The 141,222-nt window shown below is 47.7% G+C and overlaps 3 protein-coding genes, 2 long non-coding RNA genes and 1 other non-coding gene across 14 annotated transcripts; 3 read left to right on the top strand and 3 right to left on the bottom strand.

Annotated features, from left to right (window-relative positions):
- Positions 1–7,156: 7,156 nt before the first annotated feature.
- On the top strand, positions 7,157–21,108 carry MAPK7 (mitogen-activated protein kinase 7). Of its 7 annotated transcripts, XR_006714739.1 has the most exons (9): positions 7,907–8,620; positions 9,529–9,694; positions 10,319–11,397; positions 11,505–12,154; positions 12,570–12,703; positions 12,851–13,221; positions 18,498–18,844; positions 19,357–19,522; positions 21,061–21,108. XR_006714739.1 is itself a non-coding variant. In XM_045487555.1 (7 exons), the coding sequence occupies exons 2-7, from the start codon at positions 8,389–8,391 to the stop codon at positions 13,002–13,004; spliced, it is 2,415 nt and encodes an 804-aa protein (XP_045343511.1). In that variant the 5' UTR covers positions 7,157–7,817; positions 8,384–8,388; the 3' UTR covers positions 13,005–13,339. The 7 variants fall into 7 exon arrangements, 4 of the variants coding, with proteins under 4 accessions (XP_045343511.1, XP_045343509.1, XP_045343507.1 ...); XR_006714740.1 differs by having other exon boundaries at positions 18,498–18,580; positions 19,357–21,108; XR_006714738.1 differs by having other exon boundaries at positions 19,357–21,108.
- Positions 13,462–16,720, bottom strand: MFAP4 (microfibril associated protein 4). Its single transcript, XM_045487556.1, has 6 exons — positions 16,608–16,720; positions 16,203–16,281; positions 15,806–15,960; positions 15,217–15,313; positions 14,936–15,118; positions 13,462–14,536 (listed from the first exon to the last, which is right to left on the bottom strand). The coding sequence occupies exons 1-6, from the start codon at positions 16,611–16,613 to the stop codon at positions 14,289–14,291; spliced, it is 768 nt and encodes a 255-aa protein (XP_045343512.1). The 5' UTR covers positions 16,614–16,720; the 3' UTR covers positions 13,462–14,288.
- A 17,349-nt stretch (positions 21,109–38,457) lies between the features above and the next one.
- Positions 38,458–47,931, top strand: RNF112 (ring finger protein 112). Of its 3 annotated transcripts, XM_045487548.1 has the most exons (15): positions 38,458–39,511; positions 41,851–42,070; positions 42,267–42,307; positions 43,053–43,338; positions 43,535–43,741; positions 43,830–43,958; positions 44,201–44,305; positions 44,741–44,791; positions 45,104–45,160; positions 45,241–45,315; positions 45,456–45,573; positions 45,730–45,896; positions 45,996–46,049; positions 46,191–46,265; positions 46,381–47,931. In XM_045487548.1, the coding sequence occupies exons 2-15, from the start codon at positions 42,017–42,019 to the stop codon at positions 46,849–46,851; spliced, it is 1,890 nt and encodes a 629-aa protein (XP_045343504.1). In that variant the 5' UTR covers positions 38,458–39,511; positions 41,851–42,016; the 3' UTR covers positions 46,852–47,931. The 3 variants fall into 3 exon arrangements, with proteins under 3 accessions (XP_045343504.1, XP_045343506.1, XP_045343505.1); XM_045487549.1 differs by lacking the exon at positions 38,458–39,511 and having other exon boundaries at positions 40,281–42,070; positions 43,538–43,741; XM_045487550.1 differs by lacking the exons at positions 38,458–39,511; positions 43,830–43,958 and having other exon boundaries at positions 40,280–42,070.
- Positions 47,932–50,082: 2,151 nt separating this feature from the next.
- LOC123603090 lies at positions 50,083–53,329 on the bottom strand. Its single transcript, XR_006714737.1, has 3 exons — positions 52,903–53,329; positions 50,943–51,052; positions 50,083–50,908 (listed from the first exon to the last, which is right to left on the bottom strand). It is a non-coding gene; the product is annotated as an uncharacterized LOC123603090 (long non-coding RNA).
- A 2,126-nt stretch (positions 53,330–55,455) lies between these two features.
- Positions 55,456–121,135, bottom strand: LOC123603089. Its single transcript, XR_006714736.1, has 2 exons — positions 120,359–121,135; positions 55,456–56,079 (listed from the first exon to the last, which is right to left on the bottom strand). It is a non-coding gene; the product is annotated as an uncharacterized LOC123603089 (long non-coding RNA).
- Positions 121,136–128,040: 6,905 nt separating this feature from the next.
- TRNAW-CCA lies at positions 128,041–128,112 on the top strand. Its single transcript has one exon. It is a non-coding gene; the product is annotated as a tRNA-Trp (tRNA).
- The last annotated feature ends 13,110 nt before the right edge of the window (positions 128,113–141,222 follow it).

The raw sequence follows: 141,222 nt of genomic DNA, 5'->3' as shown, positions 1-141,222 counted from the left end.
ACAGTGGTACAAGTAGAATGGTAAATAGCATCTGACACTTGGACCATGCTGGGGAGGGCATTAGGGAATGGTGGGGACTGCAATGAACTAGAGAGCCATGCCCTTCCAGTGGGGGTGGTTCTGCTCAGTTATAATCCATCATTGCCATGTGTAAATGCGGGTCTGATGTTGACAGATCTTCTGGTTTTCCGAAAGAAACCAGAGATCAGGATTTTTGTTAATGTTTTATTTTTGAGAGAGAGAGACAAAGCATGAGCTGGGGAGGGGAAGAGAGAGAGAGTGGGAGACGCAGAAGGTGAAGCAGGCTCCAGACTTTGAGCTGTCAGCATAAAGCCTGACTTGCTGCTTGAACTCACAAACTGTGAGATCATGACCTGAGCCGAAGTCGGCCGCTTAACAAACTGAGCCACCCAGGTGCCCCTCCCCATTTTTAACATAGGCAAATAACTCCAAGCTTTAAAAAAGCTCTGTGTGAGTCATTCCCCCATCCTGCTGGCAAGTCAAAATGGTATGATCTCCAAGGACAGAATTTTGACATTAATTATTAAAATTATAAGTGCCGTAGTCTGTAACTTGGCACCTGGACTTCTGGATATCCATCCAGCAGGTATACTGGCAACATGCAAAATGATGTGTTCGAGATAATTTATTTCAGGACTGTTTGCAACAGCAAAAAATCTGAGTGAATCTAAATGTCCACCTATAGGGTGCTAGTTAAAGAGATTACTTTGTAAAGGGATACTATTTAGCTGTAAAAAATGAGATGGTTTCTTACATAGGACATCAACAGCACAAGGGACAAGAGACAAAAATAGAATTCATCACAATTAAAAACTAAAAATTTTAAAAACCTTTGTGCTTTAAATTAAAAAAAATTTTTTAACATTTATTCATTTTTGAGAGACAGAGAGAGACAGAGTGGAAGCGGGGGGGGGGGGGGTAGAGAGAGAGGGAGACACAGAATCCGAAGCAGGCTCCAGGCTCTGAGCTGTCAGCACATAGCTCAACACGGGGTTCGAATCCACAAACCATGAGATCATGACCTGAGCCAAAGTCAGACACTTAACCGACTGAGCCACCCAGGCACCCCAAAACCTCTGTGCTTTAAATGATACCATCAAGGAAGTGAAAAGGCAATCTGCAGAATATTTGTAAATTATATATCTGATAAGGAACTTATTTCCAGAATATATACAGAACTCTTACAATTCAACAATACAAAGGGAAATAACACAATTAAAAACAAAGCATTTGAATAGACATTTTCCCCCCAAAAGACAAATGGCCCATAAGCACATGAAAAGATGCTCAACATCATTAGTCATTAGGGAAACGCAAATCAAAACCACAATGACGTACCATTTCACACCCACTAGGACGGGCTACTAAAAAAGGAGGGTGGAACTGACAAGTGTTGGTGAGGCTGTGGAGAAATGAGAACCTTCAAACTGCTGGTCAGTTTGTAACATGAACACAGCCACTGGGGAAAAGTTTGGCAGTTCCCCCCAAAAATTAAATGTGGAAGTTTGCCGTATGACCCAGCAAGCTCGCTCTAAGGTATCTACCCAAGAGAAATGAAAACACGTCCACACAAAAACTTGTACTTGAATGTTCACAGCATCATTGTTACAATAGCCAAAAAGTGGAAACAAATGTCCCCCAACTAATGAACAAAATGTAATCTATCCATACAATGTAACATATTTGGTCTTAAAAAGGAATGAACAAGACAGCGATGTCCACTCTCGCCACTGTTATTCAACATAGTATTGGAAGTCTTAGCCTCTGCAATCAGACAACACAAAGAAATAAAAGGCATCCAAATCGGCCAGGAGGAGGTCAAACTTTCACTCTTTGCAGATGGCATGATACTCTATGGAAAACCCAAAAGATTCCACCCAAAAACTGCTAGAATTGATTCATGAATTCAGCAAAGTTGCAGGATATAAAATCAATGTACAGAAATCAGTTGCACTCCTATACACCAACAATGAAGCGACAGAGAAATCAAGGAATCGATCCCATTTACAGTTGCACAAAAAAACCATAAAATACCTAGGAATAAATCTAACCAAAGAGGTGAAAAATCTATACACTGAAAACTACAGAAAGCTTATGAAAGAAATTGAAGAAGACACAAAAAAAATGGAAAAAGATTCTATGCTCCTGGATAGGAAGAACAAATATTGTTAAAATATCGATACTACCCAAAGCAATCTACATATTCAATGCAATCCCTACCAAAGTAACACCAACATTATTCACAGAGCTAGAACAAATAATCCTAAAATTTGTATGGAACCAGAAAAGACCCCGAATAGCCAAAGCAATCTTGAAAAAGAAAACCAAAGCAGGAGGCATCACAATCCCAGACTTCAAGCTATACTACAAAGCTGTAATCATCAAGACAGTATGGTACTGGCACAAGAACAGACACTCAGATCAATGGAACAGAATAGAGAACCCAGAAATGGACCCACAAACGTATGGCCAACTAATCTTTGACAAAACAGGAAAGAATATCCAATGGAACAAAGACAGTCTCTTCGGCAAGTGGTGCTGGGAAAACTGGACAGCGACATGCAGAAGAATGATCCTGGACCACCATATACAAAAATAAACTCAAAATGGATGAAAGACCTAAACGTAAGACAGGAAGCCATCAAAATCCTCAAGGAGAAAGCAGGCAACAACCTCTTTGATCTTGGCCACAGCAACTTCTCACTCAACACGTCTCCGGAGGCAAGGGAAACAAAAGCAAAAATGAACTCCTGGGACTTCATCAAGATAAAAAGCTTCTGCACAGCAAAGGAAACAATCAGCAAAACTAAAAGGCAACCGACAGAATGGGAGAAGATATTTGCAAATGACATATCAGATAAAGGGTTAGTATCCAAAATCTATAAAGAACTTATCAAACTCAACACCCAAAAAACAAATAATCCAGTGAAGAAATGGGCAAAAGACATGAATAGACACTTCTCCAAAGAAGACATTCAGATAGCCAACCGACACGTGAAAAGATGCTCAACATCACTCAGTATCAGGGAAATACCAATCAAAACCACAATGAGATACCACCTCACACCTGTCAGAATGGCTCACATGAGCAACTCAGGCAACAACAGATGTCGGCGAGGACAGAGAGAAAGAGGATCTCTTTTGCATTTCTGGTGGGAATGCAAACTGGTGCGGCCACTCTGGAAAACAGCATGGAGGTTCCTCAAAAAACTAAAAATAGAACTACCCTGCCAGCTAGCAATTGCACTACTAGGCATTTATCCACGGGATACAGGTGTGCGGTTTCGAAGGGGCACATGCACCCCCATGTTTATAGCAGCACTATCAACAGTAGCCAAAGTATGGAAAGAGCCCAGATGTCCATCGATGGATGAATGGATAAAGAAGATGTGGTATATATATATATATATACAAGGGAGTATTAGTCAGCAATCAAAAAGAATGAAATCTTGCCATTTGCAACTATGGGGGTGGAACTGGAGGGTATTACGCTAAGTGAAATTAGTCAGTCAGAGAAAGACAAAACTCCTATGACTTCACTCATATGAGGACTTTAAGAAACAAAACAGATGAACATAAGGGAAGGGAAACAAAAAATATAAAAACGGGGGGGGGGGGACAAAACATAAGAGACTCTTACATATAGAGAACAAACAGAGGGTTACTGGAGAGGTTGTGGGCGGGGGGGATGGGCTAAATGGGTAAAGGGCACTAAGGAATCTACTCCTGAAATCACTGTTGCACTATATGCTAACTAATTTGGATGCAAATTTAAAAAAATTAAATTAAATTTAAAAAAATAAATAAAATTAAATTTAAAAAAAGAAATAAAAAAAACAGGAATGAAGTTCTGATACATGCTGCAAGGGTGAACCTTGGAAAAACATTATGCTAAGTGAGAGAAATCACACACAAAAGATCACATGTTGTTAAGATTCCATTTGTAAGGAACGTTCAGAATAGGCAAATCCAGAGAGACAGAAAAGTAGATGAGTGGTTGCCAGGAGCTGGGGAGGGGAACTGAGGAGCGACTCCTGAAGGAGCTCTTTTTGGGGTGAGAAAAAAGTTCCAAAATTCGGTGGTGGTTGCACAATTTTTATGAACATAATACTAAAACCCACTAAATTGTACGCTTGTAATTTTTTTCAAGTTTATTTGAGAGAGACAGACAGAGTGCAAGCAGGGGAGGGGGAGAGAGAGAGGGAGAGAGAGAATCCCAAGCAGGTTCCACCCTGTCAGTGCAGAGCTGGACACGGGGCCCGGATTCGTGAAACTGTGAGATCATGGCCCGAGCCAAAATGGGGCCCGATACTTAGCTGACTTAGCCACCGAGGTGCCCCTTTATGCTTTTAGGTCTTATGGCATGTGAATTTTCTCTCAAAAGAAGCTATTATTAAAAAAAAAAAAAAATGGGGCGCCTGGGTGGTTCAGTCGGTTAAGCAGCCAACTTTGGCTCAGGCCATGATATCACTGTTCATGAGTTCGAGCCCCACATTAGGCCTTGTGCGCGGACAGCTCAGAGCCTGGAGCCTGCTTCAGGGTCTATGTTCCATCCTTCTCTGACCCTTCCCTGTTCACACTGTCTCCCTGTCTCTCAAAAATAAATAAAATAATTTAAAAATAAATAATAAATAAAACCTTTAAAAAAATGAGGGACCACTTTGGTTATTGATATTTAATGATCTTTAGGAAAGGTGTATAGAATTTGTATTTCTTAAAGAGGAGTTGGACAAAAATGTGTATTTGTATTGAATTTGTATGCTAAGAGACAACAAAAGTGACCGCCTGGGGTTAGGGCCAAGATTTTTCGCTTAAGCCTTCTTATAACAAGTTTTGAGCCATGTGAGACATTAAAAAATTTTTTTTAAGGTTTATGTATTTTTGAAAGAGAGACACAGAACCTGAAGCAGGCTCCAGGCTCTGAGCTGTCAGCACAGAGCCTGACATGGGGCTCAAACTCACAACCGTGAGATCATGACCTGAGCCAAAGTCGGACACTTAACTGACTGAGCCACCCAGGCGCCTCGAGATGCTTTTTTCCTAAAGAAATGGTCAGTTGTGTCAGATGCAGCAGAGCTCAGTAAGGCAAAGACCGAAAAACATCCATTGGATTTGCCTATAGTTAGATAATTGATGACTTTTCCAGGACAGAGTCAGGGCCAGTGAGGGTAGAGGCAAAGAAGGCAGCTCATAGTAGATTGAAAAGTAGATGAGAGGGGCGCCTGGGTGGCTCAGTCGGTTAAGGGACCGACTTCAGCTCAGGCCATGATCTCACGGTTCGTGGGTTCGAGCCCCATATCGGGCTCTGTGCTGACAGCTCAGAGCCTGGAGCCTGCTTCCGATTCTGTGTGTCTCTTTCTCTCTCTGTCCCTCCCCAGCTCACACTGTTTCTCATTCTCAAAAATAAACATTAAAAAAAAAAAAAGTGGATGAGAATCAGTTTTTGTCAGAGAATGTTGAATAGCCTATAGCTGTATACCCAGCCTAGCTGAAGTTTTTATAGAGAGGTAATTAAACTCTATGTATGACTCTCTTACGAAACTTTGTTTTCTTCCTGAATCAGACAGGACCATCACACGGATGCCCACCCAGTCTCCTGACTACGTGAGTTTCTGTGTCTTGCTGTTTTATGACCTCTACTTATACTGAAGGTCACTGCAGGCCTCATATTAGACATACTCGAGTTAGGGAAGATTGTCTACTGTGCCCCCTACAGAAAGGCCATCCAGGTACTATTTTCAGACCCCAGTGACAGAAAATGTTCCCTTTCCTCAAGTACGGTTTATTAATATTCAGTGCAACAGTTAATATGGTTTTTTGTTGTGCTGTGAGAAAAACCAGAAACAAATTCATAGCTCAACCTTAATTAACCGGGGAGACCCATATGGGATCTTTATATGTCTAAATACTAGATAGCTATTTTTCCAGGGGCTGACCTTAGACAAGTATGTTTTTCCTTGACTTTTAAAAGACGCAGTATCTACTTTTTCATTTTAATGTATGATCCCAATAAACCTCTTAAAATTAAGTGCTGGGGCGCCCGGGTGGCTCAGTCGGTTAAGCGCCCGACTTCGGCTCAGGTCACGATCTCGCGGTCCGCGAGTTCGAGCCCTGCGTCGGGCTCTGGGCTGATGGCTCAGAGCCTGGAGCTTGCTTCCGATTCTGTGTCTCCCTCTCTCTCTGCCCCTCCCCCATTCATGCTGTGTCTCTCTGTGTCTCAAAAATAAATAAATGTTAAAAAAAAATTTTTTTTTTTAATTCAGTGCTAAAAAAAAAAAAAAAGTATGGAAGAGTTACCAAGGGGCGGGAGCGGGGTGGGGGGCAACTGTCACCATTAAAGAGAAGGGGCTTCTGAGCAGCTGATAGTTTTTTTTTTTTATCTGAATTTAATACAACTGTTGTGTTAAATTTGTGAAAACTGATTGAACTATACACTTACGTCTGACTTTCTGTAAGAAGTAAAAAAAAAAAAAAACCAAAACAACAAAAAAACCACAACAGTGTGGAATATAAACAAAACAAAAAAAGGTTTTAAGATTTTATTTTTTTAGCCTCTACACCCTACGTGGGGCTTGAACTCACAACCCTGAGATCAAGAGTTGGCACGTTCTACCAGTTGGGCCAGCCAGGCGCCCCAACAAAACAAAATTTTTAGGAACAGTGTAGGGCTTGCCAAAATTCGTTTCTGGTCTGGATCCACTTTTCAGCCGCTAGTTAGTGATGCAAGGAAGAGACCCTCTCTACCCGGCACTCGGAGTCTAACCATGGGGTTCCACCCACCGGTCATTGATCATTATTCAGGGCAGAGCCTGCGATCCTGTACTTCTCGCCTCCATACCGTTGTCTGAACCCTTCCCTCTTCTCACTCGGCGGAAAGAGCCACCTTTGGAGTCCCTACTCCAAAGCCCTTTTCCTTACAGCACTACCTCGAGCTTCCTGAAAACCTTTCCTCCCCACCATGTTCATACTTGTCCCCGTGTCACCGCTGCCTCCTCCGCACTGAGCTTTTGAGGGATGGTGCTCCATGAGTATTTGCTATACGGACGAACGAACTACCGGCTCCGGAGTGGGGCGGGGCACCTGGATCCCAGTACTGCTTCCTCTCTCTCTGGGCTCGGCTGACCCGCGGGCTCCGCGGAGGGGTAGAGGCTGGACGCCCCGCTCGCTCTCCCCCTCAGCTCCGCCGCAGCCCAAAGAGCGGAGACCACCGCGGAACCACAGACGGAGAGAACACGCAGGAGGCCGGGAAAACCCGAGCGGACGCCCGGGGACTCCGGAAGCTGGGCGGACGACCAACCACCGGAAGTCAGTGGCGGCTTCAGGCCGGCCGCTCTAGAATCCCAGAGGCCCAGGGTCTCTGTGGTTGGACGCGTCGGATCAACCCTATAGTTTGGGTGGCGCATTACCAAGAGCCGAGCTCCCAGCCGATCGGGAAAATGAGTGGGTGGTGCATAATTCCTCGGGCGATGGGGACTGATAGAGGGAAAGGGGCCTAAGAAGGGAGATTTCATGAGCCGACCGAGAAGGTGACAGATCCACGCACCTCAGCCCTTCCAGCTCCCGGGACCAGAGGTGACTAGCGAGCAGTCAAAACGCAGGATGGCAGTGCGCGCGCACGCACGGGGACGTTGCCTTCCATTCACGCGGCGCCCGGGGCTGCTACTGCGCATGCGTCAGAAGACGGCGCTGGGCGGAGGGTGCACCCCTGCGAAGCGCCGAGAGCCCTTTGGGCGGCTCCCTCCGGCAAGCTGGACAGCGGCGCGCGCGCGCGGGCGGGGGCGTGGCTTCCTCTGCAGGTGGGTTCGGATTGGACGCAGCCAGTAGAAGGGGTGGGAACCTCCTCAGAGACCGCCCAGCGATTGGCTAGAGGCTGGAGGGAGCGTGGTCTTGGGAGGCGGGGCGGGGGGACCGGCTGGGCAGAGCACGACGCTGAGGTGGTGGCGGCGGCCTTAAACAAGTGAGCGAGCGACTCTTTTAGTACCCCTCCACGGGGGAAGGGAGATCGGGGAGGCAGGGGGCACCGGCGACCTCCGAAGGCTCCGAGGAGGTGTCGGAGTGGGGCGCCATTCGGTGAGTGTTGACCGAGAAAAGCGAAGTGCCCCGCCCCTCCCTTTCTTCCTGGACCGCGCCTGGCGGCGCCTCCCCCACCTCCCACCCTGCGTTCTACCCCGGACCTGAGCTCTGGGTTCCAAGTCCGGGTGTGGGACGACGACTGCGTGCCAGCCGCTCTCTTTCGCTCCCTACCTGGCCCCCTTCGGCTTGGGGAACTTGGTAACTCCCTGGTACTGCTCCCCAGCCTCATAGAGGGGAAACTGAGGCCTGGGAGGGCGGCGGGCCCCTCCTCACCAGCGTCTCCGCACAGAAGCCATGGCCGAACCCCTGAAGGAGGAAGAAGGCGAGGACGGCTCTGGGGAGCCGCCCGGGCCGGTGAAGGCGGAACCCACCAACACCGCTGCCTGTGTAGCGGCCAAGAACCTGGCCCTGCTGAAAGCGCGCTCCTTCGATGTGACCTTTGACGTGGGGGACGAGTACGAGATCATTGAGACCATAGGCAACGGGGCCTATGGGGTGGTGTCCTCAGCGCGCCGACGTCTCACCGGTGAGCTTCCCTATCGTGAACCGCTTACAGATCTGGAAGCCGGTTCCCTAGAGAGTGAGAAACCTGCTCCATCTCAAACAGCCAGGAAAGCTGGGATCTACATTCTGGCTGAAGGCAACAAATATCGATGAAGTGTCTTCTGGGGTGCCAGGCTCTGTGTTGGGCACAGTTCTCGGGAGCTGCCATTGGTGGTTTTGCCTATTTCTTTAGAAAAAAAAAAAAAAAAAGACAATACCAATTAGACCAGAATGGAGATCCCATCTTTGGTTTCTAAAAGAGAAAAGTGTTCTGGAGCCAGAGACTGGCGCAAGGAATTGGTGGTGGGATGGGTGAGGTCTGAGATAGAGAGAGAGTGTAGGTAGGGAGAACGAGCACAGGTTATTTAGAGTCAAGGAAGGCTCTGCTACTGATTAGCTGCACAACTAACCTAGTTACTAGCAGGTAACTAGGTTACCATGGGGTGTTATCATGGCCAGCATTGAACTACTAGTATCTGTCTCAGGACAGATGTGAAGGGGAAATCTGATAATGTATGCAAAGTGCTTAGGACAAGGCTTGGCACATAGTAGGTTCTTGTTATAGGATAGTTGTTATTCAGTATATGGTAACTGCATTCTAGAAGGGAGATGTTGGGGGGGCCTGGGTGGCTCAGTGGGTTCAGCTCAGATCATGACCTCGCGGTTTCGTGAGCTGGAGCCCCGCACAGGGTTGTGTGCTAAAAGCCAGAGCCTGCTTCAGATCCTCTGTCCCCCTCTCTGCCTCTCCCCAACCTTTGCACATACTCTCTTTCAAAAATAAATAAAACACTAAAAAAAAAAAAATAGAAGGGAGATGCTGAGAGTGGCCTTTTGCCAATCTGCAGCCACTCTAAGGTACGTCATGGTAGCTTCCTTTTCCCTGCTCCCCAGGCCAGCAGGTGGCCATTAAGAAGATCCCTAATGCTTTTGACGTGGTTACCAATGCCAAGCGGACCCTCAGGGAGCTGAAGATCCTCAAACACTTCAAGCACGACAACATCATCGCCATCAAGGACATCTTGAGGCCCACCGTGCCCTACGGGGAGTTCAAATCTGTGTAAGGAGCAGGGATGGGAGAGAAAGGCAGAGGCGGGACCTTTTCTGAAGGCCGGGGCCATGTTGCTGAAGTTTCCAAAGGGCAGCTGAAGGCAGGCTGGGAAATGTCCCGTGATTCCAGGACCAGTGTCCCTTAGGGCTTTCCCCGGGACAACCGTGATTACTCGTGAAGAGTACAGACGTTACGGTTTTATGAAATTTCGGTATGTGGGATGGCAGACGTGGGACCTTCGTGAGATAACGTCACCCTTTTGTTCTCATAGCAGATATCACTGGTCAATCACAGAGCACTTTCTTAACAAAACCTGGGCAAGCCTGCGCAGTTTTCACCTAGTCTTTCAAGCAGCCACACCAAACAGTGGAGATGGCCCCCAAACTAGACCTATCGGCCAGCCCTGGTTTAGTCCAACCCTGGGGAAACTGGATCTAGACAGAAAAATGATTTAACTTCACTTGAGGTTATGGAAGAGTTGGAGAAGATCCTGACTCTTCATACCATGCCATTGGCCCCTGCAGAGTGCAAGGATGAGGCCATTACCTGCCGCGCTGGGAGGGAGTAGTGAGGCTGAGGCTGGGGCTGCCGCGCCGGCGAGGCAGCCATGCTTGTCTTTCTTGCCCCCTCTAGCTACGTGGTCCTGGACCTGATGGAGAGCGACCTGCACCAGATCATCCATTCCTCCCAGCCACTCACTCTGGAGCACGTGCGCTACTTCCTGTACCAGCTGCTTCGGGGCCTCAAGTACATGCACTCGGCTCAGGTCATCCACCGCGACCTCAAGCCCTCCAACCTGTTGGTGAATGAGAATTGTGAGCTCAAGATCGGTGACTTTGGCATGGCCCGCGGCCTGTGCACCTCGCCAGCTGAGCACCAGTACTTTATGACTGAGTACGTGGCCACGCGCTGGTACCGTGCTCCTGAGCTCATGCTCTCACTGCATGAGTACACGCAGGCCATCGACCTGTGGTCTGTGGGCTGCATCTTTGGTGAGATGCTGGCCCGGCGCCAGCTCTTCCCAGGCAAAAATTATGTGCACCAACTGCAGCTGATCATGATGGTGCTGGGTACTCCATCGCCGGCCGTGATTCAGGCCGTCGGGGCCGAGAGGGTGCGGGCCTATATCCAGAGCCTGCCGCCACGTCAGCCCGTGCCCTGGGAGACAGTGTACCCAGGCGCTGACCGCCAGGCCCTCTCACTGTTGGGGCGCATGCTGCGTTTTGAGCCCAGCGCCCGCATCTCCGCAGCTGCTGCCCTTCGCCACCCCTTCCTGGCCAAGTACCACGATCCTGATGACGAGCCCGACTGTGCCCCGCCTTTTGATTTCGCCTTTGACCGTGAAGCCCTCACCCGGGAGCGCATTAAAGAGGCCATCGTGGCTGAGATTGAGGACTTCCACGCGCGACGCGAGGGCATCCGCCAGCAGATCCGCTTCCAGCCTTCCCTGCAGCCTGTGGCCAGTGAGCCTGGCTGCCCCGACGTTGAGATGCCCAGCCCCTGGGCTCCCAGCGGGGACTGTGCCATGGAGTCCCCTCCGCCAGCCCCGCCGCCGTGTCCTGGCCCGGCACCTGACACTATCGATCTGACCCTGCAGCCACCCCTGCCCGCCAGTGAACCAGCCCCTCCGAAGAAAGAGGGCGCCATCTCAGACAACACCAAGGCGGCCCTCAAAGCTGCCCTGCTCAAGTCCTTGCGGAGCCGACTCCGAGGTGCCTTGTGGAGGCAGCGGCTGGCCAGGGAGTGGGGCTGCAGAGGGGGTACTCCCAGCTTGGACAGGCCACAGACTCTTACCCTCCCCCTGCCAACTTCTCTGCAGATGGCCCCAGTGCTCCTCTGGAAGCTCCTGAGCCCCGGAAGCCGGTGACAGCCCAGGAGCGCCAGCGGGAGCGGGAGGAGAAGCGGCGGAGGCGGCAGGAGCGAGCCAAGGAGCGGGAGAAGCGGCGGCAGGAGCGGGAGCGCAAGGAGCGGGGGGCCGGGGCCTCTGGGGGTCCCTCCACTGATCCCCTGGCTGGGCTGGTGCTCAGTGACAATGACCGCAGCCTGTTGGAGCGCTGGACTCGCATGGCCCGGCCCCCAGCCCCCACACCGGCCCCGGCCCACGCCCCAGTCCCGGCCCCCACCCCAGCCCAGCCCACCAGTCCTCCGGCTGGCCCCCCACCGCAACCTGCAGGCTCCACCTCTGGCCCCCCACCGCAGCCTGCTTGCCCACCCCCTGGCCCTGCTCCCCACCCTGCCAGCCCTCCGGGGCCCGTCCCTGGCCCTGCTCCACTCCAGAATGCCGCCTCTAGCCTCCTGGCTCCCCAGTCGCTTGTGCCACCCGCTGGGCTGCCTGGCCCCAGCTCCGTAGGTGTTCTGCCTTACTTCCCATCTGGCCCGCCCCCTCCAGACCCCGGAGGGGCCCCTCAACCCTCCACCTCAGAATCGCCCGATGTCAACCTGGTGACCCAGCAGTTGTCCAAGTCACAGGTGAGAGGCGAGGCCCGGGCTGTGGGCTCTCCTGGATCTGGGCCCAGGGAAGATGGGTCTGGGGAGTCCTTGCTGTTTGGTGGGGATGGGGGATAGGAGAGTCTTTGGTGTATCTTTATTCCATGAAAACTGAGTGGCAGATGGGGCTTATCTCTGAACTTGTTCTCTTGCTCTTAGAAGAAGCGTAATGCCAACAAGCAGGCTGTCGGGAGACAAATAAGATGCTTCCTGGGAAGAGGGCTTGGACCTAGCTGGTCCCTAACTAGCACTCGATGATTGTCAAGGATTGTCAAGGGTGGTGCTGTCATCTCCCACAGGTGTCCAGGCAGAGGCGCCGGCAGCATCAGGACGGACTTGTAGATGTCTGTCCGCTCTTGATGGTGCCTGTGTCGTAACCTGCCATCATCCGTTGCAGGTGGAGGACCCCTTGCCCCCGGTCTTCTCGGGCACTCCGAAGGGCAGTGGGGCCGGCTACGGTGTTGGCTTTGACCTGGAGGAATTCCTAAACCAGTCTTTCGACATGGGCGTGGCTGACGGGCCACAGGATGGGTAAGATGGCAGGACCGAGCTTCTGGAATGGGGCTGTGGGTAGGGTTTCCTGTTGGAGGAGGAGCTCGCCTGTGGGATGGGCAGGGAGCCAGCCTAGGCTAACAGTGCCTTTCCCCTCCACTCTCCCTGCTTCCCTTATCCCCGCAGCCAGGCAGACTCGGCCTCACTCTCGGCTTCCCTGCTTGCTGACTGGCTGGAGGGCCATGGCATGAACCCTGCCGACATTGAGTCCCTGCAGCGTGAGATCCAGATGGACTCCCCAATGCTGCTGGCTGACCTGCCTGACCTCCAGGAGCCCTGAGGCCCACGGCCTGTGCCTTGCTGCGGGGGGCAGACCCAGCTACAAGACTCACAGAAACGTCTCCAAGGGCTGGAGCCTTGGGCCCAGCAGCAGAAGCTTGGCTAGATTATTCTGCAGGTTCATCTCAGACACACTCTGCAGCCTTAAGCAGCCACCTGAGCCACCACCAAGTCATGGAAGGATCAGGAAACCTCTACTCCTTGAGCGATCCTTTTCAGTATTGTATTTTTATTATTATTATTATTATTATTATTATTATTATATTAATATTATGACACAGTCTTTTTGCCATCAAAATGAGGCCTGTGAAATATAAGGTTCCCTTTAGTGCCTAACTCTAGATGTCTTTTTGGAGTTGAGAGCAGGGTGTCGTAAGTAGGGGAGCAAGGGGGAGCCGGGTCCCCCCACGTTTGGGGGCCGAGCAGACAACACTTGCATGCACAACAGCCAAAACCAGTTCATTCAGATCCTGAGGTTTATTGAGATCTTCGCTCCCCACCTGCTTCCAGCCCCACAGGAGGTGGTCCTCTGCCCCCTCATGTGGTCAAACCTCAACCCTGGGGTGGGTGGGGGACCTTGTGTCTATGCCTACCGTGGTTGTACCTGTTTTCGAGCGGCATGCGGTAACTGCTGAAATACAGTTTTGGCATTGAGCTCTAGGGGCTGGGACAGGCAGGTAGGGGAAGCTGAGTATGACAGTGAGATGGGGCTGGGGGTCCATGGTGCTCACCGATGGGGGATGAGTTGGTGGGAGGGAAGCGGAGGACGGAGATACTCGGAACGGTGCGGGGAGCGCCGGGCTGTGGCGGCAGTGGCCACACGTGGGTAGCCTGGCGCAGGCCGTGGGTATTGGTCAGGCTACGCCAGCTCAGTCTAGCACACTAGGGTGGCTCCAGACCGAGGAGCCCGCGGTGAGGAAGCTGGCTGAGGTGGAATGCGGAAGCCCACAGCCGAGGAGAGCGGTTCGGCCTTTGGGGTAGGGCAGAGGCAAGGAAGAGTCTCCTGGAGCCCAGTCAGGTCTGGGCCAGGACGGCTGCGCCTTTCAGAGGAGGCCTGGGTCAGCTGCTGGCCGCGTGGCCTGTGACGAAGGGAACAGAGGCCTGGCCTGGAGATGGACACCCTGGGGGTGACGGGATCCGCTGGGGCGAGAGCCGCGAGATCCCCTGTGAGAAGCAGGTGCTAAGAGAGCAGTAGGCAGGGGTGAGGCCAGGGCGCAGAGGGAACACTCATGGAACCCTGGAGCAGCTAGAAGGGGGAACTCGGGGCCTGACGGGGGCCAGCCCCTCAGGCCCGGCGGATTTTCATCTCGGTGCGCTTGAGGGAGTAATAGAAGCCCTTCCACTGGGCCCAGTTGATGCCATTAGCATAGGAGAGGTGGGAGCCGCCCAGGTAGAAGCCGTTGAGGTTGGCGAAGTGGCAGCTGCGGAACCAGAAGGCTCCCGAGGAGAGGGCTGCACAGTTCTGCACAAAGAGGTCCTGGTCCCGGTCGAAGGTGGAGAATTTCTGGCCGCTGTGGTAGGACAGGGAGTCGCCTGGCGGAGGGGAGGAGGGATGGGGCCATTGAGGCGGGGTGCAGGGCCCCGTGCTGGCAGGGAGGGGGATGGCGGGGACGGGGGACGCTACGCGAGGCGTCACGTGGCAGCCTGGCGGGACGGGGCACCCTCCCTGAGTCCGCTGTTGGGTAGCTGTGCTCCTGCAGTGAAGGGAAACAGCTGCTCCCCGCAGCGCTGCCTGGAGTGAGGGGACACGGCTTCTCCCAGGGCCGAGGCCCAAGCTGGGTGGGAGCCAGCAGGGCCCTTTCGGGCCAAGCGGGGAGGGAGGGGCCCAGAAAGGGCTGGGAGCCAGCTGGGTAGTGCCAGCCCTGCCTTCTCCCCGCCCCCCCCCGCTCCCCCCCCCCCACAGCCCCTTGTTAGGGCGGCAGCAGGGGGTACCTGCCCCGCCGTCCTCGAAGCCTGCCACGTAGAGGGTGTAGCCGTCCTCCTCGGCACTGACCGCGTTGGGCGAGATGGAGAATTCGGCGTACTTGGCCGAGGCCGTGTTGTTCTCAAAGTCCTCCAGGTCCACTCGTAGCTCATACTTCTGCTTCAGCGTCAGGAGGTGCAGGTTCTGCAGCCCTGGGTAGGGGGTGGGGGTGGGGGGAGGGGCAGCTGCTCAGCAAAGCTCTGGCTCAGGGCGGCCCCCAGCCCACCGGACGCCCCTGCCCCCGCCTTACCCAGCCAGTACTCCCCGTCGGCACGGCCAAAGCCCAGCTTGTAGTCATTCCAGCCCCGGAAAAAACTCACGGAGCCATTGAATCTCTTCTGGAAAACCTGGAGCACAGAGGACAGGCCTGGACGATCAAGAGTCCAGGGGGTGGGGGCCTCACGCAGGCACGGACCCTGTGGTGCTGAGGGGCTTCGTTAAAGGACCAGACTGGGGCCTAACACGAGGCACGCACTGGCACCAGGCCCCTCGGTGAGCAGCTCCCGAGTGCCAGGGAAGGGTTAAGAGGGGGAGTAAGTCGTTCTAGACTTCAGGCAGCTGGCAGTGAGTTCCAGTGTGGGCTGTGTGACTTTGGGCAAATGACTTCACCTCTCTGGGCTCCAGTTCCTCTATAGAAGGTACCTTTCTCCCAGGATTATTGTGAGGATACAGGCACTAGCCTGCCTTAGGCACCTGGAATTCAGTGTCGGCGGCGGCTCACAAGCTACACCGCGGATATCGTGACCCCATTAGAGATGACAAAACCGAAGCTCCCGGAGGTGAAGCTCGGTCACACAGCCGGGGCAAGAACCTGGCCTCGGTTCCTTCCTCCCACTCACCGTCCACTTGCCGCCCCCGGTGGTCATGTCACAGAAGACAGGCACGGGCACGCTGGGGCCCGAGGGGTAGATGAGGTACACGCCGTCCTCCTGGTAGCCCTGGGCGTAGATGTCATCGCAGTCCAGGGGCTGCTGAAGGCAAAACTTCTCCAGAGCTGGGGGCAGGGGCGGGGAGGGTGAGGAGAGGAGACCAAGGCATACCCGGCACCCCGCAGCTTGCCCCCGTTCCTAGGGGCACAAGCAATCACGGCATTTCTTCCAGGGTGGGGCAGGGGGGGATGCTCAAAGATCACCTCCACCTGCCCCGTGCTGTAGAGGAGGGGATGGCATCCCGGCTCCCAGAAATGACGGCTCAGAGTACTCTCTCCTCGCCCACCCTGCTGGCCGGGCTGCTTACCGTCTCCCCGGATCCCAGAGGCCTGGGGGGCGCAGGGGGGCGTGGAGAGAAGCAGCAGCAGCGGCAGGGCCAGGAGGGCCTGGGATAGGACGACAGGGTCACCTCACCGCAGCCCCCCCCCCCTCCACCCCCCGCCACCAGCCCCAGAGCTCCTTGCGTTCTCTGCACCGGTCCCTCAAGCAGACCACCCCCTGCCAGGAGCCCCTTGCCTTCCCCCTCTGGCCCCTCTTTCCCCGCCAGAGGAACCCCACGCTCTGGGCCAGGCCCGGGGCCTCACAGCTTAAGAGTCTCCCCTGGATCACAGGAATGTCCTGTGCCTTCATAGCCCCCTCTCTGGTAAGGGCCTCTTCCCCCAGGGGGGCTCAGGCCCCCGGTGCCGTGAGTCCCCTGCCCCGGGCCCAGTACCTTCATGCTGCCAGTTCAGCTCGGAGCGGCTGGGTGTCTGCTGCCCCAGACTGCGCCCCAGACTGCACCCGCCCAGAGTTATGTGCTGGGCCCTGGCCAGCCGCCCTGGCCCCGCCCCCTGTAGCTGCAGAGCCCCCCTCACCCCTCCCCGGCTCTGAACCAGCATCTGCTTTCATGGTCAGGGGGGCCAGGGGATGTGGGGCCCGGGCCAGGGGACCACCTGCGTCTCATTAGGCCTGTCGGGGGTAGATTACTGGGGAGTTCACTCCCTGCTGAGTCACCCCGCTCCCTGGAGCCCCTCTACCACCCACCCCCTGGACCTGGTACCCCCAGCCCATCCCCTGCTTCCCAATGTCCCCCCCCCCCAACACACACCCCCCCCAGATGTCTGTTTATTTTCTTCCCCGGCCTGTGTTTCATCAGCCTTTGGGGGAAGGCTAAGGAGTGGTGGGGAGGGTGTGGGCATGCCTGGGTTCTGGGGAGGGGAGGCCCATTATGGGGGAGCAGAGGGCTGGGGAGGCAGCTTAGGAGCTCCTGATGTGGGAGCCTGTCTGGGGCTGGAGGGGGATAGGGGCAGCGGGGGCCAGGCCGTCTCCTGGCAGGGCTGGGACATTTCTGAGCCATGAGCACAGCCTGCAGGCGTCCAACTGCTGTCTGCCCCAGCTCAAGCCAGGGCCCCTCTCCAGCCCCCTCCCAGCCCCCCTTGCTCTGGCCCCTCAGGCCCCCTCCTTTCCCCTCCCACAGTGTTCCCCGGGGATCTGAGCGCACTGAGCGAGGGGCCTCTCTTGTTCTCTTCACCTCACCCCACCTCCCTTCCTTCTCCCAAACCTTTTACCTCAGCCCCCATCCCACCTCAGCCTCCCCACTGAGACCCCTCTTAAGTAGTGTCTCATTTTCTCAGCCCTGAAAGCCTGCCTCTTGCCTCCTCGCCCCCATTGAGCCCGGGTGTCCTCCTGTCCGCCTCCCAAGCATTCCTGGGGCCCACCGGCTCCTGTCTCCATTTAGGTTCCAGGCCTCCTTCGAGCCCTCCCAGGTGCTCGTCACCCCCAGCCTCTTCACGGATGCCCCTGCTTCCGTTCCCTCCCCTTCCTTCCATCCTCTGCGCAGGCTGCCAGCACAATCTTTCTGGAGGGCTGCTTTGTCATCACCTGCTTAAAGCCTCTGGTGGTTCCCTGTCGCCTCAGGGCTGAGACTGTTGCTCACCTTGGACTCGAGAGGAATTTTAAGTCCGGCTTAGGCTTACCTTAAGGACCTCATCCCCTGACTGCCTGTGACTCCTCAAGTACAATCTGGCCACACCAGATTTCTCGCCGTGGAGCTCCCCCCTCCCCCACCTTTGCCCACTCAGTTGTTCCCTGAGGGGCCCACCCGGTAGAGTCGTCTCTACCAGGCATTGGGTGCAAACGGGCCAGGTCAGTGTCATTCCTGCACGCTTTGCACGCATCACAGACTGGCATGTGTGTTCGGTCACAGATCAAATATCTTTTGAGCACCCACTTTGTGCTGGCTGTTGGGGACACAGTTTCTGCCCTTAAGGAGTGGCAAACACCGGCATTAGCTCATTGCAGATGTTAACGTGGTTATACAGGAGCCTCTGTGGAATGGATGAACAAATGAGGTATCCAGAGGCACAGAGTAAGAAAGGGCTCTGGCCCAGGTCCCCTCTCCTAAGTCAGTAAGCCCCTTGGATGAGCCCGGGTGGCTTCCTTGACTCGGCTCTGTAATTGCTGGTAAGAGTTGTCTCTCCCCCTAGTTGTGTCGTGCCCTGGAGCCAGGTTGCCAGCTTTCAGATCCCGGCTGTGCCACCTGTTAGCTGGGAGACCTTGGACAAGTGCTCTCTGCTTCAGTTTCCCCCTTTGTAAAATGAGGATAGTAATAGCTCCTTCCCAGGGCTGTGCTAAGAAGGAATCTATAACAAGTGCCTATATACCATATGCCACAGTACCCACGATGCGTGACTCTACCTACAATCGGTAAGTAAGAAATTTTAGTTATCGTCGTTAACGTCACGATTGTGATCTCAGGTGAACGGTGTGCCTTCCATGTGATTTTTATCCTTGCCTGTGGAAGAGATAGTTGCCTGCCTCTCCGCATCCTCCATCGTTCCCTCAGTCCTTTGTAAAGGCAGGGAGCTACTCCGTCTTCCTGCCGTTTGCCCTGTTGCCGGGCACGATGGCTGGAGCTCCAGCCACCTCTTTGGCCAGTGAGGATGAGGCCCCGTCAAGAGATGGCAGAAGGTGGGTGTGTCTGGCTGGCTCATTCGGCAGAGCATCCAACTCTTGACCTCGGGGTTGTGAGTTTGAGCTCCACGTTGGGTGTAGAGAGCACTCAAAAAAGAAAAAAAAAAAAAAAAGAAAGAGAGAGAGATGGTGGAGCATGATCGGGGAGGAGTTGGGTCCCTCAGGACTTCGTGGAGTGGGTCCAAGGCCAAGCTCTGGACTGCCCTTCCCTAAGCCTCATTTACGTGCAAGAGAAAGAAACTTTTATCTAGCTTAAGCCTCCGTTGTTTTTCTCCTGTTACACACAGCTGAATCTAATCCTAATACATCTCTCCTTTCAGCAAATGCCAGCTAATTTTAGCACAGGCTACAAATAGGAAAATCATGAAAAATCAGTCATCAAAACAAATAATAAAATATGTAGTAGAATACAACTAATAAAAAAAAATGTAGGCAGAAAAAATTAAGCAGGGAGGCATCAGTCATATTTTGCCTTTTTTTTTTTTTTTTTTTTTTTTTAACTTCACAAGAACGTATGTAGGTGTGGCAAAGCAGGCACTCTGTTCACTGGATGTGGTCGGGAATTCGTTGAACCTTCCAGAGAAAGAGGCTTGGTACATACCAAGAGTCAGGAACACCTCTCTGAAACTGCCGTCTGAAGGAAATACTCTGACATTTGACAAGGCGCGTGTACTGGTCAGTGGGCGTATTCGTGGGCTGCCCACCACGGGAACCTTCTTCCCGTGTTTGGGGGATTCCCCCCCCCCCCACCTGGAATACCTGTGCTTGCTCTCCCAGCCTTCCTTGCGGTTCTGTTGAGGGCACCTGACCTCGGTTCAGCCAACCAAAAGCATTGCCCTGGGCTTTGTTTAGGGAGAGCTTGGTTTAAGAAGCAGGAGATTGAAGAATTCACTCTTGGGGCGGCAGTGACCCCCGAGGCATCTGACTTCTGGTCCTCTGGCTGGTTGGTGGTGGCTTTGCAAGCACGGTACCGAGTCACATAGGCTCTGGCTCGGGCTGCAAAGCCCTGAGCTTGGTTCTCAGCACCTCTTGGCAATTGGTTTTCTCTGCCCACGATCTGCTTGCAAAAGACCCCCTTCTCATGAGTGAAGATGTTTACATGAGGGCTTTTTCACGGCCAACAGCAGACGCCAACCCTGACCAACATTGTTGGAAGGCTTTCGGGGCCTTGGAATTGTGGAGGACTAGCGAGACTGGGGACCAGTGGTTGCTCAGGCTGCTCCAAGGTCCTCAGTGGTGGTCTTGTAGTGGGGACAGTCTGTCAGGGTGGTGCTGCTCCCTGGACAGGCCGGGTCTTGGTCAGCCTGCGAGCCAGGAGGCGGGGAGCACCCGTCCCACTGGCCTTGCTTCGGTCGCTTGCCTACCCACTTGGCATTTGCCCCTCCACCTCCTCATCACTGGGTTCCCGTGGCCCCTGGCTTCTGGCTGGTTTCGGCCAGTGGGAGGCACCGACAGGAGGTGGAAGAAGAGGGAGGTTGGGGTGTTTGTCCCTGGCTCCCACCCTGCCTAGGACTGTGGTTTCAGCAATGGCTGTGCCCGCCTCCCCACCTCCAATTATAGCTCTTGCCGTAACCCCCTTCACTGGCCCTGATAACTCCATATCCTCCCCTTACCCCTGCCGCCTGGGATGCTAAGGCCCCCACCACTGCTAGTCCCAGGGTGGCTTCCTTAATGCCCACGCCCAAGTAAGTAGTCCATTAAATTCCCTTACAAACAGAAGCTGAGGCTGCCTTTGTTTCTTGCCAGGACCCTGACGGACACCAGGGCTTTCTTTGGTTTTGTTCTAAAAGCCCAGCTCCCGTGGACTGTCTTAGACAACAGCCAAAGACAAGACCCCCGCACTGTCTGTGGGTGCCGGGCGTCGTGTCTCCATAGGACTTTCCTAACTGTTCCTCGGCTCATCACCCGGCCTTCAGCCCGAACCGGGAGAGGGCTGAGGAGGGGAGTTTTTGAAGGGAACTCCCAGGAGCAGAGGGCACTCAAGGAGGGGAGAGGGTGTGTCCCCCAACTCGGGCCATGCGAGGGGGCTCCAAGAAGGGTGAGGCTGTCTGTAGGAGAGACCCTGGCTGAGCGGCTGCAAAGGGCCGCTACTGCAGCAGGGGGAGGGGCTGTTGGGAAGAGGGCTGGGGCCCTCAGGCTCACTGGCAGGACAAGGATGTAGTGTCCCTTGAGCACGTCTAGGACACATCAGGCATCCTTTAATCCCTATGTAGGCAGCTGCGGACAGACATGACTTTCAGCCCTGCTGGAGCTAGAGGGGGGAAAAATGACAATGTGAAATGATGAGCCTAGTGAAAAAGAAAGCAGAGGAGGGGTGGGAAGGAAGGCCATGGTGAGAAGGGGTGACAGCTGACTCGGGCTCCCAGGTCCACCGTCGCTTTTGTGATGGGGGACGCTTCCCTCCCCATATTTTCCCTCTTTGTCAAGGGGGCAATGAGGAAGCGTTTGGTGTCTCTCCCCGCTTTTCTTGGTAGTTTGGGGCAAGTTCAGTTGATGGAGCTCAGAGGGTGGCCAAGAGTAAAGCAGGTTGGAGATGCGGAGGGAATCGAATGCCAGGCTAAGTCACTCGAAGCGGACCCTGAGGCCTTTGGAACTGGGGTGTGTTGAGGCATGATCTTGCGTCTCCTGTTTGCCCCCTGGGATTTATGTAACCTCGATTTTATTTTGGTGGGAGAGAGGTGTGCATGCTGCCTACCAGGGAAAACATACAGGTGATAGGTTGGTCTTCCTTTCTTAAAATAAAGGAGGGGCGCCTGGGTGGCTCAGTCGGTTAAGTGTCCGACTTCAACTCAGGTCGCGATCTCATGGTTCGTGAGTTCAAGCCCCACGTCAGGCTCTGTGCTGACAGCTCAGAGTCTGGAGCCTGCTTCAGATTCTGTGTCTCCTCCTCTCTCTGCCCCTCCCCTGCTTGCTCGCTCTCTCTGCCTCTCAGTAATAAATAAACGTTAAAATTTTTTTTAAAAATAAAATAAAATAAAATAAATAAAATAAAATAAAATAATAAAATAAAGGAATGCATAGGCATAGTTGGGAAAAAGGTGTGCTGAAAGGCCCTTCCTTGAAAAACAGCATTCCCACCCTGGTGTTTGAGTCCTTCTGGTGGGTCTTTTCTGTTTCATTGTGTGGCCACTTGGGGGCCCTTCAACGCTGGAGGCTGTGTCCTCATTCTGAGAATGTTCGGCTCTGTTGCCTGTTCTCCATTTTCTCTGTTCTCTCTCTTTTTAGCTTTAAAAATGTTATTCTTAAGTAATCTCTGCACCCAGTGTAGGGCTCAAACTCATGACCCCAGGATCAAGAGTCTCACGCTTCACCGACTGAGTCAGCCAGGCACCCCTCTGTTCTCTTTCTTGTAATTTTATTAGTTAGATGCTGGCCCTCCCAAATCAATCCTGTATTTGTTCTTATCTTTTGTCTGACATTTTTCATCTCTGTGTTTTTAATTCTAATTTCTGGAGCCCACCCTTAATGTCCAACATTCCTATTGACTACAATATTAGCTTTTCATGTTATTTTTATTTTCCAGGTCCCTCTTGTTTGAAGGCTTTATTTGGGGTATAATTTACATATCATAAAATCTACCCGCTCCTTTAAAAAATATAGTCTTTATTTTCTTTTAGTTATTTTTTTTAAGAGAGGGGGGTGCAAGTGAGCAGAGAGAGAGAGAGAGAGAGAGAGAGAGAATCCTATGAGGGGCAGACAGAGAGAGAGAGAGGGAGAGAGAGAGTGGGGCTCACCCAAAGCAGGGCTTGTGTTTTACCCAGAGTGGGGCTCGTGCTTACCCAATGTTGGACTCGAACTTGTGAACCGTGAGATCATGACCTGAGCCAAAGTCAGATGCTTAATGACTGAGCCACCGAGGTGCCCCAGTAGTCTTTATTTTTTATTTTTTATTTTTTTTAATTTTTATTTTTTTTTTCAACGTTTATTTATTTATTTTTTTGGGACAGAGAGAGACAGAGCATGAACGGGGGAGGGGCAGAGAGAGAGGGAGACACAGAATCGGAAACAGGCTCCAGGCTCCGAGCCACCCGCCCAGAGCCCGACGCGGGGCTCGAACTCACGGAGCGCGAGATCGTGACCTGGCTGAAGTCGGACGCTTAACCGACTGCGCCACCCAGGCGCCCCAGTAGTCTTTATTTTTTAGAAGACTTTTACGTTCACGGCAAAACTGAGAGGAAGGTACAGAGGTTTCCTATGTAGCCCCTGCCCCCACACATGCACGATCAACGTCCCCTAGCAGAGTGGGACATTTGTTACAGTGGGTGAACCTTCACTGACACATCATCGTCACCGCAAGTCCATAGGTCACACAGGGCTCCCTCTCGGTGTCGTACATTCTATGGGTTTGGATGGATGTATAACCACATCCCACCACTAAGCATCATATAGAACAGTTTACTGCCCTAAGGACCCTCGTGATTCACTGATTCGTCCCCGTACCCCCCGGCAACCGCGGATATTTCTACTGTCTCCATAGCTTTGGCTTTTTCATAGTATCACGTAATTGGGATCACACAGCACATAGCCTTCTCAGAGGAACCTCTCTGACTTAGTGATGTACATCTAAGGTTCTTCGCTGCCTCTCGTGGCTTGGTAGCTCGTTTCTTTGTAGTGCTGAATAATATTCCGTTGTCTGATGGACCACAGTGTACCCACTCACCTACAGAAGGACACCTTGGCTGCTTCCAGGTGTCGGCAGTGGTGAACGAAGCTGCTATGTTTGGGTGAATAGCAAGGAGTGTGGTCGCTAGGTCATATGATAAAGAGTACGTTTAGCAACGTAAGAAACGGCTGAACTGTCTTCCCCAGTGGCTGCACCCCTTTGCACTCCCACCAGCAACGACTGAGAGTTCCTGTCATTGCCACATCCTTGCCAGCATTTGATGGTGTCGGTATTTTGGCTTTTGTGGTTTTGTTGTCTTAATTTGCAATTCCCTAACAACATGTGATGTGGAGCCCCTTTCCACGTGCTTACTTGCCATGTGCATGTTTTTTAAAAAACTTTTATTGTATTTTATTTTTCGAGAGCGACAGGGTGCAAGTGACTGAGGGAGGAGAGAGAGGGAGAGAATCTCACGAGGGACAGAGAAGCATGCTCACCCAAAGCGGGGCCCAGACTCACCAGATCCGGAACTTCAACTCATGAACCGTGAGGTCGTGGCCTGAGCCGGTCAGATGCTTAACCGGCTGAGTCACCCAGGCACCCCATCTGCATGTGTTCTTTGGTGAGGCATCTCTTCAGATCTTTTGCCCATTTTTTTTTTTTTTAATTTTTTTTTTTTTCAACGTTTATTCATTTTTGGGACAGAGAGAGACAGAGCATGAACGGGGGAGGGGCAGAGAGAGAGGGAGACACAGAATCGGAAGCAGGCTCCAGGCTCCGAGCCATCAGCCCAGAGCCCGACGCGGGGCTCGAACTCACGGACCGCGAGATCGTGACCTGGCCGAAGTCGGACGCCCAACCGACTGCGCCACCCAGGCGCCCCTCTTTTGCCCATTTTTAAATCCGGTTGTTTTCGTGATGTTGAGTCAATTGCTCCTTTTTAACGCATGCAGTGTTTTTGGTTTTGCTTTGTTTCGTTGTGTTTTATGAACGTGCATCTTCTCTTCTTTGGAGATACCAATCACAACTGTGAGGTTTTCTTCCGTTTCCTGCATTATCTCTACTTCCTCCATTTTTTTTAAACGTTCACTTATTTTGAAAGAGAGTGTGTGTGTGAGCTGGAGAGAGGGGCAGAGAGAGAGGGAGAGAGAATCTTAAGTAGGCTCCATGCTCTGTGCAGAGTCTGATGTGGGGCTCGATCCCATGGCCGCGAGATCATGACCCACGCCACAATCAAGAGTCAGACGTTCCACCGACTGAGTCACCCGGGTGCCCCTCCTCCATGTTGCTTATTTGACTTGGTCGCCGTCTCGTGTGTTTGAGGCTTTCGTCAAATACCTGCTGCTGATTTGTTCAAGTTTGGGAGAAGGCTCTGGAACCTGTTAGGAAGCTCTGTGGACCCAGGTGGGGCTGGGCCTCGCTGCGGCTGACGGGTCAGAAGGTGTATCCTCCATAGAACAGGAAACCTCACTATAGTAGCACAACCAGCTGGAGGTATTTTGTTTCTGTTTTTCCACAAGAAAGAAACAAACTACAGAAATGGACAGAGCAGGGCTACTTGAGAAGCTGGAACTTTTTTCACTTCCTTCCTGTATTTTCGGTGGATTTTGGAAGGAAGAGGAAACGAATGTGAGAGATAAATCCACCAGATTTAACCCCCCGGACTATTTGAGTATCTCGTTTTGTTTTAAAGCATTTCTTGCTGTTGGCACAACGTTCTGCCTTCTATCAAGGAAGAAGCTGATGCTCAAAGAGGTGACAGCACCGGGGCTCGCACCTGAAGCCCGTTCTTTTCCCATGTTTCTGGGAGCCCCAAGAGACTTGTGATCCCATGGGACAGGAGGACATTAGGTACGCGGGACACGTGTGGGAGCAGGCCAGGCCACATTCAGTGAGGCCGTGGTTAGAGGGAGATCCAAGTATGGAGGAAGACGGAGACTCCCAGCCCATGGAGGGTGAGGAAGGCTTCTTAGGGCCCCAGGCGGCTGGCATGACACAGGCCCTTGCGGGTACACACAGCACTCTCCGTGGTGCCTGCCCCACAGTGCCTGGTCAGCCAGGTCCTGGCTTCTGTCGCTTTGTTTCCCGTACCTGCCTGCCCGTCAGCTCCCTGAGGACGGAAGCTGGCCCTGAGCCTGTCCCCTGGCACCTGGCAAACACCGGAGAGCCACCTTGAGGTGCTGATGGGCGGGGTGGGGGCAGCTTTCCCTCCAGATGCTAACACCTGCTAAAGGAAAGAAGTCCGGGTTCTGGGGTCCCAAGAAGGAAGGAGCAGAGCCATGGAGGGGTTTCCGGGAGGGGATGGGGAGTCTAGGGGCCTGGCGGAGGGAAGGGTGAGAGAGGGAGAGCTGGTGTTGGGGGTCAGCTCATAGCACAGGAGGGCTGTAAGCCTGGAGCAAAAGTGACGTCACTTTGTAAACTGTGAAGTGCCCTCCATATTCAAGAGGCTTCTTCCTGAAGATCGTTTGGTAAAAACAATAGAATCGGGCACCTGGGTGGCTCAGTTGGTCAAGTGTCTGACTTTGGCTCAGGTCATGCTCTCATGGTTCTTGAGTTCAAGCCCCGCGTCGGGCTCTGTGCTGACAGCTCGGAGCCTGGAGCCTGCTTCGGATCCTGTGTCTCCCTCTCTCTCTGCCCTTTCCCTGATCACGTCATATCTCTCTCTCAAAAATAAATAAACATTATGGGGCGCCTGGGTGGCGCAGTCGGTTAAGCGTCCGACTTCAGCCAGGTCACGATCTCGCAGTCCGTGAGTTCGAGCCCCGCGTCAGGCTCTGGGCTGATGGCTCAGAGCCTGGAGCCTGTTTCCGATTCTGTGTCTCCCTCTCTCTCTGCCCCTCCCCCGTTCATGCTCTGTCTCTCTCTGTCCCAAAAATAAATAAACGTTGAAAAAAAAAATTTTTTAAAAAGTAAACATTAAAAAAATTTATAAATGAATTGGGAAATGGTTCCTCCTCCTTCCATTTTCCTGGGAGATCTTGTATAAAATTCATGTTACTTATTCTTTAAAAGTTTGGTAGAATTCTCCAGTGAAACCCCTTGCTCCTGGAGATCTTTTCCTTCCTGAAAACATACTGTGTCACTTTCTTCTGCCTCCATGGCTTTTGAAGAGAAATTTGCTGTCATTTGAATTGTTTTCTCCTGTAGATATGTGTTGTTTTTCTCTGGCTGCTTTAAATATTTTTTTCTTCTCTTTAGTTTTCAGAAGTTTATTTTTTTTTTCTTTTTTTCTTTTTTTTTTTTTTTTAATTTTTTTTTCCCAACGTTTATTTATTTTTTTTGGGACAGAGAGAGAGCATGAACGGGGGAGGGGCAGAGAGAGAGGGAGACACAGAATCGGAAACAGGCTCCAGGCTCTGAGCCATCAGCCCAGAGCCCAACACAGGGCTCGAACTCACAGACCGCGAGATCGTGACCTGGCTGAAGTCGGACGCTTAACCGACTGCGCCACCCAGGCGCCCCCAGAAGTTTAATTATGAACTGTCTTGCCTTGAATTTGGGGGGGTTTGTCCTGTTTGGGATTTGCTCATCTTCTTTAATCTGTAGGTTTATGCCTCTTGTCAAATTTGGGAGGTTTTCAGCCATTATTTCTTTGAGTACCTTTTCTGCCCCTCCCTCCTCCTCTCCTAGGACTCCTATGACATAAATGTTAGATCTTTTGTTACAGTTACGTGGATCCCTGACTCTTAAATTTTTTTTCCCCATCTTTTTTTTCTGTGAGTTGTCACTGGTCTGCCTTTGTCCCATCCATTCTGCTGCTGAGCCCGCCCACTGAGCTTTATATTTCTGTTATTGTATTTTGCAGGTCTAAGATTTCCATCTGATTCTTCTTTACAGCTTTTATCTTTTTTTGGTGAGGCTTTCTCACCAAAGTGAGAAAAGTGAGGTTTTCATTTGTTTCAAGTATGTTTGTAATTGCTTGTTGAAGCATTTTATCATGGCTGCTTTAAAACCAGTTCAGGTAGTGGGGTGCCTGGGTGGCTCAGTTGGTTAGGCGTCCGACTTTCGGCTCAGATTGTGATTTCAAGGCTTGTGAGTTCAAGCACTGCGTCGGGCTCTGTGCTCACAGCTCAGAGCCTGGAGCCTGCTTCTGATTCTGGGTCTCTGTCTCTCTCTGCCCCTCCCCTGCTCATGCTCTCTCTGTCTCTTAAAAATAAACATTAAAATTTTTTTAGGGGTGCCTGGGTGGCTCAGTCAGTTAAGCGTCCGACCTCAGCTCAGGTCATGATCTCGCGTTTCGCGAGTTTGAGCCCCGCGTCGGGCTCTGTGCTGACAGCTCGGAGCCTGGAGCCTGCTTCGGATTCTGTGTCTCCCTCTCTCTGCTCCTCCCCCACTCACACACTGTCTCTCTCTCTCTCACAAATAAACATTAAAAAAAAAATTTTTTTTTTAAATCTTTTCAGGTAGTTCTAACATCTCTGTCAGCCTCTATTGATTGGTCTTTTCATTCATTGTGAGATCTTCCTGATTCTTGGTTTTGAGACAGAGAAACTGGAGGGACCCCATGAAGAAAAGCGAATTTTTTCTTTCCCCTTTTTCCTGCCCCTGTTCTCGCTATGACCTGCACCCCCACCTTACATATGCCTTGTAGAGCAGATGATGTATGTCCTCCTTGTGAGGGTCAGGGAGCTCATGATTTCTCTGGAGTCTCTCAGCACAATAGATAACATCGAAGGAGTGACCAAGTGACCTTTGTTCCTGGATTGCTGAGAGGACACGTGCACCTCCGTCTTCAGTAAAAAGACTCCCTCTTCTTTCTGAGTCTCCCAGACGCCCTGTCTGTATCTGCACTCCCTCTACAACTTTAACAGGCTGTGTTCTCATTTCCTCTTGGCCCGCGGTTGATTTCTGTGCCGTGCGAAGCCAATGACCCTCTTGGCCGGCCCGGTGGGACCCCCTCTGGGTCTGCAGACCACGCGTCAGTGTGATCAGTGATTTTCAAACGAAACCTGGAAAATGTCTAATTATGTTGTGAGGCACTGCGTCCTATTTAAACCTATCTGAGCTGGCTTTCTCTGGCTCCCCTCTGGCAGGGAGAAGGGGGCACTGCCTCAGTATGCCCGGTGAGGGAGAAGTCCAGGTTTCTCGGTCTGTCTCATTGACAATGCCAGCAGGGGCTCCCTGTGACTGCTGGGCGGATCAGAGTTTTGGCTCCCCATGTGGCCTCTGTTAACACTTCACGGTCAGGGAGAGCACTTGTCTCCGGCTGGGAGGAAAGTCAAACCTCTCCACTTGGCCTTCTCTTGACAACAGCCAGGATGTCTGGTCTTTCCACCCAGTCTCCACTGGTGTGAGGGGGGGTGGGGCTGCATCTTTTCTGTGTTGTCTGGCTGAAGTATTATTATCTAAAAGTTTCCTGACTTCAAAATAAAATAAAATAATAAAATTAAATTGTAAAAAAGGAAAGGAAGAAAGGAAAAAAGGAAAGGAAAGAAAAAAAAAGGAAAGGAAAGGAAAAAGGAAAGGAAAAAGGAAAGGAAAGAAAAAAGAAAGCTTCCTGACTTGCCAGGCTGTCCCTTTCCTGGGGTTTTGGCTAGAGAAACAGGCTTTTGTTGTTGTCGTCATTGTTCTTGTTTTTGTCTGTGCCCACTGGCATTTCCAGAATGCTTTGCCAGCCCCCAGTCTGTGACAGTGAGACAAAAGGAAAACCCAGGGCACCTCTGTGTCATTCCTTGGGTTCTGAGGTTCCCAACCCGTTTGCTTTCTTTTCTCTTTCCATGTCTCTTTTTTGTATTGTCAAAAAGGAACCAGGGGCACCTGGATGGCTCAGTCATTTGAGCATCCGACTCTTGATTTCAGCTCAGGTCATTGTGAGAAATAAGGTCACTGACCCAGAGGAGGGACGCAGACACTCAAGCACAGTGAAGCAAGGCTTTAATCAGGTTCTTGCAAGAGCAGGTGTCTCATAGACAGGCACACTTGGGGCAGTTACTGCAGGCAATTTATCTCCTAGCCTGCAAGGCCCTCCCCTGACTCCTCATTGGCTGAGCACTACAGAGGTGAGTCCCTCCCCTGGTTCCTCATTGGCTGAGCACTACAGAGCTTACAGCCTTCAGTTCTTTGGTGCATGCTCGTTGTAAAGCCCGCAAAAATAAGCCTGTGAAATGGAGAGGGGAAGAAGAACCAGGAAGTGAAGTGTCTAAGGGTTTGGGACTCCAAGTGCGGGGGGGTGGGGATGCGGTTGTACATATTTCCAACAGGTTGTAAACTTATTGTTAACTAGACAGCGCAGCTTTTATTTGGTATTTCAGAAGATGAATCCTCTCACTTCTCGCAGTCATGGGACTGATCCTCACATCAGGCTCTGTGCTGAGTGTGGAGTCTGCTTGAGATTGTCTCTCTCTCCTTCTGCCCCTCTCCCCCACTTTCATGCTGAGTCTCTCTTTCTAAAAAAAAAAAAAAAACAAAAAAACACCACAGAGCCAAAATGGAGTCACTATATTAAGCTCCATCAAGACTTAACACCGAACGTAATTGCAGTTTCAGCCTCTCCCATGAGTAGAATTTTAAACCAATCAATCTGGAATTTTTCTGGCCAGCACTAGTGAGGTAATCTGCATGATACCATCCCCCTGCCTTCCCCTAAGGGAAGGTGACCTTGCCTGAAACAGTCTTTTCTTTTGCTAATAACATCCTGTCCCACCCATTACTGGCCCATAAAAGCCTTCCATTTTGTGCAACTCCTTGGAGTACCCTTCTGTTTGTTAGGGGGGATGGTGAGTAGAGCCAATTAGATATTTAAGACTACTTAGTTGAATTTTTGCTCTTTAACCGTCTCTAATGTCCACAGTGTCTCATATCTTGCACAGGAAGAGGAAGAAGCGTATCTTCTCCATCTTCTGCAAAGCACAAGTCCCTTAAACCGAATTATAACGAGGTGTAACGTCCATGCAGTGCGGCAGACCCGTCTTCACAGACAGGTACACCCGCTCACCACCACCCAGTTGAAACATACCCGGCAGGCTCCCTTCCCTGGTCCTGGGAAGGACTCATGTTGATTCAGTCTTTAAAAAACCCCAGCTGGCTGGGTGGAGGGTGGGTTGGTGGAGGGCAGGGGAAGGAGTGGACTTCTCAGGCCGGTCATGCGTTCCCAGGGGCCACCGTGGGTGGGGCGGGAGTGGCCTGTGGCCTCGGCCCTGCGTCTGGCTCCCAAGGCTGCTCAGGCCTCTCAGCTGACCGGGTCCCTCTGCTCTGGCACTGGGACATCGTTAGGATGCTGCACACTGGGTCATCTGATCAGGGTGGGGGGTTCCTGCCCTTTTGCCGCCAGACTCACTGTCAGAAGGCGGGGGTGGATGGAGCTGGGGACACGTGGGCACAGTGGGGTGAGCCACCAGGCTTGCCTCCAACGCTCTTTAAGAGCTAGCATTTATCGGGCGCCAACTGCACGTTAGGCTGTCTGCAATAACCCTGCACAGGAGCAATTATTACCTTCAGTTTTACTGCCGGGAAACTGAGCTCGAGTGAGAGGAGTTACTTGGCCTGGGGAGCTGGGTGGAACCAGTATTTGAACTGAGGCCTGTTTGATGCCAAAGCCTGGGTGCTATCCAGTGCCCCCCACAACCTTGCTGGTCTGGTCCCGCTGAAGGAAGGTGTAGGCCAGCTGGCCGGGGAGGTCTGTACGCAGAGGTCTGGACCGCAGCCGGCCCCCGGCTCTGTTCAGTCTGACTGTCTGCTTATGTCCAGCTGCGAGGCACGGGGGAACCTGGGTCCAACTGGGCAGAATCTGTGATGGGAAGTTTGCTCCTCAGGGGCCAGCTGGCTGCGACTCCCAGCTTCTTGGCTGACCGCCTGGATGCTCCAGACCTGGGTAGGCGGCATGGGAGTCGGAAAGGGGGTGGAGCAGGGGAGCGAAGGGGTCTGGAGCCAAGTCTACAATCTGATCCGGGGGGGGAAGATGATGCATGAGGGTGGGTTGGCTGCCCGCAGCCAAGGCCCCCTGCCAGCCAGTGTGAACCTCCAGAAGGGTGCTTGTGGCATCTTCTGATGTCACCACTATCACCTCCTTCTTCCTCTCCTGCTGTCCCCCAAGTCAGTTAATGCTCCCCAACCTGTACATCCTGCTTGACCCTGCCTTTGCCACAGACCTTCCTATCTCTTGATATTTGAATTTTGGCTTCTCCACTTTTTCATTACACTCAGCAAATGTCTGTTAGGCCACCTTAGGCCTGACTGTTTCAGTTGCTGAAGCATCAGTGAAGAAACTGATGTGAGTGTTGAGGAAGTCACTTAACTCCTCCAAGCCTCAGTTTCCTCTTCTGTAAAATGGGGGAAGGGTTCATTCTCACGTCAGGGGTCGTGAGGGTTAACAAGAGTGGCTCCCGTCTCCAGGTGCCTCTTGCCCCTCCTCCCGACCCCCCAGACTGGCCCCCAGCTTCTCTCCCCTTCTGATCTTCCACACCAGCTGCCAGGGCGAGGGCCCCGATGCTCTGCTGAAAACTCTGCCCTTTTGGTTCCCGGTTTTATTTTTAGGGGACAGAGTCTAGTTTTCTTAGCCTGATAGCCAGGACCTTTCTGGCTCCTGCCAGCCCCTCCAAGCTTCTTTCCTCACTCTGTCCACATTCACATGCTAGTTATTGTGAGAAATAAGGCCACTGACCCAATCAGAGGAGGGACACCGACACTCGGAGCGCAGTGAAGCAAGGCTTTACTCAGCGTTCTTGCAAGAGCAGGTGTCTCATGGACAGGCACACTTGGGGCAGTTATCGCAGGCAATTTATCTCCTAGCGTGCAAGGCCCTCCCCTGACTCCTCATTGGCTGAGCGCTACAGAGGTGAGTCCCTCCCCTGGTTCCTCATTGGCTGAGCGCTACAGAGCTTACAGCCTTACCCCGAAGTCACCTATGCCCATGTAAGACAAAAAGTAGTCTGATTGCAACAAATGTTCGTTCCTGGGGTGACGCAGAGACTTCAGTTCTTTGGCGTGTGCTCATTGCAAAGCCTACGAAATGGAGAGGGAAGAAGAACCAGGAAGTGAAGTGTCTAAGGGTTTGGGACCCTGTTGTTGGGGGGGGGGGGGGTTGTACATATTTCCAATAGGTTGTAAACTTATCGTTAACTAGACAGCACAGCTTTTATTCGGCATTTCTGAAAATGAATCATCGCCCTTACTTCTCACAGTTTTCCACTTGGGGCCTGTTATGAGCTGAATGGTGTTCCCTCAAAATTCACATGTTGAAGTCGTAACCCCCAGTGTCTCCGAATGTGATTCTATTTGGAGACAGAGTCTTTAAATAGGTAATTGAGGTAAAATTAATTGGGGTGAGCCGTTAAAAATTTTTTTTAAATGTTTATTTATTTCTGAGACAGAGAGAGACAGAGCATGAGTGGGGGAGGGGCAGAGAGAGAGAGACACACACACACACACACAGAATCAGAAGCAGGTTCCAGGCTCTGAGCTGTCAGCACAGAGCCTGACGCGGGGCTCGAACTCACAAACCATGAGATCATTCCCTGAGCCGAAGTTGGTCACTCAACCGACCGAGCCACCCAGGCGCCCCCGGGGTGAGCCTTTAAATAGGTAATTAAGGTAAAATTCATTGGGGTGAGCCCTAATCCAATAATTTGTGCCCATATAAGAGGAGACTGGGACACAGACACAGGGAACCCAGACACGCAGAACACAGACAAGCGAGAACCCAGGGAGAAGGCAGCCATCTATAGGTCAAGCAGAGAGGCCTCAGAAGAAACCAGCCCTGCCCCCAAAACCCCAAACAACGAACAAAAAGGGGCGCTTGGGTGGCTCAGTCGGTTAAGCGTCCCAACTCTTGATTTCGGCTGTCGAGCCCTGTATCGGCACAGAGCCCGCTTGGGATCATGACCTGAGGGGAAATCAAGAGTCCAACGCCTAACAGATTGAGCCCCCCAGATGCCCCAACAGCTTGGGTTCTAAACGGAAATGGACTCAGCAATCAACAACAGCTTTGCCGAAGTCTCTGAGTTATGTCTCGTTACTTCATCAACTACTTATTTATAGCTGGGTATTTAGATGCTTTAAAGCTTCCCCTTTAAAAGGACAAAAACAACAACAACAACCCTGTTTTTGGCCACAAGACAGATAGATGACCTCAAAACTCTGGAGCAAACTAGGAATGCCCAGTAGACCGCAAGAAGCGTCTTTTAACCTGCGTGGCTGCAGTTGGCAAAGATCAAAGCGCGTGATGAAGCGCTGTGTCCGTCAGGACGTCCTTAGATCACATCATCCAGGTGGGAAGCGTGTCAGAGCAGGAATGTTCGCTACAGCACCGCGTGTTACAGCAAAACGTTAGTGATGCCCTTGATGTCTGTCACTAGAGGACTTGTGGGAGACTAGTTAAATATACTCAAAGGTGCCTAAAGAGAGGTAGCTGTCCAGAACCACAAGTGGTCTCCTCCGGTCCATTCAGGCGAAGTAATGGTTCAGGGACACGGATCTGATCACATGCCACCTGCTTAATATCATTTATGGTTCCCACTGTCACGCAGCGAGAGACTCTACATGGCCCCCTACAACCTGTGCCCTGTGGACTGCGCTCTGGGTCCCCCCACCCTGCCTCTGCTCTGACTAGCCCCCTTGCGGTGCCTTATCCACACTGGCCTTTTTTGCACGTGGCCTGGAATCCCCCCCTCCAGGTATCTTTCGTGGGGTTAACTCCCACTCATCCTACAGCACTGAGCCTCAGTGGCCCCCAAGTCTGGGACAGGGGCTTCCCCCGGGGGCCCACAGGTCCCTGGGCTTCTGTACCAGCACTGACCGTGCTGAGGGTCAAGCTGCCTGTCTCCTTGTTTGAGCCTGGTCTTTGAGCACCTCGAGGCAGGGACCCTCTTTGTTACTTGTAGCTCCAGCATCGGGCTCCGTGCTTGCTTGGTACAGAGGAGGCATCTTCTGACTGAGAAGCAAAGGGCAGGAGAGAGAAGGCTGGGGAAAGTTCCCTGCAGGAAGTGGGAGCCAACCTGGACCTGGCTGAGAATGGTGAGGGTGTCCCAGGCAGGGGAGTGGCAGGGGCAAAAACGTGGAGGTGAGATGTTGAGAGACCCTCTGGACACGGTAAAGCCCACAGGACCGGGCGGGCGGTCGAAGGGCCGACACAGGCCTGGGAGTCAGGGAGCCTGGTTCCCCCTGCCAGGCCTGGCACGGGAAGTCTCTTCAGCTTTCTGAACGTCAGTTTCCCCATCCAAAAAATGGGGCTAATAATCACCGTGTTGTGGGAATCCACTGAGGCGGTTCATGTGGCAACATACGAATCCTATACTGCTAAGTAAATGTTGGATTTTTTTTTTTTTTATCATGAACATTATTTCAGGAAACCTGGGATCAAACTGATGATGGGGGCTTCGAAAAGGAGGCGGGGGAGCTCAGACTTTCCTCCAGCTTCTGACGGGAAGTCCCATACGCTGGCACACAGCAGGGAGGTGCAGCCAGGTTTACGGGTCAGGGTCACGAGCAGCCACACATGGGCCTGGCCCCTCTAGCATCTGAACTGTCTCCTGCCCATCCGTAGAGTTCTGGGACTGGCCTTGATATCGCTCTTTGCTAACTGTCCCCCTGGGGCCCCAGCTCTGAACACAGATGTTGAAACTAGGCACCACTTATAAGCACGGCCATCTGTGGAGTGGGAACATGTGGCCTCCCGACTGAGCTGGCCGCAGCCTCCCCCGTGTCATCAGGGTTTCAGGCATCTGGGCTGCAGCCTGGAATTGGCCTTTCAATCCAAGGGGGTGTCTCAGGGCAAGCCTGGGGCACCTGTGATGAAAGAGGACTGACGGACACTGTCGGGGGCGGGGGGGGGGGAGCGTCCACTTAGTGGCTACTTTGTTTTGTCTCCACAAAAGGAGGAATCCCACACATGCTCGGCCTTATCTTGCTCTTTACTCAAAACTCAAAGATGCCGGCCAATGTGGCAGGTGCTGCGGGAGCTGGTGCCTTCTTCCAGCTCCGTTGTCTCCGGTCTGGTTCTCGTTCCACTGCTCTCCTTCAGCTGAAGGAGGCCTGACCCCTGGGCCCAGCTGTGTGGGCCGGGGCTCTGAGGCTTGCACAAGGGGGCCCGGCACGGAGGCCCCTCGGTAAAGGCCACGGTGAGAGTGAGGGCGACCACCGGGCCCACAGGGCGTGGGGGGCACCTCGGGGGCCAGGGTGAGGGCCAGGGCATGAAGGCAGCTGTGCCGGCATGGGCACCGGGGCAGCTGGGGCTTCTGCAGCACCCGCCGCACCCAGCTCACCACACCTGACAGCCCAGGGGCTGTTGGCTTGACAAGATAGTGGGCTCCTGAGCCCCGCAAGAGAGCACTGTGGGGTGGGACACGAGGGATGATGGCAAAGGGTTGGGGGCTTATGTGCCCCTGTGGGCCTTGGCCCCTGTTCCCCTTGCCTCTCGTTGCTTCATAAGCTACACAAACTAGGCTCTTTATCTCACACCTCGGGGTCTTTGTAGGTACTGGTGTCCCTGCCAGAAATGTTGTCTTCCCGGTCCCACGGATTTGCCGGCCAGCTTGTGTTTGTCATTCAGGCTTAGCTTGGGCATTGCCTTGTGGAAGATGCCTGCCTTCCAGATGTCCAGATCTGCGTGAGGTGCCTTTGTTTGGTCCTCCTGCCTCACCCCTGCCTCACCCTCGTCAGATCACCCAGGACTTGTCTAATGATTTTTCTGCCTCCCCACCACTAGACTGGAAGCACCATGAAGGTTCACTAGTCTACGCCTGGGGCCAGCATGATGCCTGGTATATAGTGCTTAATCCACGTTTGCAATGTGGATGGATAAGTGTGAGAATGGATGATTGGATGGACAGACATAAAGTGGAGTGATGGCTGAAAGGATGGATGGATGGCTGGGGAGGAGGGGGGGGCAGGTGGTTGCACGAGTGGATGGGTGGGTGGGTGGGGGAAGGGGAGTGGGGGAGTGAATGGATGGGGCAGGTGGGTGGGGGTGGCTGGATGGAGGGCAGGTAGGTGCATGAGTGGATGGGTGAGTGGGTAAGTGGATGGAGGAAATCATACATGTGTGCATGCTCACGAAGGCGCATGGATGAGTATCCAGGGAATGGATGGACGAAAGAATATAGGACATGAGTTGTGCATACGTGGGTGAATTAATAAAGGATAATGAAGGAGTGGATGCCTGACTGGGTGGGTGGATAAGTAAGTAGATAATAAATGGGTAGATAATCAGTGCACGCATAATGGATGGCTGGGGGAATGGACAGTGAATTGATGGGTGGATGGACGGGTGGGTGAGTGGACTCCTCACTCACCCGCCAGGCCTCGGGGACACGTTGGGGGGAGTCAGTACACAGCACATCCTGCTCAGTGATCAGGGTCTCTGGGCTCTCCCAGGAACAGCTGCAGCAGAGACCTTCACAGGCTTCCCAGGGCAGGAGCAACCCAGAAGTCTACTGGAGAGATGGTGCAGGAGGAAGAAGCTGTGGGAGAAGGCAAGGAGTGACAGACTCTTGCCTGGGCCACAGCCAGAGAGAGCTGTTTGCATCTAGGGAGGGGGACCTGGGACAGGGATGAGGGGCTGGTGAGGGAAGCTGAGGCTCAGGCTGGGGCGGGGGAGGGAGCAGGGGGCCGGGAGCAGCTCAGGGAGGAGTAGAGAACAGTGTAGCTGGGTTCAGGCTGGAGACAGGTGGAGGGATGTCACCTCAGCCCCAGCCTGTGGGCGTGTCTGCCTTTTCTTTCTCCCAGCCAGTCACCCGTGGGAAGTGCCCTGGGGCAGCTGGGCGGAAGCCAGGGGATGCAGGTGGCTAGGTCTTCCCAGAGAACTGCACGCCCCAGAGACAGAAAGGCACCACAGCAACAGTAGAGGGGGGTGTGCCGATCCCTCACGTGGCCTGCACCGCTGGCAGTGCTCGGGGCATCCAGGTGGTTCTCAGGAGCACGGAGGAAGGCGAGCTGTCCAGGCGGCAGGGCTGGGAGGGAAGGAATCCAGTGCTCACCAGCACCTACTGTGCCAGGCTTCCTGATGAGTGCCGGCCTGCCCCGCGCCTTCTGGAAGCTCCAGGCCGGGGAGGCAGGAGAGGAGCAAGACACTCCAACAGAAGGGACTGCTGGTCTCATTGAGCCCCTTTCCATTTACATATCAGGAAACTGAGGCCCAGAGAAGGCCGGTGACTTGCCCAAGGTCACACAGCGAGCTGGGGTCAGAACCATCCAACACTCAGTTGCCTGATTCCTAATTCCAATTTCTACCTAGACCAGGCCTGGGCCAATTTTTCTTTCCTTCTCTGAAGTAAATGGCTACATCCTGAGATACAGCAAGACCGCATACTGCTTTCCAGGCTTATTGTAATTGAGATGATTTCTGCCACCCAGGAAAACCATAGAATGTAGTGGTTAAGAACTTGGGTGCAGGCGCCCCACTGTCTGCCTGGGTTTGGATTTTAGTTCTGCCATTAATGGCTGTGTGACCTTGGACAAGTGACTTAACCTCTCTGGCCTGTTTCTTCATCTGTAAAATGGGAGTAATACAGTACTTCCATCATAGGTTGTGTTATTGAGGGTAAGTTCATAGACACAGGTGCTTGGAACAACGCCTGTGGTTAGGAGTGTATGATGTGTGTGTGTGTGTGTGTGTGTGTGTGTGTGTGTGTATGCACATGGGAATAAGTGGGAGCTCATGTATAAGTGTGCACATGTATGAGGGCCTCGTTACACATGCAAGTGTGTTTGTGTTGTGTGTTAATGAACGAGCATATGGGTGTGTGTGCGTGTGACTCTAAGTGCAGGTGTATATGACCATATACACAGGTGCATGAGTGTTTGGGGGGGTCTATACAGACAAGGGAGAATGTATACGGTATGGGTAAGTGGTAGTATGTTGACTGTGTATGTGTGTGAATTTACATGCAAGGGCATGAGAAGGGGTGATTAGGTGAATGAGTGAGTAAGAGAGAGAGAGAGAGAGAAAGAGAGAGAGAGAGAGAGAGAGTGTGTGTGTGTGTGTGTGTGTGTGTGTGTGTGTGTAATAGCTCCTCCCTGCATCAAGGGACCCAGAAGCTTTCCCAAATAGGATCCCAGTCTGGGAGACCTTGGACAAGTGGCTTAACCTCACTGGCCTGTTTATTCATCTGTAAAACGGGAGTAATACAGTACCTCCGTCATAGGTTGTGTTATTGAGGGTAAGTTCACGCCCGTGGGGTGCTTGGAACTATGCCTGAGTAGGAGTATTTTTGGCTCCTAGTTTCTCCAAAAGTGTCTCCGCCCCCCTACCTCCTCCCAGGCCGGAAGCTGGAGCCAGAGGTCAGGAGGCCAACGGCCTGAGCTGGGCCAGTAGGAGCTGGACCCACAGGGAGGGAGGAACCACGATGTTTGTTGGGTGAACGAATGGACAAATGGATGGAATAATGAACGAGTCTGTCTCCAGGGCCTGAAATTCAACTCCCTCCCCACAGCTCAAGCTCCTGAAACCCAGGCCCACTCTCTTGTCAAAACCCCTTCATGTGGGCTCTGCTCTCTCTGAACGCACCACTCAGCTCTCCGAGCTCCCCAGAGGCCTGTCTACCTTGTAGGGCAGGCCTAGCTCAGTGTGGCCTTTCCTGACCCTGTGAGTCCCTGGGGTAGGCTGGGGGCACTGTGGGAGGCCCTACGTGGTATCCTTGCCCTACAGAGCCGGCGTTCTTCCTTTCCTTTCCAGCCACTGTGGGCCCTGTGCAGGTGCACGGGGCTACCCTGCTAGGGCCCCCTCTTGGGTGGGGCTCACCTGCCAGGCTCAGGAACTTTGACCTTGGGGAAATCTCCCTTCACATCAGCGCAGACATGCCAAAACAAGGATTGCCCATAGCCCACACGGAATTGAAATACTTTGCCATGAATTCTTTTAAAGAGGATTTATATGATCTTTACAATGTTGAATTTGTTAAGAACAGATTACTTGTTACTGTGTATGAACACGAAACGGCTATTACGTTCTCCATTTTGGTCACGCCTGATGTCCCAGGATCTAGCTCAGTGCTCAGCACTCAGCAGGTGCCCGGTAAACATTTCGTTGACTCCGTGGCACTGAAGCTTTGCATCTGACGTCACAGATGACACGAGCTGGGTTTACCAGCTGACATCACGTGGAGGGTAGCAGACCCCCAACTCAGCAGGTATGACGTTTGGTTTGACGTTTTCTTCTTGGAGTTTGGAGATTGTCCCATTCCCATCAGGTTTCAATCCTTCCCAGAGACCTTAGAGACATTCACAGGCCTACAGAGCCTGGTGGAAAGAACGGGACCATCCACACCTAACCTCTACAGCCAGGCTCCCTGGGCAGCGGGTTCCCCTCAGAGCCCCAGATAGCAGCAGGGGCCTCTAGGAGCAGAGGAACGGGGCCCAGGCCTTTCTCCAGGAGCACGAGGCTCTCAGCCTGAGGGTGCAGTGTGCTTCTCCTGCCTGCCCCTCTGCCAGGCCGGTTCCCACTATGGCTCACAGCGAGCCTCTCTCAGGTGCCTGGCCTGGGGGGGGGCCCTACCCTTTTAGCCGGCCTCCCCGCCCACCTCCAGCCCTTTGTAAAACGGTGTCCACCCAGCAAGCCAGAGTGACCAGGGTCGACTTCTTTTGTGTGACCGGTGCAGTCACTCTGGGCCAGCCCTCAGAAGGGACCTGTGTCTAGGCATCCGCACTGGGCATCCCCATCTGGAAACTCTTCCTTAGTGTAGCTTAGAGTTTGTGTTTTGGTTTTTTGAGGTTATGTGGTGTTTTTTTTTTTTTTTTTTTCAAAGCTTATTTATTTATTTTGAGAGAGAGGGCGAGAGAGCAGGGGAGGGGCAGAGAGAGACAGGGAGAGTGAGGATCCCAAGCGGGCTGATGTGGGGCTCAAACTCACAAACCTCAAGATCGTGACCTGAGCTGAAACCAAGAGTCAGTTGCTTAACCCACTGGGCCACCCAGGCACCCCTGGAGTTTGTGTTTTTAAAAGTGAAATCTACTGGAGTGCCTCAGGCTCAGAGAGGATAGCAGCTTACCCAGGTGTTGCCAGGACAGGGCAGGTGTAGACCTTCCATGTGCGTCCAGCCCCCTGGCTCTCTTCCCTGCATCTCTCTGCCAGCCATCCAAGTCCACGGATAGGGGAAACCTACTCTCTGCCACAAAGATGAGTGCTGGTCTAGGGCTCTGCTCCGCTACTCCCTAGAGTGAGGCTTTGCTGCCGGCCCACAGTGGGTTCAGGTCCGCCAGCTGAGCTTCTCCATCCTGGTGGGAAAGACAGGAGCGAGCCATATCTAGCCCCACCTGCTGGGAATGGTCCCCAGTGGACTTCTGGTGAATCCATCACCCCTCCCCACCCTCACCCCCTCCCCTCTGCACCAAGCTCCCAGGGCTTAAGAATAACTTCCTCTGGGCAAGTGGCTTTCTGTACATACTTGTGACCTCAGAGCTTAGAGGAGTGAAGGAAAGCGCCCAGGGCCCCTGGCTCATACGGGTCAGATGGGAAGTCTGATTCCGGGACTTGGGCCCCTCGGAAACTGTCACAATCAGGAGCCTGACCATGAGCTACCTGATGGCAAGTTCACGCCCAGTCCGGAAGGGGGAGGCGGGGAAGCTCCAGGAGGGGATCGCATCTGAGCTGGACCTGCAAGGGTCTCTCAGGAGGGATGAGGGGGAGCCCCGCCGCAGGCAAGGTGCAGAGGTGCAGAGGCAGAGAAGGGTGACAGAGGGCGGAGGCTGGAGAGAAAGTTTCAGGCCCGCAGACGCAGGCCAGGTGGTTTGGATTTTGATCTGATGTTGTAGGGAGCCATGGCCGGTCCTGGAGCAGCGTGGGACCCAGCTGTGTTCAGGCAGATTCTGCTGGCCGTGCACCGGGGAGTAGATGCGAGGGGCTAGAGGTGAGAGTCACACGTTTGAAGCAGAAGTCACACGTGAAGGCTTCATGGAAGGGGAGATGCCAGGGAACACACAGCCAGTGTCAGAGAAGTCAGGGGGCCAGGAAAGCTGCAGCTTTTCACCGTTGGCACCAGTGAGATGCCCGGGGCAGGAGGGAATGCGCCGGACCACATGCAATATGCTGGCATCCTGGGGCCCCACACAGAACTGGCTGCTCAGGAAACTGTCCCTCCAGGGACCGAAGGGAGGCTCCGCGTCACTCTCCGGGGGTGCGATATCTCATCTCCCACACCTCCCCTTTGGCATACCCTGTTCAGTGGCCTGGGAAGAACCCTGGCTGGGCCAGTAGGGGCAGTGCCTGCCCACAGTTCCATCTCTGCCACGCGCCCATATGGCTTCTCTCTCTCCATCCCTCCTCCCCCTCCCTGTCCTTATCTTTCCCTTCCGTCACCATGGCGACTCACCACCTCGGCTTGCCTGCTGCATCCCAGCCTCTGCCAGGGATTCTGAGCCCGGCTCTGTCCCTCCCTCCTCCGGAGCCCTGGTTCCCGCAGTCCTGTCTCCTCCCCCTGGGGTGAGTCCAGAGGCAGCCTCCTCTTTCCCGACTGTCACATCTATTTTCCAGCTCTGACGAGTCGCTGCCGGCTCCTCTGGGGAGACCATCCCCCCACCCACCGTCCACCTGCCACTGTTCGGCCAGCCCTTAGGAGGAGAGCCATCCTCACTGCAGCTGACAGTGTCTCGGGGCCTCGGCTCTCAGCTTCCAGACCTCTCCCCGCTCCCAGCCCCCCATGCCGAGGTCCGCCTTGTCAATCATTTCCTTCTGTCATCGGCTTGGCAAACAGGCAAGCATTGGGTCCTGAGATCTGGGGTAGAGGGTGGGGGGGTGGGGGTGGAAAGGGCCACCTGGGGACAGGGAGGGATGGGTCTTTGGAGGGGGGATGGGGTCCACTGAGACCTAGGAGGAAGACAGAAATCTGGATTCTCTTCTAGATAATGTTTTATCCCCCCCCCACCCCCACCCCCAATTATGTCTCCAAGGAGAGAAAACGGAGCTTCATGGGAAACAGCCGCAACAGTTGGTGAGTGGCAGGGCCACCCGGCCGGACTGCCCCAGATCCTGCTCGCTAGGCTGGTCCGGGAACCGGAGGCCTGGGGCCACCCGGCCTCCCTCCAGAGGGCTGTGCCAGGGGAGGGCCTGAAGCGGGATCTGCCAGGGTATGGAGGGAGGGACGGAGAAAATCCGGCGGGTGCTGCATGGAGACCAAATCCAGCTCAGAATGGGAGAGCGGAAGGAATCTTCTAAGAATCGGAGCCATCTGCCCCACCGCTGGGAGGCTCCCATCCACTCTTTATGGTCCCATAGTATAGCATATGCAGGTATCACCCCTGGGGGGTCCGGCCGAAGCCAGTAACTCCTTGAGGAAGCCCTTGCAGCAGAAGGCTGTGGGAGACGGTTTTCAGTGAGTATTCGTGCCGGGCACCGGGCAGGGCTCTGCACATGCACCAGCTCGTGTGATCGCCCCAGTGGCCCCGTGAGGCAGGGACCGCTAACCTCCGGTCTCGGACAGTCAGGAAACCAGGGCCCAGATCAGTGCGGGAGCTTGCCCATGGACACACGGTGACTCCATCCAGGCTTCTCCCTGCTGGGAGCACTGTCACCGCTGTTCTGCTGCCTCCCCCCTGGGGTCCCAGGCTCTGGGGTGCAAGTCAGTGAGGAACGAGCAGGGCGTGGCCTCGCTGGGAGCCCCCCCCGCCCCCCAAACTCCTGACCCGCCCTCCCCGCACCCCACACACTGCTCCCAACAGCCTGCTCTGCACCCCCAGGTCTCACGCGCCGTTCCCCAAGTTGGAGCTGGGCCTGGGGTCCCGGCCCGCAGTGCCGCGGGAGCTCCCCGCCTGCTCCATCTGCCTGGAGAGGCTGCGGGAGCCCGTCTCGCTGGACTGTGGCCATGACTTCTGCGCGCGGTGCTTCAGCACACACCGCGTCCCGGGCTGCGAGCCGCCTTGCTGTCCAGAGTGCCGGAAGATCTGCAAGCAGAAGAGGGGCCTCCGGAGTCTGGGGGAGAAGATGAAGCTCCTGCCGCAGAGGCCTCTGCCCGCTGTGCTGCAGGTCCAGGGTCCCGGCCTCGGCGTGGGGAGGGGGCGTGGAGGCCCCCGGGTCTGACGGTGGCTCCGTCTCCATTCTAGCATGTCAGGGCGGGGAGCTGAGTTTGGGGTTGGACACGCTCCCCGCTTGGGGCCCGGCTCCCACTGCCTGGGTGCTCAGGGAACCCTCTTCCCCCCCCCCCCCCCCCACCTCGGCCCAGGAGACCTGCTCCGTGAGGGCCGAGCCGCTGCTGCTGGTGCGCATCAATGCCTCCGGAGGCCTCATCCTGAGGATGGGGGCCATCAACCGCTGCCTGAAGCACCCCCTGGCCAGGGACACCCCTGTCTGCCTCCTCGCTGTCCTGGGGGAGCAGCACTCAGGGAAGACCTTCCTCCTCAACCACCTGCTCCGGGGCCTGCCGGGCCTGGTGAGGGCAGGTTAGGGGTCCCCGCCTGGCTTTGGGAGGGGCATGGGGGCTGGAGGGTCCACCTGATGCTCTCTTCTCTGCCCCACAGGAGTCAGGGGAGAGCGGCTGGCCGAGAGGAGGAGGGTCCCTGCAGGGGTTCAGGTGGGGTGCCAATAGCCTCACCAGGGGCATATGGATGTGGAGTCACCCCTTCCTGCTGGGGAAGGAGGGGAGGAAGGTGAGCGGCCCAAGGGCAGAGGAGGTGAAGATTGGATGGGGGGGGTGGGTATCAGGGGGAACGTGGAGGGTGGGGGGTTGGTCGGGGAGAGCAGGGACAAAGGGGAGGGGAAATGGAGAAAGAAAGCTTTGGGGACAGGGATGGGAAGATGGGGTAGGGAGAGGCAGGGTTGAGGGAAGCACATGGAAGAGCGAGGCGGGCTTGACCCCGTTGTTCATCCCCCACCCCCACCCCCCGTACAGGTGGCTGTGTTCCTGGTGGACACAGGGGACGCCATGAGCCCGGAGCTGAGCAGGGAAACCAGGACCAAGCTCTGTGCCCTCACCACGATGCTGAGCTCCTACCAGGTGAGGGCGCTGTGACCTGGTCATCCGCCCCATCTGCCCGGCTCCAGCTCAGGAATCTCTCCAGACTGGACATCGCAGCCCCGTCCAGCCCTGGGAGTGCTAGGGATGGTTACCCTGATCTCATAGACTTCCGTGTCCAGGGTCCCCACAGACTCTGGGGTTGCCCCTGCAAGGGAGGGTTGCCCCCGGTCAGTGAAGGTGGGAGCATGGCTTGTTCTAAAGGGAAGTCAACAGCCGCTGGGAGCAGCTGAAGGTCAGCAGGACCTTCCACCCCCTCGAGGCCAGTCCAGGCCCTGCAGGCTGTGCAGGCTCCCAGGCAGGTGTCTCCCAGGTCCCGGCCTCACAGTCGGCCTGCGAGCTCCTTCCTCCCCGGGGTCTTCCCAGTATCTCTTTGCCTTTGCAGACCCTCTTCCATCTTGTTCTCCTTGGTTCCAGATCCTCAACACCTCCCCGGAGCTGAAGGATACAGACCTGGAATATCTGGAGGTGAGGAGACATTTGGTCTTGGGGTGCCACCCTGTCCCTGTCCTGACCGTAAGGCCAGGGACTGGATCAGCCACAATCAGAGGTGCCTTCCATTTCTGGCCGAGGAGTTCATGCAAGACCCGGAGCTGGGCTGGGGGGGGGTGGGGGGGGGCGGTCAAGGGCAGAGGGTGACGTGTGGGATGCCTGGTTGGGAGAGGCAGGGGAGTCCCAGAGCCGGGAGCTGGGGGGCGCGGGTTCCCCAGTGTGCCCAGAGGGGAGGGGGCCACAGTCCTTGCAGTGGCCCAGCCATGACCCTCGGTGCCTCACCCCCAGATGTTTGTGCACGTGGCCGAGGTGATGGGCAGGCATTATGGGATGGTGCCGATCCAGGTGAGACACCCATGTCCGGACACGTCACCCCAGACTCTAACACCCCACAGCTGCTGGTGTCAGGACCCCTTCTCTTCCAGCACCTGGATCTCTTAGTCCGGGATTCATCCCACCCCAACAAGGCAGGGCTGGGGCGCGTGGGTGACGTCATCCAGGTGAGGGGTGCAGAGGGCGGGGACGAAGGTGGCGGTGGGGGAACTGGGCAAGAGGTGAGGGGAGCTGGGGAGGGGGCCTGCAGGGAGCTAAGAACAGGAGCGTGGCCCCTAGCTCACAGGTCTCCCCTCTGCGCTCTCAGAAAGCCTCCAGCAAATACCCCAAGGTTCAGGAGCTGCTCCGAGGGAGGCGAGCCCGCTGCTACCTCCTGCCTGCTCCCGAGAGGCGGTGGGCCAGCAAAGACCACGGAAGCCCAGGCGGTAAGTGTCCCCGGGAGCAAGGCCTCCCCCCCTGCCCTCCTCTGGGTGACCCCCCCTTGCCCTAGCGAGCCTCTCCCTGCCTCTGACACCCTTTCTCCTCCCAAAGCCCGGTCCTGCTCAGCCCCCGGTCCTCAGCATGAGGAATCTCTTCTTCAGACACAGATGACGATGTCCGCCACCTCTGTGCCTACGTCGCCGATGTGCTGAGTGCGGCCCCCCAGCACGCCAAGAGCCGTTGCCAGGGGTACTGGAGCGAGGGCCGCCCCGCGGCCAGGGGAGACAGACGCCTACTCACCGGGCAGCAGTTAGCTCAGGAAATCAAGGTGGGCCAGCCCCCAGCCCCAGGCCCCGGAGAAACCGCCCCCCGCCCCCCGCCCCCGCGCCCCTTGCCCTCCCTGACCCCTCCCGTGATGTCTCTGCAGAACCTCTCAGGCTGGATGGGGAGGACGGGGCCCGGGTTCGCCTCCCCGGACGAGGTAGGGGCCCCTCCCCCCCCCCACACCCACACCCCGGGGAAGGGTCTGGAGGGCCGGGCGGGGGCGGGGCCATGGGCCCCGGGACGGAGCGGAGGGCGCGGGCGGCGGAGGAGGGAGGAAGCCTGGCTTTGCCGTGGACAGATGGCCGCCCAGCTGCACGACCTGAGGACGGTTGAAGCTGCCAAGAAGGAGTTTGAGGAGTACGTGCGGCAGCAGGTGAGCCAGCCTCGAGCGGGGGGCGGCGCCTCGGGCGGCGGGGGCCACCCCCCCTCCCCCCGGGACAGGGCTCCGGGGCGGAAGGTCAGCGCGCCTTCCTTCCTCCCCGCCACAGGACGTGGCCACCAAGCGCATATTCTCTGCGCTCCGGGTACTGCCCGACACCATGCGGACCCTCCTCGCCACCCAGAAAGATGCCATCCTGGCCCGCCACGGGGCGGCCCTGCTGTGCAAGGGCAGAGAGCAGACCCTGGAGGCCCTGGAGGCCGAGCTGCAGGCCGAGGCCAAGGTCTTCATGGACTCTTACACCATGCGCTTCTGTGGCCACCTGGCCGCCGTCGGGGGCGCCGTGGGCGCCGGGCTCATGGGCCTGGCGGGCGGCGTGGTGGGCGCCGGCATGGCCGCGGCCGCGCTGGCCGCGGAGGCCGGGATGGTGGCGGCCGGCGCGGCGGTGGGGGCCACGGGGGCTGCGGTGGTCGGGGGTGGCGTGGGCGCCGGGCTGGCTGCCACCGTGGGCTGCATGGAGAAGGAGGAGGACGAGAGGGTGCAGGAAGGGGACCGAGAGCCCCTACTGCAGGAAGAATAACGGGGCCCAGGAGACCCAAGGGAGGAAGAGGTGCCGGGTGGGAGGGCAGGAGGTGCCGGAGGGGAGGGCTTGGGGGCGGTGTGGAGAGCACGGCGTGCCGCACCGCCCTGCTCCAATGCCCAGTGTCCGGGTGGCTGGCCGAGCTGGACAATCCAGGTGGCTCCAGGATCCTGGGGAGGCCGCCTGGGGCCAGGAGGCAGTGTCTGGGGGCAGTGGATAGAGGATAGGGCCCGTTCCTGGTTGCAGACCACTGCTAACCTGCCTGTGGTTCCCAGACCAACTTGACCCCAGGGTTTCCCACCCAGAGTGAGGCTCCACTGGCCTCCTTCTCCTGACTTATTCCTCTGATGACCCTGAATTGTAGGAAGGCTGAGCAGGCACCATTCTGGAAGTCTCCCTTGGGTGGAGAGGATCTGTCCCTTCACAGATGGGAGAAGCCACGGGGTCGGGTGACGTTGGTGCTCAGGACCAGGGAGCACTAATGAGGGGCTGGGGGAGAGAGAGAAGGAGCGGCCACTGGGCAGAACCAAAGAGTCCAGTGTGGTGGACAGCGACCTAATCCCCAGAGTGGAGACACTTTGCTCTGATGACTTGTCCCAGAGCTGCCCCCAGGAGGATAATGGTGGCCTCCCTGACCCTCCGCAGCCCCAGGGAGTCCACATATGCACTTTGAATGGGGGTCCCTGTAGATCTTCCCTCATGGGTGTGTCCTTTGTTGAGCAAGCTCAGACAGCAGAGTGCCCAAGTTCTTTCTGGAATGCTGTCCCAGCAATGGGTTAGATGCCAAAGAAAAATGCCCGTAATTGCATTCTGAGCTAAATCGGACAGCCCTCGTGAGTCTATGAAAGTCCTGTAAGGGACAGCAAAGGGAAGAACACATTCCATCCCGAACACGAACACGCCCTTTTTCTGGAGCCCATGTCTGCAGGAGACCTGGGTGCAACCCCCCACAGGAACCCAGAGGGCCCAGCTCCTTCCGTGGGACAGAAAAGTCCTGCTGGAAGACTTCTAGGCTATTAAGCTGTAAAGTATTCATGGGCGCCTTATATGAAAAATAAACTGTGTGTGCTTGAGTGTCAATTTCCCAGTAAATTATTGAAACAATACTCGAATTCAGCCCCCAGAGGGCTTTGGGGCACAGGGGCGGGGGAGGTAAACCAAGGCATTCCATGGTGGGGACCTGTGGATAGGGAGAGCAAGACTGAAATTCAGGAGATCTGGGACCTGAGTGTCCAACACCCCACTTGGGGGTTGCAGGAGGGCTCAGGCCAAAGGCCAAGGGCACAGCCACCTTCCACTAAGACTTGGGGTCCTGCTCTTCTGGTCTCTCCTGCCTCAGATGGCCCTGGGAATAGATTGTCACCGGGCATCTGTCCTGGCAGAAGGAGAGAGTTGGAGGTGTAGGTGAGGAGTCTTTGCTTCATAAAAACTAGAGGGAGGAGGACCCCAGGCCTACCTCTGGTCGGGGGCAGCAGGGGTCAGCCAGCCAGGCATTCCCATGCTGTGTCTCCTCCCTGCCTCAGCTCCCCACCTCAGAATTTCAGCAGAGGTCACCGTGTCCAAACCCTGCCTTTTACAGATGCAAACCCAGAGAAGGGACGTCTCAGTGAATGCCTCCCAGCTGGCTGGTGGCAGAGTAGGGCAGCTCCAAACTCCTGATTCCCCAGCTGGTGTTCCCCCACATCCATCAGAAGAGTTTTTTGTTGTTTTTTAATGTTCATTTATTATTGAGAGACAGAGCACGAGCATGGGAGGGGCAGAGAGAGAGGGAGACCCAGAATCCAAAGCAGGCTCCAGGCTCCAGTTGTCAGCACAGAGAGCCCGATGTGGGGCTCCAACTCGCGAACCGCGAGATCGTGACCTGAGCTGAAGTCGAACGCTTAACCAACTGAGCCACCCAGGTGCCGCAGAGTTTTTAAGGTCAGCTGTCCTGAAATCCAGGGGCTCTTCTTCGTTGATTTCCTCCCACTCTGGTTCAGCTCTGGGAAGCAGTGTTGCGGGGACTGAGACGGAGGGACTTGGTGTGGGACAAGTGGCTTCACAGTAGAAGCTTCGGTTAGCAAGCTGGGGGCAAAATAATGATGCCAAGAAATCCCAAAGCCAGAGTTGGGGAGACGAGGGGCGAAGACGGAGGGCCGAGGGTGATCCTAACTTTTGGAGACTGGGGCAGAGGTGGGGATAGGGTCCAGACTTTGTCTGGTGTGTGCCCAGAAAAGCTTCCTAGAAGCATCTGTAGGGCCCTGCCATCATCATGTGGTGAACCCGTGAGCTACACAACCTCCCAGACTTTGGGGCTGGCAGGCTTAGAACTTGGATGGGGGAAGCCTCCGAGGAGACCCTGAGGGAAGGTTTCGTCTAGCGAGAATCCCACCCAATAGCGCTGCAAGGAGTTGCCGTGATCTACTTTGAATGGAAGCAAGTGGAAATGCTCTGCATAAGCAAGATGAGTCGTATTAAGTTGTACAGCATTTGTCTTGTGCCCTGTAGTTCAAAGCATCCTCCCAAACATCAGCTTCCTTAAGTCTCCACACCATCTCATGCAGCATGTGGAGTATCCATTTCTCCAGAAGCCAGGACACATGACTAGTCAGACGTAAGCCAAGACTTGAACCCAATGTTTTCTGATGCCAGGTTCCTTGCTTAGGTGAGCCCTCACCGCACAAGTCTCTCCAGGCTCCTCGGCCAGGCTGTTGGGTCCCAAACCCAATTAGGGGGCTTCCTGGACTTTCAAGGTCAGTTCTGGAATTCACAAGAGCCCACACGACTCTGTGGTCAAGGTCCCAGCAGGGTGCTGACGTCTGGCTGGTTTCTCCTCTGTGACCTGTTGAAGGTCACCGACTCTAAGATTCTCAGGTGATTCTCAGGGTTGGAGATCTGGTGATTTGGCTTGTGGCTCCAGTTTCTGAGGCCACTCCTCATGTTGGAGATGGTGAAACCACAACCTGAAGGAACCTGCATTCTTAATTCTTACTGTGGACTGAACCCCACCCCCCACCCATCCTGATCCACCATACGTCGGTATTAGGAGGTGGGACATTTGGGAGGTGATTGGATCATGAGGGTGGAGCCCTCACGAATGGGATTAGTGCCCTTATAAAAGAGTCCCAGAGAGATCTCTAGTCTCTACCCCCCACGTGAGGACACAGCCGTCTAGGAACCAGGAAGTGGGCTCTCATCAGCCACCACACCAGATCTGCCGGTATCCTGATGTTGACTTTCCCTACCTCCAGGACTGTGGGAAAGAGATATTTGTTGTTTGTATGCTTCCCATTCTGCGGTTGTTAGAGCAGCCCCTCGATCGCGTGGCCCAGGGATCCCCCTAACTGCCCGGATCTGCGATAAACCATGCTCTGAGCAAGGAAGAAACGCTACTGACATGAAGTGAATGAGATGTATGGGTTTACTTATTGCTGCACCACAGCCTGTCCTACCCTCACTAACATGGAAATTTGCTCCCGGAAATGGGGTGAAGACCTGAAATAGTCCTGGCTGGGTGGTGGGCAGTAAGGAAACACAGTGCTGGATCCGTTTTATGGCCTGATGAAATATTGGGTAAAACTGTCCTCTACAGTAACACTGAAGACAGACCCTTACACTGTTGTATTTTCATTTGTAAAAATAAAACCTGCCAACCCAGAAAACCCTCCCTACAAATGTCGAAAAGGAATAGTTCTGGTTTTGAGTAAGCATGAGCTCAGCCTGGCCTGTGTCCCAGGTGACCTGCTATTTAACAAATAAAATTATTAAGACAGAAAAGAAATCCCACCCTTTTTTAAAAAAAGATTTTATTTTTAATTAAAAAGCAAACAACCACGATGCGGGGCTTGAACTTACAAATCGAGGGTCACATGCTCTACCGACTGAGCCAGCCAGGCACCCTCCCCATCCTGCTTCCCTATAAGCCAAGCAGATACAACCCCTGTGTGCATGTTCCCAGGTATGAGCACTTGTCGGGTGAGGAGACTCAACAGTCCTGCTCACTCCACGTGCTTTCAGAGTTCACTCTGCATTCACCTGGTCATTGGAGTGGCCATCTGTGCAAGTTAATGGCCTCTATCTGGAAAAAAGAAAAGAAAAGAAAATTCTTGTACCTCTACGACGAGCAGGTAGTTGAGATGCCTCAGCTAGATTCCCACAGTGACAGGGCGATGGGGCATTGTCTTCCTTGATGTTGACATTGAAAAGAGATGGCTCCCAGGCCCTGCTGAAAAATATTCCTGGGTTTTAATTCTGATAAGAGGCTTATTTAACCTCCGATAAGATTCGCATGCGTATCAAAAGGACAGAGGAATTCTTTACATCTTTTTTTTATTATTTTTTTAAAAAGTCTTATTTATTTAAGTGATCTCTACACCCAACACGGGGCTCGAACCCACAACCCTGAGATCAAGAATCACACACTCTTCCAACGGAGTCAGCCAGGCACCACAGGAATTCTTTACAAATACAATTTTCTCTCTGAAATGTTCTAAGAAAAAGGAGGAGAAAAGATCTCATTCCTTTTGGAAAGGAAATTCAACCTTATTTTTATTTACCCTTTTGTTACTATTTTATTGTAATAGCATAATTTCTAATGATCTCCATTTCTGTTTCTCTTGGCATTTTGCAGCCACTGAAATATTCAGCGATTGTGTGGGGAAATGTGAAGCAAAGTAATTATCAGAATCACGTTGGGATAAATTAGAAAATTCAGTACAATATGGACTTGAGGAAGAAGAGTCTTTAAATGTGTGTCCCAACGATATGCTTAATTTACTTAAAGCAAATATTTGATTACGTAAGGGAGGAAAAAATATCTTTTCGTTTTACTTGTTAAAAACAGCAGGCCCTAAATGGAATTGCTTATGCTAAGCCCATGTCAACAGAGACTTAACTTAGAGTTTTGGCTCTTCTAGAAATCAGACCTTACTGATAGACCCTTGGCAATCTCCTAAAGGAAAGTGACCTTGTAATAAGCAACTTGCTTTTCTGCCTGGTAGAACTTTCTTGTTCCTGCTCCCTTCTGCTTATAAAAGTCTTCTGTTTCATAAAGCTCTGTGGAGCTCCTTCCTATCTGCTAGATTAGATGCTACTCGATTGAATCATTAAACAAATATTATGATAATAATAATAATTTCACTAGAAAAGCTCTTTTCTTAAAAAAAAAAAAAAGCAAGCTCTTTTCTATTGAGCTCAATATCAATGTCAGTGATTCTAGAAAACTTGTTTCAAGTCCTTGTGGGAACATCAGTCCCTTCCTCCTGAGATGCTGACTTCACATCAGAAGCCTGAATCCAACTGGATTTTTCTTTCAGTTTGATAACCATATCAAAACATGTAAAAGGGTCCCTCCCTGTGTGGTGACAGGCATCTTTCCTCTAGAATACCATTTATTTACTTATTTATTTGTTTATTTACTTACTTACTTATGTGCTTATTTATTTATATTATAGAGAGAGTGTGCATGTGAGTGGGGAGAGGAGCAGAGGGGAGAGAGAGAATCGTAAGCAGGCCCCATGCTCCACGCAGAGCCCGATGTGGGGCTCGATCCCACGCCCCTGGGATCATGTCCTGAGCCAAAATCAAGAGTTGGCCACTCAACTGACCAAGCCGCCTAGGCACCCCTCCTCTGGAACACCTTTATGTACATGAAATCCCCCCAGCATTGGATGGCAGGCCTCCTCCGATGTCCTCCAATGGGCCCTTCCAGGTCCTTATGATTTTAGGTCTCACAGCCCTTGTAAGTATTGAACATGATTATGAGAGGATTCACCAAATCGGGCACAGACCCAAATTCATCAGCCTATCAAACTGAAGTTCATAAGTTCAAAGGGAGAGACACCATACTTTCTGAGGGGGTGCTATAGGCCATTTTCACCTACAGACATCTTTTTTTTTTTTTAATATTTATTTTTAGAGAGAGAGAGAGAGTAGGAGAGCACGAACAGGGGAGGGGCAGAAAGAGAGCAGAGCCTGATGCGGGGCTCAATCCCACGAACCGTGAGATCATGACCTGAGCCAAAAGCAAGAGTCAAACGCTCGACCGACTGAGCCACCCAGGCATCCCCTCACCTATAGACTTCTAAATGAAGTTTTCAGTGTTGGATTCATCCACTCCACTTGTCTTCAGGGCTGAGGGGACAGGGCAGATCCCAGCATGATTTGCACGCCTCCTGAATGACAGCGGACGTCAGGTCACCTGCAAATCCCGCAGACATGACGAGACACAGATCTCTTACTTTCCACAGGTGTCAATTCTATGGAATCGAACTGCCACCAAGTGTCTCCTGTGCTCACCTTGGCAGTGGCCCGAAAAGAATTCTGCCGACAGACAGCACGTCTCTGATACATTTTGGATAAGGTCACCTGTTTGGTCGTCATTGGTAAGAGTCTAGTGCCTTTAAAATTCCTCTCAGATGTTTGACTCAGATGATTTTGTTGATGACACATTACTGGCCTGATCGTGCACCTGCACTGCTCCTGCACTTAAAAGACGGTCCAGGGGCGCCTGGGTGGCGCAGTCGGTTAAGCGTCCGACTTCAGCTCAGGTCACGATCTCGCGGTCCGTGAGTTCGAGCCCCGCGTCGGGCTCTGGGCTGATGGCTCAGAGCCTGGAGCCGGTTTCCGATTCTGTGTCTCCCTCTCTCTCTGCCCCTCCCCCGTTCATGCTCTGTCTCTCTCTGTCCCAAAAATAAATAAACGTTGAAAAAAAAAAAAAAAAAAAAAAGACGGTCCAGGACATACACAGAAGTCACATGATCCAAAGAAAGGCTTGAGCTCTTTGCATAAGTGTGGCTGCCACCACCACAGCGTGGAGGCATCCAGAAGAACTGAGAAAAAAACTCTAGACTCGGTCTAGAGTCAAATGCCAGCTTCAGAGCTCAATTCTGCCAGCAGTCAGTGTCTTTGTTTCCATGGTAAATCACGTGGAAAGCTTTTTCAAAATTTGGAATCCTCACAGCGTGGGGAGAGACCGTGACCAATTTCAATGGTTCAAAAGCTTCCTGCGGATTCTAGGGATCCGACACAAGGGTCTAGAGTATTATCAGTCGGTTGGTCTATCAGAGGATTTGCCCACTCTTGAAAAAGCTGGAATCCACTGTGGAGAATATGTCACTTGTCCCCCAAATTGTTGCTTTGTTGTTGTTGTTGTTGTTGTTGTTGTTGTTGGCTATCTCATCTGAGAAATTGGCTAACTTCAGCATTCTAACACTTTGTGGACTTCCACGACAAATTCCCTAAATATGTGACCCCAGTTTGGCCATATTGCAGTTTGTCTAGTGAGGCCGTATGTCCCCGCCAGGTGAGGAATGGCGAGAAGCCAAAGTATCACTTCTGCGTTACACTTCAGTTTCTGAAGCTACCAGCAAATCATCCCCATACCGAATAATTATAGATCGCTCGGCGAGACAGATTTCCCTATACGGGCTAGACAAAACAGTCAGAGTCCCCCAAATCCTGAAGAACATTTTGCTCTAAACACTGGACTCCTTCAAAGGTAAAAGCAAATGGGAATTGGAACTCATTAGCTAGAGGAACAGAAGAAAGAAAAAAAAACAACACAGCAGAATGTAGAGAAAAACTGTAGGCGACAGAATCAAAGTCAGAAAAGTTGCAGGGGGACCATGGAGCTTAATGAAACGACAAACTCATTCACCTCTCTCAGATCTGGTACAAAGCCCTACAGGGGCCAACCCTCTATCTCAAGGTCACCTTCCCTCCTTGCTGGAGGTATGGGAATATGACAGAGTGAGTGTCCCTTTGAAAAAATGATGGCTTGTTTTCTGATTTTTTTCAATAACGTGTTTGATTTTCTCCAGCTGAGCCCTTGACGAAGGATCTGGTTTTCCACATGGCCCTGGCTTACCTTTTCGGTAAGGTATTTTTATCAGTTCTATATCCCCAGTTAAACCAGGATACTAAATCCCAAAGCCCCAGAGTGGTGCATGGATCTGTCTCAGCTGGGTGCTTTTCCAGCATGGTCTGAGGCTGCCATTCTGTGATTCCCCCTTTCTTTCAGGAGGCACAGGGTCGCCGGGTCAGCCTTTTGTCCAGGGAGGTCCACAAACACTCCATTGGAGCACAGAATACGGTAGGTTCTCACGTGCACAGCAAGCATGTCCCCTGCGGATTTACTCGGGAATCAGGAGAGAGTAAGAATGCTGTTCCTCAGCCAGGGAGGGAACCACAGAGAAAGAGGAACGGTTGAGAACTCTTGCTTTTGGGTGGAGTCTTTTAAAAAATGGTAATTAGGTCAACATTGTTTACAGCATTGCTAAACCTTCTGTGTCCCTACCGATTTTATCTACAGTTATCAACTACTGAGAGAGGGATGTGAACATTTCTAACTATAATGGTGGATTATTTATAAATATATTCTAAATAGGATGCGCATAAATGGTGGTCTACTTCCCCTGGCAATTCTATCAGTTTCTGCCTCATGCATTTTGAAGTCCTGTTATTTAAGTGCGTGCATATTCAGGAGTGTCCTGTCCTCCCCTGAATGCAGCATATTATGAAATGTTTCCCTATCACCCTGCTAATAGTCCTTTTGCGGTCTTCTCTGTCTGATACTGATACAGCTACTTCATGTGTGTATTATGGAGTGCTTGGCTGGTATATCTCTTTCATTCTCACACTTTTAACCAGCCGTGTTTTTATATTTAAAGCGTGGTTCTTATAGAGGGCATATTTTGGGTCTTGCTTTTTTACCCAGTCTGATAATACCTGCCTTTTGTTTGCAGTCTTTAGGCCATTTACATTTAAAGCAATTATTAATCGGACGTGCCTTGATGTGGTTTTCTTTATGTTTCCTTGTGCTTCAGGTTCACTGAACCTCGATCTGTTGGTTTCTGTCAAATTCAGAATATTTCAGGACATTATTCTTTGAAGTTTTTCCTGCCTCTTCTCATTCTGGGACTTCAATGACATGAACGCTGGACCATTTGCTATTGTCCGACAAGTCCTTGATGTTCTTTTCTCCCGTCTCTGTATTTGCCTTCTCTGATCTTTACTCTCTAATATCCACTCTGCTGTAAATCCCATCTAGTCTTTCTTTTTAAAGTATCTTCTTTTTCACTCCCGATCCTCTGCATTCTTGAGTACACAGAGGATATTTATAACTGTTTCTGTGTCTTTGTCTATTAATTACCTCATCTCTGCCACTTAGCGATCTGCTTCTCCTGATAGATTTTCCCCTTGATAATGGGTAATATCTTCCCGCTTCTTTCCATGCCTATGGATTTTTTTCTGAAAAAAAAAAAAAAAATTAAATACTGGTAAAATATATATAACACAAAATTTACCATCGTAACTGTTTTCTAAGTGTGCCATTCAGTGTGCTAGTCAATGTGTTAACTACATTCACATTACTGTATGACCATCACTGTCAAACTCCAAACTTGCAAAGCTGAAACCCTGTCTCCCTTAAAAAATAATGTCCCTCCCCCCTCCCCCCCCCCCCCCCCCCCCCCCAGCCCTGGCGGCCACCACTCTACTTTCTGTCTCTATGAGTCTGAGTACTCTGGGGACCTCATATGATTGGAATCATGCAACATTTGTCCTCTTGTGATTTGCTTATTTCATTTAGCATAATGTCTTTAAGGTGCATCCACATTGTAGCCTGTGACAGGATTTTTCCCCTTTTTGAGTCAGGCCTACTGATATTTATTTATTTATTTATTTGTTTATTTATTTATTTATATTTGAGAGAGAGAGAGAGAAAGAGAATACACAAGTGAAGCAGGGGGTGGGGGGAGTAGAGAAAGAATCTCAAGCAGAGTCCACACTCAGTGCAGAGCCCTACACAGGGCTTGATCCCACGACCCCGAGATCATGACTTAAGCTGAAATCAAGAGCTCGCCACTTAACTGACTGAGCCACTGAGGCACCCCACGCCTACTGATTTTTAAAAAAAATTTTTTAACGTTTGTTTATTTTTGAGAGAGTGCGAGCAGAGGAGGGACAGAGAGAGAGAGAGAGAGAGACAGAATCTGAAGCAGGCTCCAGGCTCTGAGCTGTCAGCTCAGAGCCTGACACGGGGCTTGAACCCATGAGCTGTGAGATCATGACCTGAGCCGAAGTTGGTGCTGAACCAACTGAACCACCCAGGCACCCCAAGGCCTACTGATTTTTAATTGAATGCTAGACCTTGTGAGGTCCCATTGTCAGGTCCCAAATGTTGTTGAATTCCTTTAAAGAGTGTGGGATTTTCTTCTAACAAACAGCTTGAAAGGATCAAATGGATCTCTAGTAGCTTAGCTGTTTTCCAGAACAAAGTACAGCAGTCTTTCGAGAAAGACAATATCTAGCCTCATGTACTACAAGGCCTCTTTCCATGCTGGATTTTTTCCCAGCCCTGCGTGAGTGCCAATGACTATTCAGTCTACAAGTTCCAAATCAGATTTCTGGGGAAAAAAAAAAAAAAGAAAAAAGCTTCCTTAGGGGCACTAAGCAAAAGGCCAATTAAAAAAAATTTTTTAATGTTTATTTATATTCGAGACAGAGCGCAAGTGGGGGAGGGGCAAAGAGAGAGGGAGACAGAATCTGAAGCTGGCTCCAGGCCCTGAGCTGTCAGCACAGAGCCTGAAGTGGGGCTCCAACTCATGACCCATGAGATCATGACGTGACCCCTGAACCACTCAGGCGCCCCCAAAGGCCAATTTTAAATATTGTATTGGTATCCATGAAGACTCAAGACACCATAAATCTAGAAACACAGTCCTAATTGGCTCATTCCTATTATAAGAAATGATATTTATCCTCCTAATATAATATAAACTTCACTAGGATATTACTTCTCATATGGACATCAGGCTTATACTTGTCTACCACATTCTAATTTATTCTGTGTAACCTGAGTAATTGTTAGAGATATCCAGATATTTAAAACCACCACCCCTCTAGTCAATCATGCGTCCTAAAAGGGACATCCAGAAATTCCTAAAACAAAAGAAACACAAATTATTCTTAAAAACTTCCAGAAGGGATCCTCGGTTCTCATTTCCTTGCACACTCCCCCAAATACAACGCCCACAAAGGGAGCGAAACAACTAGAAAAGGTGTTCACACTTTTCTCTAACCTTCACAAAAGTCATAAAAGATGACACTTCTGAAGGCCCAACAAACCAATCTAAATGCATTAGCTAAAGTAGCCATGGCAATCCTATAAGCTTTGATTTGCTCTTAGCTAGTCAAGGGGAGCTAAAGCACATCTTGTTACACCTATGTAAGTGCTATGGGGCAAGTAGAAAGGTCCGTGACTGGCTAAAGGAAAAGACCTGACTCTAAAACAGACCCACTAGATTGTAGGACCTATTGGCTTTGAGACCTATTACAGGCGTTAATAGTCATTTTGTTTGTGTTAATTGCCTATTTTACGGTCGATTTATATGTCCTGTCCAGAGTTGTTTTTTTTTTTTATTAAAAAAAAAGTTTTTTAGGGGTGCCTGGGTGGCGCAGTCGGTTAAGCGTCCGACTTCAGCCAGGTCACGATCTCGCGGTCCGTGAGTTCGAGCCCCGCGTCGGGCTCTGGGCTGATGGCTCAGAGCCTGGAGCCTGTTTCCGATTCTGTGTCTCCCTCTCTCTCTGCCCCTCCCCCGTTCATGCTCTGTCTCTCTCTGTCCCAAAAAAAATAAATAAACGTTGAAAAAAAAATTAAAAAAAAAAAGTTTTTTAATGTTTATTTATTTTTGAGAGAGAGAGACAGAGCGTGAGTCGGGGAGGGGCAGAGAGAGAGGGAGACGCAGAATCTGAAGCAGGCTCCAGGCTCTGAGCTGTCAGCACAGAGCCCGACACGGGGCTCGAACCCATGAGCTGTGAGATCCTGACCTGAGCTGAAGTCGGACGCTTAAGCGACTGAGCCACCCAGGCGCCCCTGTCCTGTCCAGAGTTTTAAATGCTACTGCGTGGTCACTGTCACATCAGGTCCTACCACAGAGAGAAAAACAGAGATTGACCTTGGGTCAACTATGGAGTATGTTCGATGCACGGGCTTTTGATCTTAATCAACAACATCTTGACAAGAGTGAAAATCTAGACATCATGAATTCATGTCCTGGAGCCTGACGTCATCTGTCCTTGGCCAAAAGAGAAACTGAGAGGGGAAAAGCAGCCCCTGACATCTGGAACTGATCTAACAGTTGTAGCTAGATCTCAGCATGATCATGAGCCCGTCTGAGGCTCACAGCCAGGCCATTTTGTTCTGTTGGGATGTAAGGACCTTCATAGACTTACCAGCCTCAGAGGTTACTCTGGGACCAGGGGTAAAAATGAAACAAAACAAAGCCGCTTCATAATTTCATCTAAGAACAGATGCAAATAAGGCCACCATCCATCCCACGAAGTGCCCAATGATAAAGCTGTCGCCGGCTTTCTAGTAGCACTCCATCTGGACCAAATCCATGGCTTCCTTGAACCCTTCACCAAATGACCCACCCAACGCCCAAATCCTGTAACAGGTTTTTTTTTTGCCTAGCACAGGGGCTGTGGAGTGGGCGTGGCCAGCGTTCTAGCTGGGCCACTTACCCGCTGTGTGCCCGTGTCCCATACACTGTTGCTCTCCCTGTCTCAGTTTCCCCAGACGCAAAAAAAACCTAGGAGCATTCTCTTTCAAAGGGAGCTGGCCACAAACAGGCACTGTTTACCATTCTTAATTGTTACTATCGTAAATCATCCCAACCACAGCTCAAGATCTGGGCTCCAGAGATGCAGATCTTCCCAGGAGGCCAAACTAATTTGGGCCCTGTAAGAGGACTGCAGCCGGCCAGGAGCATGCCTGTCTGCACTCAGCCCTGCCCACTGCCCCTCTGGTCCTTACCACTTCTTCCCTGGCATGAGCTGGGCGGAGTGGGTCAGATGGGAGCTGGGTCCAGGCGGTGGGGGTAGGGCAGGCTGTGCTGGCCACAGTCTTCAAGGGTTTAGGCACAGCACCTCGCCAGGCAGGGCCCCAAGTGTCACAGCCACTACTGTGGCTCCTTAAGCCATCCAAGTGGGCCAGGCTGGCTCAGGGCAGGCTCATTCTCCAGGTGAAGCAGAAAGGCTCACAGACCTATTTCCCCTCCATCTCCTGTAGAACTCAGCCAGGCTTCCCCGCTCCCCTCACACCTACCATGGATGGAAGCATTGCCGTCAGCTTTAATGTCTATATAGCCAACTCCTTCCAGAATCTAGAGATTATCCTCTAATTCCACAAGGGTGTGGCTTTTTATGATTTATTTATTTTTAATCTTTATTTATTTTTGAGAGAGAGACAGCACGAGCAGGGGAGGGGCAGAGAGAGAGGGAGACACAGAATCCGAAGCAGGCTCCGGGCCCTGAGCCGTCAGCACAGAGCCTGACGCGGGGCTCAAACTCACGAACTGTGAGATCGTGACCTGGGCCCAAGTCGGACGCTCAACCGACTGAGCCACCCAGGCGCCCCAAGGGTGCGGCTTTTTTAAAGAAAGAGGTGGTCGGGGCGCCTGGGTGGCGCAGTCGGTTGAGTGTCCGACTTCAGCCAGGTCACGATCTCGCGGTCCGTGAGTTCGAGCCCCGCATCAGGCTCTGGGCTGATGGCTCAGAGCCTGGAGCCTGTTTCCGATTCTGTGTCTCCCTCTCTCTCTGCCCCTCCCCCGTTCGTGCTCTGTCTCTCTCTGTCCCAAAAATAAACGTTGAAAAAAAAAAATTAAAAAAAAAAAAAAAAAAGAAAGAGGTGGTCAGACCTCACCTTCTACTGAGGGCTGAGCCCCGTCTGTAACCCACCCTCCCTCAGCAGAAGAGAGGGGATTGCAGCAGACATCTCCTCCCAGCCCAGCCCTGTATCCTTTCCCCACGACGCAGCAATGGATTGTGAGTTGCAATCCACGCGGCACCCTCTAACATTTCTTTTTCAGTTAAAAAATCTATTTATTTTTATGGTGGTGAGATCCACATAACATAAGCTTAACCATTTTAACTCTCAGTGTACAATTCTGTGGCATTGAGTACATTCACGTTCTCGTGCAGACATCACCACCATCCATCTCCAGGACTTTTCTCATGATCTCCCACGGAAACTTCAGACCCATTAAATCATATCTTCCCATCCCTCCCTCTCCCCCAGCCCCTGGTGACCACCACCCTCCCTTCTGTCTCTATGAATCTGATTATTCTAGGTACTCATATAAGTGGAATCAGACAGTATTCATTCTTTTGTGTCTGGCTTATTTCACTTAGCATAATGTTCTCAAGGGTCATCCCTGTTCTACCACGTGTCAAAATCAAATTCCTGTTTATGGCCTAATAATATTGCATTGTCGGGGCGCCTGGGTGGCTCAGTCGGTTAAGCGTCCGACTTGGGCTCAGGTCATGTTCTCGCGGTCCGTGAGTTCAAGCCCCGCATTGGGCTCTGTGCTGACGGCTCGGAGCCCAGAGCCTGCTTCGGATTCTGTGTCTCCCTCTCTCTCTCTGCCCCTCCCCCGCTCATGCTCTGTCTCTCTCTCTCTCTCTCTCAATAATAAATAAATGTTAAAAAAAAATTAAAAAAATAATATTCCATCGTGTGTATATACGTATTTGTTTCTCCATTCATTTGTGGGTGGATATTTGACATTTCCACCTGTTGTTGGTAATGCTATGAATATCGTATATTAATTTTGTATTTAATGTTCTCAGGAAACACCATTTTGTCTGTAGTCGGCAGTGTTCTCCATTCCCACCAGCGGTGCACAAGGGATTCAACTATTCCAAACCCTTGGCAGCTCTGTGTTTTTGTTTTGTTTTGTTTTGTTTTGTTTTGTTTTGTTTACTAATAGCCATTCTCATAGGTTGTAATGATATTTCATTGTGATCTTCATTTTGCATCCCCCTCATGATTAATGATGCTGGGCATCTTTTCATAGGCTTATTGGCCATTCGTACATCTTCTTTGGAGAAGAGTTCTTTATATATTCTAGATACTAGACCTTTATCAAATACATGATTTGCAAATGTTTTTTCTCATACTATAAGTTGTCCTTGCCCTTTCTTAACGGTGTCCTTTGATGCACAGACATTTTTTATTTTTATGGAGTCCAATTTATCTGTGTTTCTTTTGTTACTTGTGCTTTTGGTGTTATATAGGAATCAACTGCTAAATCCAAAGTCGTGAAGATTCACCCCTATGTTTTCTCCTAAAAGTTCCATGGATTCAGCTCTTATATGTTGATCATCGATTTAAAACTTAATTTGTAAATCAGTTAAGGGAAAAGAGTAGATGAAATATGCATTTATATAATTTTTTATGATTAGAGATACCTTTATCAGTTCTGTGTTTGTGTGTGTGTGTGTGTGTGTGTGTATGAATTCCCATCTGAGTTTAGTTGCTTTCAGCCTGAAGAATATTCTTCAGTATGTCTTTTTTTTTTAATGCTTATTTATTTTTGATAGAGAAAGAGAGAGTGTGCACAAGCAGGGGAGGGGCAGGCACAGAGGGAGTCAGAGAATCCAAAGCAGGCTCCAGGCTCTGAGCCGTCAGCACAGAGCCCAATGAGGGGCTTGAAATCATAGACTCTGAGACCATGACCTGAGCCAAAGTCGGATGCTCAACTGACTGAGCCACGCAGGCAACCCCCCCACCATTTGATTCTTGCATATAATTTCTTTTTTTTTTTAATGTTTATTTATCTATTTTGAGTGAGAGAGAGCAGGCGTGTGCAAGAGGGGGAGAAGCAGAGAGAGAGAGAGAGAGAGAATCCCAAGCAGGCTCTGCACTGTCAGCATGGAGCCCGATGCGGGGCTTAAACTCACAAACCCGTGAGTTCAACCTGAGCCAAAGTCGACAGTCTGGATGCTTAACAGACCAAGCCACCCAAGGGCCCTGAACACAGAATTTTCACATACGTCATTAAGGAAAGGTCTACACAAATCCCACGATACTAGCGTTAAACACAGAGACATGCTACACAGAATCTAAATACACTGGACCCTGTTAAACGCCAAGTTTTAACATACATTGTTAAGCAAGTACATCCGTGAAACAGTACAACAAAATACAGTGTTTCACAAACCTATTACACACCTTGCCCTGTTAAACGCAGCGTTCGCACATATCTCAACAAAGCAATTCATTCGTGCACCACCCAGTGCTAAAAACACTGCTTCACAGAGGAATCATATACTGAATCAATCTCACGCCTCGCTCTTAAATGCCAAGTTTCAGCACGTGTCACTGAAGAAAAGGTGCATGTGCCACACGGCACTAACCACAATGTATCAGAGACAGCACTGTTCCGAATCACGGACACACCTACCGTGTTGAGCAACTTGCCACGGATGTATACCTTTCTTGGCGGCGCATGCTTAAAGTGTTTTAAAAATAGCGTAGGGGAGCGCCTGGGTGGCTCGGTCGGTAAAGCGTCCGACTTTGGCGCAGGTCGTGATCTTGTGTCTCGTGGGTTCGGGCCCCACATCGGGCTCTGGGCTGACAGCTCGGAGCCCGGAGCCTGCTTCGGGTTCCCTGTTTCCCTCTCCCTCTGCCCCTCCCCCGCTCACACTCTGTCTCTAAAATAAGTAAACATTGAAAAAATTAAAAGGAAAAACTATCTTATGATCTAGAAACCATTATTTAAATAAATAAATAAATAAATAAATAAATAAATAAATAAATGTGTGTGTGTGTATATATATATATATATATAAAGCTTGGGTACATGATTATTATATATGGGTATATATACCCAATATATATATTGGGTACATGATATTATATATATATATATATATATATATACACACACACACACATTATATATATATATACACATTATATATATACCTTATATATATATACATTATATATATAATATATATATATATATACACACACACACATATATATATAAAGCTTGGGTACATGATTGATTCCAGAAAGTGAAGTCTCTGTGAAAAACTGCTTGGAAATGCATGGTGCATGTCACCAACTGACGCATGTTGACATTGGAATAATAGGCCAGCGTGTGTGATTTATTCCTTGGCGGGACATCCCTGTAAAAGAGCGTGTTTATGCACATACTCCTTTCCAGAAGTGGAAACTTTGCAGAACAGAGCTGGGGGCCTGAATATTTAGTATACGACGTCTGCCTGATGCATTCTGTGGGGCCCTGTGTGGTACATTTGCTCCGGACCTCGTGCCATACGTTGAAACTATTCACACAAGTACGACAGGTGGTGACTGACTTGGTACATAGATGTCCGTGTGAAAGGATGCGTGTGACACGGTGTGCGTGTGTACTCATTTCTTTATCGCCATATGTTGAGACTCTGTTCATCAGAGCTCTGTGCGTGACCGATTCAGTACAGCGATGACTGAATCGCTGTGTTCAGTTCTCTGTCACGCATGCCCCTTGCTGACATCTGTTGAAACTCTGTCCTGCCAGAACTAGGTACATGTTTTCTTTGTCGTGGTGAAGTCTCCGGGAACCATTATGATTAAGAATTGGTGCATCATGGGGCGCCTGGGTGGCGCAGTCGGTTAAGCCTCCGATTTCAGCCAGGTCACGATCTCGCGGTCCGTGAGTTCGAGCCCCGCATCGGGCTCTGGGCTGATGGCTCAGAGCCTGGAGCCTGTTTCCGATTCTGTGTCTCCCTCTCTCTCTGCCCCTCCCCCGTTCATGCTCTGTCTCTCTCTGTCCCCAAAAAAATAAATAAACGTTGAAAAAAAAAAAAAAGAATTGGTGCATCGTGGCCCTTTCATGAGGATGGAACTGAAAAAGAAGGAGGAAGCCCTTGCCCTTCCCAAAGCCAAAGCCCGCAAAGGCTTTGAAAGCCGAGAAAGCTGTGCTGAAAGGTGTCCAAAGTCACATACGAAAAAGAAGATCCGCATCCACATTCCGAAGGCAGCCCAAATAGCCTCCAAAGAGCACCCCCAGGAGAAACAAGCTTGACCGCTAGGCCATCACCAAGCTCCCCCTGACTTCCGCATCAGCCATGAAGAAAATAGAAAAACACAGCACACTTGTGTTCATTGTGGATGTCCAGGGCAACAAGCACCAGATCAAACAGGCTACAAAGAAGTTCTAGGATGCTGATGTGGCCAAGGTCAACACGCTGATCAGGCCCGATGGAGAGAAGAAGGCATATGTTCGGCTGACTCCTGACTATGATGCTTTGGACGTTGCCAGCAAAATTGGGATCATCTGAGCTAAGCCCAGCTGGCTAAATCTAAATATAAATTTTTCAACATATAAAAAAAGAATTTATGCATCATTTACTCCTCTTTAGTGACGTTAGCACACGGTTGTGTGTGCACTCTGTTTTTAGTGATCGGTGTTGGCACTCTGCGTTTGAAGGACTAGGTGCATGAATGATTAAATATAGTGATATCCACCGTGTTTAACGTTGTGTGACTCGTGTATTTTGTCATTTGCGACATGTGTCGAAACTCAGTGTTTTTCTAAAAATTTTTAAATGTTTTTTATTTATTTTTGAGAGAGAGAGAGAGACAGAGACAGAGTGCAGTGGGGGAGGGGCAGACAGAGAGGGAGACACAGAATCCGAAGCAGGCTCCGGGCTCCGAGCGGTCAGCACAGAGCCGGATGCGGGGCTCGAACCCATGAGCTGTGAGACCATGACCCAAGCCAAAGTTGGATGCTTAACCAACTGAGCCACCCAGGCGCCCTGAGACTCCACGTTTGAAAGAGCTCTGGGAGAGGTTGAGTCAGTGCGGTGACGTCTCTGTGAATTTCTGGTTAGCAGGTGCTCTTTCCTCTCTTACTGGTATGCGTGGAAACCAACCCACCGGAGCTGGGCGCATAGTTGACTCAGAACAGCGACGTCGTGGAGAAATGTTTAGCATATGGGCTCTTTGGCTTAGTGCCATGGATTGAAACCTGTGTCCCACAAGCCCCCTCTGGAATAAAGTCAGCCTAACGACCTCTCTTCTAAAGCTTGTTTTACGGTTTAGCCGCGGTGTCATAGGTGTCCAACTTTCTTTAGTTGCCTATGTTGAAACAGTGTCTAACTGAGCTCTTTGCAGGATTGATGCAGGGGTGATAGATCTGTGAAACACTGTGTTTTGGAGAGGGTGGGGGGTTGCTCTGTTTTTAGTAACATGTAACTAAAATATTCTTTACTTAGTATGTAGTGTGTTACTATCTAAGTAACAAAACTCTGCATGTGAGCCCAAACGTGATTGAATCAGTACCATGTCAGGGAAGCGCTGTGTTTAGCAGCGTGAGCTGCCTGGGCTTCTTCTCTTGTTCCCTGGTTCTATTTAAAAATTGCGATATAGGGGTGCCTGGGTGGCTCAGGCGGTTAAGCGTCCGACTTCAGCTCAGATCATGATCTCAGTTTGTGAGTTCGAGCCCCCCCATTGGGCTCTCTGCTGTCGGTGCAGAACCTGTTTTGGATCCTCTGTTCCCCTGTCTCTCTGCTTCCCCTGCTCACGCTCTCTCTCTCTCTCTCTCTCTCCAAAATCAGCATTAAAAAAAGATATACCCTCTTAGCAGCTTTCACATATATAATACAGTATGTTAACTATAGTCATTATGCTGCATATTACATCTCTAAGGCTTATTTATTTTTAACCGGGAGTTGTACAATCTTTTGACCATCTTCCCCCATTTTTAACATTTCCTACCACTCACCTCTGGCAATCACCAATTTGTTCTCTGAATCTATGGACTCAGTTTTTGTTTTTTTGTTGTGTGTTGTGTTTTTATTATTTATTATTTTTTATTTTTATCATGTTCTTTTTTTAATTTATTTTTTAAAATCTACATCCAAGTTTAGTTAGCATATAGTGCAACAATGATTTCAGGAGTAGATTCCTTAATGCCCTTACCCATTTAGCCCACACCCACTCCCAAAACCTTCCAGTAACCCTTTGTTTGCTCTCCATATTTAATTTTCTTTTTTTAATAATTTTTTTAATGTTTATTTATTTTTGAGACAGAGAGAGACAGAGCATGAGTGGGGGAGGGGCAGAGAGAGAGGGAGACACAGAATCTGAAGCAGGCTCCAGGCTCCGAGCCATCAGCACAGAGCCTGACGCGGGGCTCGAACTCACGGACCGCGAGATCGTGACCTGGCTGAAGTCGGACGCTTAACCGACTGCGCCACCCAGGCGCCCCAATGAAACTTTATTTTAAATGTTTATGTATTTTTGAAAGAGAGAGAGACAGAGCACGAGCAGGGGAAGGGCAAGAGAGACAGGGAGACACAGAATCCGAAGCAGGTTCCAGGCTCCGAGCCATCAGCACAGAGCCTGACGAGGGGCTCGAACTCGTCAACCACGAGATCATGACCTGAGCCAAAGTCGGACGCTCAACTGACTGAGCCACACAGGCGCCCCATCCATATTTAAGTTTCCTATGTTTTGTCCCCCTCTCTGTTTTCATATTATTTTTGCTTCCCTTCCCTTATGTTCATCTGTTTTGTATCTTAAATTCTTCATACCAATGGAGTCAAATGATACTTATCTTTCTCTGATTGACTAATTTTGCTTAGCATAATACCCTCTAGTTTCATCCACATAGTTGCAAACAGCAAGATTTCATTCTTTTTGATTCTCGAGTAATACTCCATTGTATATATATACCACATCTTTATCCATTCATCCATCGATGGGCATTTGAGCTCTTTCCATACTTTGGCTATTGTTGATAGTGCTGCTATAAACACTGGGGTGCATGTGCCCCTTCGAAACAGCACACCTGTATCCCTTGGATAAATACCCAGTCGTGCAATTGCTGGGTCGTAGGGTAGTTCTATTTTTAATTTTTTGAGGAACCTCCATACTGTTTTCCAGAGTGGCTGCACCAGTTTGCATTCCCACCAGCAGAGCAAGAGGGTTCCTTTTTCTCCACATCCTCACCAACATCTTTTGTTGCCTAAGTTGTTGATGTTAGCCATTCTGACAGGTGCGAAGTATATCATTGCTGTTTTGACTTACATTTCCCTAATGAGGAGTGATGTTGACCATTTCTTCATGTGTCAGTCGGCCATCTGGATGTCTTCTTTGGAGAAGTGTCTATTCATGTCTTTTGCCCATTTCTCCACTGGATTATTTGTTTTTTGGGTGTTGAGTTTGAGAAGTTCTTTATAGATTTTGGATGCTAACCCTTTATCTGATATGTCATTTGCGAATATCTTCTCCCATTCCATCAGTTGCCTTTTAGTTTTGCTGATTGTTTCCTTCTCTGTACAGAAGCTTTTTATTTTGATGAGGTCCCAATAGTTCATTTTTGCTTTTGTTTCCCTTGCCTCCGGAGATGTGTTGAGTAAGAAGTTGCTGCGGCCAAGGTCAAAGAGGTTGTTGCCTGCTTTCTCCTCAAGCATTTCGATGGCTTTCTGTCTTACATTGAGGTCTTTCATGCATTTTGAGTTTATTTTTGTGTATGATGTAAGAAAGTGGTCCAGGTTCATTCTCCTGCATGTCGCTGTCCAGTTTTCCCAGCACCACTTGCCAAAGAGACTGTCTTTGTTCTGTTGGATATTCTTTCCTGCTTTGTCAACGATCTGTTGGCCATACGTTTGTGGGTCCATTTCTGGGTTCTGTATTCTGTTCCATTGATCTGAGTGTCTGTTCTTGTGCCAGTACCATACTGTCTTGATGATTACAGCTTTGTAATACAGCTCTAAGTCCGGGATTGTGATGCTTCCTGCTTTGGTTTTCTTTTTCAAGATTGCGTTGGCTATTCAGGGTCTTTTATGGTTCCATACAAATTTACGATTGTTTGTTCTAGTTCTATGAAGAATGCTAGTGTTATTTTGATAGGTATTGCATTGAATATGTAGATTGCTTTGGGTAGTATTGACATTTTAACAATATTTGTTCTTTAACAATATTTGTTCTTCCTATCCAGGAGCATGGAATCATTTTCCATTTTTTTTGTGTCTTCTTTGATTTCTTTCATAAGCTTTCTATAGTTTTCAGTGTAGAGATTTTTCACCTCTTTGGTTAGATTTATTCCTAGGTATTTTATGGGTTTTGGTGCAATTGTAAATGGGATCAATTCCTTGATTTTTCTTTCTGTTGCTTCATTGTTGGTGTATAGGAATGCAACCGATTTCTGTGCATTGATTTTATATCCTGTAACTTGGCTGAATTCATGGATCAGTTATAGCAGTTTTTTGGTGGAATCTTTTGGGTTTTCCACATACAGTATCGTGTCATCTGCAAAGAGTGAAAGTTTGACCTCCTCCTGGCCAATTTAGATGCCATTTATTTCTTTGTGTTGTCTGACCTGTCTTGTTCCTGACCTTAGGGGGAAAGCTCTCAGTTTTTCTCCATTGAGGATATTAGCATTATATGGCTTTTATGATCTTATGATCTTATGATCTCAAGGTATGATCCTTCTATCCCTACTTTCTTGAGGGTTTTTATCAAGAAAGGATGTTGTATTTTGTCAAATGCTTGCTCTGCATCTATTGAGAGGATCTTGTGGTTCTTGTCCTTTCTTTTATTGATGTGATGAATCACATTGATTGTTTTGTGGATATTGAACCAGCCCTGCATCCCAGGTATAAATCCCACTTGGTCGTGGTGAATAATTCTTTTAATGTATTGTTGGATCCAGTTGGCTAGTATCTTCTTGAGGATTTTTGCATCCATGGTCATCAGGGAAAATGGTCTATAGTTCTCCTTTTTAGTGGGGTCTTTGTCTGATTTTGGAATCAAGGTAATGCTGGCCTCATAGAAAGAATTTGGAAGTTTCCCTTCCATTTCTATTTTTTGGAACAGCTTCAAGAGAATAGGTGTTAACTCTTCCTTAAATGTTTGGTAGAATTCCCCTGGAAAGCCATCTGGCCCTGGACTCTTATTTTGGGGGAGATTTTTGATTACTAATTCGATTTCTTTACAGGTTATGGGTGTGTTCAAATTCTCTGTTTCTTCCTGTTTCAGTTTTGGTAGTTTATATGTTTCTAGGAATTTGTCCTTTCTTCCAGATTGCCCATTTTATTGGCATATAATTGCTCATAATATTCTCTTATTATTGTTTTTATTTCTGCTGTGTTTGTTGTGATCTCTTCTCTTTCATTCTGGATTTTATTTATTTGGGTCCTTTCCTTTTTCTTGTTGATCCAACTAGCTAGTGGTTTATCAATTTTGTTAATTCTTTCAAAGAACCAGCTTCTGGTTTCATTGATCTGTTCTACTATTTTTTTGGTTTCAATAGTATTGATTTCTGCTCTAATATATTTATTATTTCCTGTATTCTTCTGGTTTTGGGTTTTATTTGCTGTTCTTTTTCCAGCTCTTTAAGGTGTAAGGCTAGGTTGTGTACCTAGACCTTTCTTTCTTCTTTAGGAAGGCCTGGATTGCTATATACTTTCCTCTTATGACTGCCTTTGCTGCATCCCAGAGGCTTTGGGTTGTGGTGTTATCATTTTCATTGGCTTCCATGTACTTTTTAATTTCCTCTTTAACTTCTTGGTTAACCCATTCATTCTTTAGTAGGATGTTCTTTAGTCTCCAAGTATTTGTTACCTTTCCAAATTTTTTCTTGTGGTTGATTTCAAGTTTCACAGCATTGTGGTCTGAAAATATGCATGGTATGATTTTTATCTTTTCATACGTGTTGAGGCTGATTTGTGCCTCAGTATGTGATCTATTCTGGAGAATGTTCCATGTACACTGGAGAAGAATGTATATTCCATTGATCTAGGATAAAATGTTCTGAATATATCTGTTAAGTCCATCTGGTCCAGTGTGTCATTGAAAGCCATTGTTTCCTTGTTGATTTTCTGTTTAGATGATCTGTCAATTGTTGTAAGTGGGGTGGTGAAGTCCCCTACTATTATGGTATTATTATCGATGAGTTTCTTTATGTTTATGATTAATTGATTTATACATTTGGGTGCCTCCACATTTGGAGCAGAAATGTTTACAACTGTTAGATCTTCTTGGTGGATAGACCCCTTAATTATGATATAATGCCCTTCTTCATCTCTTGTTACAGTCTTTATTTTAAAGGCCAGACTGTCTGATATAAGTATGGCTACTCCAGCTTTCGTTTGTCAATCATTAGCATGATAGATGGTTCTCCACCCCCTTACTTTCAATCTCAAGGTGTCTTTAGGTCTAAAGTGGGTCTCTTGTAAAGAGCATATAGATGGATCTTGTTTTCTTATCCATTCTATTACCCTCTGTCTTTTGATTGGAGCATTTAGTCCATTGACGTTTAGAGTGAGTACTGAAAGATATTAATTTATTGCCATTATGTTTCTTGTAGAGTTGGAGTTTCTGGTGGTGTTCTCTGGTCATTTCTAATCTTTGTTGCTTTTGGTCTTTTCTTTTCTTTTTTCTTTTTTCATCTTTTCTTCCCTCAGAGAATCCCCCTTAACATTTCTTGCAGGGCTGGTTTAGTGGTCACGAACTCTTTTAATTTTTGTTTGTCTGGGAAACTTTTAATCTCTCCTTCTATTTTGAATGACAGCCTTGTTGGATAAAGAATTCTTGGCTGCAAATTTTTCTGATTCAGCACATTGAATATATCCTGCCACTCTTTTCTGGCCTGCCAAGTTTCTGTGGGTAGGTTTGCTGCAAACCTAATCTGTCTTCCCTTATAGGTTAAGGACTTTTTTCCCTTGCTGCTTTCATAATTCTGTCCTTGCCTGAGTATTTTGTGAATTTGATTATGATATGCCTTGTTGATGGCAGGTTTTTGTTTAATCTAATGGGAGTCCTCTGTGCTTCCTGGATTTTGATGTCTGTGTCTTTCCCCAGGTTAGGAAAGTTTTCCACTATGATTTCCTCACATAACCCTTCTACCCCTTTTTCTGTCTTCATCTTCTGGGACCCCTCTGATTCTGATGTTGTTCTTTTTTAATGGGTCACTGATTTCTCTAATTCTTAAATCATGCTATTTTGCTTTAGTTTCCCTCTTTTTTTTTTTCTGCTTCATTATTCCCCATAAGTTTGTCCTCTATATCGTTGATTCACTGCTCTGCCCCATCCATCTTTGCCGTTGTGGCATCCATTCGAGATTGCAGCTCAGTTATAGCATTTTTTATTCCATCCTGCGTAACTTTTACTTGCTTTATCTCTGCAGAAAGGGATTGTAATCTATTTTTTACCCCAGCCAGTATTCTTATTATCGTGATTCTAAATTCTGGTTCAAACATCTTGCTTGTATCTGTGTTGATTAAGTCCCTGGCTGTCTTTTCTTCCTGCTCTTTCTTTTGGAGTGAATTCCTTTGTTTTCATCATTTTGAAGGAAGAAAAGGAATAAGGTAAAAAAAAATTAAAAATTAAAAACAACACACACAAAAAATCAAATAAATGATGCTAGATGCTAGGTGTGTTTTGGTTTGGTTGTCAAAAGAAGCTTAATAGATTAGAGAAAAAGGTGGGGGGGGGGAATAAAACGTTTGAAAACTTGAAAAAATGAATATAATAAAATAGAATAAAATGAAATGTTGGAAGGAAAATAGAATTTGAAAAATTTACAAAAAAATAAAAAATATTATAGAAAAAAATAAAAATATTAATAAAAATTGAAAATAAAAATAATTTTTTTCTCTTTCTGTATTCAAGAAAAAGAAAAGAAATGAAAAAGAGAAAAAAGAAAATTGTATAGATGGATCAAACAGACTGAAATACGATTGAAATTACTTCGTTTTCCCTTAGAAGTCAAACTATGAAGCACTTTATAGTCCGTAAAGTAAGCAGGTGGAGAGACTTGTGTTCCTGAAGAATGAGGTTAGCCCAGTTGGCTGGGACTTAGTGTAATGGCTCCGTTCTCCACTAGATGGCGCTGCTCAGCTTACTGGGGTGGATTGTTGTGGTGCATCGTAGGTGCTTATGTGCATGCACTGGAGTGGTGAAAATGGCATCACCCAGCTACCCAGCCTCTAGTATCGGAACTCTGTGCTCTCCCCGACCAGCAATCGGGCACCCGTCTTTTGTCTTTGGCTTCCATCCACTCCCCACTTTTACACAGTCCTTGACCAAGCCGTCAGGTTGCCAGGTGGCCCCGCCCTCCTGAGTTTTATCTCAGATGCGGCTGTGTTTCCCGACCCCTCACTTCTTAGGGACTGTGGCTTTAACCCGCCCAGACCCTCTGTGGGAGGGTCTCACTGAGCAATGGCCAGGTGCCTGCCGCATCCAGGACCTTTCGAGGGACCGTGATGCTGCCGAGGCCCAGAGACTGCAGCCAGGTGCCAGCCCACCCCAGAAGAAGTTCACGCAATTGTGTAGCAGCAGCGGTTCTGGGATTATGGAGAATCACAACACACATCTGGCGCCAGGCTTCACCCTTAATGACCTTGTCCAGCACCAGTGAATGTGGTTGTTCTCCAGGGTCTGCTGGCCCAAGGACCCCTAGACCTCACTCTCCACTCTTGGGGATTCGCCCTTCCCACCAGAGCACCACCAGGTATCGAGCTGCGGAGTTTCAGACTCTGCGCCCCCCTGTTTATAGAGTCTTCATGGAATTTAAACCCTCTCCTTCCTTTCTCCTGTTTTAGTTCAGTCTCTGAGGCTGTTTCCACTTTCCCACTTTCTCTCCAGCTGCTTTTGGTGGGAGGTGCTTTTCTTGTACTCTTCCCCCGTCTCCATCCTCTCTCCACAAGCAAAAACAGCTCCCTGCCCTCTGTGGCTTCTCTGTCTCCCAGTTCACCTCCCCACGCCACGTACCTGCTGAATTCTGTGGTTCAGGTTGTGCAGATTGTTGTGTTAATCCTCAGATCAGTTTTCTAGGTGTGCAGGATGGCTTAGTGTTGATCTGGCTATGTCTCATGGACGCGAGATGCAAAAAAAAAAAAAAACAAAAAAAAACAAACTTCGATGCTGTTCTTCCATCTTGGCTTCTCCCCCTGTGTGTGTGTGTGTTTCAGGATTCCACATATAGGTGAGATCATACAGTATGTGGCTTTCTCTGTCTGACTTCTATCGCTTAGCATAATGCCCTCAAGGTCCATCCATGTTGTTGCAAGTGGCAGGATTTCCTTTTTTGATGGCTGAATAGTATTTCATTGTATGCACATGTGCGAGTATATCACATTTTCTTTATTCATTTATCCATCGATGGACACTTAGGTTGTTTCCATATCTTGGCTATTGTAAATAATGCTGCAATGAATATGGATGTACAGATATCTTTTTCTTTTAAGTTTTTTTAAATGTTTATTAATTTTTGAGAGAGAGAGAGAGACAAAGCACAAATGGGGAGGGTCAGAGAGAGACGGAGACACAGAATCGGAAGCAGGCTCCAGGCTCTGAGCTATCAGCACAGAACCTGATGTGGGGCTTGAACCCATGAACCGCAAGATAATGAACTGAGCCAAAGTCAGATGTTCAACCAACTGGGCCACCGAGGTGCCCCCCAGATATCTTTTTGAGTTAGTGTTTTGTTTCCCTCAAACACCCAGAAGTGGAATTGCTGGATCACATGGTATTTTCTATTTTTAATTTTTTGAGGAGCCTCCATATTGCATTCAATAGTAGTGGCACCAATCAGCATTCCCACCAACAGTGTGCAAGGATTCTCTTTTCTCTACATCTCCACCAACACTTATCTCTTGTCTCTTTGACTCTAGCCATTCTAACAGGTATGGTGGTCTATATCACTGGGGGGTTTATTTGCATTTCATTGACGATCAGTGATGTTGAACAGCTTTTCATGTACCTATTGGCCACTGGCAGGTCTTCTTTGGAAAAATGTCTATTCTGATCCTCTGGCCATTTTTTAAAAATTGGTTTGATTTTTTTCTTTTTTCTTTTTCTTTCTTTCTTCTTCTTCTTCTTCTTGCTATTGAGTTATATGAATTCTTTATATATTTTGTATATTAACCCCTTATCAGATAGACGGTTTGCAACTATTTTCTCCCCATTTGGGAGGTTGCTTTTTCATTTCTTGATGATTTCCTTTGCTGTGCAGAAATATGCTCATTCTTTACTGAAAAACGTTGAAGCTCTGTGTTACCAGAGCTAGGTATGTGACTGATTCAGCATGGTGATGTCCCCGTGAAACCCTGTGTTTAGCATTAGACAGTGCATGTGGCCCTTTCTTTGATAACATCTGATGAAACTGTTTTTTACGCTAGTCACGTGCGTGTCGTCCTCAGTAGAGTGGTGTCTCTGTGAAAAGCTTTATGCTGAAGATTGTGTGGTGCCTGGAGTCCTTTCTTGAGGAATAGCTGTTGTATATTGTAGTAACATAGCTCTGTGTTGTTATTTACTTAGCATAGTGATGTCTCTGAGTTTAGGCTTTTGTGGTGTGTGGGCTTCTTTCTTCAGGGTGACATAATGAAACTCTATTAAAAGAGCTCAGTGCGTATGTGTGCACGGGTACGGATATAGAATCAATATGGAACCAGCATATTGAGTCCATATGGTGCTGACGCTATGTGGTGCATATAATTTCATCTCGAGTGACATAAGTTAAAACACTGTGCTTCATCTGTCTTGATGCACGATCGATTCAGTACGGTGCCCTGGGACACACAGTGGTTAGTACTGAGTGGTTGCAAAGAGTCCTTTCTATAGTCCTTTCTATAGTCGCATACATTGAAACTCATGTTCAACAGATCTCCATGAGGGATCTGTGTCTGGGCCTATGTGATGCATGTGCTACCTTCGTAAAAAAAAAAAAATTATGTTTATTTTATTTTTGAGAGAGAGAGAGAGACAGAGTGCGAGTAGAGGAGGGTCAGAGAGAGAGAGGGAGACACAGAATCCAAAGCAGGCTCCAGGCTCCGGGCTGTCGGCACAGAGCCCGGCGCGAGGTTCGAACTCACGGACTGCGAGATCATGACCTGAGCTGAAGTCGGTTGCTCAACCAGCTGAGTCACACGGGTGCCCCTATATGTGCTACTTTTTAATGACATATGTTGAAGGTGCATTTAAAAGAAGTTGGTGGTCGGGGCGCCTGGGTGGCGCAGTCGGTTAAGCGTCCGACTTCAGCCAGGTCACGATCTCGCGGTCCGTGAGTTCAAGCCCCGCGTCGGGCTCTGGGCTGATGGCTCAGAGCCTGGAGCCTGTTTCCGATTCTGTGTCTCCCTCTCTCTCTGCCCCTCCCCCGTTCATGCTCTGTCTCTCTCTGTCCCAAAAATAAATAAACGTTGAAAAAAGAAAAAATTTAAAAAAATAAATAAAAGAAGTTGGTGGTTGATTGAGTCAGTACAGAAATGTGCGTTTGTAATACTGTTTAGCACTCTGTGGTCCACATGCTGTGGTTTTAGTGACATATGTTTAAACTACACACTTAGCTCCGCCAGGAGCATGGATGATTCAGTAGAATGATGTCTCTCTGAAAGAGTGTGTATAGTACTGAAATGTGCAAGCACTCTTTTCTCTAGTAACATATGTTGAAATTCTGTGTGAAAGAAAGGCATCGCTTAACAGACTCTCTCGTGCACCTACATCTGATAAACCCCAAGTTTCAACATATGTCACTAAAGGGAAAGATACGCACACCATTGATTGCTAACCGTGGTGCGTCACAGAGACATCATCAATCATGCACACAGAGCTTTTGAAACAGAGTTCGGGGTGCCTGGGTGGCTCAGTTGGTTGAGCATCTGACTCTTGATTTCAGCTCAGGTCATGATCCCAGGGCTGTGAGATCGAGCCCCGTGTTGGGCTTTGTGCTGAGCAAGGATCCTGCTTAAGATTCTCTCTCTCTTTCTCTTTCCCTCTGCCCCTCTCCCCCACTCACATGTTCTCTCTCTCTCTAAAATAAAATAAAATAAAATAAAATAAAAATAAATAAAATCAGAGTTCAAAAATATGTCTCAAAAGAAAGGAATGGATGTGCCTGTGTCACACATTGCCAAGCATGTTTTGTTTTGGTTTTTTTTTTCAGAGACATTACATTACTGGATGAATCAGGAAATTAGTCTCATAAAACCCAAAGTTTCGAAATATGTCACTAAATGTAGACTACATGCATGACACAGTGCTAAACAAAGTGATTCAAAGAGATGTCACTTCACTGAAAACAAAATCACTTGCTTCCTATTTAATGCACAGTTTCGACATCACTAAAAAGGAAGTTCAGACACCATACCCTGCCAAAGAAAAGTTTTCAGAGACATCACTACTGAATCAATCATGCCCCTAATTCTGTGATTTCAACATATGTCACCAACAATGGCGTCCTACACCACACGGTGCTGAGCAGTGTTTCACAGTGACTTCCCATAGGTGACTTCCCTTCACCTCGCTTGTTTATAGGGTCCCAACACGTGTCACAAGGAAAGGAGGGCATACATCACACAGTGACAACAAACACGCTATTAGGGTTAGGATTTTTGTTGGATACAGGCGTTCAAGGACACATCTGTCAAATCACTAGCTGACAACTGAGCTAGTGGAAAGAGACTTCTTTGACCACACGTGACCAAAAAATGCAGTCTTTGCAAAAATAATTTAGAAAAGTCATTAAACAATCAATCAACTATAACCTGTAGCAAGCAGCAAAAACAGACCCTGAGGGTGGGGAATCTGATTTCCAGAGTTACCTACTGTAAGAGTCAAATGTCTAGTTATCAGCAAAAATGACAAAGAAACAAAGTAAGACTTATATATAGGGAAAAAAAAAAAAAGAAACTGTTGTTGAAGAAACACAGACATTGGGCTTATTATACAAAGCCTTTAACATTTTTTTAATGTTTATTTATTTTTGAGAGAGAGAGAGAGAGACAGAGCACGAGTGGAGAAGGGGCAGAGAGAAAGGGAGACACAGAATCCGAACGAGGCTCCAGGCTCGGAGCTGTCAGCACAGAGCCTGACACAGAGCTCAAACTCATGAACTGTGAGATCATGACCTGAGCTGAAGTGGGATGCTTAACTGACTAAGCCACCCAGGCGCCCCTACAAAGCCTTTAAATAAACTGTCTTCAATATGCTCAAAGGGCTAAAAGAAACCACTAGAGAAGCACTAAAGGAAACCAGGAGAATAATGTCTCAACAAGCAGAAAATATCATAAAGAGGTAGAAATCATTAAAAGGATCCACATGGAATTAGTATTTTTGCATCTTGGGGGTAGATACTTCGTAATGCAATTGCTGGATTGTAGGGTAGTTCTATTGTTAATTTTTTGAAGAACCTCTGTACTGTTTTCCAGAGTGGTTGCACCACTTTGCATTCCCAACAGTGCAAGAGGATTCCCCTTTCTCTGGAGTCTTCCTCGTTTTGTTGATTTTCACCACTCTGGCAGGTGTGAGGTGATATCTCATTGTGGTTTTGATTTGCATTTCCCTGATGATGAGTGATGTTGAGCATCTATTCATGTGTCTGTTGGCCGTCTGGATGTCTTCTTTGGGGAAATGTCTGTTCATGTCTTTTGCCCATTTTTAAATTGGATTATTCATTTTTGGGGTGTTGAGTTTTGGAAGTTCCTTATGTATTTTGCGTGTTAACCTCATTAGATACATCATTTGCAAATATCTTCTCACATTCTGTAGGTTGTAGGTTTTGTTGATTGTTTCTGTCACTGTGCAGAAGCTTTGTATTTTGATGTCCCAATAGTTTATTTTTGCTTTTGTTTCCCTCGCCTCCGGAGATATATATATAGAAAGAGGTTTCAATGGCCAATGTCAAAAAAGTTACTGCCTGTGTTTTTCTGTAGGATTATTATGGTTTTGAGTCACATATATAGGTCTTTAATCCATTTTGTATTTATTTTTGTATATGGTGTAAGAAAGCCGTCCAGTTTTTCTTTTGCTTGTAGCTGTCCAGTATTCCCAACACCATTTGAAGAGACTTTTGCTTTACCATTGGATATTCTTTCCTGCTTTGTCAAAGATTCATTGACCACCCTACAACCCAGCAACTGCACTACTAGGTATTTACCCAAAGAATAAAAAAGTATTCATTCAAAGGGATACATGCAACCCGATGTTTATAGCAGCAGCATCAACAACAGCCAAATTATGGAAACAGCCCAAGTGTCCGTCAACTGATGAATGGGTAAAGATGATGAGGTACACACACACACACACACACACACACACACACTGGCATATTACTCAGCCTTAAAAAAGAAAGTCTTGCCATTTGCAACATGCATGGTGCTAGAGAGTGTTGTGCTAAGCAAAATAAGTCAGTCAGCAAAAGAAAAATACCATATGATCTCATTTATATGTGGAATTTAAGAAACAAAACAAATGAGCAAAGGGAGAGACAGAGAGAAACCAAGAAACAGACTCTTAACTATAGATAACAAACTCATGGTTACCAGACGGGAGGTTGGGGGGTGGGGATGGGTGAAACAGGTGATGGGGATTAAGGGTGCACATGTGATGAGCCCTGGATGTTGTACAGAATCACCGAACCACTAGATTAGACGCCTGAAACTATATTACACTGTATGTTAACTAACTGGAATTTTAAAACTTAAAAAAAAAAAAAAAAAGATTCACATAGAAATTTTGGAGCTGAATAGTGCGATAACTGAAACAAAAAATTCCCCAGAGTGCTTCAACTCCAGCTTGAGTATAAAAGAACCAGCAAACTTGAAGATAGGCCCCCCTGAAATGATCCACTCTGAAGAGCAGAAAGGAAAAATAATGAGGAAAAATGAACAGAACCAGGGGAGTAGATGACAGTGTTAAGAGGCCCCAGGGACCGATCCTTCCAAAGAGACACCACACCAACCCACCAACAAACCGAAAATGGGCAAGAGCAGTCAGAATCAACTCTGTCAGACTCTGGAAAACGGCCAAAGGCCTAGCACAACCTTGGTTGTGATGGCTTACGGAGGACAGGTTGACTGAAGCACACGAAGAGAGTTTGGGGGCATTTCTAATCTCTTCTTGCTCTATAACCAGTGATATAGGGTTAGTTGCCCCCCCCCCCACCTCATTTCATCTTAATTATTCTTTGAAGAGCTTATCTCCAAATACCGTCGTATTCTCAGGTACCAGAGGCTGGGAATTTAATGTATGATTTTTAGGGGCATAGAAGTCAGCCCACAACAGTCTTCTAAATGATTTGTGCTTGTCTGTGTTCACATGTCTGGAATTCCCCTGACATACTGCTCGAAGAGCCTTGCTTTTATTTCCCTAACTCAGAACTCTCTTAGGGTGTGGAAATTAGTACATAGAAAGGCATTCCTCAAAAACATTGAAAGACAAGGGAACAAGTTGCGGCTGCCTGTGGCACAAGATAACATTCAGGGCCAAACACCTGGGAGGAAAAAATGGGCAGTCGGGGACTTCCGGTAATAATGGCTCTGAGTGACTGGGGAAAGATCTGAGAAGACCACCATTTTCACTTCTGGCTGATCTGTAGGCTTCCCATTAGCAAGAAGTAAAGACTGAGGCAGAGCTGTAGACAGCTTAGGCTAAGCTCTGAAGGAGTGCCCCCAACACAGAGCCAACCTGCTAAATACAGAGACAGTGTTTTCTTTTTCCTCTTTTCTCTCCCGATGCTGAAGGAAATCTCTGTCAACCAACTAACTGGAGTCACTAAAGGCACAGTCCTTTCAGAGACTATATATAACAAGAAATTACATCCTTTACAAAAATGGGTTAGAAAGATTACTTAAAAAAAAACAAACAACTCCAAGCAATAGGGAGATAAGGGGATCTGATTTCTGGAGTTACCACATTGTCATATCCAAAAAGTTCCATTTTCGGCAAAAAAAAAAAAAAATTTTTTTTTAATTAAAAAAATGACAAAGCCTGTAAAGAAAGCAGAAATTATGGACCATTCTTAGGTCCATGCACAGGTTAAAAAAAAAATTAATAGAAACTGTCCCTGAGGAAATGCAGATGTTGGACTTACTAGACAAAGATTTTAGATTATTTGTCTTAAATATGTTCAAAGGGCTACATGGAATCAAGGACAAAAAAGCAAAGGAGACAATAGAGAGTATCATTAAATGGGTGGAAAATTTTAAAAAGGAATAGGGATTTTGGATCTGGAAGCACAATAACTGAAATTTAAAAATTCAGTATGGTATTTCAACACCAGGTTTAAGCAGGCAGAAGAAAGAATCACAAAACTTGATAGTTCAATTGAAATTATCCAGGTTGAGGTGCAGAAAGAAAAAGAATGAAGAAAAATGAGCAGAGCCTAAGAGATCTGTGAGCTTCGACATACAAACAATGGGATTCCCAGAGGAAGATGGGCAGAAAGGAACAGAGAAACTACGTGAAGGAGAGTGGCCTAACCGCAAATTTGATAACACACATGAATCTACACATTCTAGAAGCTCAGCAAACTTCCAAGAAGGATAAACTCAAAGAGATCCACACGGAGATACATTATAATCAAACTGTCAAATGCCAAAGGCAAAAAGCAAATCTTGGCATCAGCAAGAGAAAGTGATGACTCATCATATACAAGAGATCCTCGATAATATATTTTTAAATTTTTTTTCATGTTTATTTATTTTTGAGAGAGAGACAGAGCGTGACTGGGTTAGGGACAGAGAGAGAGAAGGAGACACAGGATCGGAAGCATGCTCCAGGCTCTGAGCTGTCAGCACAGAGCCCGACGCGGGGCTTGAACTCATGAACCGCGGGTTCATGACCTGAGCCGAAGTAGGACGCTTAACCGACTGAGCCACCCAGGCGCCCCAAGATCCTTGATAATATTAACATTTAATTTCTCATCAGAGTCCACAGAGATCACAAGGCAGTGGAAAGACAGTCAAAGTGCTGAAAGTTAAACATACCAACCAAGAATTCCACACATGGTAAAACCATCCTTTAAAAAGGAGAAATTAAGGGGTGCCTGGGTGACTTGGTCAGTTACACGTCCGACTTTGGCTCAAGGCATGATCTCATGGTTCATGAGTTTAAGCCCCACATTGGGCTCGGTGCTGACAGTGTGGAGCCTGCTTGGGATTCTGTCTCCCTCTTTCTCTGACCTTCCCCCGCTTGCTCTCTCTCTCACAAAATAAATAAAAATAAACTTTAAAAAGGAGAAATTAAGACATTCCTGGAAGAACAGAAAGTGAAGGAGTTGGTCACTAGCAAACATACCCTACAAGAAAACCTATGAGGGTCCTTCAGGCTGAAAAGAAAGGAAATTAGACAGCAATTCAAAGTCATATTGTTGCATCCACACGACTCCTGAAACAGAATGCTAAGGGCACCAGTGACAGTCACAGCAAAGTTTATTGCAACGAGAGGCAAGGCCGACTGATCGGGACCAACACGCTTGATCAGAGTGCGGCCTCGAACAGCCGGGGTACAGAGTTTTTATAGCCGACCACGTCGTCTTATCATCACCTGGGAACAGAACAAAGAAATAGTTCCCAGATGGGGGTGGAAACAGTTCAGACCTTCTGCGGTTAAGCCGCAACCAGTTGACCTCCTTGACCCTGCCTCCAGCGCCACTTTTTCAAAGTTCTCAACATGCCCTTACCCCAATCCAATCAAACACTAATCCAGTTGATTTCCCTTGAACTTTTGTCCCCTTGATTGATAGGACAAGGCTGTTATCTCTTAACCTACAGTGTCAAAACAAAGCTGTTATTTCCTAAGGCTACAGGTTAGCCCTACACTAAAATTTAACCCTTACAATATGAAGAAAACAGTAACACTGGTGAAGGAGGGGGGAGAAAAGGTAATATAAAAACTATGATTGTATTTTGGTTTGTAACTCCTCTTTTTTTTCCTGGATGATTGAAGAGAAAAGGGGAACTGACACCAATCTTTCTCAAACTCTCTGAATAACACTGAAGATTAGGAAACACATCCTCATACTATGATAACCTGATACAAAAGCCAGACAAAGACATCACAAGAAAATAAACCACAGGCAAATGTCCCCTATGAATATAGATGCAAAAAATATTCACCAAAATACTAGTCAACCAAATCCAGCATCACATTAATAGGACTGTATACCATGACCAGTGATATTTATCCCAGGAATGCAAGGATGGTTCGCATATGAAAATTCATCAGTGTAATACACCATATCAATAGAATGAAGGTTTTAAATATATGATCATCTCAATTGATGCAAAAAGACATTGACAAACTCCAAAACTCTTTCATGATAAAATCATGCTATAAACTCTAAATAGAAAGGAATATCCTCAACCTGATACAGACATATATGAAAAACCCCAAGCTAACATAATCAAGCCGAAAGAAAGAAAGTTTTTCCTCTGAGATCAGGAACAAGACAAGGATGCCCATTTTTTGCCACTCCTCTCAATGTTCTCCTGGGCAGCTCCAGTCAGAGCAGTTCGGCAAGATCAGTAAATTAAAACCATCCATATTGGAAAGTAAGAGGTAAAATTATTGCCGCTTGCAGATAACATGAACTTATATATAGAAAATCTTAGTGAATCCACAGAAAGACTACCAAATCTAATCAATGTAACAAAGATGTACAACTACAAGATCAATAGAGAGAAATCGGTTGTGTTTCTATACAATTACAATGAATAATCCTCAAAAGAAAGTAAGAAAACAATTGCACTTGCAATAATATTTAAAAGAATGAAATACATAGGAATAAATTTAACCAAGGAGGTGTAAGACTCGTACAACCAAAAAGTACGGAACAGCGCTGAAAAAAATCAAAGAAGACGCAAATAAGTGGAAAGACACCCTCTGTTCATGGAGGGGAACCCTTAACGTTAAGATGTCGCTACCCCCAGTGAGACATTGACTCGGCGCCTTGGTCCTTTCTTGCAAAAATGGAAAGGCAGATTGTAAAATTCATAGGGATCCCTGTGTATTTTTCAGGATCACGGGGCACAGGCTGTCCCTACACAGGGCCAGGACTCATTGGCCAGTGTATGGCTGACAGTCACAGATAACTGGTGAGCAATACTTATGAAGGGTTATGAGAGCAAGGGGGGTGTGGTGGTTTGGTCCCTAATGAAAGCAGCTTAAACACTTAAAAAGGAGAAAATGTATATGAAGAAAGACATAATAGACATGACAGTGTGAGGAACTCCGTGGACCCACTTTCCAGTGAAACTAGTGAAAATTAGAAAAGTACAGCCATTTAAAGTCTCTAGAAATGGTCGGGGGACATATTCACTCAAGAAGATCTACTACAGTTGAGTAAGAATGCCAAACAGTGGTGGTGTTTGAATCAGGACTCACTCACTTCCTACTCCCTCCCAGCTCGGCGAGATGGAAAACCCATTCTAGACTGGGGCAGCCAAAAACACAGAGCTCCCTCTCACCCTAACTCCCAACCAGAGGGCTGATTTCCCAGAAGGCAGGACTCAGCCTTGCTTATTTTGTTCCCAGCTACTTGCTGTGGAACTATATTCTGTGCAACTGTGGCCAAGAGGTGGGGGCTTCCTTTTTTCCCCCAACGGAGGTGGGGGTGGGGGGGTGGGGAGGTGGGTAGGGAAACAGGTCACGAAGCAGATAAATCCTAATCTTTTCCCAGAGGAATTGACTTCACTGCAGTAGGGTGTGGAGAAGTGTAAGCCCGAGGGGGCTCTCAGCAGCAGAGGATGTGGTGAAAGGCAACTGGAAGGCAACTGGTAATAGAAGCTAAACTGTAGGCTGGCTGGTTTGCCCAAGAGAACCAAGAGCTGGGAGGAGTCCACTTGGGGGTCAGAACAGATCCCTAATACTGACCTCTACAAATATGCATTAAAGGAGTGGGAATGTGATGGGTTTGGTCTGTGGAGGAATGTCTGCCCTCAGGTTATTGTCGAAATAATAGAGGGATAGGCACAAATTAACAGCTGGATGTAGTTAGGAAAAGAGAAAAGAGAGCCCTGCCCAGACCAGTGTCATTCCAAGGCAACTGTGAGTAGATACGGCCAAGGCTGTGCCCACTGAGAAGCAACATCCCAGGCTTACCACTGCAGGGATGGAAATAGACGCCACAAAAATAACCCAGCCAGTCACTAAATGAAACAATAAGCAAATAACAATAACATGCCCGGGAGGAGGACCAGTACCCAGAGTGACTGCAATGTATTGTCCAAAATGTTCAGGGTCCAAAAAAAAAAAAAAAAAAAAAAGAGACATGCCAAAAAACTGGAAAGTTTGATCCATATACCAGGAAAATAAAAAAAGCAAGGACAGAAACCACCGGTGAATAAGAACAGATGTTGGTTTTAACAGATAAAGCCTTCAAGTAGCCATTATAAGTAGGTTCAAGGACTAAAGGAAGGTGTGATAAAGGTACTGTGTCAAATAGAGAATATAAACAAAGAGATGGAAATTGTTTGAAAAAGGGATCAAATGGATATCCTGGCATTTATTTTTTTTTATTTATTTTTTATTTTTTTTAACGTTTTATTTATTTTTGAGACAGAGAGAGACAGAGCATGAACGGGGGAGGGGCAGAGAGAGAGGGAGACACAGAATCGGAAACAGGCTCCAAGCTCTGAGCTGTCAGCACAGAGCCCGATGCGGGGCTCGAACCCACAACCTGTGAGATCGTGACCTGAGCCGAAGTTGGACGCTCAACCGACTGAGCCACCCAGACGCCCCTGGATATCCTGGCATTTAAAGGACACTACCTGAAATTTAAAAATCACTAGGGCTGCACAACAGTAGGTTTGAAGTGGCAGAAGAAAAGATTTGTGAACTTGAAGGTAGATCCATAGAGATGGTGCAGTCCAAAGAACAGAGAGGAAAAAAAAAATGAAGAAAAACAGACCTTCCAAAACCTGTGGGACACTATTAAGTACATCAGCATACACATAATGGGAATACCAGGAGAGAGCAGAAAGAGAAAGGCCAAAAAAAAAAAAAAAAAAAAAAAAAAATCATCTGAGAAATGATAGCTAAAACTTCCCAAATTCCTTGGGGTGGGGGGAAGAATGTTCAGTGGACTCAACAAACTCAAAGTAGGATAAATGGAAAGAGATCCATAAACAGACACATCATTGCAAAAATGCTGAAAGCAAACCACAGAGAAAATCTTGAAAAAGCAGCAAGAGAAGAAAAGACACATCCCTTACAAGAGAACCCCGGTAAGATTAGCAGTTAACTTCTTCCCAGGAAACGATACTAGAAAGAAGTGGGATAACATTCCAAGTGCTTAAAGAAAACTACAGTCAACCATGAACCCTGTAAAAGCTTTTTTTTCAAAAATGAAAGTGAAATAAGACATTTCCACCTAAAGAAAAATTGAGGATTTGTTACTAGCAGACTAAACTTACATGAAATTCTAAAGGAAATTCTTTAAATTGAAAGCAAGGGATGGGGCACCTCACCTGGGTGGCTCAGTTGGTTAAGCATCTGACTTCAGCTCAGGTCGTGATCTCACAGTTCATGGGTTCGAGCCCTCCCCATGTGTGCCAACAGCTCGGAGCCTGGAGCCTGCTTCCGATTCTGTGTCTCCCTCTGTCTCTGCCCTTCCCCCACTCGCGCTTTGTCTCTCAAAAATGAATAAACGTTTAAAAAAATTTTAATAAATTGAAAGCAAGTGATCCCAGATGGTAATTCAGATCCACATGAAAAAGCAAAGAGCAAAAGTAATTCTATGTAATTAGAATACTATAGATGCACATTTTTCTCCTTTAATCTCTTATTTAGAGAGACATTGTATCAAGCAATACATACATAATGTACTCTTGGGCCTGTAACAACAACAAAAAAAAAAGTGATATGTTATTGGCTAAAGGTGTCAAAAGTTCAGAAATAACAGAAGCAAAACCATGAATCGCTGAAGCAGTAATCATTAAAAGTTTATTGTGCAGGGGCGCCTGGGTGGCGCAGTCGGTTAAGCGTCCGACTTCAGCCAGGTCACGATCTCGAGGTCCGTGAGTTCGAGCCCCGCGTCGGGCTCTGGGTTGATGGCTCAGAGCCTGGAACCTGTTTCTGATTCTGTGTCTCCCTCTCTCTCTGCCCCTCCCCCGTTCATGCTCTGCGTCTCTCTGTCCCAAAAATAAATAAATGTTGAAAAAAAAAAATTAAAAAAAAAAAAAAAAAGTTTATTGTGCACACACCAAAAAGACAGTTTGCAAGCCAGGAGCACACAAACGAAAACATGTAAATGAGGCTCAGAGGTATAGTGTGATAAAGCAGCCTATATATGGAGAGAAAGCAGTGACTGTTTATTTTTCACAGTGATTGGTTATAATATTAGAATTTCCTTAAATGATGGGGAATTGGTCAGTGGTTACCTTATATCAGTCTTGGGAAACAGTTGAAGTTTTGCTTATGATTTCCAGAGGCATAAGCAAAAGTGACCCTGGTCAAGTTAGCATTGCATAATAAGCTAAATTAAGCTTTGTTTGTATGACTAAACGGGTTTTGTCTGCTCAGGGAATTTTCAAGGCTGGTGTCCATTTGTTTCTTATTTTAACAGAGGTGAATGGCAAAAGGAAATGAGTCCAGATGGTAACTTGAATTTACAAGAACAAATAAAGATAAGCAGAAAAGATAAATAGAAGGTTATTATGACTAACGTGATAAATATATACTTGTTCTCCTTTCTTCTCTAAGCTTCTTTAAAAGACACAGAGTTTCATCAGATTATTTGTTTTTGGGGGGTGTTGAGTTTTATAAGTTCTTTATAAATTTTGGGTATTAACCCTTTATATCAGATATGTCATTTGCAACTGTCTTCTCCTAGTCTATAGTTGCCTTTTTGTTTTGTTGATTGTTCCTTCACTGTGCAGAAGCTTTTTATTTTGATGTAGTCCCAGGAGTTTATTTTTGCTTTTGTTTCCCTCGCCTTGGGAGACATATCTAGAAAAAAGTTGCGACGGCTGATGTCAAAGAGGTTACCGCCTGTGTTCTCTTCTAGGATTTTTATGGCTTCAGGTCTCACAGTTAGATCTTTCATCTGTTTTCGATTTGTTTTTGTGTATGCTGTAAGGAAGTGGTCCATTTTCATTCTTCTCCACGTCGCTGTTCAGTTGTCCTGACACCATTTTGAAGAGACTGTCCTTTCCCCGCTGAATATTCTTTCCTGCTTTGTTGAAGATTAATTGACCATATAGCTGTGGATTTATTTCAAGGTTTTCTGTTCTGTTCTATTGATCTATGTGTCTGTATTTGTGCCAGTACCATACTGTTTTGATTTCTACAGCTATCACTTGACGTCCGGAATTGTGATGCCTCCAGCTTTGTTTTTCTTTTTCAGGAATGCTTTGGCTATTCCGGGTCTTTTGTGGTTCCATACAAATTTTAGGTTTGTTCTAGTTCTGTGAAAAACGCTGTTGATATTTTGATAGGGATTGCATTAAATGTATAGATTACTTTGGGTAGTAAAGACATTTTAACAATATTTGTTCTTCCAGTCCATAAGCACGGAATGGCTTTCCATTTCTTTGTATCATCTTCAATTTTTCTCATCAGTGTTTTAGAGTTGCAGAGTATGGATCTTTCGCCTCTTTGGTATCTTATTACTTTTGGTGCAGTTGTAAACGGGATTATTTTCTTAATTTGCCTTTCTGCAAATTCATTATTATTGGCGTATAGAACTGCAGAGGGTTTCTGGACATTGATTTCTGTATCCTGTAATTTTACTGAGTTCATTTATTATTTCTAGCAATTTTTTGGTGGAGTCTTTTGGTTTTGCTCTATGTAATATCATGTTGTATGCAAACAGTGAAAGTCTTTACTTCTTCCTTATTGCTTTGGGTGCCTTTTCTTTCTTTCTCTCTTTTTTAAATTTGAGAGAGAGAGAGAGACTGCAAAAACAGGGGAGAGGGGTAGAGGGAGAGAGAGGATCTTAAGCAGGCTTCATGCCCAACGTGGAGCCCAACACGGGGCTCAATCCCATGACCCTGGGATCATGACCTGAGCCAAAAATCAAAAGTTAGATGCTCAAACAACAGAGCCACCCAGATGCCCTTCTTTCTCTGTTTTTTCAAGTTTTTGTTTAAATTGCAGTTAGTTAACATACAGTGTAATATTAGTTTGAGGTGTACAATTTAGTGATTCAACACTCACATACAACACTGGGTGCTCATGACAAGTGCCCTCCTTAATCCCCATTGCCCATTTACCTATCTCCCCACCTCCCCTCTGGTGACCATCAATTTGTTCTCTGTAGTTAGGAGTCTGTTTCCCGGTTTTCCTCTCTGATCTCGGAGAGAGGATCCTCTATGATCATTTTTCCTCTATGATCATTTTTTTTTTCTTAAATTCCACATATGAGTGAAATAGTATTTGGTATTTGTCTTTTTCTGACCGACTTATTTCACTTAGCATAATACTCTCTAGCTCCATCCATGTCATTGCAAATGGCAAGATTTCATCCTTTTTTAGGGCTGAGTAATATTCCATTATATATATGTGTGTGTATGTATATATATACACACCATCATATATTGTAATATTCAGTGTATATTGTATATATACAGTATTGTATATATACTCAGTTACCATTCTTTGTCTATTGGTTAGCCCTTGCAATTCCTATGAATTTTTTACTAAGCATCTCAATTTCTGCAAGGACGTCAGCTGGGATCAGGATATGTATATGTAATATACATATATATATACATATGCATATATGTATATATATTTGTATATATATTTATTTGACATATGGTACTGGATATTGACATGCCAAAGAATGTATTTGGATCCCTACCTCACACCATATACAAAATTAAGTCAAAAAGGATCAAAGACCTAAATGTAAGAGCCAAGACTATAAATGGAGAAAGAATTGGTAGAAGAAAGAAAGAAAAAATTGGAAAATAGAAGAAAAAAGTGGTAAATTTTCATGAAGTTGAATTTTTCAATGAATTCTTATAGATGACAGCAAAAGCACAAGCACCAAAAGAAAACTAGATAAACTAGACTTCAAAAAAAAAATTAGAAATTTGTGTGCTTCAAAGGACATTAGCCTTGAATATCTCCCACAGATTGGGAGACATTAGTTGCAAATCATATATCTGACAAGGGACTTGTATCTTGAATATATAGGGTTATTACAACTCAATACCAAAAGTTAAAAATTAAACTACATGATCTAGCAATTGCACTACTAGGTATTTACCCAAAGGGTACAAAAATACTAATTCGAAGGGACACATACATACTAATGGCTATAGCAGCATTATCAACAATAGACAAAATATGGAAACAGTGTCCATCAACTGATGAATGGATAAAGAAAATGTGGACAAAGTGGCCAAAGTGGCCAAAGTCGGACACTTAACTGACTGAGCCACCCGGGTGCTCCACATCGTATTTATTTCATTGTATTTTAGAGAAAGAGAATGAGCAGCGGAGAGGGGCAGAGGGAGAGAATCTTAAGCAAGCTCCATGGTCAGCCTTACACAGGGCTTGATCCCACAACCTGAGGATCGTGACCTGAGCTGAAATCAAGAGTCAGACACTTAACGGACTGAGCCACCCAGCCACCCCTAGGACATAGGCTTTAGATTTGAAGATACAAATAGGTTGAAACATAATACATAATTGTTTCCTGGGCCAGATGTGTGTGTGTGTGTGTGTGTGTGTGTGTGTGTGTGCATGCACACGCATGTGCGTGTGTGCCGGTGTGCACAATTATATGAGAGTAATATCTAAAGAGTATAGGGGTTTTTTTGAGGTGATAAAATGCTCTAAAATTGTGATGGTTGCACATATTTGTGAATATACTAATATCTACTGAATTATACACTTTAAATTGGTAACTTGTGTAGTATGTGAATTATACCTCAATAAAGCTTTAAAACATTTTTCATATGGAATTTCAAGGGCTCCCAAACAGCCAAAAAAATCTTGGAAAAGAACAGCAAAGGTAGAGGATTTACACTTAATTTCAAAACTTACTACCAAGCTATAGTAATCAAAACAGTGTGGTATTGGCGTAAGGATAGATATATCAATCAATGGAATAGAATTTACGGGGCAGAAATAAACTCATTTATCTTTAGTCAGTGATTTTTGACAAGATGTCAAGTCTCTTCAGTGCAGAAAGAACAGACTTTTCATCAAAAGAGGATGGGACAACTTCCTATTCATATACAAAGAATGCAGTTCAGCCCTTACCTCATACCAATCAACTAAAAATGGAACCAATCGCTAAATAGAAGGGCTAAAAAGTGTAAAGGTCTTGGAAAAAAAATAGAGGTAAACCTTCATGGCCTTCAATTTGGCAATGGAGTCTTAGATACGACACTAAAAGCACAAGCCACAAAAGATACATGAGATAAATAGGACTTCACCAAAATTAAAGGGTTTTGTGCATCAAAGGACACTATCAAGAGAGTGAAAAGATAACCCAAAGAAGATGAGAAAATATTTTCAAATCATTTATTTAGTAAGGGGTTAGTTTCCAGAATATTCTTCTACTTATTCCATCACTGTCTCTCTATAACAACGTCCATAACTTTTGTATGGATTTCATTTCTGAGTTTCAATCCCTACGTGTTTGTGCTATAGAAACCTAAAATGAAATCTGTCATATGGTGAAGCCATTACCTTCTCCCCAAACAAGTAAAACATCTTCTTCCTTTAGTTACTAATCTTAGTTAATAATGTCCCTAGATAGGCACCCAGGGATCAGTCTTTGCAACCCTTCTCAGAACTATGCAAATACAATTGAGCGTTGGTGTTGTCTCTACACTGAGCCCTGTTGACATCCTTCATTTCCACTCAAGTCCCACAGACATATTCTCATCCCATTCCCATTGTCTTTCAGCCTTAGTTTCAATGTTAATTCCTTGGAAATCCCTTCTCTGAACTCAACATTGAGTCCCATTCCTTTCCATTCTCCCTGCCTGTCCTCTTGAATAACACTCTGTCTTCAGGACGTTCATCTATTTTGTCATTATACAACTATTTCTTTATCTCTTTACCTCTGTCTTCCTCCAACTGGACCAGTTGCGGAAAAACTCACCCCAGAATACTAAAATAAAGCAGATTTCCCTGTGATCATTACTTCCGAGTTAGAAATTCAGAGAAATTCCTTGCTATCTTAGCCTTAAATGCCTGTTTGTTTAAAAAAAAAAAAAAATCCTATAGTCAGGGGCATCTGGATGGCTCAGCCGGTTGAGAGTCTGATCTCAGCTCAGGTCATGATCTCACAGTGGGTGAGTTTGAGCCCCACACAGGGCTCTCTGCTGTCCGTGCAGGGCCCGCTTTGGATCTTCTCTCCCTTTCCCTCTGCCCCTCTCCTGCGCTCTCTCTCAAAAACAAAGAGACATTAAAGCAATTTCGGTAGTCCGATCACACGATTGTCTTCAGATTCAAGTTTTACTTACAGAAGAAAGAAGGCCTGCCCCAACTGGAAATATGGGTGCAGATAGGTGTTTGAGATGATGACTTCGATTCCTTTGGCTATCTACCCAGAAATGGAATTGCTGGATCACAGGGTAGTGCTTTTTTTTAATTTTTATTTTTTTAGGAACCTCCACGCTACTTCCCGTAATGGTTGTGCCAACTCACATTCCCGTCAGCATTGTCGAAAGATTCCCTTTATTCCGCATCCTCACCAACACTTGTGAGCGTCCGCTGTCATTTTGATAATAGCTCTTCTGACAGGTGTGAGGTGATCTCACTGAGGTTTTGATTTGCGTTTTCCCCATGACGAGTGAGGCTGAGCACACCTCCCCGTGGACCTGCTGTCTTTTTGTATGTCTCATTTTCAGAAATCTCTATTCCAGTCCTTTGCTCATTTAATTGGATCATTTGTTTTTTTGTTCTGTTTTTGCTGCGGGGTTGTGTGAATCCCTTATATGTTTTGGATATGAACCCCTTATCAACGTAGGGTTTGCAAATATTTTCTCCATTCCCTGCTGTTTCACTCTGTGGTTTCCTTTGTGGTGCAGAAGTTTGGTGTTTGTTTGTTTGTTTCTTTGTTTAGTTTGATGCAATTCCACTTGTCTGGTTTTGCTGTTGTTGCCTGTATTTTTAGCATCATATCCAAAAACATCACTGCAAAGACCCATGTCAAGAAGCTTTTTCCCTATGTTTTATTTTAGTAGTTTTATGGTTTCAGGTCTGATTTTAGGTCTTTAATCCACTTTGGCCAATGTTTGTATATGGTGCAAGGTAAGAGACCAATTTCATTCTCCAGCATGGGGATATTCAGTTTTCCCAGAACCATCTGTTGAAGAGACTATCCTTTCCCCTTTGTGTATTCTTAATACCCTTTTTGAAGACATTTGACCATACACATGAAAGTTTATTTCTGGACTCTTCTTCTATTCTATTGACCTACATGTCTGTCTTTATGTCAGTATGATACTGTTTTGATTACTGTAACTTTGTAATGTATTTTGTAATTATGAAGTGTGAGGTCTCTAGCTTTGGTCTTTCTCAACATTGTTTTGGCTATTTAGGGTCCTTTGAAATTCTATGTGAATTTTAGGATGTTTTTGTCTATTTCTGGGGGGGGGAATGACATTGGGATTCTAATAAGGATTGAATTGAATTGAATCTATAGATTGCTTTGGGTAAGTATTGACATTATTTAAACAACAATAATTCTTTCTTTTTATTGTTATTGTAAATGTTTATTTATTTATTTTGGGGGCAGGCAGAGAGGGAGAGAGAATCCCAAGCAGGCTCTGTGCAGAGCCTGACATGGGGTGGGGGGGGGGGGGGAATGTGAGATCATGACCTGAGCTGAAATCAAGAGTCAGACAATTAACCAAATAAGCCACCCAGGTGCCCCCAATATTAACTCCTTCAATCATGAACAGGAAATGTTTTTCCATTTGTGTGCGTGTGTTCAATGCTTTTGGCAAATGTTTTATAACTTTCTGTGTATAAGGGTTTTTTGGGGTTTGTTTTTTTTGCCTCCATGGTATTTTGTTCTTTTTGATGCTATTGTCAATAGAAAGAATAGTTTTCTTAATTTCCTTTTTGATCTGTTCATTATTAGTGTATAGAAATGTAGCTGATTTTTGAGTATTGATTTTGCATCCTGCAACTTTGCTGAATTTGCTTATTAGGTCTAAGGTTTTTTGCCTCAGTCTTTAGGATCTTCTATACATATGATTATGTCATCTGCAAACAGATGATGTTTTACTTCTCTTTTTCCAATTTGTATGTCTTTTATTTCTTTCTTTTGCCTAATTTCTCTAGCTAAGAATTCCAGCTATGTTGCAGCAAAATTGAATCAGTAATCAAAAAATTCCCAACAAAGAAAAGTCCAGGACCAAATGGCTTCACAGGTGAATTCTACAAAACATTTAAAGAAGAGTGAATGCCTATTCTTCTCAAACTATTCCAAAAAAGAGGGAGGAAAGCTTCCAATTTCATTCTATGAAACTGGAATTACTCTGATACCAAAACCAAGTAAAGACACTATCAAAGAGAGAGAGAGAGAGAAGCCAATATCTCTGGTGAACATGGATGCAAAAATCCTCAACAAAATATGAGCAAATCAAATGTAACAATACATTAAAAAAAATTATTCACAACAATCAGGTGGAATTTATTCCTGGGATGCAAGGTTGTTCAATATTCGTAAATGAATCAACATGATATATCACATCAGCAAGAGACCAATATGATCATTTCAACAGAGGCAGAAAAATCACTTGTGTAAGTATAACATCCATTCATGGTTTAAAAGTTTGGTCTCTGTATTTAATCCCACCAAAGGCCATGAGAAAGGAGTAAGGGTCCCAGGCACTCTCATACCATGATGATTGGGTAGCAAACTTGTAAAGACATAGATAAGTAAATAGAAATGTATAGAAAGAGTGAACATTTCCTTCCCAGAGTTATATACTCTTCTCTAGAGGTACTTGTTAGAGTTTTTGTTTATATGATTTTGATATTGTCCCATTCATTTGATATACTTTTTAAAAATATAGAATTTATTGTCAAGTTAGCTAACATATAGTATATGTGGTGTGTTCTTGGCTTCAGGAGTAGATTCCTGTGATTCATCACTTACATACAATCCCCAGTGCTCACCCCAACAAGTGCCGTCCTTATTGCCCATCACCCCTTTTCCCCGCCCCACCCTGCCCCCATCAACCCTCAGTTTGTTCTCTGTATTTAAGAGTCTCCTATGGTTTGTCTCCCTCTCTGTTTGTTAACTATTTTTTTTTCCTTCCCTTCCCCTTGGTCTTCTGTTAAGTTTCTCAAATTCCACATATGAGTGAAAACATATACTTAAAAAAAACATGCACAAATATATCATTTAGACGATTATATTAGATTCACAATTCTTCAACTTGTTTATTGAGAGAGCACGAGCACATAAGTGTGAGCAGGGGAGAGGCAGAGGGAGAGAGAAAACCCCAAGCAGGATCCATGCCAAGCTTGGAGCCCGATTTGGGGCTTAATCTCATGACAGCGAGATCATGACCTGAGATGAAATCAAGAGTCTGACGCTTAACTGACTGAGCCACCCAGGCACCCTTTCAACTTATTTTTTTAAAGCATATTAAGCTTTAGAGATATCTCCAGGTAACGGAATATATATCTATGCCATTATTTTTAATTTCCACATAATATAAAGCCACATAATACAATGAATGGCAGCAATTCATTTAAATATTTTAAGCTGGTGGGTATAGAGAGCATTTCTTCTGCGTTTGCAGCTATAAATCAATAAGCATGAACAATCTTTACATACCTCTTTGTGGATCTGTATTTTTTTTTCAACAAGAGGTAATCTAAATATATGATAAAGTTATTTGTTCTAGCGACACATTTTTTTTTCAGTTCACATAGTCAGATTTCCCTGAAGAATGTCTTTGTTAGTACATGTTTAATTTTTTTTTTAATTTTTTAAAGTTTATTTATTTATTTTGAGACAGACAGTGAGAGCTCAAGCAGGGCAGGGGCAGGGAAAGAGAGAGAATCCTGAGCAAGCTCCACACTGTCAGCGCAGAGCCTGATGTGGGGCTTGAACCCACAAACTGTGAGATCATGACCTGAGCCAAAACCAAGAGTCGGACACTTAACCAACGGAGCCACCCAGGCAATTCTGTGTGTCAGTTGGCTGGGCCACAATGTGCCCAGATATTTGGTTAAACATTATTCTGGACCTCTCTGTGCAGGTGTTTCTGGAGGAGATGAAATTTGAATTGGTAGATTAAGCAGATTGTCCTCCCCAATGTGGGTGGGCCTCATCCAACCGGTTGAAGGCCTGAATAGAACAAAATGATGGAATAAAGGAAAATGTGCTCTGTCTAGTTGCCTGTCTCTGAGCTGAAACTTTGGTTTTCTCCTGTAGTCAGACTTGGACTGGAGTGACACCATCAGCTCTCCTGGTTCCCAGGCCTCCGACTACAGGCCTGGGTACTTCTCAGTCTCCATAATCGCGTGAGCCAATCCCTTCATTCAAATGCAGAAATTCCAGGGGTGCCTAGGTCAATCAGTTGAGCATCCAACTCTTGATTTCAGCTAAGATCATGATCCCAGGGTCATGGAATTGAGCCCTGCGTTGGGCTCCATCAGTGTGGAACCTGCTTAAGATTCTCCCTTCCTCTCCCCCTCTCCCCCCCTCCCCCACTCGTGCCCACTCTCTCAAATTAAAAAAAAAAAATTAATTAAAAAAAATGCAGAAATCCTGAAGCTGGAAGCTTCTTCCCGTAAAGTTAGAGCTTGTGATATAGCCTCAAGTTTCTGTCGTCTAAAGGGCTTTGTTCGACTACTCCACCCCTAGCCTGCAGATTTAAAAACTACAAAGTACCTGAGAAAATAGTGCCAGCATAAGGCAAACCCAGTCCCTAGTTTTTCCCAACCCATGAAATGTCTTTCAACAGAAACTGTTTGAAAATCACAAATATGGATGGAAACCCTTTACATTATGGCTTCCTCCACAGTGGCCCAAAGGGGGCTGCCAAACAGGTAACGTTGGTGTCTTAGGGTTCAGAGTACAAATGTAGGTGAGCAGCCGAAAGGACTGAGGGAGGCCTGGCAGGGGATGGTTTTTGACTCATCCACCCTGGGCTGTGGGCCCAGCACACTCTTCCTGCAGCACTCTGCTCTAGGTGAAAGTTTTTGTCATTCGTCTTCGAGTTCTCACCCCTGTTCTCACTCCTCCACCTGCTTCCCATAGGAAATCTTCAGTCTTACTCCACACACCCATGGCCGTCTTCTGGCCACGTGATTCCATCTGCTTTGTCACCACAAAGATGGACAAACATGAACAAACTCCACAAATGGCACCCACATTAACCATACACAGCCCCGGGTCAGGCCCTTGCTGTCCTCCTTTTTCCAGATGGTGAGAGCGAGGGAGTTTAAAAAAAAATTTTTTTTAATGTTTATTTATTTTTGAGAGATAGAGACACAGGGTGAGCAGGCGAGGGGCAGAGAGAGAGGGAGACACAGAATCCGAAGCGGGCTCCAGGCTCCGAGCTGTCAGCGCAGAGCCCAACGCAGGGCTCGAACTCACGAACCGAGAGATCATGACCTGAGCAGGAGCCGGAAGCTCAACTGACTGAACCACCCAGGCGCCCCGAGAGTGAGGGAGTTTAAACAAGACACACTCGAGACCCACATGAGGGCTAGTGATGGGTCAAGATAGCCCAGCTCCAAAGCATCTTGATTATTCTCGAGATGTGGGCGTTATGTACACCATCTCATTGTGCTTCCTGGAAACTTCGATTGTAGGGGGAAGGAGCTGCGGGTCAGCTACAGTGAGCCACACTTTAGAGAAAGCTATACACGTTTGTTACCACTTTCCTGTCTGACCCACTTCACAGAGATTCCCTCAGGGAAACGCCTTGGGGGACATATGTTGTCACTCTTATTAATTCTTTAATTATTTACTCTGTTGGGATAGCGTTCACTGTCACCAGAGCAGCCAATGCAGTAGTTCAAGAACAAACTCTCGCAAGACTCCACACCCCTCAGCAAGTTAAGAGTCAACCTTAGAAATCTGCCTTCTCATTTCCTGCGTTCTTAGATTTTCCTTGCGAGCTCACCTGTGCCCGCATGAGCAACAGACCATGATGAATTCGACGGTGGATGTAACAGTAAACTAAGGGATGTCCCCTGACCTGCTGTAAGGGAGAACTCTGGACAGGCTGAGTAGACTTCCATGGATGGAGTCACGTGGGGAGGGAGGGGTGCAGGGCATCACAGACGTCCCATTGTGATGCGCGTGGAGTCTTAGCTGGGATTGGCCGGGTGGGCACAGGGTGGGATAAAAAGCCGGGCTCAGAGCAGACCTCGCACTGAGAGTCCGTGGGGAGGGGTGTCCTGTACCTCGTTTTCTGCTGGTCTCATCCTCCCCACCGCCTCAGCACCCACTCAGGGCCCCTTTCCCAGTCTCCCAGGCTTCCGGTATAGACTCAGGTCTCCCACTTCCCACACCTACCTTTTCTATCCTGAGGCAACTAAAGAGAAACAGAAAAGCAGAAAGACACCAAGCTGAGCCTCCAGATCTGGAATCTTGTGGATCAGTAACAAAGGGAAGCCCATCGCCAGAATGATCAATATAGCGAGCTCAGTGAGCTTCACCAAAGTCATGGGAAATCCTAGGGTTTTAAAATGTAAAACCTTGGAAGAAAACTCAGAATCCTAATGAGCACTTCATCAGAGGTACTGCGGAAGAGAGTAAAAGTCGTGCTGGGCTCTCACTTCCCATATGGTATTTTCTCCACCCAAGTGATGAACGAACCTGAGTCCACAATCATGGCTTATTCATGAGACAGCAGCCAGCACAAAGCCTTTCCCCTCCTGTGAGATGAATCATTACCCAACCAGGCGTACTTAGGGAGCAGTACGTCCTTCGGACGGCCATATCCATCCTTCTTGTGTTCCGCGGCTCCCCTCTGATCAGGTAAGGCCTCTGAGCCCACAAAGACCACCAGTGTCCGTTCTGCCTATTCTAGAATTTCATATTCGTGGAAGCACAGTGTGTGCTGTGTTGGGTAGGGTTTTCTTCTCTCGACATAACGCTGTTGCTTGTATCAGAAGCATGTCCTTTTTATTGCTGGGCAGTTCTCCATCGTGCGGATGATCACACATACTTTCCATTCTCCTGTTGCTGGAAACCCAGGCTATTTCCAGTTAAAGGATATTATGAATAAAGCTGCCTTGGGTATCCTGGTACATATCTTTTGGTGGGGTTATCGTAGCATCTGGAGACCAAATACATTTCATCATTTATGGGGGTATAAGGACCAGTGGAAGACCTTGCCCAGGGTCAGCCATGACAAGGCTGGGCACATCCAGGAAAGCTGTCTCTGACATCAGTGGTCCTCCGCGTTGTTTGGATGGAGTCATGGTGGTTGAACTTTAGGACTCCGTTAACTCGGGCTCCCCATATCTATTTTACAACCTTGAGATTAGCTCCCAAGTTTCTAGGGGTGGCAAGAAGGGACTGGTTTTCCCCTTTCGCCTTTAGTCCGGGCTCAGGCTCTGAGCAGGTCAGGGAGAGGCAATGAGATCAAATTTCTGATCGACTGTATGTCCCTTCCCCTCCCAGCTTCATTTTCTCCATGTGCCAATAGAGAAGATTAGCTTCATTCTGGGGCTCACTATGGGCCTGACAGTCTGTGAGTCCAAAACTACCCACAATTATTCAGTGATGGTTAGAGATGGGGTGTCCTTTCCCCATCTGCCGTCTCCAGTCCCTTGCGGCCCCAGAGTCACCCCTCCGTGTAAGCTCCACATGGGACTCTGCACACTGCTTCCCTCGTCAACCTAAAATTGTCAGGAGGTAATAATTAGGCGAGAGCATTTATTTGGGATTAAAGAATTGCTATTTGGGGTACAGACATGGGTAGTTACCCAAATAGTGTCCCTAGTACTAGAACGCAAAAGTCAAGTTTAAAAAAATCTTTTTTTAATGTTTATTTATTTTTGAGAGAGAGAGACAGAGAGCATGAGCAGGGGAGGGACAGAGGGAGAGGCAGACACAGAATCTGGGGCAGGCTCCAGGCTCCGAGCTGTCAGCACAGAGCCTGATGCAGGGCTCAGATCCATGAACCGTGAGATCATGACCTGAGCCGAAGTCAGATGCTTAACCGACTGAACCACCCGGGCACCCCAAAAGTCAAGTTTTTAAAGCAAAAAGGGAATGCGTGCATATGCTGTTTACAAACAACCTTTGATCGGTGTTGGTGGCAGAAAGGTCATCCTTACTGAATATAATGGGTTGCTATAATACCAGTAAGCGAAGTCTCTTGCTGTAGCAAGTTGCTGGTATTCACGGTGAGTCCTCGGAATATTTTTGGTTTGGCCCACTTCAAAAGTTCATGGTTCTGCTGGTGAGAACATACATAAAGCCCATCTCCTTAATGGCCTCCCGCTTCGTTTTACAGCCCCTTGACATTATGACCCCATTTCATGTCATCTTTCATACACCCAGTGCCCAACTCCTGTGACAGTCAGTGCTTTTTAAAATGTACCCAAGATGTTGGCTTTATTCAGGTATGGTGAGGCCGGGGCGCTTGGGTGGCTCAGTCGGTTAAGCGTCCAACTTCGGCTCTCAGGTCGTGACCTGACGGCTTGTGAGTTCGAGCCCCACGTCGGACTCTGTGCTGACAGCTCGGAGCCTGGAGCCTGCTTCACATTCTGTGTCTCCCCCTCTCTCTGTCCCTCCTCTGCTCATGCTCTGTGTCCCTCTCTTGAGCTCTCAAAAATAAATAAACATTAAAAAAAAAAAAAGGTACGGTGAGGCCACCATCAGAAAATGGTTGCTCTTGAGAGACAGTCTGTTATAGTTCCTAAGAGGAGGGGGCATGTCACACCATGCAGGGCCACGTTGGGGGAGGCACCCAGGTCAGCCGGGAGGCGAAAGACAAAAGCCTTTAGTTTTTGCTGGAAGGTTTGGGTGACACAGGGGAAACAGGCGTGGGATTGGCCACTTTGAATAATTTCAGGGGCTCTGGGGTGTAGGGGCTGTCCCGAGTTGCCTGGTACATGGCCCTGGGGTGATTTATGACAGGGGGATAGTGTCCCAGACTGCCAGAGTCCGAAAACAGAGGTGCTGGGGATGGCCTTGCCCATCAAAGGCATCTCCAAGAATTAGCCAACTCTGGCAGGGACGGTCCCTCCCAGGGGACCACAAGGCCACCAGGATGTCAAAGCATCGTAAATGGGACGCCTGGGTGACTCAGTCGCTTGACTGTCTGGCCCTTGGTTTCGGCTCAGGTCATGATCTCACAGTTTGTGGGATAGAGCCCCGCGTAGGGCTCTGCACTGACAGTACAGAGCCTGCTCGGGCTTCTCTCTCTACCTCTCTCTCTGCCCCTCCCCAGCTCACGCACACGCTCTGTCTCAAAATAAATAAATGAACGTTTTTTTAAAAATCGTAAAATATGGAGAACTCAAAACATGAATATAGTCAGGGACGGGCAGGATGCTGTAGGAAGAATCCTCTGGAGTCCTGCTCCATCCCACCAACTGGTGGACAAAAATGGCTCCTGGAACACCCTCCAGGAGGTGCTAGGGCGGTCCTCTGGGCTTCAGGGAGAAAAAGCAGTTTGTGTGCGTGTGTGTGTACGAGTGTCTGTATGCGTGTGCTTTTTGTGTGCACATTCTCAGCTAATTCCTGTTACCGATTAAGGATCTACATAGTCTAAGCTTTGTGATGGTCATTGTTATCCAGTGTGCTCAGTCAGACAGCACCTGAATATTTCTAATTGGGCCCCGTGGGCCAGGAGCCCCTTCCATCCTGGCTGCCCCTGCACTGTTCCTCAGCCCCATGGGAAGCCGCCGAGATGCTCTTAGGGGGAGGGAGACACAGAGGTGCCGCTTCTGGCAGGTCATGCTGCAGGGACCCCAAAGGAAACAATCTTTCTTGTGTTCACTAGGGCCACAGGAATGGGTCAGAGAGATCGGGGAGCAGAGCCAACGAGCCCACCATCTTCTTAGCAGGGTCTCGGGTAGATGCGTCTCATCTCTCTGCCTCCCTGGGACTTCAGTTCCAATGATCAGATAGTTCAAAGAATCTCAGGGGGAATCTGCAGAGGCCTGTCTTGAACCGTCTGCAGCTTTCCAGAAAACAGTCATTCGACTGGAGACTGAGTTAGGGTAGGGGTGGGAGGTCTTGGGGGGAAATGAAAATGGCACATATGTTTTTCTCCAGCAGAAGAGAAGTTTCTTAGTGCCTCAATTAATTAAAGCCAACCCCCCGCCCCAAACCCAACACCTCCATACTGAGGTGAGGTGATCCCTGACGTGCCCTAAGGCTGAGGCACTTGAAGCCATGTGTGATGTCCCCAGCAGGACTGGCCAGGGTGGGCACCAGGACAAGTGTGGAGAAGACTTCTTAACCCAGCACCGGGCTGGCCTAGGGCTCTGTGGGATGGTTGTGGTTATTGAGTCTGGCAATACATGGAGACAGGGTTCATTCCTTTTATCTGATTTCAATCATCTCCACAACCCAGGAAAATTTTCAGACCGGTATGATGGAAGTTCCTCCCATCTCGGCAAATATGTGAACTCCAGAAAGTCCGAGCCAGATGTGACCTCATATGCCACCCATCCAAAATTTCCACTCTGCAGATAGAGAGCCTGTGGGCCAAGGAACAGTTGTCCAAATCAAACTACAAACTCAGGATGTGAGAACAGAAACAAAAGCATGGGGGGGGGGGGGGCGCCTGGGTGGCTCAGTCGGTTAAGCGTCCGACTTCAGCTCAGGTCACGATCCCGCAATTTGTGCGTTCGAGCCCTGCGATGGGTTCCGTGCTGAAGGCTGGGAGCCTGGAGCTTGCTTCGGACTCTGTGTCTCCCTCTTTCTCTCTGCTCCTACCCCACTCATGTGCTCTCTCTCTAAAAAAACAAAACAAAAAGAAACAAAAAAAACACAAACAAAAAACCCGAGAAGCAAAAGCATAGTCGTAAGTTGGATGCCTGCTACCTGTTATAAATCCTGTACAAGTCCAGCGGCATATAACCTTTCTTACCCTCAGGAAACTTTATTTGGTGGCTTCCTTGCCTGTGTTCACCCAAGGGAAATGCCATAAGTTGCACATTTCCCTGCCTGAGGCTTTGGGCTGCCATATAGGTCCCCAGTTCGGGGTCTGCAGGATCAGGCATGGGATTTTTCTTCTGTGCCTAGAGTGCCCCCCGATGGCTAATTCGGTAACAACCGTAGTTCCCTCTAATGTCTTCATGCAAGACAAGACATTGTCAGGAAGGGGGTCTTGCACGCTCCTCTTTGGCAACTTCGCCTCCCCCGTCAGTGTACATGTGGGGAAAACGTGCATCAGTAAAATGTTCCCCGAGGATGGACGTTTTCGTCTGTCTGGTTTAAGGTATAGTGGCCTCAATACCCATCCCAGAGTCTGTTCCAGTGCATAATAAGTGATGAATGAACAACTGAATGGCTGAATGAATCAAGTGCCCACTCTGCACCTGACCTTCTCTCTTCTGACGAACTCTCGAGGTGCTTCAATCAACATTCATGAATGGCTTTTGGTGTGCAATATGCCACAAGAGTCATGGAGACCGAAAATTTTCTAGAGACGCTATTCTTATCCCAATAGGATTATCATTGACTGCTCGAGACAAACCACACGTCTCTAAAAGTGGAGCGAATACGGCGAGGGCAAAAGAAGGTGTAAGCAAAGGCACAGGGGACAGAGTGTCAGCCATGCAACTAGGGGTGGCCTCCTGGGGAGGATGCTGTGTGAGCTGAAGCTGAAGGAGAAGTGGAGTTTCACGGCTGGTGGAAGGATGCATTCCCGGAGCAGCGCGGGCAATGCCTTCCCCACTCTCCCCTCTGGTCTTTGCATGTTTCCTCCTCACTCCTCACTCTCAGGGGGGCTGACTCCTTGGATTCCTCGACTTTCGTCCCTCCTGGAGGACTCAGTGGCTAGTCCTGCCCGCCTCTCCAGAAGGTTCCTTCCCTCCCTGGCACATCCATCTCTTGGAAGCTTCTTCCCACCAAGACACCCCTCACATCCCAGCCCTGAACTGAGCACTGACTGGTGGTTACAACCCTGCAGCGACCAGCCCTGAAGTCTGACTCAGGAAGCCAAGACTTTACTGGGACATCAGCTGGAAGGGATCCGGCTGGGGGGTGGGGGAATATAGCGCAGCCTGTGACCTGAGAAAGAAAATTCATCTAGGACTTAAGGACCAAATTAAACTTTGTTTACAGAAACTTATTCTACTAAAATTAACAACTCAGGCAACAACAGATGTTGGCAAGAATGCAGAGAGAGAGGAACCCTTTTGCAGTGCTGGTGGAAATGCAAGCTGGTGCAGCCACTCTGGAAAACAGTATGGAGGTTGCTCAGAAAATTAAAAATAGAACCACCCTACGACCCAGCAATTGCACTGCTACGTATTTATCCAAAGGGTACAAAAATGCTGATTCGAAGAGGCACATGCACCCCAATGTTTATAGCAGCACTATCGGCAATAGCCAACGTATGGAAAGAGCTCAAATGTCCATCGAGGGATGAATGGATAAAGATGTGGTATATACATACAATGGAATATTACTCGGTGATCAAAAAGAATAAAATATTGCCATTTGCAACTACGTGGATTGAACTGGAGGGTATTATGCAAAGCGAAATTAGTCAGTTGGAAAACAACAAATATCATATGACTTCACTCATATGAGGACTTTAAAATACAAAACAGATGAACATAAGGGAAGGGAAGTAAAAATAATATAAAAACAGGGAGGGGGACAAATCATAAGAGATGCTTACATACAGAGAACTAAAAAAATATTTCAATATTTCTCCATTTCTTGCCAACACTTTTTTTTTTTTTTAATCTGTCTTTTTAATTATACTCATCCTAGTGGGCGTGAGGTGGCACCTCGGTGTGGTTTGGATTTTCTTCTCCCTGATGACAATGTCGAGTGTCCTTTCACACGCCTTAGGCCACTGGTATATCTTTTTTAGGGGGAAAATGCCTATTCAGATTTTTTCATTGGGTTGTCTTTTTACTATTGAATTGAAAGAATTCCTTATATATTCTAGATACAAGTTCCTTGTCAGATACACCATTTGCAAATATATGTACTCTCTTTACATGGGTTGCCTTTTCACTTTTTTTTTTTTTTTAACTGAAGTGTAGTTGACATACAATGTTCTATTGTTTTCAGCTGTACAACATAGTGATTCAGCAATCTTGTACATTGCACCGTGGTCCCCACCGTAAGCGTGGTTACCATCTTGTCACCATACAGAGTTATTTATCATATTGTTGGCCATATTCCCTCTGCTGTCCTTTGAATCCCTGTGACTTACTTATTTTATTGCTGGAAGATCGTACCTCTTAACCCCTTTCACTTACTTTGCCCACCCCCACCTCCCCTCCCCTTGAGCAACTACCAGTTTGTTCTTTGTATTCAGGAGACTGTTTCTGGTTTGTGTGTGTGTTCCTTTGTTTTGCTTTTTAGATTCCACATATAAGTGAAATCCTACGATATTTGCCATGAGTGGCAAGTTTCGTTCTCTTTTATGGCTGAATTATGTTATGTGTATTTATACCCTACAATTTCCTTATCTGTCATCTGTTGATGGACACGTAGGTGGCTTCCGTATTTTGGCTACTGTAAATAGCACTGAGATAAATATATGGACCCATGTATCTTTTCAAATTACTGTTTTCATTTTCTTTGGGTGAATACTCAGGAGTGGCGTTACTGGGTTGTATGTATGATATTTCTATTTTTAATTTTTTTGAGGGGTCTCCATACTGTTTTCCACAGCGGCTGCACAAATTTACACTCCCTCCAACAGTGCACGAGGGTTTCCTTTTCTCCACCTCCTTGCCAACACTTGTTATTTCTTGCCTTTTTGATACTAGCCATTCTGACTGGTGTGAAAAGATATCTCATTGTGGTTTTGATTTGTATTTCCATGGTGATCAGTGATGTTGAGCATCTTTTCATGTGTCTGTTGACCATCTGTGTCTTCTTTGGAAAAATTTCTGGTCAGATCTTCTGCCCATGTTCAGTCAGATTATTTGGGTTTTTTGGTGTTGAGTTGTATGAGTTATTTACATAGTTTAGACATTAACCCCTTATCAGATACAGCATTTCTAAATATCTCCTCCCATTCAGTAGGTTGCTTTTTGATTTTGTTGATGGTTTTGTACGCTGTGCAAAGCTTTTTTAGTTTGTAGTAGTCCCAATGGTTTATTTTTGCTTTTCTTTCCCTTGCCCAAGGAGGACAAATCCAGAGAAAGTTGCTATGGCCAATGTCCAAGAGATAACTGCCTATGCTTTCTTTTAGGAGTTTTATGATTTCAGGTCTTACCCTTAGGTCTTTTATCCATTTTTGAGTTTATATGGTGTGAAAAAGTGGCCCAGTTTCATTCTTTTGCATGTAGCTGTCTTGTTTTTCCAACACCATTTATTGAAGGGACTGTCTTTTCCCCATTGTATATTCTTGCCTCCTCTGCCATAGATTAATTGACCATGTAATTATGAGTTTATTTCTGGGCTCTCTATTTTGTTCCATTGATCTATACGTCTGTCTTTGTATCAGTGCCATACCGTTTTGATGATTATAGAATTGCAGTGTGTCTCGAAACCTGGGATTGTGATACCTCCAGCTTTGTTCTTTCTCAAGATTGCTTTTGCTATTCAGGGTCTTTTGTGGTTCCACACATATTTTAGGATGATTTGTTTTAGTTCTGTGAAAAATACTATTGGGATTATAATAAGGATTGCATTGAATGTGTAGATTGCATTGGGTAGTATGAAAAATTTAATAATATTGATTCTTCCAATCCATGAGCATAGTATATCTTTCCATTTGTGTCATTGTTTTTCCCCATCCATATCTTATAGTTTTCAGAGTACAGGTCCTTCACCTCTTTGGTTAAATTTATTCCTAGGTATTTCATTCTTTTTGGTACAGCTGTAAGTGGGATTGTTTTCGCAATTCATTTTTCTGCTATTTTGTTACTACTGTATAGAAATGCAACAGATTTTTTTTATATTAATTTCATATCCTGCAACTTTACTGAACTCATTTATTAGTTGTAATAGTTTTTTGGTGGAGTCTTTAGTGTTTGCTAGATACAGAATCATGTTATCTGCAAATAGTGACATTTTTACTTCTTCCCTACCAATTTGGTCACCTTTTCTTTCTTTTTTTTTTCTTTTTTTTTTTTTTTTTTTTTTGTCTAATGGCTGTGGTTAAGACTTCCAGTACTGTTTTGAATAAAAGTGGTGAGAGTGGACATCCCCGTCTTGTTCCTGACTCTCTTTAGCCTTTCTTGTGGAGCAGGTCTACTAGTGGTCAATTATCTCAGCTTTTACCTGCAAAGTCTTAATTTCTTTCTCTTTTGAAGGCTAGTTTTGGTGGATATAGAATTCTTGGTTGATGTTTTAAAGTCTCAGCATTGAAATATGTCATCTGCTTTCTGGCTTCTGTGGTTTCTGAAGAGAAATTAGCTATTAATATTATTGAAGATCACTTGTATGTGAGAGGTTGCTTCTCTCTTGCTACTTTCCAGATTCTTTATCTTTTGTTTCTGATGATTTTACTTTAATATGTCTTGGTATGACTCTATTTGAGTTTATCCTGTTTGCAGCCTATTTGACCTTGTTGAAAGTGTAGATTCATGTCTTCCATCAAATTTGGGAAATTCTTGGATACTATCTATCTTTGTGCTCATTTCTTTTTCTCCTCTCCCTCTGAAGTTTCTGGTGGTATGCATGACATCTTAGGTTCTGTTAATTTTTCTCGATTCTCTTTCTACTGCTCAGATGGAATAATATCAATTTGCTTATCTTCAAGTTCACTGATTCTTCTGCTTCCTCAGGTCTGTTGGACTCTCATGAATTTTTAATTTCAGTGGTTGTACTTTTCATCTCCAGAGTTTGTTTTATAATTTCTTTTTACTGACACTCTTTATTTGGTGAGACGTTGTTTCTCTGGTATCCTTTTGTCTTGCGTCCATGGTTTCCTCTCACTCTTTGGAAGTTGATATAAAGTCTTCGTTTAATAAGTGAACACCTGGGTTTCCTCAGAGACAGTTTCTATTCATTCCCCATTTCCAGTGAATTGTCCTTCATTTCTTGTTTCCTCACATGTCTCATAGTTTTTTGTTGAAAATTAGACCTTTTGAATATTATAAAGTGGCAACACTGGAAAACAATTCTCCCACCTGCCTGGGGCCTGTGGCTACTGCTTGTTGTGAGCTGTTGTTATTTGCTTGTTAGTGACTTTTTAAAAAAACCAATTTTGGGGGCGCCTGGGTGGCGCAGTCGGTTAAGCGTCCGACTTCAGCCAGGTCACGATCTCGCGGTCCGGGAGTTCGAGCCCCGCGTCGGGCTCTGGGCTGAGGGCTCAGAGCCTGGAGCCTGTTTCCGATTCTGTGTCTCCCTCTCTCTCTGCCCCTCCCCCGTTCATGCTCTGTCTCTCTCTGTCCCCCCCAAAAAAAATAAACGTTGAAAAAAAAATTTTTTTTTAAAAACTAATTTTGCATCTTAAAAAAATTTTTTTTAAATTTATTTTTGAGAGAGAGAGAGAGAGAGCAAAAGCAGGGGAGAGGCAGAGACAGAGGAAGACACAGAATCTGAAGCAGGCTTCAGGCTCTGATCTGTCAGCACAGAGCCTAACGCGGGGCCTGAATCCATGAATTGGGAGATCGTGACCTGAGCCAAAGTTGGACGCTCAACCGACCGAGCCACCCAGATGCCCTAAAAAAACTCATTCACTGTCATGCGGCCGTTAGCTTAGTGGTCAGCTAGCATTTTTAACTGTATCTTAATTAAGCACCTGGAACCAAAGAAGGGGGGAAAAAAAGAGAAAAGAAACAAAGAATATAAAGAAGAATACTGTTATTGTAACTCTCCCTGCCCCCCACCCCCCAGCCCCGGCTTCAGATGTTGAAGTCCTAATCCCCAGTAACTCAGAATGTGACCACATTTGGAGATAGGGTCTTTAAAGAGGTAATTATGTTAAAGTGAGGTCACTGGGGTGGGGCTTAATTTAATATGATGGGTGTCTCCATAAGAAGAGGAAATTAGGACAGGGACACACAGAGGAAAGACCATGTGAAAGCATAGGGAGAAGGCAGCCATCTGCAAGTCATGGAGAGAGGCCTCAGGTGAAACAGAATCTGATGACCCCTTAATCTTGGACTTCTGGGCTCCAGAATTGTCAGAAAATAAGTTTCTGTTAATAAGCCACCCACTCTATGGTACTTTGTTATAGTAGCCTTCAAAAATTAATGGAATCACTATTATTTGTTTCTTTTGTTGGAAATGCTGCAGGAGTCTTGATATTGTGTGGGGCTAACCCAGCTCGCTGCGAGGCGTTAGCAATGGGCAAAAGTTTAGTCTGTCTGAAAATAAACACACGCCTTCTGATCAGCTGGCCTCCTCCAACAAGGGCATTGATATGAAGACTGTAAAATTTTGAAGGATTTTAGAGACTTTCTACTATTATAGTTCACAACACTGACTGCATATTGGAATCATTTCAGAAATTATTTGCTAAAAGCCTGGCTCCATCCCCATAAAATCATGCAATTGTTTTAATGGTATGGAGTTAGTCAAGGAAAACTCCCCTAATATGGGTTTGGGTGAAGGACAGATTGAAAGTCAAAAGCTGGAGGACGGCAGGACTTCAGTTGAGGCTAGAGGGCCAGGTGACAGGGAGTTTTAGACAAGGCGCATGGAGACCAGCATGGCAAGGGCACACGCAAATATTGGGGAGCAGTGGAGGTAAAGCTGGGTTGGGAAGGAGAGACCAGGCAGTGACCATGAAAACCAAGCAGAGAAATCAAGGCCTTCAAAGGATTTTGAGCATTGGGCTGGAATCAATGGGGCCTTGGAAGCTGCTTGAACCTGGGAGGAGTGCCATCAGAGGTGGGTGGAGAATGTGGCTTCTGGGGGCAGTCCCAGTCACTGGTCATCAGGAGGACTGAAGGCTGAGGTTTGGAGTAAAGAAAAGGCCACAGAGGGGGCACCTGGGTGGCTGAGTCAGTTAAACGTCCGACTTCAGCTCAGGTCATGATCTGACCTGTTCGTGGGTTCGAGCCCCACATCAGGCTCTGTGCTGACAGCTCAGAGCCTGGAGCCTGCTTCGCATTCTGTGTCTCCCTCTCTCTCTGCCCCTCCCCTGCTCATGCCTTCTCTCTCTCTCCTTCAAAAATAAATAAAAACCTTAAGAAAGAAAAGGCCACAGAGTTCCCAGCACTCATCAGAGTTGTAGAAAATATGTGCATTTTACTTTTTTAATGTTTATTTATTTTTGTTAGAGAGAGAGAGAGCACAAGCAGGGGAAGGGCAGAGAGAGAGAGAGAGAGAGAGAGAGGATCTGAAGTGGGATCTGCGCTGACAGCAGAGAGTCCGACATGGGGCCCGAACTCATGAACCGTGAGATCACGACCTGAGCCGAAGTCGGATGCTCAACCGACTGAGCCACCCAGGCGCCCCCCTATGTGCATTTTAAATAGAACTGAAAACACAAACAGGAGGTTTGGTTCCTGCCACAATGAGGCAATAGCCGAGGCTGCTGGCTCTGTCCATAAAAATCCGCCCCTGACAAAACCTGTGGCGGAAAACACGGAGCCAGGAACCAGCAGATCCACATTATGAGAAACCTCTGGAAGGAGGGAAGGTTGGCCTGTGGTGTGTGCATGTCTGTGGGGGGGGGGGGGGAGTTGGGGGCTAAGTGGGGTGTGTCTGCAGCCTGGGGCACAGGGAGACTCCAGCTATGAGAGGAAAACAGTAATGATTTCAGCTCTGTTCTGGGCTTTCCTCAACCATTGCCTGTTGACAGTCACCGTTTGTCCCGCACCCTCACAGCAGGAATCAGTAGCAAAGGTCAAGTCTGCTGAGATGGGTGTTATCAGAGGTGACATCCAAGTAACACGAGATGAGGAAATGGGGACAGCGGATGGGAACCAACATTCCCAGGGAATCGTGACTCCCCTCTTTCTCTCCGGGCCTCCAGGCCCAGCGGACTCCAGTGTAATCCCAATGCTGCCCCTTCTTGGATGCTTGAAGGTGAAGCCCTGACCTGAAGGGTTTCTTGGAGTCTCAGGCTCCCAATGTCAGCGGCCACGGGGTATATGCTATGTGCTCTCAGCCCCAGAGCTCCTATTCCTCAAACTCTCCATTGCCGGACGTAGAGCGGGGTCTGGCCACCATCTCCCCTCAATACTCTGCCAGAGGAAGTCACCCCTCAGAGCGAGGGCAGAAAGATGAACTCAGGGTAAAGAGCAGCACGACTTCCACGAAAGAGGAACAATCACTGGACGGCGTATGGCGTGGGGCAAAGAAGCCTGAGAAACGATGGGTCGAGACTATGAAACGAGTGTGCTAAAGCAGACGAGGGGCTATTAACAATGTAAAACGGGGAAAATCACCGGAAATAAAGTTGAACTATTAGGGAAGAAAAATACGATACTCTTAGTATTTGCTATATATACCGAAACCAATTACTCAGCCATCAAGAAGAATGAAATCTTGTTGGTGGGAAGGCAAGCTGGTGCAGCCGCTCTGGAAGACAGTATGGAGGTTCCTCAAGAAGCTAAAAATAGAACTACCCTACAACCCAGCAATTGCACTTCTAGGCATTTATCCACGGGATACAGGTGTGCTGTTTCGAAGGGACACATGCACCCCCGTGTTTCTAGCAGCACTATCAACAATAGGCAAAGTATGGAAAGAGCCCACATGTCCGTCGATGGATGAATGGATAAAGAAGATGTGGTCTATATATACAATGGAGTATTACTCGGCAATCAGAAAGAATGAAATCTTGCCATTTGCAACGACGTGGGTGGAACTGGAGGGTATTATGCTAAGTGAAATTAGTCAGTCAGAGAAAGACAAAACTCATATGACTTCACTCATATGAGGACTTTAAGAGACAAAACAGATGTACATAAGAGAAGGGAAGCAAAAATAATACAAAAACAGGAAGGGGGACAAAACAGAAGAGACTCATAAATATGGAGAACAAACTGAGGGTTACGGGAGGGGTGGTGGGAGGGGGGATGGGCTCAATGGGTAAGGGGCGCTAAGGAATCCAGTCCTGAAATCATTGTTCCACTATATGCTAATTTGGATGTAAATTTAAAAAAATAAAAAATAAAACAAGTTAAAAAAAAATGCCCAACAATCAAACACTGGATGTCTGCTATGTAATGTTCTACACTTTTTCATAAGTTTGAAATCTTTCATATTTATGAAACGCAAACAAAATGAAAATTAAAGCAAAATCGACCATCTCACTGCTACCCGGGAATCCAGACTTTTCTCCTTACACTTCTCCTATCATTTCCTGAGCAGGATGGACAGATCTCTAACTTCAAATCTTAACCTATTCCATTCCCCAGCATGAAAATTTCTTTTCATTATCTTCTCTGAGTCCCACCCCTTTTTGATGAATTTCAATTTCCTCTCCTACAGAAATTCCCGCCAAGTATCCTTATTCTTCATTTCATTACTGCCTCTTCTAAACAGCTGAAATATCTGTGACTTGTCCTATTCTTGGATCCCCATCAGCCTATCATTGTTATTTATCTTTTTCCTGATGTCCCTTTTTCTCCTCAATTAGTAAGTGCCAGCAAAGCATTTAAAAAGCACTTGTTGAAAAAAATAACCGAAAGACATTGAAAAGCAGTTACAAACAATGTATATGCGTATGCATGCTTGCCATGTGTTTGCCAACTATGTGTGAAGAATTTTAATTGCGTGGGAAAGTGCTTGTGATGTAACGCAGAAAGAAAAGGTCAGGATGCAAAACCTTTCGTACCGTCTGAGCTCAGTAAAATTCTGTACAAGTGCGCCTTCATAACTGCACGAGAGCTCATCATTTGGATGTGAACTGATAACCTTTTAGGAAAGCACGGAGCCATTCTTAATAAATTCAGAAAATGCTCTCTAATACAAAAAAAAAAAAAAAAAAAAGAAAAGAAATCTTGCCATTTGCAATGACCTGGATGGAGCTAGACTATATTCTGCAAAGGAAAATAAGTCAGCAGAGAAAGACAAATACCGTATGATTTCACTGATTTGTGGAATTTAAGAAACAAAACAGATGAACATACGGGAAGGGGGGAAAAGTAGAGAGGGAAACAAACCATAGGAGACTCATAATGACAGAACAAACTGAGGATTGATGGAGGGAAGTGGGGTGGGGGAGGGGCTAGATGGTCGATGGGTATTAAGGAGGGCACTTGCTGTGATGAGCAGTGGGTGCTGTATGTAAGTGATCAATCACTGAATTCTACTCCTGAAACCAATATTGCAGTATACGTTAACTAAAATTTAAAGGGCAGTGGGTGGCTCAGTCAGTTGAGTGTCCAACTCTTGATTTCGGCTCAGGTCATGATCTCAGGGTCATTGGACTGACCCCTGTGTCAGGCTCCATGCTGAGTGTGGAGACTGCGTGGAATTCTCTCTCTCCCTCTGCTCCTCTCCCCTAAAATAAAAATATATATATACATATATTTTTAAAAAGAGGTTTTTTTAATTTTTTTTTAACGTTTATTTATTTTTGAGACAGAGAGAGACAGAGCATGAATGGGGGAGGGACAGAGAGAGAGGGAGACACAGAATCCGAAGCAGGCTCCAGGCTCTGAGCAGTCAGCCCAGAGCCCGACACGGGGCTCGAACTCACAGACCATGAGATCGTGACGTGAGCTGAAGTCGGACGCTTAACCGACTGAGCCACCCAGGCGCCCCAAAAAGAGTTTTAAAAATATCTAAAATTGACATTAAAATTAACAATTTTTAATTCAAAAATTTTTAATGTTTATTTTTCAGAAAGAGACAGAGTGTGAGTGGGGGAGGAGCAGAGAGAGAGGGAGACACAGAATCCGAAGCAGGTTCCAGGCTCCGAGCAGTCAGCACAGAGCCTGACACCAGGCTCGAACCCACGAACCGTGAGATCATGACCCGAGCCAAAGTCGGACGCTTGACCAGCTGAGTCACCCAGGTACCCCTTCCTTTTTTTTTTTTAATTAAAAAAAATTTACATTAAAACAAAAAACACACACACACTAGCATCAAACTTAAGAAATAATCCATTTTAGGCATGGTGCCCGTTGTTTAAGTTAACTCTTACAGAAGAGTGCCCAAATAATAGGGATCCCTTTGCACAAGAAATAGGAACTTAACGAAAAAGGATGAATAATCCAAAGCAGAATGAAGTAAAAGACTTAAGCACAGCTCTTGAGTTACAGACAGATGGACTGGAGTTTAAATCCCACCCCTGCTATCCAGTTGCTAAAAGACATTTTACTCTATGTTATTGGCTGAATCGTGACCCTCTTAAAATTCATATGTTGGAGTTCTAACCAGCTCTATTTGGAGATGGGGCCTTTAAAGAAATAATTAAGTTAAAATGAACCGTATGGGTGGGTTCTAATCCAATATGACTGGTGTTCTTGTAAGAGGAGGATATTTAATAGCATATACAGAGGATGGAAAGACACAGGAGAAGGTGGCCATCTACAAGCCAAGGAGAGAGGCCCCACAAGAGCCCAACCATGCTGACACCTTGATCTTGGACTTCTACCTTCGGGAATGGCAAGGAAATGCATTTCTGTTGTTCAAGCCACCTAGTCTGTGGCACTTTGTTATGGCAGCCCTAGAAAATTGATACGCTACGTATTCAACTATCATCTGCTGATAGGGCTTTTGTAAAGGATAAATTAAGTACATTAAATGAGATGCTTTAAGTTAGGCACCTAATACTGTATCCAACATGTGGTAAGAATTCAACAAATAAAAATGCACAACTTGCAAATGCCCAAATTTCGCCAGGTCAGCAGCATCCTTCTACCACAGAATTCATTGCTAGAAAACCAGAATTGTATCAAAATTGGTGACAAATGGGGGTGCCTGGGTACCTCAGTTTGTTAAGCTTCCAACTTCAGCTCAGGTCATGATTGCACGGTTTGTGGGTTCGAGCCCCGCGTCGGGCTCTGTGCTGACAGCTCAGAGCCTGGAGCCTGCTTGGGATTCTGTCTCTCTCCCCCTGCCTCTCCCTGCCCTGCTCATGCTCTGTCTCTTTCTCTCTCAAAAATGAATAAACATTTTTTGAAAATCTTTAAAAAATGGTGAAAAATGCACTAGAATAGGGAAGAGAAATGTTTTCCTAGCTTCTCCCCCCACCCCGCCCCACTCCCCATCACCCTCACTGAAAAAAGAAACAAGTGGAGACAAATTCCTATCATCACTGATCCTAATATTACTCAAGAAAATATACTGAATCTATAATAGGATAGTTTAAAATCTGAGCACAATTATCTGAGTTTGAATACAGAAATACAACCTCTGAAGAAAGGAGTAGCAAGATTCACAGACCAAAAAAAAAAAAAAAAAAAAAAATGCTTGGAGTAGACCTTGAGAATATAAATAAATTTTCTAACTCATGTGGTAAGGTGAATAACGGCCATCCAAATATATCCACATCTTGGGAATGCAAACTGGTGCAGCTACTCTGGAAGACAGTATGGAGGTTCCTCAAAAAATTAAAAATAGAACTACCTTATGACCCAATAATTGCACTACTAAGAGTTTATCCAAAGTATACAGGAGTGCTGATTCATAGGGGCACCTGCACCCCAAAGTTTATAGCAGCACTATTGACAGTAGCCAAAGTATAGAAAGAGCCCACATGTCCATCAATGGATGAATGGATAAAGAAGATGCGGTATATATATACAATGGAGTATTACTCGGCAATCAAAAAGAATGAAATCTTGCCATTTGCAACTACGTGGATGGAACGTGAGGGTATTATGCTAAGTGAAATTAGAATAAGACAAAAATCGTATGACTTCACTCATATGAGGACTTTAAGAGACAACAGATGAACGTAAGGGAAGGGAAACAAAAATAATATAAAAACAGAGGGGGACAAAACAGAAGAGAGTCATAAATATGGAGAACAAACTGAGGGTTACGGGAGGGGTGGTGGGAGGGGGGATGGGCTCAATGGGTAAGGGGCACTAAGGAATCTACTCCTGAAATCACTATTGCACTATATGCTAACTAACTTGGATGTAAATAAAGAAACAAACAAAAAACAAAAATGAAAACCAAAAAAATCTTAAAAGAATCTACTTTGATCAAAGTGTTGGTTACTGAGTAAGATTGGCATGGTATTGAATCACACTAATATACTATTCGCCAGCCACATGTAGTTTGAAATTTGGCTAGTCCAAATTGAGATGTGCTCTAAGTGTAAAACGTATCATATTTCAAAGACTTAGTAGGGGAAAAATACTAGAAAGTATGTCATTGATAATGTTTTCTATTGATGACATATCAAAATGGTAGTATTTTAGAATATTGGGTTGAATAAAATATATTATTAAAATTAAAAAAAAACACAAATACATCCACATCTAATCGTCAGGACATTAGAACATGAATACGTCACCCTACATGGCAAAAGGGACTTTGTAGGTTCGATTAAGAATCTTGAGGGGCCCCTGGGTGGCGCAGTCGGTTGAGCGTCCGACTTCAGCCAGGTCACGATCTCACGGTCCGTGAGTTCGAGCCCCGCGTCGGGCTCTGGGCTGAGGGCTCAGAGCCTGGAGCCTGTTTCCGATTCTGTGTCTCCCTCTCTCTCTGCCCCTCCCCCGTTCATGCTCTGTCTCTCTCTGTCCCAAAAATAAATAAATGTTGAAAAAAAAATTTTTTTTTAAAAAGAATCTTGAGAAGGGGAGATTATGCTGGATTATCTGGATGGAGACACATCACCGGTAGGAGATACCATCACCCAAGCAAGGAGAACGGAGTGACGTGAGGAAGGGGCCCCAAACCATGCGATGCAGAGGCCTCTTGCATCTGGAAAAGACAAGGACACCGATTCTCTCCTGGAAGCTCCAAGAGGAATGCAGCCCTGGTAACACCTTGATTTTGGACTTCAGACCTCCAGAGAAGGAGGATGATAAATTTGTGTTAATATGTGATAATAGCAACAAGGAAACTAATGTACACAGGAAGTATTTAGGAATAATAGTCTTTTCTCAAAGGATGAAAGGAATGTTTGCCCATGAAAGAATAAAAGAGAAAGTGACTCAAATCGAACACAGGCATTTTAGTTGAGTGGTTGTTAAACTTGGCTTTATGCTTGTTTAAAAATACAGATGCTTGTTACGTATCCGATTCTTGATTTAGGCTCAGGTTGTGATCTCGGGGTTTCGTGAGTTCGAGCCCCAAGTCGGGCATGGTGCTGGCAGCACAGAGCCTGCTCGGGATTCTCTCTCCCCCTCTCTCTGCCCCTCCCCTGCTCACACACACGCACTCTCTCTCTCAAAATAAATAAGCATTAAAAAAAATATACAGAGGCTTGGGAGCTCCATTCGGAAATGCTGCCTTGTTAGGCCTGGGATTGGACTGAGTTATCTTTTTTTTTTTTTTTTCTTTTCTTTTAAATGCTTCCCAGGGTGTTTTGGGTTTAAGATGGTCCTATTCCACTTCTTTTCTCCAAAAATGCAGGGGAAACAGCTACAAATTCAGATCTACAAAATGAACAGTAAAGACTGAACATATGTGTGGGTAAAGTGGGAGAGAAGATGCAAAGGGAAGCATCTGAGTGCGTATTTCCAAGAGGAGAGTGGCATCCTGAAAGCAGGACCCAAACTCCTCCCTTAAAAGAAAGGCGACAAGTTGCACAGGCTGGGGCAGGACTCCCTCTGGACTCTGCACCTGAGCAGGGAACAAAGGGAAGCAGGGACAAATGTGACTCACACTGTCAATCCGGAGATAGAAGACACATATGCAGGGAACTATAATTCAGAAGAAAGGAGTGATTGTTCTTTACTATTGTCTGGGTGAGAAGCAAAGCCTAAAAAGAAACATTTAAACAGGAAGTCTGCAAGGAATTAAGGCGGGGTTCTTTTACACAGAGGTGAAGGCATGTGTTGTTGCATGTTGGAATGCATTTAGACGTGACTTAGTATCTGTACGTGGCCATGCCCTATGACCCGGCAGTTTGAGGAGTTCCTTCAATCACTACCTCTGAAGGATGAGTGTCCTTAATTTTGTAATTATCAATTGCCTGTTAGTGATTATGCGAGGAGGTAAAGGAAGGAGATGCAATGAGGGGGGCACATAGAAAGCATCAAAGATACTGATTCTGTTCCATGTCTTAAGATGAGTGGTGTAGAGGGGCACCTGGGTGGCTCAGTCAGGTAAGCGTCCGGCTTCGGCTCAGGTCATGATCTTGCAGTTGGTGAGTTCGGGCCCCGCGTCGTGCCCTGTGCTGACAGCTCGGAGCCTGGAGCCGCTTCGGATTCTGCGTCTCCCTGGCTCTCTGCCCCTCCCCCATTCACGCTGTGCCTCTCCCTCAAAAACAAACATTAAAATTTTTTTTTAAATAAAAAAGTCTTTTCCTCAATAAAGAAAAATCTTGAAGTGACAACCTTAAATTTACAGCTTAAGAAACCAGAAAAAGAGTAAAGCAAACATAAACCTGTCAGGAGGGAAATGGTGAAGATTTGAACAGACAGAATAGACCATAGAGAAATCAATGAAATCAAAAGCTCGTTCTTTGAAAAGACCAACAAAATTGACAAACCATTAGCTGGAATTACTTAAAATAAATAACATTCAGAATGAAAGTGGGGACGTGACTACCAATTCTACAGAAATAAAACGTATAAGAGTACTGTGAACATCTGTATGCCCACAAATTGGATAGCCTAGATGAGATGGACTGATTGCTAATAACACTAAAAATAGAAAAAATTAGAAAATCCATAGATGATAACTAGTAAGGAGATTAAATAAAAAAACAAAAAACAAAAAACAAAAAAACCTCCCAACAAAGAACCTGATGGTCTCACTGGTGAATTCCACCAAACATTTAAAGGACAACTTATACCGGGGTACCCGGCCGGCTCAGTCTGTAGAGCATGCAACTCTTGGTCTCAGGGTTGTGAGTTCAAGTCTCCTGTTGGGCATGGAGCCTACTGAAAATAATAATATTTTTTTAAAAAAGCTTTAAAGAAAAACTTGCACCATCCTGCTCAAACTCTTAAAGAACTGAAGAGGAGGGAACACATCCTAACTCATTCTACGAGGCCAGCGTTGTCCTAATACCAAAGCCAGACAAAGATACTGTAAGAAAAAAAAAAAAAACTACAGACCAAAATATCTCTAATAAACATTGATGTAAAAATCCTCAACAAAATACTAGCAAACTGAATTCAGCAGTATATTTAAAGTATTATACCACACGCCCAAATGGAGTTTATTCCTGGAATGCAAGAATGGTTCAACATTCGAAAATCACTCTGTGTAATATGGCACATTAACAGAATAAAGGACTAAAAACACATGATCATCTCAATGGATACAGAGTAAACATCTGACCAATTCAATCCCCTTTCAACACAATAAGAGTCATATATAAAAACCCACAGTGAACATACTCAATGACGAAAGACTGAAAGCTTTTCCGCCAACATCAGGAACAAGGCAAGGATGCCCACTCTCTCCACTTCTATTCAATGTAATACTAGCCAGAGAAACTGGGCATGAAAAAGAAATAAGAGCATTCAAATGGGAAAGGAAGAAGTAAAACCACAGATGACATGATCTTATATGTTGAAAATCCTCAAGAATACACATACAAACTTAGAATACATGAATTCAGCAAAGTAATAAGATACAAAATCAACACACAAAAATCTATTGCATTTCTATATACTAACAATGCACAATCCCAAAAGGAAATTAAGAAGACAATTGCATTTACAACAGCATCAAAAAGAATACAATATTTAGGTATAAACTTAACCAAGAAGGCAAAAAGATTTGTACACTGAAAACTATAGAACATTGCTGAAAGAAATGAAAGCAGATGTACAAGAATGGAAAGATAACTCATGTTCATGAATTGAAAAACAATATCGTCAAGGTGTGAATACATTTATATTTAAATACCACAATATAGTAGCCAGAGGCTACCATATAAGACACATAGCTGTAATATATCATGTCTCTTTTTTTTCACGAGAAGGAAAACAATCCCTGGCAAAGAAGCCCTTTCAGGAGAATTTACCTAATACAAAAATATTATTTAAAAGAAACCAGGGGGGCGCCTGGGTGGCGCAGTCGGTTAAGCGTCCGACTTCAGCCAGGTCACGATCTCGCGGTCCGTGAGTTCGAGCCCGCATCAGGCTCTGGGCGGATGGCTCAGAGCCTGGAGCCTGTTTCCGATTCTGTGTCTCCCTCTCTCTCTGCCCCTCCCCCGTTCATGCTCTGTCTCTCTCTGTCCCAAAAATAAACGTTGATAAAAGAAACCAGGGGCGCCTTGGTGACTCAGTGGTCAAGCCACGGACTCTGAATTTCGGCTCAGGTAATGATCTCCTGGTTGATGGGATCGACCCCCGCCCCCTCGCTTCCAAGGAGCTCAGCACTGCTTTCTGGGGTTCTCTCTCTCTCTCTCTCTCTCTCTCTCTCTCTCTCTGCCCCTCCCCCGCTCACATACACTCTCTCTCTCAAAATAAACTTAAAAAAACAAAAGTTAAAAAAAAGTAACCAGCACAAGATCTACACAAAGAAACTGAGTAAAAACAAAGTTTGTCTAGCTCACGAAAACAAGGTGTCAGAGGGAATGAAAACTATGATCAAAACTTGTCATCAAAATATTTAACTTAACGGAGCCATCCCCTTTGTAAATAGGAGGCACACGCACAGATCCCACAGCTCAGGCAGAAGGCAAGACAACAGAAGGTGAAATAAACGTGGGGTGCACAGAAATAAAGAAAGAAGCACAAAACTCTGAAAATGGCTTCCCGCGAGAGAAAGAAATGGACTGGGGGGTCTGGGGTGCTGTTTTAATACAGGATTCTAGAACTATTTAGCCTTTAATTTAAACTCTGTGGATGTAAAAACAAATCTATCCCCTTCCCCACCCCCTCCCCCCTCCAGCACGCAATGCTCACTTGTCCGCCGCTCATACTCCTAGCCTGGGAGAGCCCCCTCCCGGGCAGGTTGCCTGCTCCTTCCTAGGAAAACACTACAAGGTCTTGCTTGAACGAGTCCCTCTTGCTCCCGGTGTCTTACCCCACCTCTGCTGCCTGGGCCCACGCAACATCCGGCTCCACCTGCACGTCTGCTCCCTTAGATCTCAATCCCTGGTTCTCCAGTTGCTGCTGCCTCTTCCGGGGGTTGCAGACCCTCGCACCACAGCCCACGTGTCCTGGACCCCCAGGCTGGCCCTCCCAGGCCTGGCCCCCACCTGGGCCCCCATGTGTCCCGGTTTCAGTTCATAACAACTTCGCTGTCATTCTCGATCACCTTATTTGCAGGAGCGTGGGTTGGGGGAGCAGGGCTGCGGTGTGGCTCCAGCAGCTCTTGAGTGTTGTTTACTGTCGCCACGGAAACCTCCCCGCAAGCCCTGGGCGGGGCTTAGGAAGGGGCGTGGTCAGAGCCCAGCGAGGCCGAGGCGGAGGTCCCCTCGGATTCGGGAATTCTAGCTGGCGTCCGGGTTCCGACTCAACCCGCGCCCTGGGCGTCGGGGAAGCAGCCCCGGGACAGGCAGCTTGGCGCTGGTACAGCGGGTTCGAGGAGTTTTCCTCTTCCCGCGGTGGCGTAAAGACGGGCCGGGGACCGACATCGGATTCTGAACGGATGGAGGACGTGTGGGATGGGATGAGAGGAAGGCGGCCGCTGAAAAGTACCGGGAGTCCGGAGGAGGAATTTCGTGAAGGACTTCCGGGGGTGGGGTCACGTGGCGAGGTGACCCCCCCCCCTCGACGTCACAGACGCCCATTGTGACGCGCGTGGAACCTCAGCCGCCGATTGGCTCGGCGGGCGCGGGATGGGGCTAAAAGGCCAGGCGCAGGTCCAACCCTGGGCTTAAGGGGGCGGGCAGAGAGGCGGTCGGTGTCTCGGCTCCCGACGGTAGGACCCAGCTCTCTAGGCGCTCCGCACCCGCTCTGTTGAGCCGGCATCGTTGGTCTGTCGCGCCTCCGGGGACTCGGGCCCAACCTCAGACCTCGGATTTCCTTGCCCCATCCTCGGCCGTCGCCCATCCGGACTCGACTCCCGGGCCCACCACTGCCTCCGCTCCAAGCCCCCAGCCTCGCTGGTGCAGCACCTGTTGCTTCCCTCCCTCGTGGCCATGCCCCCATGCCACACGATGTCTTCGGGCGAAGGCACAGAAGTCCTCGGTGCAGGCCACTGGCCAGCTGGACAACTCGAGAGCTTCTAGAACAAATTTGGTCTGAAACCCATTTAATCTTTGGAAACATCTATCGAAGAAACTGAGTTGAGGGTATAAGAACGAAAATAAGGGTCATACCCTATAGAGGAAAATCAAAATAGGGAACGAGGAACTAGGTCTTGAGAGTGGCTACAAGTGTTCATAGAGCAGACAGGTTGCCTTTTTGAGCCCGTGCTGGCTAAGAAACATCAGAACCTCAAAGCAGTGCTTAGAAAGGTGTGGAGAGTACAGGTCTGTCTCTTAAGGAACCCGTGGATTGCTTGGCTAATTGTTATCCTGGGGGAGATGGGGAACCTAAGTCCTGGGCCAGAATTTCTTGAAATGTTTTGGGAGTCTCTATTACTGTATTATTCTCCGGAAAATGTCCCTTCAGAAAGAGAAGATCTCAATGGACCGGACAACGGATTAAATGTTCAAAACCATCTCCATAAAAATGCAAGCGGCTTGGGGCACCTGGATGGCTCAGTCGGATAAGCGGCCGATTTCAGCTCCGGTCATGATCTCACGGTCCGTGAGTTCGAGCCCCGCGTCGGGCTCTGTGCTGACAGCTCAGAGTCTGGAGCCTGTTTCAGATTCTGTGTCTCCCTCTCTCTGACCCTCCCCCGTTCGTGCTCTGTCTCTCTCTGTCTCAAAAATAAATAAACGTTAAAAAAAAATTTTTTTTTAATGCAAGAGGCTTTATAATACTGTCAAAATATGAACGGAAGCCCAAAGCAGAAAACCTCTTAGGGGGGAACAGAGGGAGACCAGCAGAAGGCTCTTTAAAGGAAGTTGTCGCATATATGACAAAACGAGAAAAAATGAATACAGACCACCAAAGAAGGTAAAGTTGTACAATAGAAGAATTCAAGAGCAGATTCGTTGTAAAGGTGAAGCCAAGTAAAATATCAAATAGCTACTATGGCACCAGAGACATAGTAGGCCCTCAGGAAAAGTAATTGATAACATACGAGGTGAGTTTCCAGACCACTCAGAGTAGGTTTATGAAACACTTTGTGGTGACGATTCCCCAGTATGTGGTGACATATCCATCCAATAACGCAGGAAGTTCACTCTGTGGCTATTCGGAGCCTGCAATTGAAGTGACTTGACCGGAGTCCGTTAGAGCCTACTCAGAGAACGAGAACAATATGTATTAGAGAAAACCAATCTGAGAATGTAAAGTGGGAAAAGGGGCCAGGACCATAGCTGTCTTCTGGCTTAGATGAGGCCACAGTAAGTATTAACAGCAAGCTCAGTTCCTACTCATGCTTACAGAGAACCCAGAGCTAAGTTAAATTACATCTCCTTCCATGCTGGTCAGCTCTGTACGCCACCCAAGTTCTCCATTCCGACACGTCTGTGGAAGCCTTGTAGTCACGCTTAATATTAGGAACCAACACTTCTGTCTGGAATCTCTTGGTAGAGCATTGCTTTGCTGAATCCTTAACAACAACCCCTTTGAGATGAGTTCTACTGCTCCCAGTTTAGAACTGAGGTCTCTATGGCAAAGCAACGTTGGGTGACCTGTCTGACGTCACACAGTTGGCAGGTGGCAAGGACAGCAGGACTGGAACCTCTGTCCTGACACCCAGCCACCTACGTATACTTTGCTCACTCCTTGGTCGAGTGGATCTCCTCACAGTGACCCTGGTCTTTGTCTGTGTCGCTGAAGACATTTCAACTCCACCATTAAATTCTGATAATAGGAACAAGTCTCTCCTTTTTACAGTCACAAACTATATTAGAAGAGCTCTGTTGTAGTCCGAAAAAGACAGCGTCTTCATCTTGCCGTTGACGGAATGACAGGGCCGTGCCTGCCAGTGAGGCCGATCTCTGCGCGTAGCCCCTACTCACTAAGCCTCCGTTTCCATCAGATGCATTTGGTCAGCATTTTTTTTTTTCAACATTTTATTTATTTTTGAGAGAGCACATGCGGGAGAGGGGCAGAGAGAGGGGGACAGAGGATCTGGAGCGGGCTCTGCATAGACAATAGTGAGCCAGGTGTGGGGCTTGAACTTACAAACTGTGAGATCATGGCCTGAACCAAAGTCAGACACGCAACCGACTGAGCCACTCAGGTGTGCCTGGTGAGCATCAGTAAGCAGGGCCTTTGGGTTTAGTAAAATGAGGCTGGAAAACATCTCCGGAGACAAGTGCAGCCCACATGGTCATATGGGGCAAAGACAAACTGAGAAAGTCACGTTTATTGTCACATAGGGACTAGCTAGACAGCACCCACAGCTGATACGCCAACAGACATAAACCTTCCAGCTTCCAGAATTCCATTTCTCCGATGTAAAGGGTATCCATGCTGCCCCAGTCCCCTCTGGCCATGAAAAAATGTGGCAAACTTTTAATGAAACCATTGAAAAATATTCAAGCCCAGGGGCGCCTGCCTGGCTCGGACAGTACAGCATGCAACCTTGATCTCAGGGTCGTGAGTTCAAGTCCCATGAAGGGCACAGAGCTTACTTCAAAAAAAAAAAAAAAAAAAAAAAAAAATCAAGACCTGACTAGTGAGCCAAATTTCCCTGGTGTCGCCTGAACCACCTCCTCGTCCGACTCGATTTTGACTCAGGTCGTGATCTCATGGGTTCACGAGTTTGAGCCCTGCGTCCAGCTCTGGGCTCACACTGTGGACCCTGCTTGGGATTCTGTCTCCCTCTCTGCTCCTCCCCCGCTCGTTTTCTCTCTCTCAAAATAAAAGAAAAAAAAAAAAAAAGAATGAAAATCTGGCATAAAAGAAAATTACCACGAAAATTGAAATGCCTTAAAAAAATGCCTAAAGTAAAAAAAAAAAAAAAAAAAAAAAAAGCCTACAGTTCCCCCCTCCATCCCCCCGCCCCAAATCTGCAGTGTTTTTGCCTCTCTGCAGCCACCGGACTCAAGTTCCATCTCCCGTCACTGATTTAGGAGTGGCCTTTACTTACTGTCAGTTAATCAGGAGGCTAAGGTCCTGGATTACACCACCCTGGCTCCCAGTGAAAATTTAAATGTTCGACCAGTTTCCAGGGTGTTTTTCCTTCGGAAGAGTGGAGAAGCAAGCAGACAGCCTCCAGCTGTTAGCTTTTGGCCGCTACAGTTTGCACTCCTCCCGGAGTGGCCCTGACCTGTGACACGGGGTTCCTCCGCCAGGCAGTCTTTGTCCTGAGCCACCCCACAGGTTGGCAGGTCTATATCGCCACCTGACAGCTGCCCCCACCCTCCTCCGGGTCGGCTTCCTCCCGTTTCCTTTCACAGGTGTCACCCCCAAGAACCCAGCCTGCAATGAGGCTGTTCCCCAGAGCTGCGTTACAGAGAGGACACCCACTCCACAGAGTATTACCCTTCTCTCAGAGTTCAGGTCCCGGTTGGCATTTGCTGGAAAAGGAATGTGTAGATCAGAAAGATCGAGGACGCCTTTGATGGGCTTTGGAGAGTTGGAACGTTTTCAGCCCCTTGGAAAATAGAAGCCAAGTAAAAAGTTTTTCTAAGAGAGCAATTGCCTGGGTCTGAGATGATGCCACACGAAGCGGAGACGGAGAAGCCAAAGTTAACATGTTTTTCTCAGGGGCGAGGCAGCCCTTGCTATAATTTCTGCAGCCTTCCTTCTCCATAGCAGTTATTTCTGGAGTTCTCGCTGCCACATCCTTTTAGTCAAGTGTCCCTGTGTATTCACTCACTCCAGGGCCAGCTTCCCTGCCTCCCTTGTAAATCCAGGCTGAACTTGAACAAGAGAACAGTCAAGACGGCTCCTGGTGCTTCATTATTACAAACACAGTTCTGATGAGAACAATCTTGAAGGTCCATCATTGCATTCACCCTTAACTTTATTTTATTTTTTTAATGTTCATTTATTTTTTGAGAGAGAGCAGGGGAGGGGCAGAGAGAGAGGGACAGAGAATCCTAAGCAGGCTCTGCACTGTCAGCACAGAGCCAGATGTGAGGCTCGATGTCAGGAACCAAGAGATCATAACCTGAGCCAAAATCAAAAGTCAGACACTTTACTGACTACTGTTTCTTTTAGTGCATATTCTCTAGAAGAGGAAATGCCTGGACAGAAGCATTTGCTACATTACAACCCAAATAGCTAGTATCAGTTTACATTCTGTTCCAGTATTTCGTGAATTCTAAATATTCACCGTTTTCCCCACACCTTGCTAATGTTGGCGATTACCTTCTTCTTGTGTTTAACTGGAGAATGACTGTTGCGTAATTTTGAAATTTTCTGTATTTTTAAACAGAAGTTGTGTGTGTGTGTGTGTGTGTGTGTGTGTGTGTGTGTGTGTGTGTTTTAATAGGGTTTGGTTCTAAGGTAAAAAAAAAAAAAAAACAGTTTTGTGTGATTTCTGGGCAGTCACAGAATTTCAGTGAGCCACAGGCTGGGATGATGGTGAGGCAAGTGAGGCATTCCCCCCCCGTGCAAAATACAAGTGTGGGTGGCTCCAAAAAAACTCAGCAGTCAAGATAAATTTAAGAATAATGCAATATATAAAATATATATATATATGTGTGTATATATATATATATATATATCAATGCAAAAAATGCAAGATACACAAAGTATCAAAATTGTACACAAGAGGCTTCAGCCCTGCACATCAGCATAACTGCCTCACTCCCGTCACTTTGGTTGGCCCTGGCAAGCAGGCGTCTAACTTTTAAAAGGACCCTTTAATTATATCTGCCCAAATCTCTTTAGTCCCTTCGTCTGACTGCATTACCACACTGTAGTTTAGAAAAACTGGCCGTTGGTTCCACATCCTGGTCCCCAGGAGGGCGGGGACATGACAGGTGTATCCAAAAATCTGAGCCGGGGGATTCCAGAGTGTCTCTGGTCTTGCCTTGGGTGTGAAGCATTTCTTCCAGTAGATTCTGGACTCTTGGCCTCGGTGGAAAAGGCACTGGCTTCTCCTCTCAGTGACTTTGCCTTGTGGCCAAGGCCAAGCTGTTTCCACCACTCCCTAGCTGACATTCCTTCCCAGTTACAATTCACCCCCCGGGGCCATCAAAAGCAATAAGGAAGTGACTCCCGTCTGGATATCTGTAGATGTAATCAGTAACCTGGGGCTAGCTGACTCGTGCCTGGCCCTGGGGACATTTCTCTGCTTCTCTGACACCCTTGGCAGGCTGCCTCAGGACTCACTGTTAAAATGCCCGCTATGCTCACACCTGGCCACAAGCACATGCCAAGACTCCTATCCCGTTTGACATGGAGAACCTCTGGGGGGGTCTTAGCTGCCAGAATAACCAGGATGGTGAGATGCCCTTCACCCCCACTGGCTTCACTGAGAGCCCCAGACACCATTCCTCTTTCCCTCCTACAGTGAGGCCCATTCCAGGTCGTTCCTTCTCTGAAAAACACCAGGCCCTGTGGGTGTCGTATTTAGAATTGATTGATGTTTCATGTTTCTAGACAAGGATAGTGGTGTATATAACTAATGGCTTTTTTTTTTTTTTTAATTTCAAGAGCTTACTCACTTAATAGTCTTATTTTTCTTAATAAAGGGGGGAAAAAGTACTGTCCAAAAGTAGGGACTTAAGACTTCCAAGAGGTGGACCATGAGCCCCTTAAAATCATGCTAGGAGAAAACATTAACTAAAACACGCGGACAAGATGACGACAAGCGAGGAAACTGACAAACTGTTATGTGCCATAAAATCCCATCTCAAAAATGAATCCGAAGTGACCGGAAGGGGGACGCTGATGTTCCCTGTCTTGATCCGGGCGCCAGACAAGCAAGGATTTACACCGCGTGCAAACGTGCGGCTACTTTTCGCTCCGCGTTCCATTCATCGAGTCAAAGGTCAAAAATATACTGGGGATCACACACAGCCGGTAAAACTCTGCAAAAAGAAATGCACACGAGCGTCAGCAGTGGCGGTCTCTGGATGGCGGCGTTTTCAGCGGCTCTGATGCTCTCTTCCAGATACTGTGCTGACCCTCCTCAAAGAAGATGTTTCCTTTTACAGTTCACAGGACAGTCCCGGCTTGGGGGGGGGGGGGCGCCCCGTCTTCCTTCCCCCGCCCCGGCCCCGCCGTGTCGCGGCCACCGGGAGCAGCGTCCTCGAACCCGCGCCGCGGCGGCCGCCGCCATTTTCCGCGCGGCGGCCGGAGGGCCTGGCGAGTCCGCCCCGCGGAATTCGGGAGCCGCTCCCGCTCCCACCCCGGCCGCCTCCGATCTCCCCCTCCACACCCCCCACCGCCCCGCCGCCACCCGCCCGGCCCCCGCGGCCGCGTCTCCGCCGCCGCGGCGCCCGGCCCGGGGTCGGAAGCCGCCGAGCGCCGGTTTCCCGGAAGCCGAGGAGCGGGCCGCTCGAGCTCCTCCCCTCGGACGCGCGCCGGGGGGACCGCGTCTCGGAGCCTAGGTGTTCCCAGCCGCGGGACCGTGCCGGCGCGGCGAGGTCTTTAGCGACGCAGAGTCGTCTGCTCGCTGTGACCTCGTGGCGCAATGGTAGCGCGTCTGACTCCAGATCAGAAGGTTGCGTGTTCAAGTCACGTCGGGGTCACGGTCGCATTTTTTCCCTCTCCAACCACGGAGGGCCGCAGGAAGCGCCGCAAAGGCCGTGAGGGGAGAAATCCGGCCTCCGGCGAGCGCTGTCACACTGCCAACGGGCGGAAAACCGCGCTCTTTTTCCTCGCATCGCGAATACGGGGTTTATAAATGCGACTGCGAGAGGCAGAGGTTCCTTGCGGCGGCCGACAGGAGGCGCGGCGACAAGCTCAGAGTGACCCCCCCTGCGCCCTGGCGGCCGCCCTGCCACCCCCCGCCTCCGTTGATCGCGGGCCCCCGGGGTTACCAACCCCCATCCTCCACCCACCCCACCCTCGCCTCTGCAAAGCCGCGTCTCCTCCCCCTCCCCCTCCCCAACGCACTTGGGCCCCCTGGGAACGCCACCTGCCGGAAGATTGAATTCACACCTGCAGGGGCCTCTCGTCCAGAAAGGGGGCCCTTGTCCCAAGGTCTGGTGCCTTCTGCAGGTGTCTCCTTGCGTGTCCTGACCGGCTCTTTCCGCCGCAAATGTTCCCCACGCTCTGAAGCTCGGTGGATCTGGCTACAGCCGTAAGGCCTGGGTATTCACCTCGATACGGTTTGTTCATGGTTACAAACAAAACAAAAACAAGAGTGCTACCTGTCCACCAGTAAAGGGATGCATACAGGAAAAAAAAAGCAGTTGCCTAAATATTTCAACACATACTGTATATGTTAATGATACTATGTATCCTTATTAGAATGTGGATGGGAATTATTCACACCCACTGGAGGAGAGTGGTTACTTCTGGGGAATGAGGAAGTAGAAGGGATGGAGGACAGAGTCTTACTTTTCTTTTTTCTTTTTTAACAAGCATACCCAAACGTTAACATTAATTAAATCTGGTTAGAGAGTCCATGGAGTCTAATGGGAAACCTGGGCTTCGGTCGGAATTCACTCTGCCTGCAGAGACCCAAACGTGCAAGTCAAAACATTAGTTTATAATTTCCTGGGTTATTAGGACCCACAGCAAGCTGGCAGGGGTATATTCTCTCTGAAAGAAATACATTCTCAAACCAGGCCTTCTCCTTTTCGCACACGTAAAGTGCCAGTCCAAATACACTCGCATTTTATTTTAAATAAATCAAAAGAGAAGTCCTTCTGCGTGAAAACCAGCAAAGTCAGATCCATAGACTTCGGATATGGGGATTCTCAGATACAGAATGCACGATGGGTGGGTTTAATCTTTTGAAAACGAAAGGACTAGGGCGCCTGGGTGGCTCGGTTGGTTGAGTGTCCAACTCTTGATTTCAGTTCAGGTTATGATCCCAGGGTCGAGGGATTGAGACCTGTGTTGGGCTCTGTGCTGAGTGTGGAGCGTGCTTGAGATTCAGTCTCTCTCGCTCTGCCCCTCTCCCGCAATAACATGCTCTCTCTCTAACATATAAACAAACAAACAAATAAGTAAAGCGAAAGAGTGGCCTAAGAAATTAACAAGAGACAATAAAAACAACTTGGTATGTTTCAAATACCAAAAAAGAAAATTCCAGAAATGAAAGAGTGAATATTCGATTTTAGAAATACATGGGTGTGTTATCTAGCAGATTAGACAGAGCTAAAAAATAAGAATGAAATAAAATATTTTGGCGGTTCAAAATATGTTTGTAAATCTTGACATTCCCTTCAAAAAGTGATGCCTAATTCTCTTCCCCTTGAGTATGGGCTGAACTTAATGCCCTTCATCTAACAAGTAGGAAAAAAGACGTTACGGTGTGTGAGTTTGGGCACTTGGTCATAAAAGAACTGTGGTTTCTTGCCTCTCTCTGGATCCCTTGCTCTGGGAAAGCCAGTTGGCCAGTTGCCAGGTTGCAAGAACCCTCATGATGTGCTACAGAGAGGTTCACTTGATGAAGAGTTGAAGTCTCCAGCCAATAGCCTCATGAGTAATCCCCAGTCAAGTTCTCGATGAGTGTGCCCCAGCCAGCATTTCAACTCTACTTTTACGCGAGACCCTGAATCAGAACCAAGCAGCTAAGCCACACTCGAATTTCTCTGACCCTCAAAAACTGTGTGAGATAGGTTGTGCCTGGGTGGCTCAGTCGATTGAGGGCCTGACTTCAGCTCAGGTCATGATTTCACAGCTTGTGGGATCAGGCCCCGCGTCAGGCTCTGTGCTGATGGCTCAGAGCCTGGAGCCTGCTGAGAATTCTGTGTCTCTCTCTCTCTCTGCCCATCCCCTGCTCATGCTCTGTCTCTCTCTGTCTCAGAAATAAATAAAAACATTAAAAAGATAAAAAAGAAAACCTATGTGAAATAATAAATGTTAAGATGCCAAGTCTTGGGGTTAATTTCCCATATAGCAATGGATAACGACTACAAAGGCAGAGTTAAACAAATTACACCGAAGGCAAACAGAAAAAGATACAAAATATGGGGGGGGGGGAATAAAGCGATATTGAGGATAGAATGAAAATGTCTAATCTCAGCCTAAATGGAGTTCCCTGAGGGACATAAAGAGACGGTAGGGGAGCGGTAGTATTTGGAGAAATGGTAGCTACTAACTTTTCAGAATTGATACGAGACATGAGTCCTCACTCTTTTTTTTTTTTTTAATTTTTTTTTTCAACATTTATTTATTTTTGGGACAGAGAGAGACAGAGCATGAATGGGGGAGGGGCAGAGAGAGAGGGAGACACAGAATCGGAAACAGGCTCCAGGCTCTGAGCCATCAGCCCAGAGCCCGACGCGGGGCTCGAACTCACGGACCGCGAGATCGTGACCTGGCTGAAGTCGGACGCTCAACCGACTGCGCCACCCAGGCGCCCCGAGTCCTCACTCTCAAGAAGCACTATGCCTCCTAAGCATGATAAGGAAAAAAATCCATGCCTGCATACAAAGTAAGGAAACTGCCCAATATCGAGAGGAAAGATTTTTTTAAAAACAACCAGGGGATTAAAAAAAACCAATTACCTACAAGAAAAAAGTAAGAGCTGGACTGAAGCTGAATTCTTAGCAGCGACCATGAAAGCCAGACGAAGTGCACTATTAATTCCAAAGCACTAAAATAAAAATAATCGCCAGCCTAGAATTATATGATTGGGAAGTTATCTTTCAAGAATAGAGACATTTTCGGGCACCTGGCTGGCCCTGTTGGTGAAGCCAACTTTTGATCTTGGGGTTGTAACCTCAAGCCCCACGTGGGGTAGAGAGATTACTTAGGGGAGCCTGGGTGGCTCAGTCGGTTAAGCGTCAGCTCAGGTCATGATCTCGCAGTCCATGAGTTCGAGCCCCACGTCAGGCTCTGCGCTGACATCTCAGAGCCTGGAGCCTGTTTCAGATTCTGTGTCTCCCTCTCTCTCTGACCCTCCCCCGTTCATGCTCTGTCTCTCTCTGTCTCAAAAATAAATAAATGTTAAAAAAAAAATTAAAAAAAATAAAATAAATATTTTTTTAAAAATCAAAAATGTGTGGACTTGCAAAATAGAAGTACAATACTGGGCAAGAATAACATGCAAGCCAGAGTAAATTTAGTCTGGGAGTAAAGCCGTTAAAGGTTCTATTTTTTGAAAGGAAGGATACTATTAACCGGAAACCATGTTATATTAAAGTGTAGGGTAATCACTAAGAGAGTAGAGGTAATTGATTGATTATGCAGTCCAAAAAAATCAGCTAAAGATATCGAGATCTGAATAATAAGCACGTTTGGTCAAAGGGATATAGAGAGAACTCTGCATACAACAAATGGAGAACAATGTTCTTGAGTTCACATGAAACATTTCATATAAACGTGATCGCTTTAGGGGCGCCTGGGTGGCACAGTCGGTTGAGCATCCGACTTCAGCCAGGTCACGATCTCGCGGTCCGTGAGTTCGAGCCCCGCGTCGGGCTCTGGGCTGATGGCTCAGAGCCTGGAGCCTGTTTCCGATTCTGTGTCTCCCTCTCTGTCTGCCCCTCCCCCGTTCATGCTCTGTCTCTCTCTGTCCCAAAAATAAATAAACGTTGAAAAAAAAATTTTTTTTAAAAGAAAAAAAAAATTAAAACAAACAAACAAACAAACAAACAAAAAAAGTGATCGCTTTCTCGACCATGAAGTCAATCTCAACAAACTCCAAAGCATAGGTATCATTCAAGTCACTTTCTCTGACCGAATTACGATGAATTTAGAAATCAACAAGGAAAAGCACACTAAAATGAGGATATTTAAAAACACTGTGGGGTGTCTGGGTGGATCAGTCAGTTAACACCTGACTCTTGATTTTGGCTCAGGTCATGATCTCGCGGTTTGTGAGTTCAGGCCCCGCATCGGGCTCTGTGCTGACAGCTTGGAGCCTGGAGCCTGCATCTGATTCTGTGTCTCCCTCTCTCTCTTCCCCTTCCCTGCTTGAGCTCTGTCTCTCTCTCAACATAAATAAACTTAAAAGAAAACCACTTGTAAATTACGTCATAGGGGCGCCTGGGTGGCGCAGTCGGTTAAGCGTCCGACTTCAGCCAGGTCACGATCTCGCGGTCCGTGAGTTCGAGCCCCGCGTCGGGCTCTGGGCTGATGGCTCAGAGCCTGGAGCCTGTTTCCGATTCTGTGTCTCCCTCTCTCTCTGCCCCTCCGCCGTTCATGCTCTGTCTCTCTCTGTCCCAAAAATAAATAAAAACGTAAATTACGTCATAGAGCAAAGACAAAAACCAGACACTTAGGCAATCGGAAAAAAATTGGAGTTATGGACACTGCAAAGAAGGAGATAAAATGACCACTGTTTGCAGATGATATGATTGCATGACAGAAAACCTAAAGGCCTCAGCTGGGAAATTATGAAAGACAAAAAGAGAAGTCAGTAAGATAGTGAGGTGCAAAATTAATGTACAGAAACCAACAAAATCAACCAACGACCAGTTAGAAGGAATAAGGTGGAAAGGGTAGACATAGGAACCAAAACATTTCACATTCACTTTTATGTTGTTCAGATTTTTTTGGCCACAATATGAGTATATTATCTAGTCAAAAAAAAAGTTCTTAGTATCGATGAATGGTGTACTCCTTGAGGATACAGAAAGCGTGTGGACAGAAAGTTGATAAGGGCCTGGTGTTGGGCAGGCAGGACTCAATAAATAGCCTCACAGACTGAAGGACTCGGGTCAAGCAAAGAGCAGGTTTCTAGAACAAAATCTCTGACATCGATATCCAAGAGCTCTGGGATGGGATGCCCCTGGCGGTGGCTTGTATGGGGATGGTTGGAGCACACAGGGGTCCCCGGAGGCCCCCCATGTGATTCCACGCGTGACTTCTGTATGTCGTGTGTATGACCCACTGTCCCGGACCTTGTCCTAACATGACTTCTCCCATGGGTGTCCCATTTACTATGTGCCCATTTATAGCCCACCTGTGAGTCTGACCCGGCATAGGACCCTCCAGGTGACTCCTCTGTGGACCCCATCAATGTGACCCTCGCCCTCTGGCTTCTAGCTGAGTTTGGCTGATGTGGAGGACCGACTGGAGGAAGACAGGAAGGAGTATGGACATAAGCAAAAACCAGCGAAACGAGAAAAGCCAAGGCCATTTATTCTGAACTTGCCATAGAAGGGAGTCAGCCACCAGCACCGTGCGTTGGCAGAGACCCAGAGGCGGGCGGGTGGTGGCCGGGAGAGCTTTACAGTGGCTGGGGAAGCTACCTAGAACCGGGGCATCCCGTGTGATTGGTCAGGGGTGAACATTTGCTTTTCCCTGGCTGGTCCTAAGTTGGAGGCAGGGACACAAATCAGGGAGGCTGTCTGTTGTTAATCAAGTCCTGGGCATTTGGGGCTATTTGCCATAGAGGTTATTGTTTGACTTACTGGATCGTTACCGGAGATAGCAGCCTGACTTTCTACAAGTCCGACTTACAGCAGGCTGCCTTCCCGGGCTGGTTACCGTCACGAGGGGTTGGTTTCCTGGGCGGGCTGCTGCAGATTGGGAGTTACAGTTCTACTGGGGTTTTTTGTTTTTTGTTTTTTGTTTTTGTTTTCTTAAGTAATCCCTGTGCCCGACATGGGGCTCGAACTCAGGACCCGGAGGTCAAGAGTTGCATGCTCTACCAACTGAGCCAGCCAGGTGCCCCTAGAGTTCTACTTTTATATATGGCCTGGCCTTGGTCCATTTGTATATTCAGTCTCTCAAAGGCCGTTTATCCCCCAGCTGCCTCCCTGCAGGGCCACTCCCACCTGTGGCCTCAGTGGAAGTTCACAGCCCCCACCAGGTGACCCTCTCTGTCCCAAATGCTGGTAAGCATTGCCCCCCCCCCCCAGGTCTGCAGGTCCCAGGCTCAGACACCCTGGCAGGACTCTCCAGGGGACTCACGACTGCATCCCATCATCCTTGGCTCCAGAGAGATGGAATATTCCTGGGGCAACAGAGTCTGCTCCTTCGGGAGACAGATCACGAGTGGCCAAAGCTTTGAGAATTCAGCAGGGAGCCTGCATTCTGTTTCCTCCCCAAGCATCTGAACTTGATGCTTCCGCAAGAGGTGACCTCAGCCCAGGGACACTCTGCAAGGTGTGAAGAGGTCCCTACACCCTCATTCCCCTGAGCTGCCCTTAGTGGGGAGAACTCTAGAAGCTGAATGTCGGAAAGCAACAGAGCGACGTGTGCTTACTTAATCTCCACGGGGATACACAAAACTGACAGTGGCGAAGAACAGGGACAAAAGTGACGGCGACAAACCCGGATATATCTTTGAGTGTCCTAAGCACATCGCAGAACTAGAAGGTCTCACCTGTACCAAACAGAGTGGCAGACCCTCGCACACTCACGCACAGGACTGGAAAGGAACGCGCTGAAACATTCGCCGTGATCGTCTCTGGGCGGCAAGATGACAGGTTTCTGTTTTGTCTTTGTGCCTGTGTTTCTCATTTTCCCACAATGCACCGTGGCAAGTGTACCAAATGGGGCTGGGGTATGGGGGGGGGGGGGGGGGGAAGCTTGGGTCTAAATCCTGGCTCCGTCTCTGATCAATTGTATGACTTGAACAGTCTGTTTCCCCACTCACTGCCCAACACCCTCATCTGGAAAATGGGACCCATAACGGTTCCTACCTCGTAGGGGAAATGAGAAGGTTCAGTGAGTGAATTTATGGAGAGTGCTTCAAACGGCGACTGGCACATTGTAAACACTATAGACAATGGTGTTGGGTATTTATTTATATGAATATTATTATCACAACGTTATTACTATACCCAAGGCCAGAAATTCCTCATTAGATCGATTAGTAAAAGGAAAGGTCCCATAAGTTCAGCACTTGGACGCGAGAGCGTTCTGCTGCCAATCGGACCCTGTGATTTCGTGTTCTGTGTGCCGTGAACAGATCGTGCAAATCCTCACCCCTTGGGCCGCGGTGGCAACCGCAGGCAGCCTGGCTCTTGTCAGGGCCCCCAGGGCGGGAGATTTTCACCATCGCTGGGAACGCAGAGACCACAGAGACCGGCCGCCTTCTTAGGGACATAGCTCACCAGCAGAGGGCGCAAGTGGCAAGCCCAAGGAAAAACTGGGCGGTGAACTTGGAACTTCTTTTTTCCCTCTAACGTGGGGAGTACTAAGCTTTTTTTGTTTGAGCACCCTTACATATTTTTTCTGGAAAGCGAGGCACCCCTTGCACATTTTCAGCTGGGCATCTAACGCTTTTATTATCATGTAAAGTCGTTGCAAGAGCGGGCATGTTATAAATAGTACCGTGTTAAATTAAGCAGGTACATCATTTTTAAATATAGCCCGTGAAGCATAAACACCGCCATGATTCGGTACTATGGTGCATTTTAAAAATGCAAGAACAGGTTCTTGCTCACCAGTTAGAAATTTTGCACGTTTCCCTTTTTCTCTTTGCATTTCCATTCTTCTCCCTGCAGATGTAGGATAATGTGATATACTCTCGTGCTGAAAGTCTTTTATTTACGACCCTGTCATACTTCTCTCCACGAAAACGCAAATGTACGTTGAAAATGAAAACGGCTTAATTCCTGAGACCTTAGGGGTCTGGTTCATTTTTCTTGGGGATTCATTTATCACTATGATTCATATTAATGCGCAGCGCTGATGCAAACAACACAGATGTATTACAAGTTGTGTGTGTGTTTTAATGTTTATTTATTTTGAGATAGAGGACACCCAGGCGTGCTTGTGCACATGCAAGGGGGGCGGGGGGGGGGGGGGGGAGGGGAGAGAGGAGAGGGCACCCGCGTGGCTCTGTGGGTTAAGCAGCGTACTTGGGCTCAGGTCATGATCTCACAGTTCACAAGTTCGAGCCCCACATCGGGCTCTGTGCTGACAGCTCAGAGCCTGGAGCCTGCTTCAGATTCGGATTCTGTGTCTCCCTCTCTCTCTGCCCCTCCTCCGCTTGCACTCTGTCTCTACCTCTCTCAAAAAAACAAACAAATGTTTAAAAAAATATTTTTTTTTTTAAAGAAAGAGAGAGGGAGAGAGGATCCCAAGCAGGTTCCACACTGTCGGCACAGAGCCAGATGTGGGGCTCGATCCCACAAACTGTGAGCTGAAATCAGGAGTCCACAGGCACCCCTGCATTACAAGTTCTGATAACAGAGCTTGCAATGCTCAGATTGCTTCTTTATTCTGCACTTCAGAAGCTGTTACACCCAACTGGTTGGCTCAGTCGGTTAAGCTGCTGACTTCAGCTCAGGTCATGATCTCATGGTTTGTGGGTTCAAGTCCCACGTCGGGGTCTGCGCTGATGGCTCAGAGCCTGGAGCCTGCTTCGGGTTCTGTGTCTCCCTCTCTCTCTCTCCCCTCCCTGGGAGAGCTGGGCCAGAAATCACTGATCCAAGCCAACCCAACGGAAGCCTCCAGACCAACTCACAGATGGCATCTATGCAAAGGGATGAAAAGAAATTTTCCCAAATGACTTCATTACTACACAGCTAGGATAGGAGCACAGAGAGCGGGTAGTATTTCTGTTTTATATGCTTTGTATTATTTTTAGTTGTTTATATTACATATTAGAAGCATCACATGCCTCCATATTCTATTTAATTGTCTCACTTTTCTCACTGAGATACTTTGTAACTCTTCAAATTCCATGTTTAGCAAGTCCTATAAATAGAATTTGAAGGTGAGAAAAATGAAAATATTTGAAACACACCTAATTGTTTTTTTAATTTTGAAAAACAGGGATAGTTTTTGGTTGATTGAGGCTTGAGTCCTTTGCTTTTGGAAGGTCATGCATGATGTCTGGTCTCAGATGCTTTGAAATAGACAAAATGTGTGTGTCTTAGTGGAAGGAATAAGCTTTGAAGTTAGACGTATTATACTCAAATCCTAGTTTGGCCAATTGCTTTTACATTGGCCTCAGTTTTCTTACCAGTGAATGATAATAAGGAATAATAGGGTCTGGGGGTTCTTTGTGGGTTTTTTTGTTTCTGTTTGTGTTTTTTTGTTGTTTTGTTTTTGTTTTTTTGGTTTGGTCTGGCTTGGGTGATATTGGACAATGCTCTTTTTATATTCTGATTAGTCTAAGGATCCTGACTTTCCAGCTCTCGCTCTAAATTCCCTAGGATCTTGGGCTAGTTCGTCACCCTCTGAGACCTAGTTATCCAGGGTGTTGAACGCAAGGATTTCAGTGGCTACTCATCACAACCCACCCGGCATTAGCACTCTCGGCACTTAGGTCTCTCCGACCTTGTTACCCCCTCGTGGTCCTCTGCAGCCCAGTCTTTTCGACAAGTCCAAATGCGGCCTCAGACCCGCCCCGGTCTGCATTTCGGAAGATCTCCAGGTGACTGGCAGGCCCGTCGGCCCTACCATCCTAGATTAAATAGATTTGAGGCATCTTAGAAAACAAAAGTACCGGAATCACTATAAATGTAGAAATTTCACAAACTCTTGGATCGAGGCTGCTCCTGACAACTTAGAGATGATAGACGCCCTTTCTGAGCCCCCACATCTGAAAGGTACGGAACTTGTGCATTTATCGTGTTTTGTTCCTGGGGTCAAACAATGCGTTTGCTGGGTACTCCTGTCTCTTAATGATCTGGTATTAAATTATGACCTTTTATTTTCCCCGCTGTCCCTGGAGTCAAGCAGAAATCATCTGCAGTCCCCTTTCTGCCCCCTTAGTGGCCGCTTACCCTTGGACAAGTTACTTAGCCATCGAACCTAGATTACCCCATCTAAGGAAACTCATAACCCCTCTAGGATTGCTGTGAGGATGACGAGGCTATGGATGAAAGCACTTAGCTGCGCTCCGGAATACGGCAGTGGCTAATGCTATTACAAAACAGAAAATGCCATCCTATCAACTTATGGGTAATGATGTGCCATTTTTACGGTGGTTGTATTAGTCAGCTCGGGCTGCCATAACAAAACACCATAGACTGGGAGTCTTAAAACCAGAAATTTATTTTCTCTCAGTTCTGGATGCTGGAAGCCCCAGACCTGGTGTCGGCTGACTCATCTCCTGGTGAGGACCCTCTTCGTGGCTTTTAGATGGTGGCCATCTTGCTGTGTCCTCACACGACCTTTCCTCTGATGCATGTGACCTTCTTATAAGGGCCCCAGTCAGATTAGGACCCCACCTTTAGGGGCGCCTGGGTGGCTCAGTTGGTTAAGCGTCCGACTTCAGCTCAGGTCACGATCTCACCTTCCCCGCTCACACTCTGTGTCTCTCTGTCTCAAAAATAAATAAAAACAGGGGCGCCTGGGTGGCGCAGTCGGTTAAGCGTCCGACTTCAGCCAGGTCACGATCTCGCGGTCTGTGAGTTCGAGCCCCGCGTCAGGCTCTGGGCTGGTGGCTCAGAGCCTGGAGCCTGTTTCCGATTCTGTGTCTCCCTCTCTCTCTGCCCCTCCCCCGTTCATGCTCTGTCTCTCTCTGTCCCAAAAATGAATAAACGTTGGAAAAAATAAATAAATAAATAAATAAAATAAATAAAAAATAAATAAATAAAAACATTAAAAATAAAATAAAATAAAATAAAGGACCCCACCTTTATGAACTCATTTAACTTTAATTACTTCCTTTTCTTTAAAGAAAAATTTATTTATTTGAGAGAGAGAGAGAGAGAGAGTGGGGGAGGGGAAGAGAGAGAGGAAGAGAGAGAATCTCAAGCAGGCTCCATGAGCCAACACAGGGCTCGATCTCACGAACCTGACCTGAGCCGAAATCCAGACTTGGACGCTTGAACGACTGAGCCACTGAGGCACCCCACTTTAATGACTTCCTAAGGGCCCTACCTCCAAATACAGTCACAGAGCTTCAACCTGTGAATTTTGGTGGGGACAGAAAAGATATGCTTATCTCAGATTATTCCAGAGCTATCACGTGGCAAACAGAGAAACAGGCAAACAGAGAAGTCAGCAGAATTAGGACTGTGGTGTGTGATTTTATTTATTTTTTTTCAACGTTTATTATTATTATTATTTTTTTTATTTTTGGGACAGAGAGAGACAGAGCATGAACGGGGGAGGGGCAGAGAGAGAGGGAGACACAGAATCGGAAACAGGCTCCAGGCTCTGAGCCATCAGCCCAGAGCCCGACGCGGGGCTTGAACTCCCGGACCGCGAGATCGTGACCTGGCTGAAGTCGGACGCTTAACCGACTGCGCCACCCAGGCGCCCCATGGTGTGTGATTTTATATCATGTCTCAGTATAGTGAAGAACCTCCCTCTTCTTCTTCTTCTTTTTTTAATGTCTACTTTTATTTTTGAGAGAGAGAAAACCAGTGTGTGAGCAGTGCAGGGGCAGAGAGAGAGGGAGATACAGAATCCGAAGCAGGCTGCAGCCTCTGAGCTGTCAGCACAGAGCCCAACTGTGGGGCTCGAACCCACGAACCACGAGATCATGACCTGAGCCCAGATGCTCAACTGACTGAGCCACCCAGGCGCCCCAGTACATTTGCGTTGTTTATAATTTTTTTAACGTTTATTTATTTTTGAGAGAGAGAGAGAGCGAGCATGAGCAGAAGAGGATCAGACAGAGAGGGAGACACAGAATCCAAAGCAGACTCAGGCTCTGGGCTATCAGCAAAAGAGCCAGATGCTGGGCTCAAACCCATGGACTGGGAGATCATGACCTGAGCCAAAGTCTGATGCTTAACCGACTGAGCCACCCAGGCACCTAAACATTTGTGTTGTTTAAACCACTAAGATTTGGCAACTGGTTACAGCAGCCCGGGAAACCGATACAAATCATGAGGTCCCCATCACTGAAGATGTTCAAGAAAGAAAGAAAAGAGAGGACCGTTTACCTCGATAGTCATAAAGGGTGCGCAGAGCATTCTAGATAATCTCTAAGGAGGAGAATGGCTCACAGTGGCCTCCTTCAATAGAGTTCACGCCGTGCTTTTACACACATTTTTCCCTTTGACCCTTTCAATAAGTTTATGGAAATAGACCCGCTCAGAATTAATTCTCATCGTTTAGTGCAAGAACATTAAAATTCAAGGTGAGGTGGCTGGTCTGTGGTCACGCAGCCAGGAAATGGCAATGGCAAGGCTAGAACCCAGGTCTTCTGATTTACAGACTGGGGGCTCCTTCCCCTCGGCGATGTTGCCTCTTTCAGAGTCCAAAGGTCTCCTTTCGCGGGGAACTGAGTTCGCTTGGCTTAGGCTGTCCCAAACCAGAACCTAGGGTGTCTCCTTTTAGCCTCCAAATCCAGCCCCAGACCAGCTGTGCCCTGCACCCCCGGGGAGCCCTGAGTCGGAGCTCCTGGCCAGGTTGGGGGGCTTGAGCTCCTTTGTGGCTGAGCAAGGCGCGGCTCTATGAGTGACCAACGCCCTGAGCTCATGTCGTGGCAGCAGCCGGCCCAGGTGTCAGCCTCTGGCCTTGCCTGGAGTTTGCTGGTCATGGTCATAAGGGATTGTGGCCACACGTTTGTGCGATGGCCAACTGGACCTAAGATCTCAGGGTGCTGCGTCAGGCCACGGTGAGTGGGGCAGGGAGGAATTACCCGTCGAGGTATGTGTGGCTGCACCTGAGGGGGCAGTGCTCCCAGCCCAAGGTGGCAACAAGTAGTCCCCTGCTCTCTTGGACAGGAACACGGGCTTCCGCTGAGCACACGTGTCAAAGGTTTGTTGCGTGAACTCACAAATGGTGAGGTCAGACCCGAGCCGAAGTCAGACCCTCAACGGACTGAGCCACCCGGGTGCCCTCGGCTGTAGACTTTTCTACATATTTTCAAA

The sequence above is a fragment of the Leopardus geoffroyi genome, chromosome E1 (genome assembly GCF_018350155.1).
Source record: "Leopardus geoffroyi isolate Oge1 chromosome E1, O.geoffroyi_Oge1_pat1.0, whole genome shotgun sequence".
NCBI classification, from domain to species: Eukaryota; Metazoa; Chordata; class Mammalia; order Carnivora; family Felidae; genus Leopardus; species Leopardus geoffroyi.
The sequence above is the reverse complement of the archived record's forward strand: the minus strand, read 5'-3'. Positions and strand labels throughout refer to the sequence as shown.

Bases quoted from the DNA above. Each gene is read 5' to 3' on its own strand.
- MFAP4 (XM_045487556.1), bottom strand. The intron at 15,961-16,202 runs GTAAGCAGCCCG...CCCTGCCCCCAG, and splicing joins CTCTGGGATCCGGGGAGACG to CTCTGGAGAAGTTTTGCCTT. The intron at 14,537-14,935 runs GTACCCCCTGCT...CCCCTCCGCCAG, and splicing joins CTTCGAGGACGGCGGGGCAG to GCGACTCCCTGTCCTACCAC.
- RNF112 (XM_045487548.1), top strand. From the start codon at position 42,017: ATGCCGAGGTCCGCCTTGTCAATCATTTCCTTCTGTCATCGGCTTGGC. The intron at 45,897-45,995 runs GTGGGCCAGCCC...ATGTCTCTGCAG, and splicing joins AGTTAGCTCAGGAAATCAAG to AACCTCTCAGGCTGGATGGG. The intron at 46,266-46,380 runs GTGAGCCAGCCT...TCCCCGCCACAG, and splicing joins AGGAGTACGTGCGGCAGCAG to GACGTGGCCACCAAGCGCAT.
- MAPK7 (XM_045487555.1), top strand. From the start codon at position 8,389: ATGGCCGAACCCCTGAAGGAGGAAGAAGGCGAGGACGGCTCTGGGGAG. The intron at 9,695-10,318 runs GTAAGGAGCAGG...TGCCCCCTCTAG, and splicing joins TACGGGGAGTTCAAATCTGT to CTACGTGGTCCTGGACCTGA. The intron at 12,155-12,569 runs GTGAGAGGCGAG...CATCCGTTGCAG, and splicing joins AGCAGTTGTCCAAGTCACAG to GTGGAGGACCCCTTGCCCCC.